The sequence below is a fragment of the Lepidothrix coronata genome, unplaced genomic scaffold (genome assembly GCF_001604755.1).
Source record: "Lepidothrix coronata isolate B3197 unplaced genomic scaffold, Lepidothrix_coronata-1.0 Scaffold167, whole genome shotgun sequence".
NCBI lineage: Eukaryota > Metazoa > Chordata > Aves > Passeriformes > Pipridae > Lepidothrix > Lepidothrix coronata.
In genome coordinates, this window is record NW_016690347.1 from 838,189 (window position 1) to 982,367 (window position 144,179).

At 38.4% G+C, this 144,179-nt stretch overlaps 2 protein-coding genes across 3 annotated transcripts; both read right to left on the bottom strand.

The window, feature by feature from the left end:
* Positions 1-42,292: 42,292 nt before the first annotated feature.
* Positions 42,293-53,482, bottom strand: ALDH8A1 (aldehyde dehydrogenase 8 family member A1). The gene is made up of 7 exons (XM_017829702.1): positions 53,237-53,482; positions 48,530-48,677; positions 47,995-48,150; positions 46,124-46,273; positions 45,196-45,452; positions 44,231-44,392; positions 42,293-43,440 (listed from the first exon to the last, which is right to left on the bottom strand). Exons 1-7 carry the CDS (start codon positions 53,375-53,377, stop codon positions 42,988-42,990), a joined length of 1,467 nt encoding a protein of 488 aa, XP_017685191.1. The 5' UTR covers positions 53,378-53,482; the 3' UTR covers positions 42,293-42,987.
* Positions 53,483-55,819: 2,337 nt separating this feature from the next.
* On the bottom strand, positions 55,820-116,282 carry HBS1L (HBS1 like translational GTPase). Of its 2 annotated transcripts, XM_017829700.1 has the most exons (18): positions 116,123-116,276; positions 113,411-113,476; positions 111,309-111,446; positions 108,976-109,170; positions 81,470-81,578; positions 73,256-73,512; positions 72,625-72,790; positions 70,561-70,678; positions 67,815-67,961; positions 67,102-67,176; positions 66,290-66,407; positions 66,034-66,102; positions 63,062-63,166; positions 60,954-61,044; positions 59,251-59,359; positions 58,566-58,666; positions 57,548-57,692; positions 55,820-56,494 (listed from the first exon to the last, which is right to left on the bottom strand). In XM_017829700.1, exons 1-18 carry the CDS (start codon positions 116,163-116,165, stop codon positions 56,483-56,485), a joined length of 2,064 nt encoding a protein of 687 aa, XP_017685189.1. In that variant the 5' UTR covers positions 116,166-116,276; the 3' UTR covers positions 55,820-56,482. The 2 variants fall into 2 exon arrangements, with proteins under 2 accessions (XP_017685189.1, XP_017685190.1); XM_017829701.1 differs by lacking the exons at positions 55,820-56,494; positions 57,548-57,692; positions 58,566-58,666; ... (9 more) ...; positions 73,256-73,512; positions 81,470-81,578 and adding an exon at positions 105,669-108,320 and having other exon boundaries at positions 116,123-116,282.
* Positions 116,283-144,179: the final 27,897 nt, after the last annotated feature.

A 144,179-nucleotide genomic window follows, 5' to 3' on the forward strand; every position in this document is an offset into this window, starting at 1 on the left:
TGGTGAAAAACAGTGTATCTGACGGGTATTGTCTTCTTGTTACCTTGGGTTCCCTCTTCTGACTATTCTTTCAGCTATTCCAGCTATTTAACACATGCCCAGACTACAGAGCACAGCGTAGCAGTGAATGCCTCCAGCTTTGAACAAGCTTCCCCAGGCAGCGCAAGGAGCGTGCTGTGCTGCACTTCAGGTTCCCACTCTGGAGAGGTCAGGCTCACCAGCAGTGGGTCACAATACCAGCAGCAAGATGGTTGTTCACAGGACTCCCTGACATGACACTGAAGCTGTCGACAGTGATGCTACAAGTCTGGCAGCCCCCAGGACATGGGTCCTGTCCCTACACAAAACTAACAAAGTATATTGTGTTATAGTCCTTTCAAAATTCAAGATCTTTTGAAGAATTAAACAAGACTTATGAGGTGCCTCTTTTCTCACACAGATCCTCTGCTTTAGTGGAGAGAGCAATTTTTCAAGAGGGAATAGTCTCCATTCAATTGGGTCTCTGTGATATAACTAACCATTAACACGACAGGGAGATTAAGCCCCAGAAGATGGTGCAGTCACATACCATTGCTTATTAACTGCCAATAGCAACACAAACCAAAGGCTTACTGGCAGATTTTTTTAATCTGGATAATTTGACATTTAACAGCTAGGAAATGCACCCTCAGAAAAAAGACTGGCAAGTCAGGGTGGTCTCCAGAGAGCAGGATACTAAAAAGAAAAACAAGTCATGATTCATAAACTGCTGTAGTGCCACTGAACGTAGCAAAGCTCTACTTGTCCACATAAACTCAGACTCTGTCTGACAGGGCCAGATCCATCAGGTCGCCACACCTAATAAGTGAGCCTTGCTGCCCACATGCTAATTCCTTGTGTTGTCCCACAGGTTTTCCCAGTCACTCCACCCCTGCACATACCTTTACCAGTGTGATTTTGGAGCACTAACATTCACATGAAATATTGCTCACTACTGATAAAGGACCACACTGCCACTTTTACCCAGAAAAGGTGTCAGGGTACTGCTCAATCTAAGTGGGGAAGTAAGATACACTTCCAGGAAAGAAATCATGGGCAGTAAATTACAGACATTAAGTCTCCTTAAAGAGTCATCTGCGAGCCTTTGCACTTATCTAATGATGACCGCACACTGAAAAGCTCATTTGATTGGGAAAAAAGGCTGGATCTGACAAATCCTTGTGACTAAGAAAAACATGTCCTGAGGAGGCTGTTCCTGCTACAGTACAAGAAAGCACATTGTGAAAGCACCATGGTGTGGGTGGGAGAAGCAAATTCCAGAATTGGGGATGGTATGTGGCAGCATATTGATCACTCCCTGACAGGACTGCCCCAGCTTCACACAGGCAGTTTACTTGAAGGAGGCAGAACACGGAGAAGCAAGTAACTCCTGCAACACAGGAACTATTCTGAACAGTCAGTTCATCGCCTGCATGGAATTGTCCATCACGGCTAAAGTTGTTTAGTTTCTTCAAAATCTCTCCATATTCCTGGGCTTTGGGCTTTGGAAGCAATGAAAAGGACTTTCCAAATCAGCTGTTAAACTGCAATATAATTACTTTAGTTCATTATATAAAACTAAGAGCTCTGTTTTTATAATAATGTAGATTCTCTTGTTTTTCTAAAGCCCTATGCAAACTTTTAGCTATGTAACAATAAACTTTGGAAGGCTTGACCTTGTTCTTCATAACAAAAACATGGGGTAGGGAGCCTTCTCTAAGATGAAAGGTCTGCATTTCCACCCTTGCACCATATTCAGCTGTAAAAACAGTCTTCATGCTCCTCTGGAGAGCTATTGAGCAGGTTTAGCAGTAGAGTGCCTGAAAAGGAATTGTCTTCACAGCCCAGAGTGCCCACAGCTGTGTTTTAGCTTATACTGAGGGAGAAACCTGAAGTGAATGCTGCTGCTAAAAGGCCATCACACATAAGTGGAAATGGGAGCAGATTCAAGTAGAGACATAAACTTTCTGCTTCTCATGACTGAGGAACATGAGGACTTTTTGCCCACATTGCAGGTTTAGTTTGGCTCAAATGTCCCCAAGTCAGGTACTTACCCTTCAAAGCCTGAGTTCAAACACTTCAGAGATGGCAGCATCCCCTACCTCCAAGAAGGCAAATTGCATTTGGAAACGATTCTCATGCCTTCTGGGAGACTTGTGGTGAGTCCTGGACCTGCCTCTGATCCATTAAGACTGCTCAAACAAGCAGACTCAAGTCAGCAACATATCTTCAATATACTTGATGCTCTGGATCTCCAGAGCCCGAGATAGATTTGAAGTTGTACAGAGACAGTGACTGAATCCAGTTCTTGGTCACATATCCATAAGTCAGCATGAACATGTTCTGCTTCTACTGCCATGTCTTATTTGCCTGCTTGGTGGTCTTCAGAGTTCCCTGAAGCAAAATAACATCATTTCCTATCACTCTTCACACAACTGTGCAGACAGTCAGAGTAAAATTTTCTTGCTAATAAGCACTAGAAATAGGCCTTATTGGAGTGAAACGTGCCATGAATATTGACAGGAAACTTCAGGATGAAGGGGCATCCCCAGCTCAACCTCAATATTCTCAATGCAGACCAAAATTCAGGCTCTGGCAACCTTTTCTCCAACCTCTGTGCAAAGCAGGCGGAAATACTACTCTTCTTCTTCTAGCTGGATCAAGCAAACAAAAAAGAGGCAAAGTTTAGTCATTTAATTTTGTAAAAGATAATTTTGCAAAACAACTATTCCACAGCAATAGGGATGATGTTTCATTTCAATATATCAGCTATAATATATAGGTACCTTGACACATTTTTGTAAGGATGAAAAATTGGAACAGCTCAGTGAAGAGCAGAGAGATGAAACACAAATACCAAATGGTAGATCATTTCCACCAATAACAGTTTACAAAAGTAGAAAGTGATGATCATCTGAGCCAGAGGAAAAAATAGAAATACAAGTGTGCTACATTGCTAGAACAGTGGGGAAATAAATGAAGGCAATCAAGAATTATGCCCACTCAAAGTGTAGTCATGGCCAGGCACAAACACACTCATATAGGGCAAGGCACACTTTTGCTACTGCCACAAGTATAGGATCTCTTAAGTATAGGACCTCACAGACAAGTATTAGCCCATATTGAAATAATTTTAAGTACTTCTGATGATGAGTACTAAAAATTTCTATGGTTCAACTTAATTGTTAGGTGCTAGATAATTTATATTTTTTACTCTAAATAAAGAAAAAATCCTCTCCTAATTAATTATAGTGCCCACTAAATTCTTTCAGTACTAATTTAACACATTGCCATCTAGGTTGAGCCATTCAGTATAGCTCAGTGCAATATAAATCATCCTGTGAAACTGCATTGTGTACACTGTTTATTACCTCAAAAGCTTTTCATACAGGCAGTAAAAAACAGTATAGATGGAACAACATATCCCAGGGCCTTATGGGCTCAGAGGGGGTAGAAGACTGCCAGACAGTTGTTTCTTACCCAGCACAGCAGTACTCTGACTTCTCTGGGTAGGAAGTCCTGCTCACAGATCAAAATACACAGAATAGAAAACAGATCTGTGCTGTCAAAGATCTTAGTTATGGCTTTCACAGGAGAGCTGTGAGCTGTAAAATGTGCAGTCTAGCCATTTTCCCTTCATGTGTACTAGACACAAATGCTTTTTGAAGGAATCAATGACTCAGGGAAAGGTCTGTTTGCTTTCCAAGTAATTTGGGAAGGCAAAGAAGAATGCTGTTGGGGAGTTTTTGGCATGAATTTACAGCACAAAGATAACAGCCTGCAATGGAAGTGGGGAAGTATTTAGAAAATTTGAAAACAGATTGTATTATATTCTTCCTGTCTCAAGTGATGTGTGGACGATGTTCACCTCCCTGCGGGAGGGAAGGGGGTGGGTGGCTGAGGAGGGAGGCAGTGGAATTTGCACACTCCAGTCCCACTGGCCTTTGTTTTGGTACAGAGGGAGGATGGAGGGCAAGGAAAGGACACTGCTTGTATGTCTAAAAATAAAGAGATGTTTTAACTATCAGGAATATATTGTCTTGTATTTATAACTTACAGGCAAGAGGTGGAGAGGAGAGGCAAGGTGGAGGCACTTTCTACCCATGGACTAGGCAGCATGGGAAAGTACACATTTAGAGATGGTCAAAAATTTTTACCATATTAAATTCTACAAAAATTTAGCCCATTTTGCAAAACATAAGCTGTGGTTGTTTTGACAGGAAGGAGGGAAGAGGGTGGGGTTGGGAAAAAAAAAGCAAAGAAGAGAGGAAGACAAGGTACATGAGAACAGACACATGTAAGACTTCCCAAAAAGTTAAAAAAAAATATGCATAGACTAAGAAGAGTTATAGTACTTTGGGAAGTTTTGGTTTCGGTTAGGATCACCTGTCAGGTTCAGCCAAAGTAGCTAGTCCACAGTGACCCCTAGTAAATCGCCACACATTATCGCAACATTACAAGAGGCCATTTTCAACATGATTCTTTGCCTTCCAATTACCATCAGTGATGCCTTGGTTATGTAAGTCTACCCTAATTACACCAGGTGTAAAGCAGATCAAGGTCTTAGAAAAAAACAAAGCTCAGTTGGCTCTGTTTCTAAGCAAAAATCTTATATTTTAAGATCCTTGCAGTTCAGCTGTCCAGAACAGCTAAGCTCAGAATGCTGTTGATAGTGGCTGTAGAAAGGAGCCATGTTTTCATATTCCCTGCCTGCCACTGGCTCCAGCAGTCCCAGACACAGCACAGGAGGAGAACTGGAAGTGCCATATGGGGTTACAGAGAAGATTGTCTTTACATGGTTGTTAGCATCACTATGGGCCACTGTTTAAGGGGAAAGACTCCTTGGTAATATCTAGGCATCTAAAATTTAAGTCAAGAGGGAGTCAGATGTGTTCAACTAGCCTTTCAATGCCCTGTGCCATATGACACTACTACATAAACCTTCCTCTCTCCCAGGCTGAGTAGGAGCAGGCAGTTGCCTGCCTAGTGCACGTGCAAGTACCCATCGCACGAGGGGACCAATGCCAGATTTCAGTATTTGCTACTTCCAGCAGCCATTTCAGTCCAGTTATGTGATCTATGGGAATCATTGGGGGAGTGTTTGCACAAGCTAGTCTGAAAAAGGTCAGCCTTATGACCTCATAGCACCAGAACTCGTTTGCTTTCAAAATCAGCTGATGCAAACCAGGTCAGGTGAATAACGTCCAGTTTGGTGCCAGCTTACATCATGGGCAGACTAGAATGGAGAGTCTTGCTAAATGGGATAAATTGCTTTATCATGTCTATTCTGGCATCTAATTTCTATGTTAACTGTTTGCTGAATTCTGTATCCTCTGTCCCTTATCTATTGTAATGACATATTAAATATGAAAAGAGTCAGACTTAACATAGTTAGTGAGACGGGAATATTTCCATGGTACAGTTACCAGTTCCAGGCATCTGTTTACTGCATACTAATTGTGTCACTAATGCACTAACACTCTAAAGTATGTAACATACTGGTCAGTGTTTCAACACATTATAAAGCTACAGTTGCATTAGGTATTGCTGTTCTTATGGCCAGCAAGATCTGTGTGAAAGCTAAGGTGAAAAAACTGAGGATCTTTTAAAAAAGACAAGAGAAATTGTCTTCTGCTACATTCACATATTCTCATGCACTCTTCCCGGAAATATTAAACCACCTATTTAATTAGGTTAAAACATCCGCAGAGATGGACTTTATGCTTACACATGTAAGGATTTTACATTTTTACCTCGTTAAGTAGTCATACCAGCGACCTGGCTGTAATTATACTCGAGTGCAAAGGGACAGTATCTTTCATCCAATTCAAACTTTCATGTCTGTGGTACAGAATTTGCATTTGCATTCTCAGCTCTGAAAACATAGGGTCAATAAAAGTCAGGAACAAGATTGTGAAATAATTTTGATTGATGATGCAAGGTTGTTCACAGTCCATTGCCTAACTGAGCAGTAGGAAATCTTTCTATGGTGATGAATCAGCATCTGTAGCTGGAACTAGATGCCTAACAGCAGGTTAATACAAAATCTAACACAAAGGGATCACCAAGGACTAAAACTCATGCTAGCACTTTCAACAACGAAAAGTGGCCACAGGCAAAGGGCACAAATATCATTAAGAGTGTTCTTGTCACATATGTGACAACAAACATTTCTCCAGACTAGCACTGGATGTACGTGGCTTTCCAAGGAACCTGTTGGCAATCAGGAATCCCAGATGTTTATTTGGGTTTGTGATTACAGGGCTCAGCTCCAGTATTCTGTGATGCAAACAGAAGCACACAGCGAGTGCGAGTCGCCTTGAACTCTTCCTGTGCGAACTGGCACATGGACACTGGTGGTACTCTTTGAGATACATTTGAAAGCAAAAAGTGATGCAAGACTGCATCATAATGAGATATTAGGTGGTTAGAGGTACATCAGGTTCTGTTTCAAGTGGGTTTGTAAACCCTTAAGGAACAAATAGTACATTTATCCTGTACTTCCTGAAAAGATCCCACTTATTGCCTGTGCTCCCTTACAGATTTTGCTTTCTAATGACCCACTTTTTTTGGCACAGTTTTCTTGGCAAAATTCAATGTTTTTAACTACTTAGAACAGATGCATAGTCACAACATTTCCATTATGCTCACATTTGGATACAGATCTCTAATTTTTTCGTAAGAATGGATGGTAGGTGTTATCTTTGTTTATGGTTTAAAATTTTCAAAACAGTCAGGTGCAACATTTGCCTAGAGGGATCTTGCATCTGAATAAATACACAGCTTTGAATGAAGCACTAAGTATTATCACAGGTTTTACTTGTATACGCCTGCTCAGTTCTTCCACTTTTATTATGGAACAGCCATTGTCTCAGTTACCTTCAGCCCAACTTAGCAAATAATTCAGCAGGTAGAAATCTCTATCACTTACAGTGAAGACTGAGCGATCATGTTGATTGGATGACCTCTGGAGTATCTAGCTTGAGAATGTTCTCATCTCTCCAGGTTTTGAGCTGAGATAATCAGTACATATTTTATTAGCTCTACACCAGAGCAGTTCTTCCAGTTGAAATACAATAGTTAGAACACTCATCTGCTGAAAAACGGTCCAAGTGGAATGATGTGTCATCAGTTCTAGTCTGCCAGTACCCACCCATATGAAATGTATGTGTTAACCACCCTCTGGATTTACTGAAAGTGGATTTATCACAGTTGTTTCTAAAGAATCCTCTAAAGCAAAAGCTCATTCATTGAAGTACAGCCTTAATTCATTTCAGGCTCTTTCATGCCCTGTCATGTTACAGATATTCCTATTTCACAATCCAAGCAAGAAAAACAGAACAATTCATCCTTTGGTTCGCCAAAACATTCACTTGAGTTGATGACAAATATGCATCATGGAAGAAATAAGAGCTTTCACATGATGCCTAAAAAAGAAATGTTCAAATGGAGTCATTTTAATAAAAAATTTTAGTTACTTTGGACAAATATTTATGCACTTCAGGAAATAAAACACCCATTTTGTTTTTCATCTACTCACTAGAAACAACAACAACAAAATAACTCATAGGAATTCAAAAACACTGCCAACTCCCTTCTTTCCCCTGATGTTTGTAAATTGTCTGCAGCAAGTGTCCCACATACATTGAGCAAAACTGCTGATTGCTGTCAAAAATGAGACAAATAGCACTACAGAGAAAGACTTAGACTGAAGAGGAGTTGATTGACCCTTCCATCATGCACCATCTGAAAGAGGGCTGTTGCTGATTTCTGAAGCAGCATAACAGTACAAAAGAGCAGCTTTTCCCGATTCTTGGGCCAAAGGGCTTGCAGCACAGTTTGTATCCCTACCTTTCACTCAGAATGAAAGGCCAGAGCATGTTGAGCTTGTCACTCCTAGCTGCTCCTCGAGATGTGCAGCAGATTTACATTTCCCCCAGTTATGTGACTCAAAAATCCAATATATTAGTTACAGAATACTGATAAAAACCGAGGTGGTTTAGAGTATTCCTGTCTCCTCTCTTCATGCATCTTTTTTCCCCTTTCTTAATTTCCAGATTGAATGTTCTCTGGTGCTAAGTGCTTTTAGTCTTGACTTTTTAAACCCTGCACAGGATGTTCTAAGCTTTCCTATCCAAGTGCACTAGATCCCTTAAGGGGTTCAGCCCTGAGGACATCACCTCTCTGTACACAGAAGGGCAATGATCCATCTGTTGAGAGGGAATCTTTGAATTGCAAAACCAAAGACAACAAAACTTTTTGATTTCATATACACTCCACTGCTGAGCTCCCACCATTTTCTTTAAAAATCTTTTTTTCTTTCCTTTAATTTGGCCCACAGTTTGCTCCTTTGCATTCAAAGGTTGTTGGCAGCAAAGGAAGCTGGAAAAGAAGTACAATAAAGAAATACAAGAACAGCAGAAGTGTCTTGGTACATTTTTTGGTCCTTGTCTTTAAGAAGTCTTACGGCATATTTTGAGGTCAGCAGAAGGGTGTTTATTGTTCACACTGGAAAACATTACTTAGGCAAAACAACTAATCTTAAATTCATTTTTACTTTGACTTATACTAATTAATATGTAAACTTTGAAATAGACTCTGCTTGCCTTGACTCACTCTTTAAATTGACTGAAAACTCAGGGCAAGTGCCTACTCCATAACAGAGGAACGCAAAAGACAGATAAGCTGGTCCAAAGGCAACAAAATTACCCCCTATAATTTTTTCCTTAGAGGCCATGCCTGCAACGCTCCCTACCACAATTGTTTCTGCTTGCAGAAGATGATGCAGAGGATGCCTGTCTGACATCCTCTGGCAAACATCTGTCTCACAACATGACACTCTTCACTCACCAATCCATTGAAAGTTATATTATGGGAAAGTGGCCCCACAGTATGTAAAAAGAGACTGTGGCATAAGTGGAAGTGAAAGAGCTGTCTAGCAGGCTCGAGCCCAATAGGAGAGGTGGTCTTGGTTTTTCAGCTTAGCTCACCAGGGTTAAAAAGGGAAATTGTTTCAGCCACTTTTTTTATCAGGATTGCATTAATAACCTCAGGTGGGAAGCATCAGGTCACAGGGAGCCTAAATCAGTTGAGGAATACAGGAAGTGCATATGAGTTACACAGACCGAATAAAGGATTTGAGTTACACAGATGAAATGAAGGACTTATTGCAACAGCATAACTCTTTCTCTCTGAGTTCACCTGCTCTTCCTCCATTCTTCTCATGATTACATCACCTGGAAGTGGAGGCAAATCAAGGGTCACAGTGCTCCAGAAATCTAGAGTGCTGCTGCCAGCAAGGAGGTAAGAAAAAAAATGCAGTTATGTAACTTTATGAACATTTTGGTTACACAGGAAATTTAATCAGCAGAGACATCGTGTACTTTAGGACTTCCTAAGTAGCAGTATTATCTATAAAAGGAATGAATGCTATTACATGAATTCCCCTTCTGAAGGCAGAAGTACATTTCATCCCCTTTGCCTGCTTGGCATGCCTATAAAACCTAAAGTATTTACAGGTAATGAGCTCCAGGGCTACTAGGTAGTGAATATTTGATTTTGGTAGCTCTTCTGAGCACCATATGTTGTGTGATTCAAGAGATGAGTTTTAAAACCTCTAGGTTTTTTCATACTAGTGACTTCCAAGTCACCAGTTGTTCTATAGTTGTGGTAACACAACTCGTCTTGTTATCTGTCTCTCAGTAATTTCACTTGACATCTATAATACCTTAGAATCTCTCCTCTTTCAGAGGCACACAACTTAAAATCACATCACAGATCTGGAATAAGAGAGTCTTGTGCTCTAAACTGGAGCATCCCCGAACATTGCCCAGTCCCAAACTCCATTTAATACAGAGGAAAGAGGAGGCAAAGCCATGGCGATATGCTCCTTGGAGATGTAGTCAGGGTTTAAGTTCATATTTCCTTCTCAATCTCTTATGCACCCAGAGAAGACACCAGGAGGGGGAAAAAAAAGAAAAAAAAAGGTGCAATAAGCAGACTTATCCTGTATTATATTCTTCTCTGAGGTTTTTACACAGCTTGTTTGCTGGAGAGTTCCTCAGGCAGCTCCATGTCTCTGCCATGCAGGAACTAAGAAGCTTCTTAGCATGTCTTACAGGACTCTGCAAGTCCCAGGTCCTTTATTACAAAAATTAAGATATTATGAGAAAGACAGCTTATATCATCTTTCCTTAAACTGACACTTCTTACTTCCTGCCTATCAGGGAAGAAAGAAACTAGAAAGAAATAACCTACATATTAAATCCTTTGAATGTCCCTCTTTTTAACAGTTAGACTCTACTAACAGTACCTGTAATATTTGAACATGAACCTCTTCTAGATGAACATCCCTATTATATATCCCTATTATATACCTTTATATCTAAAGATATCAAAGATTACAGCATCTCAGCTTCTGGAGCATTTTACCATAACTAGCACTAACTCACCCACCAGGTCTCAAGCATTCAGGCTCCTTACCATTAATTTTTTTGATCCTAAGAGAGAGTCTCAAATATCTATTTTCTATCAATTTTTCCTTCTTTGTCCATTTTCCTTGCGTAGTCCTATACAAAGGTGCCGACGCCTAAAAACTTTGTTTGGTTTGCCACACAAAGGTATCCCAGATGATCAGCTCCACTTATTTTACATTACATTTCACTTTTTCAGGTCTGCATTTTAGTTCTAAGAACAACGTACGCTGCTAAAAATAAAAGCGATGCTACAATAAGTATAAAGCAAGGAGCTTTCTACTTGTGAGCAAGTTACCTCCCAAGATATCACAGGACAAAAATTGAGTACACTTCTCATTTTGCCTTACACCAGTGTATTTGTTGCAAATATCTGGGAGACAATTTCTCCTTCTCTAGATGAATATTCAAATGAGACAGGCCAAAATAAAACCACAAAGTCATGTTATGCACTCTTAAGGCAAATGAGCTCTACTTGCTAGGCATGCTGCGGAAAGAACCGGAAGAGAATCAGAAGTGTTTAGAGACATCCCCTTGGGGTTTAAAAGATCAAGTTGAATTGAATTTAACTTGTACCATGAAAAGTACACTACCTAAAGCCCTAGAAGCAGAGAACCAGTAATTGAAAGCCACGCCATGCTTGGGCACCACAGATAAAACAGCGCAAACACAGAGCACACAAATTATGTCCATGTAATTAATCATTGATCTGAAAAGAGAGGAGTAATGTTCATCATTCATCTACTTCAGCATATGACATTAAAATAAATCAACACTTTATGAGCTTGAGAACTTTGAGGAAGAAAACATTGTGTTTTTGAAGAGCAAAGGCCCACAGATTCTAATCCAACCTATGCTAGTGAGTGACAGAGGACAAACACAAGTGTTGAAGGACCTGAGAATAAGAATAAATAGAGGGCACAGTGGGAAAAACAAGGAAGGTTCAGCATTCTTAACAGCTTTTAGATTACACTAGGGAAAAAAAAAAGTTCAAATTTTGTTCTTAAGGAAAAATTGACAAATTTACCCAACTATGTGCTTTGCACTACTATTACCATTATTTTATTATTACTTTAATTCCTGTTCTCAGGTGTTGATATAAAACTGAAAGAGAAGAGCAGGAAATCAAAGTTATCATCCTAGAATCAAAAAAGGATTTTAACTGTTACCACACTTTACTACACATACATGCTATGACACAGAAAAAATCATTTGCTTATTAATAGCACCACTATATAAAGCAAAGTGACTACAAGCCTCTCACTAAATCTTCTGAGGATTTTAGTAGTTCTTCTCACAACAGCTGTTAAGATGGGAAGCTGAAAGACACAAGCCAAAGCTCTTAAGCTGGCTCCTACTAATTTGTCAGGTGGCATCAAATTGAACACTTCAAATGAACTTCTCACATTCCAGATGAATATCAGTGTGGAAAAAACTCCACGTTGGAATTTTTTTTTTTCAAATATGGCCAATTCACACTTCTCTTGGTGTGTGTGTCCCCTCTCCACCCCAAAAACAGGGAAATTAAAGTTTTAAAATTCCAGAATTTGAACATAAGTTTACTATTAAAAAAAATAAAAAAAGCAGTTTCAGCTAGACACAAATGTTTCTTTTCCAAAAATGAAAATTATTTTGACCTTTTCTGTTAGGAAGGGGTGAACAGTCTTTTCAAGACAGCATCAATATTGCAGTTCTTAAACTGGAGGAGACCTTTTGTTGTACTGCTTCCAGTTTATTGATCTTAACTTCTTCTAAAGCTCCCATCACACACCTCTGAGCACCACACAATCTTTTAATCTCTTTATCCTTATGGAACCCCTCAGAGACAGCCAAGCACTGTTATCCCCATCTGTCAGGTGAGCTGATGGAGGTAAACCAGTCCCTTGTGCACTTGCACCAGAGTCCCTGGTACAGGAAACAGGGAAAGGCTGAAGATTGCTGCTCAGCAGCCACCTAACCCTGCATGTGCCCTGGGTGTCACTGTCATTCACTCAAGGTTTCACCAAACCACTGGGGCCATGGGTTTCTGCGGATGCTCCTAAGGTGCAATTCTTGCCCCGGCAGTTCCTGGTGATTATACCAGAGCTAAGCCCTGAGCAGACAAAAATCCTAGAGCAGAGCAATATCCTCCCAGCAAAGGGGCAGGAAATTTTATGTATGGCTGTGATACCTCACAAGATGAGGAAGACCTTGAGTCTTTGCTCCCAATTAAATGAAGAACTGAATTCCTCTCTTGGTCATTTTGGATATTTTCAGTGTAGTCCAGCAGCTATTCATGCATATCATTTGATATCATACCTCTGCATCTGAGCAATGAGCCCGCTTCAAGAAAAAGTGCCGACAGATAAGAATCTTGTAAAGTAACCATCCACCTCTGATGACTCCTGCTAAGCTGGTGCCTCAAACCTTCCTGTGCATTTTGCTCGTGGTTGCCTCTCTGCAGGACGCTGTTTCTCCCTGCACACAGTATAGGAAATGTGCACTTTCAACTCAGTGCTTGGAAGAGCCCTGAAGGAGTTGAGTCTTGCAGTGCTGAGAAAGAAACCTGAGTACAAGCAACTCGGAAGGTCCAAGCCTGAGTTGTCTACCAACAGTAATAGGAAAAAGGTGGTTGAAGATGAAGCAGGCACATAAATTCAGGTGTTCCTGAATTTGTTTGTGAATTCTAGTGTTCCAGCCCTTAGACTATCCTCGCTGCTGGACCATAAAAATTTTTGAAAGGAGATAAGAAGCATTCCTACCCTCACCAGCCAAGACTGTTTTTATCCAAGAATATATAAAAATCTCTTCTCTCAGCCATCTGGCAACAAGATGAGCACCCATTGGGTGGGAATGTTAATGCATTATATTAGCTTCCTTGACCTCCTCCACCTGATATCTCACAGTGTACAGTTATGTGAGTCTGATTTATTCAGAAAGATTAAAATCATTAAGTGTAGTTAACTTGACCAAACAATTTCTAAAATGGAGGTAACTGTAAGCATCAAATAATTTAGAAGACATAAAAATTGAGTAAGAAATTAACTAGTTAGGTTAATCCAAAGGAGTAGAAATTGTTCTGTATGGTGGTGGTTAAGTACTGTCATTTTTTATACTAGACTAATACAAAGATTAAAAATTGAAAAACAGCAAACATTTAATGAGAAAGCAGCAAATTATTCTATCTACCCTACTACACTACTACAGGTTTTCTTTTCCTCTTTATCTACCCTACTACACTACTACAGGTTTTTTTTTCCTCTTCTGCATTCTATTCTCTATTTTCCTGTTTTATTTCACTGAATCACAGGATGGTCGAGGCTGAATAGGAACTCTGAAGGTTATCTTATCCAAACCTCGTGCTCAAACAGGGTCATCTAGAGCCGGTTGCCCAAGTCTAAACCCTGATAGTTTTTGAATAAATACATTTATATTGTCTAAGACATTTAACCAGCAGTAAAGTCTAAAACAAAGTAAATCTAGCATACATTCTAGGAAGTAAACCCGTGATGCTTCTAGGCAGAGCAATCATGTAAGTTACAGATGTCCTTGGAGAGCCCACATACAGCAACTGACTATCCAGATCAAGCAAACTCGGTTGTCATCTAAATTATATTCCTTTATATTTATTCTAGAAAGATACAGCTGATGAAAACAAGAACTGTACCTCTGAAAGTCACTTGAGAGCTTAGGTAATCTTGATGTATTGGACCTGAACCTCTCTGTCCCAAGATGCTACAGAGTAAACAAACAATGTTAATGAACATAAAAAAAGGAAAAACAAAAGCTGGAAGAGATGTCTCTCCTATCTTTCAAGAGAACAATGGCACAGAGAAGAGATGAGCTCCAGAACTATTGGAGCGAGAACAGCCCTGAGAACAGGGTATCTATCCCATATACCCTCTCAGGTATGTTGTCTACTAGCATGATGCTTTTACATTGAGACTGGACTACTGAGAGAGTACTGTGGAGTAGCTTCCAGTTCTATAAACACAGAGCTATCATTTGCAGTAAAAAAAAATAAAAATTAAAAAACACAATAGATGCATACACTAGAAACAATGCCAGGGAACGGTAGTCATCAAAAATTTTTCATTTTTTTTCATTGACCACTACGAGAATTTGATATCACTGAAGAAAAGCTGGCCCCCTGTCCCACAAATGTATTTTGGCCTATTTAAGCAGGCAGCTCTTACCCTTGACTTCAATAGAAATCATTGATTAAACTCATCCATAAGCATCTGCAGGATCAGAAACTGCGTACCCATAGTCAGCTTCTTCCAATACGGTTCACAGCACTGTCAGAGAATCATATTTAAGACTGTATTGTAGTATATCCAAACTTTTTAGCTGGTAAGTTCTGCATCTCAGGATATCTAATTTCCACAAACTATTGTTGAAGATTTGCTTTTCTGATCCCCAGTTGTCCTGATAATCTGCTTTCTTTTTCTGTCAACATGTGATTTACTAAACTGATTTAAATGGACTTTGATTTTATTTATGTTTAAATCAAGCTTGCTTAATTCCATATGTGTATTATTTGTGATATGTGTAACGTTTGGAAACACATGAGCAATACACTCACTAAGCATAGAAATTACCAGCTCCAAAGGCAAGAAAATTATGTTCACTCCATTATCTAGCTTCACCCACAGAAATCTCATTGATGAACTCTATTCTAATACACAGCCAGATAAGCAATCTTCTTACCTCATAATGATTTCTCTTCATCTAAATCTCCATTACTTCTGACATCTCATTTTTATGTAATGTCCTCCTGAAAGATGTTTTTATGTTAAATTTCCTCAAGCAGACAATAAATATTATGTTTTCTTGATATCTATTGCAAAGCCTTTTATGTGGATTGAAAATAACTGTAGAGAAGCTAGAGGAAGGGTTTGTATCCTCATGCACTCCAACTGTACATATTCCACAGTGCAAATTCCTTCTAAATGAAAGCTACACTCTTTCTCCTCAGAAATAATCCTATTTCCAAAAGTAAGGATTAGGAAGCTAAACTTCGGGCTTAAAAAACTTCTAATTTGATATTTTGTTATTGCTGATACTGGGCAAAAAAAAATTCCAGAAAGGCCCTACAGCATAACAGCTGAACCATATTCCACGTATGATGCAACAGTAGCATCCTACAGTTCCTTCCTACTCACCAGTACAGATTTCTTGCTCTAACACACCTACGAACCTCACCACACTTGTCTTATCAAGGTATAGGTCCTGGAATCTGTCTCTTAAAGATGGAGAGGTGAAACCAAATCTGGATGAAACACAACTTGCATTTGGTAAGTACACATTAAACTAGAGTAATCTGATCATTTTTCTCTGAGAACTTGCTAAGACTGCACTTGATCCCCTTGTCCAGATCATCAATAAAGATATTAAACAGGACTGGCCCCAATACTGAGCCTCGGGGAACCCCATTAGTGACTGGCCACCAACTGGATGCAGCACCATTGACCACCACTCTCTGGGCTTGGGCATCCAGCCAGTTTTTAACACAGCAAAGAATGTACCTGTCCAAGCCATGGGCTTCCAGCTTCTCTAGGAGAACACTGTGGGAGACACTACTGAAGTCTGCAGGTAGACTACATCCACAGCCTTTTCCCACTAGGTGGGTCACCTGGTCATAGAAACAGACTAGGTTTATCAGGTAGAACATGCCTTTCCTAAACCTGTGCTGTCTGGGCCTGATCCCCTGGTTGTCCTCTGTGTGCTGCATTATAGCACTCAAGACGATCTGTTCCACAACCTTCCCCAAAACCAAGGTCACACTGACAGGCCTGTAGTTCCCCAGATCCTCCTTCTAGCCTTTCCTGTAGATTGGCACCACATTGGCCAAATTTCAGTCATCTGAGACATCTCCAGTTAGCCGGGACTGATGATAAACGATGGAAAGTAATTTAGCAAATTCTTCCACGAGCTCCCTCAGTACCCTCAGGTGAATCCCATCCAGCCCCATAGACTTTTGAGTGTTTAAGTGACCCAGCAGGTCACCAACTACCTCCAGAATAGACACCTCTAGGTGTCTATTCTGCTCCCGATCCCTGTCTATCCACTCAGAGGGCTGGTTGCCCTCAGGATAACTGGTCTTTCTGTTAAAGACTGATGCAAATAAGGCATTAAGTACTTCTGCATTTTCCTCATCCTTGGTGACAATGTTCCCCGCCTGCATCCAATAAAGGATGGAGATTTTCCTTGGCCCTCCTTTTGTTGTTGTATTTATATGTATTTAAAAAAACACTTTTTGTGGTCTTTCACAGAGTGGCCAGATTGAGTTCTAGCTGAGATTTTGCCTTTCTAATTTTCTCTCTGTGTGACCTAACAACATCCTTGTACACTTCCTAAGTTGCCTGCCCTTTCTTCCAGAGGTCAGAAACTCTCTTTTATCCCCCCTAAGTTCCCATGAAAGCTCCCTGTTCAACCACGCAGATCTTTTCCACTAGCTCTTCTTTCGGCACATAGGGATGGCCTGCTCCTGCACCTTCAAGATTTCCTTCTTAAAGTACGTCTAGCTTTCCTGGAGTCCTTTGTTATTAAAAACTGTTTCCCAAGGAACTCTTTGAACCAGTGTCCTGAACAGGCCAAAGTCCACCCTCCAGAAGTCCAAGGTAGAGGTTTTGTTGACCCCCGTCCTTAGTTCATCAAGAACCAAAAACTTATCACTTTGTGGTCACTCTGCCCCAGATGGGCTCTGACAACCACATCTCCCACCAGCCCTTCCCTTCTTGTAAACAGCAGGTCTAGCAGGGCCCCACCCCTGGTAGCCTTGCTTATCAGCTCTGTCAGGAAGTTGTCTTCCATATGCTCCAGGAACCTCCTACACTGCCTTCTCTCTGTTGTGTTGAGTTTCCAGCAGACATCTGGCAGGTTAAAGTCTCCCACAAGAACAAGAGCTGGCGATCATGAAACATCAGCCAGGCAGTTATAGGATATTCCATCTGCCTCTTCATCCTGATTGGGTGGTCTATAACAGACTCCCATGAGGAAGTCTGCTTTGTTAGCCTTCCTCCTGATTTTTACCCACAGGCACTCAACCTTATTGTCACTGTTCTTGAGCTCTATAGAGTTGAAACACTCCCTAATGTACAGAGCCACCCCACTGCCTCTCCTTCCTCACCTGTCTCTTCTGAAGTGCTTATAACCACCCAGTGCAGCATTCCAGTCATGCAAATCATCCCACCATTTTCCATGATGGTGACTACGTCAGAGCTTTCCTGATGCATGATGGCACCTGGTTCCTCCTGTTCGTTACCCATACTGTGTGCATTGTTGTAGATCCACTTGCTACTGATCCACTCCCCTCCAAAATCAGCTTCCATGTATCTGAAGTTTTCCACCTGAAAGGAACGTAAACATTTGAAATAACGGTCATTAGCTGTCCTTAAATTAATTAATAATTCTAACCACTGCGTGATGCTGAAAAAGAGAGTATGCACGATTCAGACAAGTTCACATATGTGTTTTGAGACTCAAAAGAGAAGGTATTTTGTGTTAACAGGTCAGAAAAACAGTACGAAGAATGTCCTGAGGGCAAATGATCTAACAATTGCATATTTTAGAAAGAAAAAAAGATTAACTGCCATGGTGAGCTAAGTGATCATTTAGACTTTTGCAGGCAAAGGAAGTGCTGCCCTGCTGAGCTTTTAATGACTTGAGAACAAAAGCATCTCCATTTAGACACCAGAAGCATTTAACTCCCACAACCCGCTATTGCTGTGTTCACTAGGTTGTGCCCATACTGCCCTTCTGGTTCAGTGTTGAAGCAAACCCCCAACTGTCCCAATTTACCATCTGTCAGTTGAGTTTTCAGAGTTGTTTTAGCACATTCAGACTAGATTCTCTGAGGAGGAAACACATCCAATAGCTCTTCTCCATCCACTTATGCACCAAACTTACTCCAGTCTGTAGTGGAGAAAATAAGTGGCTAAATCAGTGACTTGTCCTTCAGACAGCCTCAAAATACATGTGAGATGGGGATATCAGGGGACTAGATTAAACTTAGTCCAGAGTAAAATACCCAAATTATTAACAATGTTGCTATGTTAGATGATGATTCACCTGCCCCACTTTACTACCTACTCCTTTTGCACAAAATTACTCGCTTATGTAAATGTGCCTACAGAATTAACATTATTAGACAGACACAAAAACATTATCTCTCCAGGTGAAGGCTGTGTTTTAATAGCTCTATCATGTCTTGTGATTGCCATTGGTTTGGGGTTTTTTTCCCCTAATGGTGAATAAAAACTCACTTGTACCTCAGTGAAGTAATAATCAGGGTCTCTTCAGATCTTCAGATATATATTTGACCAAGATTCAATAATGTGGACTCCTGACTAGACATTAGTTTCCATAGCAGACACCAATACTAACAGAGAGCATAATGATAAGGCTACTTCTTACTGTGACAATTAAAATGCTTGTTCAGAAGAATTTCTTTGCATTTTATGATTCTATCGTGTGGTAAATACTATTCACAAAATATAACACCTCATGTCACAAATCAGCAGAGAAGAAAGATTCCCATTACTGAATGATCAAGGCTGTCGTGAGAATTAAAAAATACTGTAGCAAAACTTGCAGGTACCAGAAATTAGGTTTGAGTTCTCTACACCAGTTTTCACAGGCAGATATTTAGAAATATAAATTGCATTTGGCCTAGGGAATAGCCCTCAGTGTCCCTATTACAAAATTCTAATGCATGTCTCCATTTCATCTGTTTAGCACTACTGTCATTTTATGGCTAAACATGTCTGGATTTTCTCTCTCAACAATCAGTCTAGAATTACCCTCACAATATTGCGAAGTTAGGTTATTTCTGATTCTTGTTTCATCTTGCCCATTTTAGTTGCAGCACTGAATCATGTTAACTTCAGAACATGTAACTGCTTATCCACATCAAAGGTAAGTAGCCTCACAAACCATATAATGTGAGATCCAAACAGGGTTGCCTAATGCCAAGGTAAACTTGCACCAAAGTAGAAAGACACCCCTCCTTGCTGCTAATTCTCTGTGTATCTGTATCTTGAGTGACTTCTCACTGCATCCCAATATGCTGAATATGACTATACTTTGAGCAAAGACTACATTCCTTGTGCCCATAACTCTCCTTCCTCTGTTGCACACGACAGCCTCATCACCATGCTTTCTTTCTCCCAAGTATGTTCCTCAGACTGCCTTAGCCCAGGCTGTCTCAGTTGTGATTCTGAAACACAGCTTGAAACAAGCTCTGGACCTGAATGGAAAAGCACCATAATGTACCTGCAACAACCAGAGAGACATAAGCACAGGTCTCTGCAACACCAGGTGTCCAAGCACATGTTCTCTAGCACAACCCACAGCAGATCCAGGGGATACTCAAGGTTTAGTGACCACTGAAAGAAACCTCTTCCATGATAACCTTGGCTGCAGCCTTAGGAAGTACCATCCTAAGCTTTAGGTGAGGATAACATAGGGCACTGAGAGGGCAGACTACTGCAGATGACTTCCCACAGCTGCCGTGTACCAGGCTGCACCCATGCTTGACCCATTTACAGTTGCCATGGAGAGAATGAAGCATATAGAATTATCACTCCCCCAACTGCACTGAGATCTCACAGAAATAAATATCTACTTCCAAATTTAAAGGGGAAATACAATAAAATAATTATATAAATCTATGTCCAGTGACTGCTAGCAAACATGCATTATTTAACAAAGCTAATCTATAGTTCTTTGTTATCAGCAGGCTGCAGGTCTAGCCTAACCAACCCCCTTAACAAGAAAAGAAATGAAATTGGGCACAGTTGTGGCACCATTCCTTTTAAGACTTTCACATTCAAAACTCAAATACTTTTCATCTTAATGGTCTTGCAACACAAAAATGGATTAAAGCAGCATTAAGCCAAGAATCACATTTTTGTGTGCAGTGCAGTTTCTCGCAAATTCTGTAAATAGGTTGGTCTCCCTCCCAACAATTAGATTTCTTCCCTATAACTGTGTTGCAGCTACAGCAGCTACTAAACAGAACAGCACAGTGAGACTGATTCTCTGAGATTGCAAAGAAGAGCTAAAGCACCCACTCCTTCCATGTGCTACTACTTGGCAAGGTTTCTTAAAGAAAGAAACACTGGTATACTAAGGTTCATAGAGTTGATAGGAAATTACCCAAACCTTTTCATTTAGTTTTCAGTCCAAAGTAAACATTTTATCCATTTTAATGATTTTTTCATCAGTTTATTCCCCTTCTCTTCTAAACTATGAATTTATGAATCCCAACTAGGTATAAAAATGTTAAACTATTGAAATCAACTCTGTAGTCATGTGATAGCCCAATTTTGCAAGCTGAAGATAATTTTGGTCAAGCCTCTGACTGAGGATAATTGCTGCACATAATAGCAATAATTCATTGAAACTACAGCTCAGTGAACAATGCTATCTATGCTTGTGTGGCAGTGGATGGCCCCTGATTAGCCTTTTACATCCATGTAGCTAAGAACATTCGTTCATTTTTATTTTCATTTGTTTAAAGAATTTAGAAACCTAGCAGAGGACCAGCATTCCCAAACATCATCTGCATTTGGGGGAGTTTAGTCTTAAACTAAAGATCTAATCCCACTTTTTTCTGATGAACCTTCTGAGTACTTTACATTGGTGATAGCAGGGAGAGAGAAATAGGCTAAAAGAACAGAGTACAAAAATCAAGCCATATAAAGTCTATTATTCTAACGAGAAGGTCCTACAGGGAAATGATTCAGGCCTAGCAATCCTGAACCTAGAGAAGGGGAAGCTGTGCAAAACCACATTTGATTAACACAGACCCAAGTTGGGTAGTTTCTGTGGGTTTCTGGTTGTTGTGGGGTTTTTGATTTGGGTTTTTGTTTGTTTATTTGTTTGTTCTTCATTTTCTTTCCTGGTAAACATTAAAGTAGCCAGCTGAAAATTGAGAGGTAGGCAATGTCTTTCATCCGTCCTAGAGATGGAGGGAGATGGTTTGTCCCGCGGTGATGCAGTGCCATCTAGTGATTCCTTTCTTCAAGGGAAAAAAAAGAGAGAGTGAAAGGAGAGAAAGAGGAGAGGACAGGACAGGACACCCAGTTTTACGGGTCCCCAGGGGCCGTGTGGCGGTCAGCACAGCCTGGGCAGACGGCGTTGGGGTTCCCTTAGCCAGCATTTGGCTTCCCAGAATGTAATTAGAGGCTGCGGCGCTAAATGACAGCTCCCGAGAGGCAGCGGCACGTCAGCGCCGTTCTGAGGTGGTGCCTAGAGAAAGCTACAGCTCGGTGTCAGGAGCAGCACGGACACCACAAAGCTGTTCAGAGGAGCCTCTACCCTCCCCTCCACCCTCTGCCCCCAGGCTGCCAGTATCCTGATTTTTACTATGAGTTTTGCAACACTGGAGCTTACCCATCTTAACTGTAAGTTAAAAGCAGCTAAATCCAAAATACTTACTTCACAGGTGTGGAAAAATTACAAAAATGGGAAGGAAACTTTTTCTTTTTTTTAAGAAAAGTAAAACCAAAATCTCTCACCACAGAAGACTTCAAGAACACACAGTGATCTCCAGATGCTGGCAGTTACTCAAAAGCTGATTGATCCCTGTCCTGCGAATTGAGGTTCAGGTGTAGGTGTGGGTGCCTTCCAGAAGCCACACGTTCCCATTAGCTAATCGCTGGGCTGCATGCCACGAAATCCCACATATTTTGTTTCTGCTTCCATTTGGCCTGAAGAAACCCATCCCCTTGTACTGCTGTGCAGCTGCCCTTGACCAGGAGACAGCTGCAGGCTGCACATACAGGTGGGGAATGGGGTGAAGTTGCTTGGTCTCAACTTTGGCATGTGACCACTATGTGTGTCCACTGCATTAGCAGCTGCTGATATGGAATTGCTACCTTTCCCTCACCAGCAAATCTATGTTTTACCTTCTTTATTAGTAACTGAGAGGAAAATGAGTGAGAGGAAGATCAACCAACAAGCCTAGGATTTAGAAGTGCCAAATATAGCTCATTGCATGCCGTAGATGTTGAGTACCCTGTGATTCCCTGGGCATGTGAGGCATTAGCAATGCTCACTGGCTCACACATGCAAATGCACTCTCTGGCCATGTCCTATCCTTACTCTGAGGTATGACCCAGAAGTTACATCATTCTCCTTTCATTTCTCCTGCCTATCTTCTTCCCCTGATCCCCATATTCCACAAAGAAAGTACAAGGCACCAAGGAGGGAGCCAACTAGAGGGCCTTTAAGAAGCAGGAAGTTAATAATATTTTCTTCTTCTGTAAATGAGGAAAATAAGGACCAGAATTAAAAGCTAGACACCCAAAGGAATAAAATAAGCAAATAATAAAACAACCTTGAGGTCCTAAGCCATTTCAAAGGCTTGTAGACAGCTGTTCCTTCCATCACAAATGAGTAGTTCCAGTGGCAAATCCAGAGTAGTTACCTGATATGTATTTTACATATATATATAAAACCTGATATATTAGATATATCTTATCTATATATACAAAATAAAAACATGAGGCAAAGTATGTACGTTTAACCAGAGAGTTCTTGCCTACTTAGAATTCAAGAAATAGCAAACCAGAGCTTCCTTATGGGTCCAGTTTATATGGGTCCAGTCTCTAAATAACAGAGAACTGGTTCTGCCAGTCACTGCATCCTATGATAATGATGTGTTCAGCATGCAATCTGCATGTGAAGGGACGTCTGCCATTCCTCACGAATCAGAGGCTGCAACATAGTTGGAGGCAATCAAGATCAGCTCAGGATTGTCTGCTTCATTTTTGCTAAGTTTTGCTCAACACACTGTTCCAAAAAGTACCACCTCTAGCACACTCTGTCTAAGAGCACTAAAAACCAAAAAATGGGTAACGGAAATTTCCTCACAACTGAAGACAAACTGAAAACATGTTTAGAGGAGCATTGTGTCAACAATTTCAAGATTCATACAAATAAAAATATTGATTTTATGTTTGGAGACAAAAAATTAATGGGAGAGCACTAAAATGCTGAACATTGAACAATATATTTGCTTTCAAAACCATTAAGAATATTCAAGAACACAAGTAGTACCATTCAATATGACCTCAATAGTCATATTTCACATTGAAAATCAATAGTACTGAGCTTGAGAATTATTAGAACTTGTTAATACAACACCAGAGTAAAGTAAGGAGGAAAGACTCCTTATAAAGTCAAAGCTGGGATCTGGGGAAAATGTTCCAGCAAGGTTGATGCATTTCTTCTGTCTGCATGAGGACTTCAGAATTAACACAATATTGGGGAAAGAGTTTCCCATGGGATCCTGATTGTCTCTCTCATTACTCTAAAAAGAGTGCTGGTGATAAAGGAATGTGTTTGTGGAAAAACTACCAGTAACTGGTTCTTTTCCATATTCTTTCAGTGAGAAGGAGCAATATACCCCAAAGTCAAATTCCTAATGCAAAACCAAATAGAAACATTTGCACATTTTTGATTGAGCAAGTTTTTATGCTCTCATGCAGCTACATTTTCCTAGCGCTAACATTGTTTTCCTTGTATTTCAACTGGAAATACTTTCCTGAAAACTATAGCTTACATATTGGGCCATAACAACATTCTGGTCATACAGAGCCTGAGAAGGTATATTGAAAACAATGGCGAACAGGTTTCTAGAACAGTAGAGCAGCCAGTCTCGAGGGCTTCAGTAGTTCAAAGCTGATCTTTGTTCGGCACTAACATGTAATTCTTAACTTACACGACATATAGGAAGTAGTTCTTTGCCTTATTCTGTCCTGGCAAGCTTCCGCTCCAATACCACAGCCAGGATTGGGGGTCATCTTCATGACATGTGCAAAGAAATCCAGTGGAAAGCAGTGAACAGTAAGAAATATCCAGAAAGCACAGCATACAAGGAAGACTTGCATGAGGTAATATCATCTAAAAGTATATTAACAGCTACTGAAAAGAGAAGTGATAAGATCTTCCTTTGCATTTAGGAGAATTCAGGTTGGGTGCTAGCAAAAAGTCTTTAGAAGTAGAGGAAGTGATATGGGGGTAGGGTGCCTGAAAAACTGTGGATTCCCTTCTATCAGAGGTCCTTATAGAAAAATTTAATAAACATACAGGTATGATAACTCCAGCCTGAAGCAAATCCTAGACAAGTTCATGAGGTTCTTCAAGTCCTATTGCTCCATGAGTGCCTGATATTAAAATTTTAGCCTAGAAAAAAGTGAGCTTCCTTCCAACTGCCAACACAGAGTCAAAATACAAGTTCAGCCTGATTTGACACATACTAGTGTAAATCAAGAGGTACTAAGCTAAGAGCAGTGGAATTATGCTGCTGTAAAGCCCAAGAAGACACCTTTAAGATCATTAACCTACTGCATTTTAATGTAACGGAAGGTGATTTCAAGACAGTTTTTGAACCCCTACCAGTCTCTTTGTTCTGTTCTATTCTGGGTTTTATAGCACTAACTATATATCATCACTTCATTACTCTGGTACCTAAGGAGTGTAACAGGTGGAAAAAAATATTACCCAGGAGAAAAATTAGTTGATTTGATGCCCCTGCACCATGTTTGAAACCCACTGGTGGAAGGTTTGCAGTTGAGTACATTCTTTATATTAAACTCCACTTAATAAACCAGTTTATCTGCCTTCTGTAACTAGCAGTTTCACACAACTTTCTTTTTTTTTAATTTGCTAATTTTCTACATGGTAAGTATTAATTAAAAATGGAACCAAAGAGCCTAGCTAAATCTTTGATCTTCTCTGTGCCCCAGTTTCCCAGCTGTAACATAGATATTTTATTTTTCTCACCCCAGACATCTGCTGGATAATTCATTTAGATTTGTAGGGTGTTTTGATATTTCCAAGTTATTAAACTAGATCATAGTAGACATTCCTAACACCATATTAGAAATTAATTCTCCTTTACTAGACTTTCGATGGAATTCTGAAAATTACTGAGAGATCTGCATTTTTATTTCAAAGATACACACTGTCAGCCAGAGAGGCTGGCCTTGCTGAGATCATTGATCAAGTTTCCCAGCAGCCTCACTGGGAACAGGATCAGCTCACACTTTCCCACTTTGTCTCCAGGATACCCAACTCCTACTGACACAATAAGCACCTCCCAAGAGGTACCTCTACTTCTGCATTTGAATCCTCTTCTAGAGGAACTCCCTTACTATCACCTCCCACTGCCCTTTTGTACACGGGTAGAGAGCTTTCATTGCATATAGGAGTATTTATATGTCCGTTTTATTTAGCATGAAGGGCAAGGTAGTCAGTACAACACTGGTTTAAGGTAGTTTACTTATTGACAAGGGCCAGTCTAATATCATCTATTGCTGGGTGGAAATAAGTTCTCTTCTAGGTAAAGGGGATGCACAGTCTGCCTGGCTGCACAAATGCCACAGAGCGCCCCATGTAGTTGTGATTATATTTAACTGCCCATGTGTGGACACTCTTATCTTAGGAGTAACAAGAGCATTTTCATGTTTAATTCACTTCTGAAGATAAATGCCGAATGTGAAAAAACTAAGCAGGAAGAAGACTCTCATATGCGTGGAGCTGATAAAGGAAAGTTTATCAGGCTCAGCATGAAGACAAAACAAGACACACCTGAAGTTATGGATATCAAAAGCCCACGTTCAAGGTAGGAAAAAAATCACCTTAAAACATCTAACCACACATGAGTAGCCTGAGTACTAGGAAGCAGGTATCTGGAAGTGTGGGGCGACAGCCACCAACTCACCAAAGGTATCTGGGACAAAGTGTCATCACTTTCAGCTGTTAATGTTTTTGACTCCAGACAGCTTGACTTGTTATAGGTGAAGCTATTCACTTCCCCAGAACTGAGAGGATACCAAGCAAAGACAACTTTCACTGAACACTGCAGCAATGCTCTTGCTTGAGTACTGCAGTAACTTTGCTGTTTCTCACATTATTTGACAATTGTGCCCTAGATATTTTTGCTCTAGCAAAGCTCCTTATTTTCTAAATATAATTCTGAAATAAGCAAGTCTTAAATTTAGGTTATTACCTTTGAGTTCCAGATTATAGTTTCGATTGTTTATTGCCACAACGGACTATTAAAGAGGCACCTCCATGAGAAAAATTCAAGATTTTGTCTTTGAGCATAATAATGTCTCTGAGAGCTGCTCAACTCTAAAAGGATATTTAAACATACACATAAATTTAAGCACGCAAGGTTGTCCTCTGAGGTCAGTCACAATGTTGTTTAAAAATAAATCTGTGGTTAAGTTGCTATTTACAGACTTTTTTTTTCTCAATAAAATATAGCTGCTAGGCAACAATCACTAGCATAGCACTTGTGGCGAAAGGCAGAATGCTTTGATTATTATATAAAGATTCAAACCTTCAGAATTAAATTGTTTTACTAGCAGCTAATGTTCCTCCTGTTGGCTCAACAGACCATAGTGAGTTTTTATTAGCTCTGATAAGCAGCATCAAGACAACGATTATACAGCATGCTCTAAAAGACCACTTTGCATTGCAGAATTAACAAGGCATTGACTTCCTGTACAATACCCCAAAGATGGCACTGTATAACAGATGTTTAATCTACAAAGAAACTGTCTTTCCCTTGGTAAAGAAATCTTTTAATTTACCTCCTCTAAAAATTACACCTAAGAGACTAAATTATGCAAATGCTAATAACGATCAAAGCATAAATATAAGATTTCTGAAACTATTTTCTATGCTGAAAAACCTCAGACCTCCTAAACTGCCTGTTTTTAGATGATGCTCTCACAGCTTGTCCTGAACCACTTTTTGGGAATTTTAGGGGGAAAACTTAGTTCCCCAGCAGTATCCCCATGACTCAGCTGAAGCACAGCTGGGCTTTCACAACTTCCAGCTATCCCCTCTGCCCTTTCCATGACCATGTGTGGTAGAAAAATGTCAGATGTCTTTCCTTGATGTCACATCAGAATAGTCAAGGACCCAATGCCTTCTTATCACCTGCCACAAAGGCATATGGGATTTATATGCAATCTGAATACAAGCTGCTACAAGAAACAACATCCCCAGAAACAATGACGTCTTGGGATTCAGCAGGCTCCGATGCTCTGCTTTAAAAGTAAAGAACAGACAACATCCCTGAAATTCAATGTAAATACATCTCTGATAGCAAGAACCATAAACTGAGACTTTTAGATTATAACTGACAAAAAATAAGGTAGGTACTTTTCATAGCATATTTTTAAGGGAATCTGCACTTATTCTGACAGTTTTCATGTAAAAGAATGGTCACACGTTAATTTAAAAAAAAAGAAAATAAGAAAAAAGAATGAACTCTTAATAAGGGCTACTTCACAGTGGATCCAAAAAGCTACTTTAACTCTGCTTAACTGAGTTGTCTCTGAAATGGGAACACACCAGTGGAAATTTCTTTTGCCTCTGCTACCTATTTTTGCACTTGTCAAAAGCATATCACCTAGATTTTCCAGCTAATAAAACACTTGTTGCTTCTCCCAATGGCCCAATTCATAACATTAGTCAGGTCTTATACAAGTGTAAATATCCTCTACCCTTCTATTTAAAATACACTAGCTAAAGTCTCAGCATAGCCAGTGGAAGCTGATATAAAACTAAACAGAATTATTATCTGCTACTAGAAGTGTCTGGACATTTTGACAGACATAGATTTGCATCAGTTTGAGGCAAATATCCAAAGATTTGATGTTTCAAAGTATATCACATCTGGATCTGGTCTAGCACCAATATGAAAATCTAAGCGCAAGGGTCCCTCACAGGAACAACTTTCCTGCTAGTTTTCAGTGCTTTGTCCTTTTACTGTTTTGTATTTCAAACTTGCAGAGGCAAACATAAAGCAGACAAGAAAAACATCATGGTATAAAGCTGAGAAGGGTTTCTTTTAATAATCAGAATGAAAGTTCACTTCAAGAAGTAGGTGAGCTTCAGTAACTACTTTTAAAAAAAATTCTTACTCATGATTTTTAAAACATTTTTGAAGTCTTTAACTGTCTTTAACACTGCACACTGACAGCAGTGATAGAGATCAGTAGGCTCTGAGATGAAAACCAGTATCTTCTCCCTGTCCAGAGAAATGCCAGAAAACTACTTGCTGGGAAATCATCTTTGACAGGCACATAGGAAAGCCTAGTGAAAATGTTTGACACAAACCCTGGGTCTCCTATTCAAAACTAGGGATGGCCTCCAGCCATGCACCTTCCACAGTTTTAAATGGTTATATGGGACCCAGTATGAGAACTTGATGTTCCTCTTTGTTTTAACATTAATCAGATTTTGCAGAAGCAGCAGAACTGTTTCATCCATTGTCTTTTTAATTTATAGAAACATTAGATTAAATAAATACATTAAAATCATTTTGCACACCTAAAATTTAAATTACTACAAAATTGAAATATAATTTCATACAAGACTGGAAAAAAACTATCAAAGGAGGGAAAAAACTGAAAGTACTTTCCTATCCTAATATACATGATCAGTCAAATAAGTTTTCTATAACTACCAACAAATTTGGTTCACAAAGATTTCATTTGCAGTTCGGCACTACTAAAACACCCCCTAAACTTAGTCCTCCTTGCCATTTATTACCACAGAAGCTTAGAACTGTCAGAATATAGGCTTGCTCTAGCAAAAGTCATGAAAACACACACACCACCACCACTCCCTTCAAATTATTTTTCTGGTAAAATTCTTTGTGGTGCTCAAGATAAGAGGTATAAACCAGTCTTAATTCTGCAGACTGAGTCAAACCATTCCTCAAATAAACAGCAACCGGGCAGAAAGGAAAATTCCTTGCTTGGCTCAGAAGTTTGTGAATGCTGAGAAGGAGAGAAGACCTCTGCATGCAAGGGGAGTTCCTCAGCCTCCTCCCATCCCATCCCAATCAATCAACAGTACAGCTTTACACACCCTTCAGGGCTGGTTTATATTTAGAACTTAATAAAGAATAAAAAATAGTGAATTATACACCCACTCTGCTTTTGGGAAATAAATGTGCTAGTCAACGGAAGATATAAATAATCTCACGATGACACAACGAAACGCCTCATCCGGTGGCTTCAGTGCAAACTGCTGTCCAGAGGCCAGCAGAGCTGCTGGATGTACTTCATTAATCTCTTTTCCCAAGTGATGGATTCCTTTTTTGGGAAATAGCCCAGTTCACTGAGGAGTCATTTTTTCCCCCCATCAGCTGAGATCAGTCACCAGTAACTCATCACTTCTCATCCAGCCCACGCTCTTCACTTGTAACTGAGACCTTCCAGCAACGATACCACAGCTGGCCTGCAGGAAACACTCCTGAACTCACTATTCATAGTCTGGGAAGGGCAGAGGAAGGAGAGAGCAGGCAATCAGATACAGAGCGATAGAAAAAGTGTGACCTTCCTTTCCCTCAATAGTGACACCATTTTCTCCCTCAGCTTTAACCTTTCAAAAACATTCAAGAAGCCACATGAAAACCCACAGCCTCACGCAATTAAGGCATAGTAATTCCACATTTTTAGCTACAAAGCAAAATCCATAGTGCTGGGTGTAAATAGTAGGCCAGAGAAGGTGAATATGACCAACAGCTCCATGGAAGAGCCATTCTGTGCTCCTATTGCACCAAATGCAGGCATTTCTACTAAAAACTGCTTTTATGTTCCATTAGATAAATTAGACAAGCTGTCTAGGAAGCAAGAAAACAAGAGTTCAGTGCATCTAGCTTGCCCACTCTGAAACAACTTACCTTTAGGGAATGTATGAAAAATAACCTTTATCAGGGACTTTCATGCTCCCTCCCTGCCAGCTGCGAGGTTGGCATGAGGCAGAAGTTGTAATGCTTCTAGACACAGCTGCGAGGTTGGCATGAGGCAGAAGTTGTAATGCTTCTAGACACACATGTGAAAGGATCGAGAAACCTGGAATATTTAGATGCTATATGTAGAGAGGATGTCAAGTTTATGTGATGGCTAAGCGAGGGCCTGGGACATTGCAATGTAAGAAACCACTCTATAAATAGCACTCAATCCCTTGCCTTGAGTGAACCTGGCTCTATATGTCTACTCAAATTCACAAGTACTTGCAGACATGTGACTGGAGGTGTACAGAGCAAAAAGTATGATTATTTATAGGGAAGGAACTGGGATGTTTGCTGCTTTCCAGCTGGCTTACAAGAAAGAGTGCTCGTATGGCAAGCTTATGCTCTCAAGAGAGCTCCTCAGTGGGTTGGAAAAAAAATAGGGAGTTTATTTACATGCTCAGTTGCTCTCTCTGAACTCTAATAAGTGCAAGAGTAGAATGAAATGAGGTCCCAGCTACTGTGGAGAATTGCCAGATAATGGCATTTATGGAAGAGTACGCGTTTATATACATCCCTCAGCAGTTAACCACTGTATCAAGCAAAATTTATGCTGTCAGTTCAAGGGTTAAAGCAGATTAATAATCAGAAGGGAGACTACAAAGACTCTGATGCAATCCCACTGTGCAGGACAAGGAGGCGGGTGTGTACACACACCTGCTTTTCCTTATAGCAATAATATTTTTCTTCACTTTCCCAGACCACAGAATCAAAGAATCATAGTGCAGTTTGGGTTGGAAGGGACCTTTAAAGGTCATCTAGTCCAACCCCCCTACCATGAGGAGGGACACCTGCAACTAGATCAGATTGCTTAGAACCCCATCCAACCTGGCCTTGAATATTTCCAGGGACCTTGGAGCAGCTATAAACTGCAGGGCTTCTTTTGTTAGCTGGGTTATCACTGCAGTTCTGAATCAAGTTAGTGCTAAAGCTCAAAAGCTTGTGTTGCCTCTTTGATGAGCAGCACAAAGTGAAGGAGTTTGATCCAACTCTTAGCATTAATATGGCTGTCGGCACCTTTGGTGGCAGTTTCTGGGCACACAGAATTACTTTCTTCTTTCCAGTCCTAGCAGGGCAGAGCTGAGGCACTACTGCAGAAGATATTGCTTGATCTGCCTCTGTTTGGGAAGGAGTGAATGTATGTCTCTTGGGCTGTGAATTCTACCAGCATTTCTTCTTAACTTACCTACGGTTTTCTCAGAATTAGGGGTGGTGGAGGAAACAAGTCTAAATAACCCCAATGTAAACATTTTACAGTGGAAAGAAAGCACCACCCTAAAAATGGCACAGAGCCATCATTTTAAATTACACAGGGCAAGAGCAATGCCCCTTTGGAAAGTGTAATTTCAAGGTAATGAGGGTGTTGAGGAAAGAGTGTGTGACCCTGCTCATATTTCTTCTCCAAATAAGTGGGGATGTGTCACGAACAGCTGTTACCAACCCGAGCCGCTCCTTATTCCTGCATGGCAAGTTCTGCCTTGCCACCAAGAGACAAAGCACAGCCACGGTCACTACAATTGTTCTGTACAAGCGGCTCACAGCCCATTTATCACTGTGAACCTGCAGCGGGGAGTCAGCGGTGCCAAAAGGCAGAAATAGCAGCACTCCTTTTATCACACAGTGTTTCACACTGCACAACGTGGTGCCAAAAGGTCCATGGAAAGGTGGGGAGATTCCCCTCACTTTTTCACAGGGCTCATCACTTAGTGTTGACATTTAAAAGAACTGTAAGAAAAGGTTTCTCATTTCCATGTGTGGCAACGTGACCCTTACCTCTCAGTTCAGGATGTGGTCTTTATTAAGATTAAACTACATGGGACACATCCTGAGGAAAGGGTGCAGTGCCACTCTGCATGACCACTGTCTAAGATCATGAACTGCACTAACCTTCTGGAGGGCTTGTGGAAGGACAGGGGGAAAATGAGACTGCCCCTGATCTGGGATATACGGTCACCTTTAAACAATACTTCAGTCACACAGTCCAATGACTATCTCTTTACCTTTGTCCCATCCCAGTGCAGGGGGGAAATTGCAGCTCTAAGCACAAAGTTAAGAACTGGGGCTGTTCTTGGCCAACCTTCCTATTGCAATGACCTGAAGCAAAGTAACAAGAATGGGCTGAGTCCTCCCAGCTCTGCAGACCTGGTCTGAGCTCACCATCACACTCACCCATCCAGAGCAAAGCTGTCCCTGACAATAAAAAGGCATCCACTGATGTTGGAAGAACAAAGTGCTGCATTCAGCATCTTCCCTAGGACCAGAGAGCTCTTTCCTCATTCACATTTTTCCATTAATAAAGTATTTATCTGTCTTCCCTACAGAGAAATAAGAATTATTACCATTCCTGATGTTTCAGGTACAGGTGTTCTGCATGGAGATCTACAGGCCCAGAAATCATACCTATTCAAAGCATGGCAAATTGTTCAGGGCCATATAGAAAAAGAAAGGAGATTTCACATGAGGTTTGTGAAACCCCAGGCAACTTTCAGTTTAGTTAAGACAACATAACCCTGATTTGGCATGCCTAATGCACCTGCAGCTCTGATCATGCAGGGCTTAATCCACGTATGATCACTACTTCGAGTGTTCACATTTCTTAAATTTAACTCAGAGAATAACTAAGTAGTCACACATGGAAAGAGAAATAGTGCTGTGAATCAATCATAAAAATTACCTGACTTAGCTTCAAGAGCTATCAAAATCTGACAGCATCCCAGTGGCAGCTCAATGAAGTACAACTCCAGTCCTTAATGGCTGTTTCCTAAAACCAAAATAAGTTGAGTTCCTACACTACTTCATGGCAGTGAAATCCAGACAAAAATTTAGTATTGCTCAGAATATTGTGGTAGATTTGTGATTTTCCTGTCCCACGCATAGACGAGTTGTCAGCAGTTGCTTTTTCTCTGTATACGTGACTTGAATGACCTCAAAGGCAAAAGCCAACACCATCAGGAAAACCTATTTCACTTTTTTTCTGACCTTCATCCAAGTCTAGTCCTCACTTATATTCTGTTTCTTTACATCTGCTGTTACTTCTATGATTTAGAGGTATATAAGTGGATTTACAATATTCATCTACAGTGAAATAAGGTCTTACCAGACTTCGTGAATTAAACAGTTTGACATCCCAGTGATGCACACTGAAAGCTTTCATTCTTACTTTTCCTGCCTCAGCTCTGCTCTAACTCATCCCTACCAGATAATCAGCAGCCAAAGTACACACCAGCTGACACATTTTTCCTTGAGTTTCAACAGTTAGAGTTTTCCAGGATGCCTGAAAACAACATAAACCACATTACAACAAAAGAAAGGAAGAAGCAAGAAAATTTCAGCCAGGAACATTCTGCCTCTCCTCTCCAAAGCAACTTTCTTCTCTGGTGAGATTATTCAAACCTTTCAGAACATGACTGCACGAGGTAAAAAACACCTTCAACTCACTTTGAAGAAATATCTCACAGGTATTAGAGTTATAAATTTCCTCAGCAGCAAAATGAAAAATGCTTCACACTTCCAGATGTAAGCTTAATTAGCCAAAGTTCATAAACTGCTTTGAAGATGGAAAGACCTCTGAAGGAAGTGCTAAGAACAGATAACCAGAATCCATCTTTTCTGGTATAAAAAAACCACTTCATAAAAAGCAGATTGATATTGCACAGAAAATGCACAACAGAAAAAGTTTTCAATTGTAGTAGGATTATTCATCAGTGGTTTACTTGGAGCCTCAGGGGTTGCTCAGAAACTGGTATTTCCCAGATGTATCTCAGAGCTGGTATTTCACTACCTATTTTTGACAGGTAACACAAATGGGACATTAGAGTAAATATTGCTGGAACGCTATAACATTTTCTTCAGCATTCAGGGCTCACAGTTTTCACATTTAAAATGCAGGAGATTTCTGACAGCTTCCTCAAAAAGTGATCTTTTTTTTTGTCTGTCCAAGTATATAGCAACCCAGCTAAAAATGCTGTTTCTGCAGCATAGTATGCCCATTAAATAATTCATATCACTGACTAACACTAGTGAGAAAGGGTATGTAGGAGTGAAACAACAACAAGTGAATCTGAGTGCATGAAAGCACATTTCTAATTATTAATTAGAAAGGAAAGAAAAATTGAGCACATTTAAAAATCAAACAGAAATGCACCTCTTACTGTGTTTTGTCCTTGGATGGAACATTATCATCTTAACATCCAAACTTCATAAACTGCAATAACTTCACCAAACCTCAGGAAGAATGACTGGAGAAATGACTTTCCTCCCCCAGTGGTGAACAGCTACATCTCAGACAAAGAAGACACTTTGGTAAACAGTGTTCTAATTCCACTGGGGGAAAGAGGTATTGGTCAGACCCTGGGAAGAAAAGTGAGTCCTAGGCAGGACGACAGCAAAACCAGAAGTGAACCATCAGCTGATGAGCAAAGAAGACATTGATTTGTATCAGCTGAGAAGAATGTGACCTCCCATGAACCCTTGTCCTTAAAATAAGATAGTTTTATTATTTAGAAAAGTGAATGGTGTTAAGCACTACAAATACACAGCAGGCTGTGCTTGCTATAAAGAGCTCAGGAATCTGAAAATCTGTTTTTCTTTTAGGCTGCTCATGGAAAGAAACTGAACAAGAAGGTAAGGTCTCAGACCAGAGTAAGATTTTCTTTGGAAGCACATGGATCAGTAGCTCAGCTTGCCCTTCATACTGGAGCACCACACTATGGAAAGTACATATCTGAATCGTTATGCACATATTTATTTTTTAAACATAAAGCAAAGGTTTCAAAACATATCACCAACAGAGGAAGCAGCCTGAAGCTCCTTGCAGGGGTCAACTGATTAGAAGAATCTCCCAGTGCCGTAACAATAAATTTATCTTCCAATCACCAATGAACACTTGTGCACGTGGCTCTTGCAGGATGCTGGTTTTCACTCTGTCCCATATGACTCAAAGTCACAAAGACCAGATACATATTTTATCATCAAAAAAACCCTCCACACTGTGCATTTGAATAGGTAAAACTGACAGCTCTAAAAAAAAATTATTAAACATAGGAACACAATTATGTACGACAAAAGTATAATTTCCATCCTCAAAAAGCTTAGTGCAGTTCTGGAAGCAAACCAGCACAGGAAGGAGGTAATTTCCTAATCAAACTTCTAAGACTATCTTATCATACCTACTCAATGTCCTCTACTTGGAAAATTGGCTCCAGTGTCTCCTTGGAAAAGGGTGACTGAAATCCAGCCATTCAGCAGGGCTGAAATTACCTATTTTCAGCTAACAGATATTCATATGGAAACATGGATATTTCAGCACAAGAATCCCAAACAGAATCACAGACTAGCATTCTGCTGTTCCCACCAACAAACATTCTGGCTTTCATCCTGAGGACAAAAGCTTGTATTTTCAGCACTTGAACACAGTTAATTCACTGAAGCCAAGTAAGTGTAAACAAATCAATTTTAAAAAATTAAGGCAAGATTAGGAAATGTTTCTCCTTTTTGTTGGTTTGTTTGGTTTTTTAAGTCAACCCTTGAAAATGCCATTCTACAGCTGCAGAAAATGTGACTTTTCCCTGACTTTTTCATTGGGTCAGCCAAACTTGAAGAAAAACAAGAAACCTCTCTGTAACCAAGGATAAACCCTTACTTTAATATGTACTGTTCTCAATGGGGAAGAAAATTCAATTACTAAAATGATAGCATATTTTATTATTATATTATTTCAGGAACTCAGAGTTAATTTGACAAGTTTAGCACCCTGTAAATGAATGTGTGTCCTCACTTCACAATAAATGCTCTATAATTGCTTCTATTTCTTTGAAATCAGGAGATAGCTCTCACTAGCAATACTCTGAGCCTTTTGTGCTTCTGGGTACTTAATACAAACCCCATCTTTATCATATCTGAACACTTTTCAGCAGCTCTCGAACACAGCTAAAAGTTCTTATTTCATCTCGTGTGTAACTGTGCAAAGGCCCCGCATGCCTACGGTGAAGTAGAAGCAGTGCTTATTTCTCAACCTCAACTGCAGCTTAGCATCTGTCAGTCACCTACTCATATCCCAGCAGGCTCCTTGGACCAGGCATTCCTACCTTCACTTGAGCCAACTGCAAGGTCCAGCACATCTTCCCAAAGTGCAGAACAAAGACCGAGTGGTTGTAAGCAGGTGACGAACCTTGGCCCGATCCACCTGACATGTCATGACTTCCCATCTTTCCCATCTTTCCCTTTTCATCTTAAACCACTGCCCTTTCAGGACCCTCCCTTCTATGGGAGCATCTGCATTTTCTTGGAAATTATTAAGGATACTTGATGCCAAAGGAAAACACCACAAGACAGGCTGTGCCACAGTTAATTCATCATCCAGCAGAGAAGACATCTGTCAGGTGTTTACCACCCATCTCACAAAACTTGAGGACACAAAACTTGCTCTTCGACACAGCAGCCCAGTAGTGTGCATCTGCCCCTCTGAACTCCTCACTGACCCCTGTAATTGCTTGCCTGCATATGAACACACACACACATACACACACACCAGCCGTCTCCGTAAAATAAGTGTTTCTGAAGCCAAAAGGTGTTGCAACACATTGTCCAACTCCTGCACTAGAAGAACTTTTTTCAGAATTTGGAATAATTCACCTGCTTCTACATCCTTTAAAAGAGAACAGAAATAGATGCACAACATGACAGTAATATTACATACAAAGGTAAATATCATTTGCAGTTTCAGCACATTCTGCTTATTCTCTCTGGGGTCATGCTGGCTCTCCTGTTAATTAGAATCATAGAATCCACTGGGTTGGAAAAGACCTCTGAGATCATCAAGTCTAACCCTTGATCACACACCGCCATGGTTACTAGACCATGGCACAAAGTGCCACATCCAGTCTCATCTTAAAAACCTCCAGGGATGGTGAATCCACCACCTCCCTGGGTAGCCCATTCCAATGGCTGATTACTCTCTCTGGAAAAAATTTCTTCCTAATATCCAACCTAAACCTACCCTGGCACTGCTTAAGACCATGCCCTCTTGTCCTACTGCTGGTTGCCCGGGAGAAGAGACCAACCCCCACCTGGCTACAACCTCCTTTCAAGTTGTTGTAGAGAGTGATGAGGTCTCCCCTGAGCCTCCTCTTCTCCAGGCTGAACAACCTCAGCTCCCTCAGCCTCTCCTCATAGGACTTGTGCTCGAGTCCCTTCATCAGCCTTGTTGCTCTTCTCTGGACCTGCTCCAGCACCTCAATGTCCTTCCTGAACTGAGGGGCCCAGAACTGGATGCAGTACTCCAAGTGTGGCCTCACCAGTGCTGAGTACAGGGGAAGAATCACTTCCCTGGACCTGCTGGCCACACTGTTCCTGATCCGGGCCAGGATGCCATTGACCTTCTTGGCCACCCGGGCACACTGCTGGCTCATGTTCAGCTTCCTGTCAATCCAAACTCCCAGGTCCCTTTCTGCCTGGTTGCTCTCCAGCCACTCTGTCCCCAGCCTGTAGCACTGCAGGGGGCTGTTGCGGCCAAAGTGCAGGACCCGGCACTTGGCCTTGTTGAACCTCATCCCATTGTTATCAGCCCATCTCTCCAGCTTGTCAAGGTCCCTCTGCAGAGCCCTCCTGCCTTCGAGCACTCCCCCCCCCCCAATTTGGTGTCATCTGCAAATTTGCTAATGGTACACTCAATCCCCTCATCCAGATCATCAGTAAAGATATCTGGGCCCACCACTGATCCCTAGTGGGGGACACCACTAGTGACCAGCTGCCAACTGGATGCAGCACCGTTAACCACCATTCTCCAGGCCCGGTCCTCCAGCCAGTTCCTAACCCAGCAGAGAGTGTCCCTGTCCAACCCATGGGCTGCAGGCTTTTTCAGGAGTATGCTGTGGGAGACAGTGTCAAAGGCTTTGCTAAAGTCCAGATAGACCACATCCACAGCCCTCCCCTCATCCAGGTCACCTGGTCATAAAAGGAGATCAGCTTGGTCAGACAGGATCTGCCCTTCCTAAACCTGTGCTGCCTGCAGTGACGTAGCAGAGCTCATGCTGAGTTCCACACTGTTGGGCTGGTTTGGCTGAACTAGTATTCTCACACTGATTATGCTTTCCCTCATAATCTGCAAATCCTTTTCAACTGCTCTTTTTCAGGAGGCACAACCATACCCATAGTTTCTGGACACATAACTAGCTTTCAGCTGCATTTAAATGCATCCAGGTTACCTGGTTCTAATACTGCAAGACTTTCCTCTATACCCCGCTCTTCACCTAAAGTACAAGTGCTAGCAATAGGGATTCGACATATTGTAGAACAAAGCTCATGCAGTGTCACCCCCTAAGTACAAGCATCACCCTCCAAGTGCAAAAACAAATGCTGGGAAAGTAGAGGAACAGAATTCAATGAAGAAAATGTCCCAGTCACCAGGATTTCCTCTAACTGTTGTGGGTCTCCTTTATTCATTATCTTTCTGCATCATATTTGATTACTAACTAGGGTGGAAAGTGAGACCTGGTCTTACTCTAAGCATAGGAAAATTTCATTCCATATTAATTTTTCACTCTCTCACCACAAAGAAAATCCACAGATTTAATACAAAGCTTGAAGTAAGTACTTGGACACTTCAGACAGCATTCCTTCTACAGCTGAGACAGGTGTTGAGCAAACATGCTTCAAGCCTGATCAAAAACTTATACCTCAGTCCTGAAGACAAGCCTGACAATAAAGTCCTCACAGTTCCCTCAGGATCCCACTGGTCTTTTTACTTTTTTCTTCCTTTTTGTTGTTATTAAAAGGAAAATCTTAGGGAGCTGACTCCACTTGTGAAGCTGAATCTTAAGGTATAGCTTTCTGAAGCTTGGAAATTCAAAGCTAAGGTTTTAAAACTAGCCTAGCTCACATTCTAGTTCTGCACATTGAAGTTAGGCATGAAGCCTTCTTTGACCCAAAAAGTCAGGTCTCTTTTCATCCCTGCTTTGCCTAAGTTACAAACACTGTGGGAACAAGAACGTAGCTTTACTTGAATATAAACATTAGAGCTGTTGTGTCCCCCCCCCAAAGTATGTCCAGAGACTCCCTAATCAAAGAGGCTTTCAAGCCTTATACAATAACTTGATACAGATATAAACAGGCTGAGAAAAGATCTGAAATAGAACAAAAATAACCTTATGCTAATAGAGAGCTGTAAAGTATGGCAAATGTATTAATACTTCCCTATGCAAAGTAATCATCTCACACTTGTGAGATAATCTAGTGTTAAACAGAACTGTACTTGCTCCATCAGTAAGAATTAACAGATGGAGCAACTCTTTGAGCTTTACATAACAGTAATTAAACAAATCCTCACAACAGCCACATGATTTCATGCACAAGCCAGGGCAGTCTACAGAAAAAAGCTTTGCTGTCATGTTGGAAAATTCCAGGATGTGTAGCCCAAAGAGCTCTGCAAGGGCCATCAGCCTGATGACCTGGATCAGCCTGCCTCATTCTCCAGGATATCCTCTTCACTGCGCACTCAGAGTGAGAGAAGAAAACTCAGAAACAAAACAGCTGCAACAGACACCTTCTTCATCTGCAGGAAGAAGTTCTTGGACTGCTTCATCTGTAAGATGAGACAGTTATCCATGTACATTGCTATATTGGAAGTCTGTCTGAATAAAAAACATGGGGAAGTTCATAGCATTCATCATATAGGAAATTCAGTGTCCCCACAGAGAGCCCCTGGTACAAGCAGGTAAACTCTTTCATGTCACCTGTTTCACTACCACAAGCACCAGCAGCTCTCTTGTGCTGGAGCTGAGGCTGGAGGTGGGTGTGGGAAATGCAAAAACTACCCATTACTTCAGGCAGGAAAAGAAATCTCCCCACTAGGTAACACCCACACATCCGAACATATCCATGTTTGAATCTCTGTTCATCTAAAAGGGCAAGAAATAGCAGAATAAGCAAGGCACTTGAACTGCACCTTAACTGGAAAAGGAAGGAGTCCATCCATTACAGATGAAAAACACAGGAAGGGACAATATTTTGTACCTTCACATGGGCTCTCCCTCCTGTCCAAAAGTAAGCAGTATCGTTAGCGCCAGTGGACGTCCCTTACCTCTCTGAGGTGCTGGACATAGGGATGATTGAAAGGGGTACCCCAGGAGTTCACCTCTGAGAAACCCTCAAAGCCATGCTGGACATGGAGTTGCCATGGGGGCACCTGGGGGTCCTACAGAGCTCCATCCCCATCCCACCTACTACTCCACTTCTCCACTACTCCACCTTTGATGTCTTGGGCCAGAAACATACAGATGACACACAGGCCTTTGTCTCCAGTATGTGAAATATACATAGGAGCCTTCCATGGCATCTAATGCAAAGATAAAATCAACACCTGAAAGCAAATTCATCTCAATAAGACTGAACCATAGACCAGATCCAGGTGGTGGAAGGAATCCATCCATATCTACTAATTGTGCAATATGCCATCTGCTGTTGCTGAAAATGTCTGCCCTCCCACCCCCAACTAATGAAGAGTTTCGCAGCTTTTGGGTTCTTCCGCTCTTCCAAACAGGATTTGTAAATAGAAAAAAAAAAAAATAGGCAGAATGAAACATGCACTGATATAGCTGTTCATTCCCCTCTCAGCAAAATGAGCGACTGGGGGGGGTTAAAAACACCAAAGCACATGTTCTGCTGCCACCACCTGGCTATGAATAGACCTAGATAGAGTTTTAAAATAAAATGTGCTTCTTCAGAATGCATCAATTCACTAAGCCTATCATTTTTATATCCTTTTATTTTCCTTTACCTGTCTTCAGCTGGGTGTGCTTGTACCAAATCCATCAGAAGCCCAGAGCCCCAGCTTCCCTGGCAGGTCTGCCCTGCAACCAGGTGGGATTCAGAGATCTTGAAGTTCATCACAGACTTGGGCCTCAGCTCTGTGATAAAAGTTATTTTAGAAAAGTGTTCTGAAAATCACCTTTTCAGCCAATTCAGGACACATGTAGAAAATACTTCTGAAAGGATCCATCCCCTAATCTAAAACTTTTAGAGTACCTGGCACAACTTGTGGAAAGTGAGGATGACATCACAATTACTATAGAGACTTCTCTCAACAAAACTACTTAAAGAGAGAGAAAAGACTGTCTTTATGCAGCTGTCATCTGAAACAGCCTGTAGCCATTTTTTTTTTTTTTTTTTTTGCTGAGAAAAGTGCAAATCCAGCATGAGCTTCACCAAACTCTGGAAAGAAAAAATTAATCCTATCTGGAAAACATACTCTCGAAAAGTAAACCATGCAAAAAACTTACCTTAAATAGAAATATCAAAATAAAGGTATGGATTGGTATTCATATATTGGCCTAGAGACTCCTCTAGATGGTCTGCATCAGTTTTATCAGCCTGGCAAATCATAGCTCCACAACCTTAGAAACTTTATAAACCATAAATATGACATTTTTTATTAACCCCAAATCTTTCTCTGTATTTTCTTTTTGGTGTGCAAAGGAGCAGCAGAGAGCAATTTGCTACTCCATTCTTTCACTTCTCTTTAGTCATAATTTTTCATCTATTTTTTTATTTTTTATATGACCCTTTTCTTTTGCCCCAACACCTCTGAAAAAATATCCCAATTGCTCATTAGCTTGTCTCAGAATACAGGCATTTATGAAACTCTATGCAGCTTTGTTTACTGTGAAATGCAGCTCAAAACTTGAAAAACAAATCATGAAGGGTGGCTTTAAAAATTCAGTAGCAAGCTAACCTTCTCGGGAGGGTAAATGTGTATCCAGTTCTATATCTCTTTTTGTTGAATGCAAGCAATTTTGTGATATACTCAATTAAAAAAAAATCTCTGCAAACAGACGAGGAAAAGTTGAAAGTGGTTTTACGTTTTGCTGACAAACATTTCCAACAGTTAGTTCTCTTAGGAGTCATTTCTAGGTTTTATTAATGAAGAATGACGTTGTCTGGGATGCAGCCACATCTTTGTTAAGGGATGTTAAAAACCACCATCACTGAGGCCTAGAAGTGAAAAAAGGCTTTAATTTCAAAATAGTTAGAGAACAGGCATTAGGATTATTCAGCTGCATACTATAAAGCAGGTTATAACTAAAACATTTATTGTCTCCATGAATATAATGAGAATTTCATGATCCCATGGTTTAAAACCACTTAGTAGATTAAAGGTAGTTCCTCAGGCTTTCAGTGTGGTATAGCATTAGTCCTTATCTGATATCAGTGAAGTGCAATATGGATTGATATGTGGACCATAGAGTGAAACAGACTGATTGCCATTACAATATCAGCCTTACCATGTGCTTGCCACTTTGTCCCTCAAGGTAATTCATCAACCAGAGGTACAGTCATATATCGCTCTTTCTCCAATCTGCCTTAGAGAGACAGATTTTTGAGACCTGAATACTCAAAAAGCTTTAGGATCCATAAAATAGGCAAGTCATCTGGCTTGGAATGGGTTGACTGTGGAGTCCACACTGATCTTCTCATTCAACATGAAAAGCTGCCTTCAACATTAGCATTTGGGATGACTGTTTTCAGATGTCATTGATATTACTTGACCACAGTTCAAGAAAAAGATGGCCACAATAGCAGCCTGTGTTCTAGAGAGTCATTTTTGGTAACTCAAATTACTGTAGTCTATTTCTTGTAACTCAAATTACTGTCATTTATTTTACTCTAAAATACTTCCTTTTACATATGTCAGTGCTTTATTGTGATGGTTTTGACCTCAGTGAAGAACTCGTAGGAATCCTTTGCTCCCTCCCTTCCTATGCCTGAGGCTTTCATCCCACCAAATGGCAAGTTCAGATCTCTCACAAGCCAGCAGTTGGTCCACACCCATCCAGACTGTAGCCTGTGTGCCACCCGGTGAACGCGTCCCACGTTGCTGGACCACACAGTGGCTGCCAAGCCATATTTCACACCATTGGCTCTTTTGATCACTTCTTCTTCTGTATCAAATGCTACCACACATGTCACAGGACCAAAGATCTCTTCTTGCATGCAACAAGATTCATCCTTAACTTCAGCAATAACTGTGGGCAACATGAAATAGCCTTTCTGGTTGCCAGGTGGGAGATCCAAAGCATCCACTCCCTCTCCACAGAGGACTCTGGCTCCTTCAGCCTGGGCTTTCTTCACATAGTTCCTCACCTGGTTAAGCAACAGGAAAACATCACTGCTAAAGGACACCAAATCCTAAGGCTCCACACATTAGCAGGAGCCCCTGAATAACTCCAAATGGAACATACTGCCCCCCTACAACAGAGGGCAGCTTTCCCCAGCTTTTGTTCTTAAGTTTCTTTAAAGGTAAAGCTGTGTATTTCTTGCTGAAAAAACAATTGTTTGCTCTTTCCTAACACTTACTAGCCTAGCAGGCAACACTGCTGGTCCTTCTGGATAAGTTGTCTAAAGGGTAAGGCCCTTGGTGAAAACACAAGTGCTCCCAGAGCCTCCCTCCCTTCTTCTAGGAGCCTGGGCAGTATGCCATATATTCCACACCATGGTTCACTCCATTACTCCAAGGGATCAGTAATATTTTCCTGCCTCACAGGCAGGCTTATTAATTTTTTACATGCCACTAGGATGATGAATGCTACAGAAAATCTCATCAATAAATAATTAAAGATGTTTCCATGGCTGCTGCCACCATATGCTTGCTACCTTGAACACATCAGACATGCTGTTGATCTGCTTCTGCCTTTCTGCAATTGTTGCCTGGTTTCTCTTCTTATAGAAAGCCCAGAGAGACACCACAGGGCTTCCTTTTCTTTTTCTTCTTTTAGGCACCTTGGTAGGTTAAATTTGGAAGTCCTCTTTGGAGCCACAGACAGAGGACCTTGGGAAGTGGGTATTTCTACCGCTCTATTTTCAGAACCTCTGAAATCCCCTTGTGCAGCCCTCTAGAAGATTAGAAGAAATCACAAACTCTATGTAACATCACCTTTTGTAGATGTTCTTTACTTATAAGTGCTCCCACATCGACTGCAGGATCTGAGGGATTGCCGGTCTTCCACTTCTTGGCCTCTGCTACAAACCTCTTCAAAAACTCACTGTATATGCCCCTCTGAACAAAGATCCTGGAGGTGCAGAGACAGATCTCACCCTACCAAAAAGAAAGGAACAAAAAAAGAAATCAACAATGTTGGCTCATATTACACTGTACTATTGATGCATCCTAGGAGTCATATCCCACAATGAGACTTGTGTCTCCACATCCTTAGAAGTGCAAACTACATTAACCAGCACTGCAAAGTGGGATTTTTTTCCAGATAAAAAAGGAAAAGGGAAGGAAAAGACGAAACAACATCAGGATCATGCAGTCACTACCATAAGTAAATTTGATTTTTCATTGATTCCATGTTTTCTCTTTCAACATTTTTCATAGGAAATGTGATTCCAATTCTGAATGATCTCTGTCTTCATTTCCTGATAATCGATTTCTGATACCAAGCTAGTTTTCTGAACATTTGCGCTGATACAGTTTCCTGGCTTTGGTAATCTCTCCTGAGGGTGGTGATGAGGGAAGAACAATGTTGGTAAAATTTGGACAGAAGTCTCCTAATTTAATTCAGCAAATTAGCAAGCTTCCCACTTACTTGAACAGTGGGACTTACAGCAGCTGCTTCCTGGAGAGATAAGCAATGTAACTTTTTTGAGAGGAGTAATGACATCTTGTTACCTTGTGATGGACAGCACAAATAAGAGCTCTTTATTACTTTGTTCCTTGTTTGTGCAATAATGAAACTTTCTTCATATTTTTCTACTTGGGCTTTTCTCACAACACAATTTCGAAACAGACCCTGACAATTTACAGATGCAAAGGTACAGGCATATGCACACGAACTCTTGAACACACGTCCCTCCTTGCTGCAAACAGGGTTTATATGCTATAGATGTGGGAGGAACCTGGTTGGCAAAGCTGGACCTCAGGGTAGTAGGGATGCATTGGCTCAAGTCGGCATCATCGAAGATGATGGCGGGGTTTTTGCCTCCCAGTTCCAGCGAAAGCCGCTTGCAGTATGGAGCACTTTTCTCCGTGATCCGCTGGGCCGTCAGCGTGCTTCCTGTGAAGGAGACCAGAGGCACGTCGGGGTGGCAGACGAGGGCTTCTCCTGCCTTGGCGCCTGTTCCGAACACTATATTCACCACCCCATGAGGAACCCCTGATGGGAAGAAAGGCACACAGTCATTGTTCCCTTCCCATTGCTCAGCAGGTTTCACTTCACTGTGTTTTGTCCCAGAAGCTAGAAAATCACCTGTAACTCTAGAGTGGCAAATACTGACCCTTAACTTAAGTAGAAGCTGAAATGCATGATGTTAAATAGCTCTGGAGATCATGGGTTAAATGATAAAACCAATTCCACTGATCAGTTGATCTCATCTGATACGCATCATCAGAGATCCAGTTCTCAGTCATTCAAAGAAGAAACAATCATCCTCCCAGTTTTAGTTAACAGTGCATCAAATACAACCATGACAGAGATACCAAGAGCTGATTCTCACTCTTGTATGCTCTCATGGCTCCTCAGCTGGCATCACAGATTTAAGGACATCCTTAAGCGGAGTGCAGGAGGGGCAAAGGAGGCCTACAAAAACTTTTCATCAGAAGATAGTGGAAAAAGTGGGCAATAGCTGGGGTTGGAGAGATGGGATAGTATGAGGACTGGGAAAGCTTTTTTTCTCCAGTGCAACATTCAGCTACAGCAAACAGTCTTTCCCAAAGCCTTTGAGCACCTTCTGATTTCTGCAACAACAAAAGAACCCCCAACAAAATGGTGCACAGATAAGCATTTTTCCACCCCATTCCCCCTCCTTAGCATGCCACAGGACTTACCTGCTTTCTCCAAGAGCTTGCACATCATCCAAGCTGTGACAGATGTCATCTCACTTGGCTTGGCAACCACAGTATTTCCACATGCAATGGCAGGAGCTATTTTCCACGTCAACAAATACAGTGGCAAATTCCAAGGACTGATTAAACCAGCTACAAAGCAAATCAAAGACAGAAATTCAATCTGCTGGGATACAAAACTCTGATCTCAAGAAGTTATACACCAATTCAGATTTATGAAGGGAATTTGGCTATGGCTCTTATTTGCAGACAATTGTACAATAAATTTGCAGCATTTCTTGCAGGCAAATAACTTTTAAAAAGAATTGTGCAAATTATTCTAAAGGTGATCAACTGAACTCTCTGAATCAAAGTTTTGCTGCTTCTTCAGGGCAGAATCTGATATTCACAGGAAGTTTTTCAGTGTTTCCTAGGAACATTAATGCAAGGTTAGCCATAACAATCATTTACATCAACTGGTCTGTGGTAATACTTTGTGTTAGCTAACAGCAGATGAAGGTAATTATTGAATGGTTTGTGTTGTGAGGGTCCTTAAAGATCACCTAGTTCAAATTCCCCTGTCATGGGCAGGGACACTTTTCATTTGACCAGGTTGCTCAAAGCCCCATCCAACCTCGCCTTGAACAATTCCAGGGATGGGGCTTTGACCAGTTCTCTGGGAACCTGTTCCACCACCCTCACAGTAAAAAACTTTTTCCTAATATCTAATCTAAACCTACCTTCCTTCAATTTGAAGCCATTACCCCTTGCTCTATCGCTACATGTCCTTGTAAAAAGTCCCTCTTCAGCTCTCTTGTAGGTCTCCCAAGAGCTTTCTCTTCTCTAGGCTGAATGTGTTAGCTCAGATCATTCTTGCTTTCTTTTGCTCTTCAAAGTTTTTCTTGTTTTTCAATTCTAATATTTAAAAAGTATGTATAACATATAGTACACATTTTCCAGATAAATTTTAGTCTAACTCATGAGTGCCAAAATTTGTCACTGTACAAATCTTTTGTTCCCACAAATTGCTCAATTATCAGAATTATTTTCAGTAATTGCCTGTAGGAATATTTTCACTTTACATATTTATAAGAAATTATGAAAAATATCCATGATTGTTAGGTGTGACTCCTCACAAAAGCCACAGGATTTCTTGCTGTTTGATGGAGTAGATACAGTGAGGGACTTTTTCTTATGAGAGTGATTTTACCAGAAGTAGTCTTGTTCTCCACTGCTCAAGAAAACTTTTAAATAGGTCCACTAGGTTAGCCAATTTTATGTTTTAAATAATTCAAGTGTAAATGTGGAACACTCATATATAATTAATGTTATATGTTATTTATACTATATATATCTCTAATATAACCTAATAATAAAATCCATACACCATCATTACTTTGTCAGCTCAGCATAGCCACCTTATTTGTGAAGCAGCAGCATCATCTAGTGGCTGAGTTCAGCAATTCCCCAGCTAGAACTGGTTTATCCACCCATGTGCACTCGGGTCACAGACTCATTGCAAGCAACTACTGCTTTCCTAAAGGTGAGGAGTATCCTGTTCTCCCTGCAGGAGTAGCTGCTCAATGCTCTGCATGCCTCATTGACCCCCAGCTGTAATACTTAACTACAAAACACAAGAGAGATTTTGAGGGTGAGAGGTGGCAGGTTTGGCTTTTTTTTAAGGAGTGCAATAATTTTTTTGCCATGAAGTAGCATAACTGATTTTATGTGAAGTTGCTGATGCTTTAGTGAACAAGCCATGTTTCGCACATGACTCAGAGACAACAAATGCTGTTGAAAAAATCCTTTCTTTTCTGAGCCACATTTGAGGCAGACATTTTGCCAAGCTGTTCAGCATGTCAAGATCATCATACCAACTCCAACAGGTGCCCTCGAGGTGTAATGCACACAGCCCATGGTTGCCATCTCAGTGCACTCTGTGATGTGGTGAAGGATGGAAGAGGCAAAGAATCGGAAGTTGTACACAGCTCGAGGGATGTCCACTGTTCTGGCAAATGTAATAGTTTTTCCTGAAACAAAACCAAGCAAGCACGCTGCTATTACGGACAGAAACAGTGCTTTATACTCTGCTCTGAAAGTTGATTTGCATGTTTTTTGGGAAATGTCTTTTGTCCTGCACCCAAGTAATCCCCAGCACAGGGCAATCCCTAGTCAATGACAACAGCCCCCCTCTAGTGATGCACTCCAAATATCTAACAACTGACGTCAAAGTCAACAATTCTGAAAAGCAAGAATGCCCCAGGAATCCAAAATCCAAAACTTCTTCAAAGTTCATGCACATCAACTTCAGTTTGCTCCAACAGTTTATACCATACTAAAAATTTCATCCAAATCCTTCATTTCAACAATCAGCAAGACACATTTGGGATGAACAGTTCCAATTTTTACCCTGATCCTTTGACTCTGCTTGTGCAAACGCTTCCAGGTCATGTTCAATCAGATCTGCCAATTTGTTCAGGATCTGAGATCTTTCCCACGGACTTTTTGAGGACCAAATTGGGAAGGCATCTTTGGCAGCTTTGACAGCAGCTTCCACCTTAAAAAGTAAAAGAGGGATGGTGAATGTTTATGAAAGGCATAAGAAAATATCAAACTCTCAGCAGATGAATTCAGATTTCAGAGGCTAGTAATCCAGATCACACTGCTGGGAAGATGACATCTCCTTAGAGCTTCTCCATTGTTATCAAGACACTATCCCGTAACTCAAAAAGTGTTATTGAAATAAGAGTATCTAGAAAAAAAAATTCCACAGGAACTCTTGCTTTTCTCCAAATTCCAGCAACTTGTAGGCAACCTCCAGGCCTGGAGGAAATGTTAGACTGGTCAACTGGTACTAGCAAGTGCAACTGACCAAACTGAAGCAGAATCTTGTTGCTCATGGAGAAAATCTCCCCTGGAGCAAATGCAGTTTCAGTCTAAACATCCACAGCCCTTGCAATACAGGACTTCAGCTGTACCAGAAAATGATGAAAGTAAGAGGCTGCAGAAGGAACAGAATGTATGTCCTGCTAGCCCTTGATTTCCTCTCCCCTTTGCACCATTTGGTTCAAGCAAGGACTAAGAATATATTTAAGGAATGGACACTAAGAATATACTTAAGGAATGGACACTCAGAAAAATTTTATCTTACCTGATCACAGCTAGAAATTCATTAATGCCCTCACAGGAAAAAAGTTCCTTTCTAAACTCTTGGAGTTTAGTCAGTTCTCTCATCAGACACCTATTGAAACCTACAGATAAGAAAGATCATTATATGCATTTATGTAAATGCATACCAGTCTTATCAGTATTTTACTTGAGATGTACATGACTGCTGCATGGTCCTTCAGCCTGACCTTTCTTCTGAATAGTGGCAGATTACCAGCACTTTTCTGAAGCAGACTAGGCTTCAAAGGATTAAAATTCATCAGAAAGCTTTCTCTCCCATGAATCATTTCCTCCGGACTCTTACATGGAAGTTACCTGCATCTATTGATTTATAAGCAGTTCCTTCTTGATGTTTACCAGTCTCAGACTAAGTAAAGATGGTCATCAATATCCTTCCATGTTTTAATTAAGTGCCCTATTTCCCAATTTTTCTTCCTATGTATCACTTCTTCATTGTTCTAATCTCTAATCAAGGTGAGTTTTTAGTCAAAGCTGTCTTAGCTGGTTTCCTAAAATTTTTGCACATAAAATTTCTTCAGATTTTGGAAATCTGCCAAAATCAGTAACTAGGAGGATGCTAGTTATGACCTCTCCAAATGCTGGCACGTTGCTGGTTCCTATGCAGTCACTAAAGGCTCCTTTCCACCAATTCTACAAAACTGAGTTCCAAATTTGTTCCTTCTGATGCCTCAGAGCTTTTTTGGATTTTTTTAACTTTTGTAGATTTTAGAAGTAGTTGTGTAGTAAATGTATATTTTTATGTAGCTGTATTATATCCCTTACCCTTTATCAATGCCTCTAAATTGTGTTAGTGTGTTTAGTCTTTTTCCAAGGTAGAACTGTAGAAAAACATCCCTGCTTAAGAACATCTCACTCTAGGTCTGGACCAGGAGATATCACACAGACAAAGCAATCTTCAAGCCCAGAATTTTGAAGGAACTCCAAGGACCGTACATGCTTTGAAGAAGATGAAGATGAGGAATAAGGGCTCCCAAATGCCCCCAGACCCAATTCTCAAAGGGACGCGTCGGGGGGCAGAATGGGGCAGAACTGGGGGTGGACAGATCTGGGATTGGATGGACCTTATTATAAAATCATAGAACCACTATCTGGGTGCGCGCGCGTGGTGTGTATTCCTCTAGGCCTACTGCTCCCTTTATCTTATCTTACACACTAAATTGGCCTGGAGTCTTTTTCTCTGGTCTTTTTAGGCAACACTTCAGATTGTGATGGGTGACATTTCAATTATGTTTTACTAATGAGGGCACAAAATTTTAAGCAGGGGAAAAAAAAAATCTATCTAACCCTTCTTCTTCACCGTCCCATGCACATGAGAATTTATGGTCCCCATAAAAATAAGAGTTTGAGAGCCAGAACAATACCAGTACAGAGGCCAAGGAAGGAAATAAACCAACATGCACAATGTCACATGGATCACTTGCTATGTAGTTCAACAACCTACTGCTTAAGTGCTGATGATAGCAGGCTGTCAGTCACTGAGCAGCCGAAGCAGGACCAAGGCAGGCCTGGGAAAGAGGAACTGCAGTTTCCTGAGCGAGTCCGGTGCAGATGCCATGCTACCCTGAAAAGGTTCACCCTCTGTGAAACCATACCACCTTCACTAATTAACTTGTTCTTCCACCCTCCCATCTTGTGGTGCTGCTGCTCATCTGTCTTCTCCTCTGTGGCCTTTTCCACCGGGTGCTGCCAGGACAGAAGATAACGAAGACCATCTGCATTTTTAACCCTTCAGTGGGTGTAGAAGAAGGACAAAAATATTGCTTTTTCACAGACAGCAGAAGAGAAAACTAGCAAAGGAAGGAATTAAGTGGCAGTAGATTAATCTAAAAAAGGCAAGAGGAAAAAAGAAGAGATTGGTACAGATGTAAGAGAGCATACAAAAGTTAAACAGTTACTTAGTTTGACTAGCAAAAAGCAGCAAAGACAGTCAAGCCACAAAGAAAACACACGTAAGAATTAAACTATGAACTCGTGTGTCTGAAACACTTCCTTCTGCTTTCCTCTTCTGCACAAGACAGACACAGAGAAACAACACACAATCCAGACCCATCATAAAAGGTTGATATCAAAATACCCCAAACTGAACTGCCCTCAGGACATGATTTTGCTTTTGCAGGGGCTGATGGACAGAAGGAAGGTTCTTTAAAGAGAGGTTTTTAGAAAGTAGATATTTGCCAGCACTAATTAGTCCTCACCAGTCTGTCTGAGATACAGGGCACCTGCTCAGCTTGCTGTGGTACTGCTATTTAGAATTTAAGACATCTAGTCTAGGTGAGGGAACAAACTAACCCCTGAAAAAAATACATTCAGTGTTTTTGGCAGAAAGTGGCTGAAATGGCTACTGTAGCTGACCTGGTGTTAAACTCCAGGGTCAGCAACAGATTTGCTGTCTCCCTCCATTTCACCTTCTAATCTTCCACTAAAATTAACCAAGAAAATATCCAACTGGGCATTTTGCTGAAAACTGGCATCCTGAGTTCTTTGTTGAACTCAGGTCTATATGCTTAATTTGGTATCTCTAGATAACCTCAAGTAGTATGTGATTGCATTTTCTTCAGCATATTCCATCAGTCACCAGTGGATGCCAGCTCTGGACTCTGCAGAGCCCAGTCTTCTTGTCAGTAAAGGCAGGACTAAAGCACTTGCCAGATTTACAGGTCTTTAAACTGGGTTCCCATTGCTACACACAACCACTAACTCAGAAACTGAAAGAGAAAAGCCATTGCTCTTGGTATATTTGAACTGTATCTCTAGAGTGGCAAGTAGTCTACTTTGTTAGGCTGTTCTGGTATTCTCGAATCTCTCTTTTAATGATTTTGCAAATGAATGGACAGGAAGATTTGCACCTGCACATTAAAGAGAAGTCTTTTCAGGTATAATTAGGATTGGAATGAACTTATACAGATTTATTCTAACAAACCCAGCCTGTTACTCTTTAACCCTTGGTCATCAGCATCTAACAAATATTTACCCAGTTGAAATTACAGTGCAAAGGTTTCTGCTGAGAGAAGCAAAGAGAAAGATGTCAATAAGGCTGAAATGCAAGCGAAGGAAACAGTTACATACAGCAGTAGTTTGTTTTAAATATAATTTTGAAAATACTGTCCGCTACTCCTTGTCAATATTTTCCAAGTCTTTTGTGCTATCCAAGCTTGTCCAGCAGCTTCTCTCTTCATTAAATCTGAAGCACTATTTTAGACACAGACTTGTAGGTCCCTTATGAAGTAGAATCAATGAAACTGCAGCTCTCCTGCTCAATGTCATTGCCCATCTACACCTGCACATGTACAAGGTAACAGGAAACATTCATCCCATTAGAGAGCATGGGACCAGGAAACTTATTCATGCAGACGACATGTTATAAAGAAACGCATTCATCACAGCTACTCCATCACCTCTACTGAATATCCAACTGCTAAACCAAAACCAAAGAGGTCCAGAAGCTTTTTACCATCTTCAGAGAAGAGACAAGCCAAAAACCCTTTTAAATGAAAACTGCACATCATCAAGAGACTAAGAGAGAACACATTTAGTTACATATGGTGCCTCTAAGTTTATTTACAGAAGAGATCAATAAACACTTTTCTCTCTTACAGATTGTTTATACTTACAGCCAATCTGAGCGTTATTTTAATTTATGCACGACATCTCCCATGTGAGCTGACAGAGCTCCATGGAAGCTACTTGAGTTTTGTTGATTCGTACCAGCTTAGGATCCAGACCGTAACTGTCTAGTAGCAAATGACAGCATTTGCTGCCACAGCAGTGGATTACACAGCACTACAACGTAATCAAAAACTCACTCATTTAAGTGTTGAAGTCTTCCTAATTTTTCTGTTCTCTTACCGTCAGCCTCTCTTACTCAAAAGATTATTGTTATGTGCATTTAACATTTTTCACTTCTTTGTACATCTGGACAGTACTCACCTCTTCTTTGCCACTGTCTGGCACCTTGCAATAGACATCTCCGGTGGACGGATTATAGGAGTCTATGTAAGAGGAACAAGGAATAAATTTGCCACCTATAAAGTTTTCCAGCACTAGGAGAGCCTTCGACTGAGCCATCATTAGCTGCTTGCTTCATCTGTGACTCTTCCTCTACGAGGCATCAATTTAGATTAGTGTATCTGTATGTATTTGCACAGTAAGTCTGAACTCCTCCCCCTCTCTCTCCCTGCACCGCTTGCTTGCTTGCAAGTGGGAACAAACCCGGGTTACAACAGCAGGAAAGGGGGAATGGGGAAAAATTACTATTTCTGTGACACTTGGTTCTTTTCTAGGAGTTGAAGCAAGGAGGCAAAAACAGCATAGTTGCTGGAAAACAGCTCTTCTTTCTCTCTGGGAAATGAAATACCAAAGAAAAAGAGAAAAAGGAAGGTTTGACAGGGAAATGTCTCCCAGTACCAGTTTTTCAAGCTACAGTTTGAAGACAATTTGCAACAACTAAACAAAATAACTCAAACACCTAGCCAGGAACCTGCTCCTTAGTGTCAGCAGACACAAAGACAAGACACCTAGATTAGCACGTCTGCAACTCATGTTCACTGCTTGTCATCATCGATACTTTTCCTTGTACTTTTCCTTGTACTTTTCCTTGCAAAACCAATGCACCTGCCAAAACAAAAGATTTTAAGCATTAAGAAACTCTCTTTTTTTCCACCAATATCCACAAACAACAAACAATACGAACAGCTGAGTGACCCCTCAATTCAAACACTTGAGAAGCACAATCCTACCTGGTACAGTATGTTGTATGTCATCAAAAATTCATCTTTTTAAAAAAAGAAGGAAAAAAAAAAGCAAGACACTGACTTTCACTTTCCCTTCCGTAGATATTCCAGTGGAAGCCACCTTTCTATTACATATTATTAGGTTTTTCATTAACTTCCTAAGAACTCAAACTGCCTGGTAAGAGCTGTGTAAAAGACATTTTTCTCAAAGTGAGAATGCTTAAGATTATCAGATTGCTCTAAGACTGCATGCCACTTCCTTGCACTTCAGAGCTATTCAAAACACTACATCCAGAGAGCAGTATGTTGTCACCAGGAGATTGTGAATGTTTCAATCAGCAGTTTAGAAAGGTTTTGCACCCTAGGCCACTGCCAAGCCATCAAATTTCTTGTGGATCAACATGCAAGCATATTTTGATTGAATAAAGGTGATATGTTTCTGTTGCACAATAACAGATCATTTAGGTTTCAACCAATTGGCACCTCCGGGCAGAGTTCAAATCTGTGCTGAATGATAGTGCAGTCACATTGAAACTAGATTAGGTAATACCTCTGCTTCTCCCAAGATACAAACTGGGAAAGCATGCAGTAGCTTTTCTGCCATCACAGAATAGTGAGCCTCAAAATTTATTGCAATCATGTGTGAGAATAATTATCAGAGGTTCACCCCATATCACACTTCCTTGTCCACAAACAGTAAGGAATTTATGCAAGTTTAAACACTGAAGACACAGTCTTGTGCCTGTAACTGCTCATTGCCTTAAAAGCAACCTAAACATTTTCAAGTTCTGAAGGCAAGTTCAAGTAGGACAGGTTCAAATGCAGGAGCTAGGCAGTATGAATCTCTGGAATCCAGAAGGGCACCAAAACATTCACAGCTGGCATGGTAAAACTGGTAAGAATTTAAGTGCAATTTCTGGACTATAAAAAGACATAACAAACAGTGATAATTCATAAGATTCAGTTTTGGCAATAACAGTTTTCAGGTAATTCAGATTTATAAGATTTTACATGCACATAAAGCATTGCTGATACTTCTAAAAACGCTTGTGCAGTCAAGAATACAATTTATCTATGTGGTCAACTGCTGAACTGGAGCTAAAGCAGGTAAGTGCAAAAAAGTTACCTACCAAAAAAAGTACATGGAAAGTGTAGGTACAGACCATACATGACTTTGAACTAAGTAACAATCACGGGCTTTTTGCGTTCTTCACTCCCTGGACACGGCTTTACTTCAATTAACCCCAGTGACTGATGCTGTGGAGAAAGTACTAATTCCTACCCCCCACTACTAACTATGGGCAAAATTGCATTGTCTCCACTCTGACTCATGTACAGGTCCTGAAATACCTGAGGTATTTTCACACATCCTATTGAAAAAAAAAGACAAGTTGTAGTCAAGTGTGTCTGTCCTGAGCTTACACTGGAGGTGGTAGAAGGACCCTCTTTTTAGTTGGGAGGTTTCATCTGCCCCACTACTGAAAAGTGGGAAGGAGTTATAGGCATAAGTAAGCACAATAACTGGATTTAGCAGACATCACAAGATTAAACTGTCAGCCTTTGCTGAAAAGAGTTTTTTGGATGAAAGATGTGTATCCGCAGTAGCTGCACTGACTAACACAAGGAAAACTGCAATTATTTCTTCAGAAGGACAAGTTGGATGCCAGTTTTACATTTTAACTTGCAAATTTACTCTGAAACTTCTCAGTTATAGAAAGTAAAGAATGGTTTAACACAATTTAGAACTGTTTAAATAGTAAAAGATGAAGGAGACAAAAGTGCTCAGACAAATTTATTTTATTATTCTTACTCTTAAGAATATTCCTATTCTTAAAAAATAAAATTAGCCAAAGTTGGCACAGCTTCCACTACACAGCAAAAGAAATTTTTTTAAATAAATTTTGGAGCAGGGAAAATAACCCCAGGATACTACTACATGTCATTCTCTTAAAAACAAAGTAAATAGTTCTTTTTTCCCTGAATATGAATTGAACTCAAACCTAAAAATATATTAGACCAATAAAGTTACTTTACTGAATTAATGTGCAGCAAAAAAGCAATCAAAGAAAATATGTAAACAATTTATGTCTGTGAGTAAGGAGCTTTTTTCATGATAATTCATCATCTTTTTTTCTCCAATTCAACTTTCTAATATTTTTCCATCAACTTCTCTAAGGCCTAAATTCCACATGGAGAAACACATGAGAGTCTTGAGATCAAGAAGTGCAACACTTGCAGTTCCTTGTCAGTTGGCATCTTGTTCTGCAGCAGGAGAAACTGATGAAGGGATCCCCAGATGTATCACACGATTTAGCTTTTGCCATCGTCATCTTCTCCCCAATTAATTGCACTTGTTCCTTCAACTGAAATAATTGCATTCTTAGACAGAAGTTTGGATATCTGATTGTGTTTTGGTTGGACGGTGGAAATTCTGTCACCATGGTCATTCTTTAATCTAAAAATATAAGCAAATGGAAAAAACCCTATGGTGAAAAATGAAGTACTGAATGTAAAACAATTACAGCATTTTTCAACATGATGCAGTAGCTGTGGAAAAAAATAATTCCTTTTGTTCTGAAGTTCTCTGGAACAAGATCACAGGTACTAAAACAGCAATTCCCAAATAACAATCAGAGAGGTTATTTAGTCCCAATTCTACAAACATTGGTCATCACACATCCAAACAGAACCCCACTCACTTCAAATTAAATTTATGAAAAATGGGTGCAAAGACCTAATTCTGGATCCTATTTAAGACCAGAGAGATTGGTAAGAGCCCTAAAGCTCCAAAAGGCCCAGAGCCTCTAACAGACCTAGCACATCATTCCTACACAAACATGGAGAAACCAAAAATTTTCATGCTCAAATTCCATGTTTTGACATTAAATGACTCAGCTTTAAGTCTCAGCACCAGAACTAGGTTAATGTGACTAAATTGCACTCCTTCAGGCCTAAAATTAGAACTCAAATTCTAATCCAAAAATAACAGCAATATTTTTTTAAAGGGACAGATAGAGGGACATTCATAGTTTTGGCTTCTAGCAGAAGGCAAAATATTTATGTTTAGCCCCACAATTTTTGATTCCTCTAACAAAGAATCAGAAAATATTTATAGGCATCAGTGAGAATGAAATGTACAGTTTTCTTTAATGTTAACAGAAAAAAATCTGGGACCCTAACTAGACACAGCAAAAAAGGGCCAATACTTTTTATTTGCAGGCTATTTCCAGTGTATTTATACAGGCAGATTTCAAAAAGACTGATGTGTGTTAAAATAGTGAAGGGTTATTTTTTAACTCAAGAGAGGTGGGAAAAAAATTCTAAATAGAGTAATTTTTACTCCTAATAAACTGAACAGGACCATGGCAAGTTTTCCTCACATCTTACTGAAGCACTGCCTCTTTTTTAGAGGAAAAAATTCACTTTTCAGACTAGAGAGTGTGAAACAGATCTTAACCATAATATTGTTCCTTTGCAGTATAGAAAGTCTCTTAGAAAAACACCAAACCTCTGTAACAACTCCTGCAGCAATAGTGGAACCACTGTAGCGTAACATAAACCTCCCCAGCTCTTTGAAATCTTTGTACAACTCTAGAGCAACAGGTCTTTGAGTCTGTAGTTCTATTTGAGCATTCTGTCCTTTAGTCAAGAACCTGCAGGTAAATAAGCAGAAAATTCTATTAGTAATATATATACACAAATAAATGAAGAAAAGAACACTAAATGGGAAAAAATCAAGTTAAAAGGCCAAAAGTGTAAGTATCAAGCTTGATTTCAAGTATAATCCAAGCCATGAGACTGAACACTCATTTGCCTGAAGTGTATATATAAGGCATCTGAGTTTTCTTCAAAAACTTCTAGAGAAGGGCACTCACCACAACATTTAGCAAATTGTTTTGAAGCTAACTATCTCATTAACACCTGTTTTTTTCATGCCAAGTAGAAATCAAGTCTTGTTTCAAACGCCACAACTAAAGAGCCAATTCATTGCTCTGTAGAAGTCTGCAACAGTTTCAGACATGCAATTTCTGGAAAAGGATTATTTTGATAACATTGTAGTATCAAATAGCATTTCTAGCCAAATACAGCTTTAAATAACTAGAGGGATGTTACTGTAGTTGTATGGGAAGACTCTAAATTTTTTTTATGTTCACCCACTGCCTAGTCAAGTGTATTTTAGAACAGTAAACCAGCTCCATGAGATCCCATGCTCTAACAGGAAAAGAAGAAATACTATAACCAAAAAAAAGGAAAAAAATCCTTTAATTGCAGGGTTGTTGATCTAGGATTCACTCCCAATTCTGCAATTGACCTTAAGCAAGTCATTTGACTTCTCAGGTGCTCTGCATTTATCAAGTGGGCAGGAGGTTTTTTACTTTGTAAAACACACTGAAATCCAAACATGAAACCAACTAAAACAACAAAAGAATATTCTTATAAACATATTATCGATTCATGGTAGAAACTGCTTGATATTAAAAGTCAACCCATTTCTTGAGTAATCATTAACTGTTCAAACCACTTACTTAGGTTTTTTCTTTGTCACTTCACCAGTGCTTTTGTGCAGGACACTCAAGAGTCTTGTAATAGTAGCAGGTTCGCTTACTGTTTGATAGTGTAAAAGCACCTAGAAATATTTTTTTCAGTTATTAAACGTTCTACAATAATTAGCAATCCTAGGTGTTAATACTTGAAAACACCAGCTTGTTTTAAGACTTTTTTTTTTTTAAATGCTTATAAAACTTCTCTTGCAGGAGTGTCTGCCTCACATTCAGTTAACTGTTTCTAGTTCCGAAACTTTGTGATCTCTACAGATATGACATAAAGGCCATGTTTTATGTCATCATAAATACATTTTTCATTCTTAAGTGTTTTGCTTTTGCCACCTCAATGCAGCATGAACCGATATTTAATTTACTGTAAAAGGGATCTTACAACTAAGTGCATCATTATACTTCTGCAGGGTGGGAGCCTCTAAAGGACAGCCTAGCTGTGGCAAAACTCACATTCTCTGAAATGGCCAGTAACAATATGCATAAGCAGACACAGTAGCCCCTTACATTTGCTTCCAATTACAGAAGAATCTGTTTCCTCTAGAGAGACAGAACCACTTCTGGATTTTAAATGTATCTTGTATTCAGGGGATCAAACATGGAGAGGAAAAGCCCCGAGCAACCTGTAATGAACACAGGAGCTTTCACAGAGACTTACAGGAAATCCTTTAGTGATTGGAATCTCAATATTGAAGATGAGAACCCGAGCTCTGAATCGAGTGCAAACTTTAATGGGTTCCTTGGGATCACAAAATACACAGCCCACACTACAAGAGAGAAAAAAAAAACATACATATGTCTTGACATACAAATGTTAATCACTGCACTGGAAAAAGATAATTATTTAAAACAAGCAAAGGAAAGACACGACTTTAATATACTCAGGGCAGTGGGGGGGGGGGTTGCATGGATATATCCAGGAACACTGTATTAAAGCCTGTAACAAAATTAATTCCTAGAGAATGTCTACCTTATTTTGTGTGTATGCATGAAGAGGTCTGTCTAGTTCAGTGAACAATTACATCCATTTCTAATCAGTTTCTAAAAATGTCACTGTTTCCTGTGCGTAGGTACTTTTAAGAATCAGACTTTCATTCAGAGATTCAGTGTTTCAGATCAATAGCACAAAATAGTGTAGGGTGCCCAAAATTTCAGTGCTGCTGCTTGTAACTCAAATGTTTTCTGGATAAAGTAACATTGTGACCAGGACTCAAAACTTGAGCTTTCAGCAGCATTCATTTCCAAAAAATTCTGCAGAGTCACAAGAAAGCTGCTGCTCACTGTAAGTTGACAAGTAGACTAGACACAGCTTTTTCAGAGGGGCTAGCTTTAGCCATCTAAAATGAAAATAAAATTAATCCCACACAGGAAAACATGACTGAAGAGAACAAACATCATGACTGAACATAGATGTCATCAAATTTTATCAATATCAAGAAGACTTAAAAATTCATAACTTTTCTTGACAAATCTAACATATCTCCAAAAGATGAATGACATCAAGGTAGCAAATTGACTCAAGCCTTCATTCAACAAGTAGAGCAAGACTTCTTCCCCTCCCATTTACCACAAAAAATCACACTCCATTCGGAAATGGCAATACAGAAAAACCTGTACTTCTCCCTTAAAAGCAGAACATAAATTTGAAAAACTATCAATGCAAGGAAGTTTTCAAAGATTAGCTTGAAAGTTTGCTGTCTGAAGTCCAACTGGAATGTAAAAAAGCTGAAGAAATTACGGGTCTGATTTTCTGGACCAAACAACAACTGACACTTACCTAAAAGCTTGAGGCTAATGCTTAACATGAGACCTATGGACTGGAATAGACACAAAGAGATTTGTTGTGTCTTACTATCAGACCACCCTCTCCAAAAGTAGGGTCAGCAAAACACTTAGGGAAACAAATCTTACAAGCAGCTAACTGTGTTGAATAAAGAGTTTCCATCAATTCCATTTGTCCAGATTTACATATTGGTACAAAATGGGAGTTGTTTGGATGTGTTTTGTTAGAAAGATTTATTATTTGTTAAGTTCTTCAAAAATCTTTTGTTCTATTTAGCAACAAGGGTTTACTTAATTTAGCAATTAAAATGTCCAAGGACTAGTCTAAAGGAGGGTTCTCAGTGTCAGCACTAGGCAAAGTATGAAAACTAACAGTATTCTTCTGAGGTTGCCGTTGCACATGCAGCAGATGTTTCCAACGTTTGTGCATGCAAGCCAGGTGATATGCATCATTTTGGTTTTAAATATCCTGGTAGCCACATCATTCTTCAAGTAAACCGCCAATAGTCAAGTGTAATAGTTATATAGCTTTTCATTAAAAACAAACCGTTACTTAGACTGAAACCCAGTTCTGCTCACTTGATTTTGATGATATCCATGCCGGTCAAAGTGAGACTAACGTGATCTCCTGCTGCAGCCCAATCAACTGGTTCATCATGCAGTGTGATTCCTGGAAATGAGTAAGAACAGAACCTCAAAGTGAAGTACCTAGGTTCTGACCTACAAACAAACAGCTCTGTTTGGGCCCTTTGTGCTTCATCAACCATTACTCATCAGTTTTCAGTATGAATGGGTTGAGAGTAAAAGCTTTTTAACTGAGAAGACTGAGGAAGCTTTTTCCCCCCCCCTCGGTGAGGATTCACTATTCTCTCTCACCCCACCCTGCACCATAACATGGCCTTATTTAAGCCAGAGGAGAGGATCTGGCACTTGTTATCAGCACAGATGACGCAATCCTGAAAATGCCGTAGTACTAATATCTCCATATCTGCCCCACCTATCCTTTGAGGCACATGCACACCCTAGACCGCATCTTTCGTATACTTTAATGGTACTATGTCAACTTTCATTTACCTTACGTGGGTTTGCTGACTCTTTCATAAAAAAGCATAACTGAAGCCTTTCATTCACAACACCATGTCTATTAGAAAGCATCTTTAAAAGTAATTTTTATTCTGATTTTGGTGTATTTTAATTTCTTTAAAAGACAATCTGGCTGGTAGATGAGACTAATTCGCTCTGATTTAACATTCTGAGGTTTCTCGTAGACACCAAGAGAGAAAGGAAAAAACTGTTTTTTAGAAATACTGCATATATTTATAGGATCTAGTTCTATTTTGCTACAGATTGTATCTATTGATTTGCAAATCTGTTCCCAAAAACACTTGCCAAAAATATGCCAGAAAGCATCATTCAACTATAAGCATGTTAAGTACCACTTTTTAGGCACTGTTGATAATTATTTCACATATATGTCATTCTCACAGAATAAGTGAAATTCAGCCTCTTGAAATTAAAAACTTGATTCCTAATGTGCACACTACCTGTTTACATTTTACTAATGCAAACACTGTGTGATAAATTATTTCTTCTTTACATTAAAGGTAAATAATACGTGCTTAATGAACTAATATCCCCAATCTTCACTTGCATTTCAGTGATATGAGAGGCAGTACAAAAAAAACCCCATAATTGTACCACTAGTGATAGTCAGACAAAATATACCTTTTTCCATGCTACTTCCTCCACTCACAAAACAGAGGAGTGACTACAGTGGTGTGATACCCATATTCACCCGTATTATTGTAACATTCCTGTGCATGTGAACAATATGCATAGAACAGTATAAGTTGGCACACTGAAAAGCTTCTCAAACTAGCATTGAACAAGGTGGTTTAGGAAGAGAATGGGACAGTCAAACCAGCACATTGCTGAATTCAGGCTAAATACTTAGATACAGAAACCTTTTCATTTAGATTGAGGACTCAATCTTTTATTCATTGGTTAATGTAGGAAAATCATAATTTTATCTTTCTGTTTGCATATGAAACAAACAACTCTGCAGAACAAAGACAGCAAGCTTCATCAGGAAATAGATAAGCATTTAATGCCTAGCTACTCCTCTTTTCAGAAATTAAATGCATTGAAATTTAAATCCAATTTTCTTCTCTTTTCTAGTTGCTCAGGGCAATTATATCCTGAAAGTTTGATATTATGAAAGGATCAGTGACAAATCCTAGGAACACCAAACAGGAGAGACTACTTAATTCTCCAGCTTTTTCATATCCACTTCATAAGATTAATTTCTAAAGGTTGTTTAACATCTTCACACTTCCTAACAGCAGTAACACTTCACAGTAAAGCTGAATACTAATGATTCCTGTACTGCATATTTTTATAGACATTGCTGGAACTCAGATATTTTTACAGAGTCTTCATAAAGCAATGTCAAAAGTTACAAGGTTATTGCATTTGGATTATCTGGTATGGTAAAAAAAAGCATGCAAGATTTCACATACTCTTCATAGACATATTTATACAGACACAGTCACATCTAAAGAAATCCGTTTTATGCTTTCACAATTTATGTTTGACAGTTAGTATCAGTTTGACAGTCTGTTACCATTTCAGTAACTGCTTCTAGCCCAGCATTGACCTGAAAGTAAACATGCTTCTGAAGACTGTACCTTTTGCAGTGCAAGTTTCATTGGGAGGCATTGCCAGAAGTCGTTCTCCAACTTGAATATAGCCTGCTTCTATTTTACCAGTCACACAAAATCCTGACCCTTGGTCTGTAATAAGCACAGCAACAATTTCAAAAAACTTCATAATTTGGTCAATTTCCCACCACAAGTTAGTCTTTCAGCAGTGCAATGAAGATTTTTTTCCCCTCCCAGTAGTGTGTTCAGTACTTGCAAGTCAGCCAGCTGAGCATCATGATGAAAATTAAACATTAAATTCAAAACCTCTAGATCTTATATTTTTCAGAACTAAGGAAGAAATATCCTTCTTTAAACAAATGTAGGTACATGAAGAAATACTTTTTAGCTCTTTTCAGTATTAGATTAAGCCCTTTAATTTCTAGCAATATTATTTAATTCAGCACTTTCTCACTATAATTAGATAAAAAGCATACAACAGACCTCTCATAATTCTCATGCCCACGAGTGCAAATTCCTATGCCATTTACTTTTTAATTGAGTCAGAATCCTACATGCTCTGTCTGCATATTACTTTTACTCCTGGAAAAGTCAAAGATTGATCCAGTCCTATTTAATATGAGAAACTATTATTACTGGGGATGAGTTAAGTACTTCTGAATAAAAGATCTGCAAAGTTTTTCTTCTTGAATGTCCTAACACTGTTCATCATTTGAATGATATGTCAATTATTTTCCACAGATATCCTACGCATGCACATTTATGCACATATACCTTAAGAAATGCCACATCTTAGCATGTGTTTGCAGGTGTGTTTAAAAAGGAATCCTCTCAACTGATTCTACAATGACATTTTCAGTATCCATACAAACATCAAATACATCTTTTGCTGAACATCACAATTCAGTGATAAGCATGCATCTTAGTATTTTGTGTCTCACAAAGCTGGATTTAAAGTTGAATTCAAAGAGCAAGTTGACCTCAAATATTGAGGTCACTTATTACCAACTTGCTCTTTTGTGTTCATCACCAATATTGATGAATGCTTCCATCTACCTAACTAGAAAAATGTTACCAGTATGCCTGCATGCTAATTTTACTCTATTTGTTCCAGCAAATGAGATGAACACAGTCAATTAACAGATGACATCAGATTCCAAGCAAACAGAAAACTGGAGAAGCAGATACTTGCTAGAAAAGGAATACCCAAGTCACGGTACAAATACCACCTCAATATGGTACACAAAAGAACCTGAAGCTGCTTTTGCAAGCACTTGCAGGCAACGAGAAATATGAACCGGTTCCAGGCTCTCAACCACTCCCAAGCACAATCAAGAATGATTTATCTTTTGTTCACATCATCACCAGCTCTGGCATAGCAAAGCAATGCAGTCTTTGAAGCTTCACCCCCTCCCATGCTGATTGCTTCCTGCAAAGTATCAAGTTCCTTCAGATCCCCATGAAATATAAAGAGAGGGGTTTTCCAAACTACCTAAGAGTACACTCAGCACTCGCACTTTTTACACACTTCTGTGGACAGCTCCTCCTGAGCATGCACAGGTACTGGAATAAAGTTGAGAACAACTATTGCTTCATGTACTTGTATCTGCAGCTACTTCCTCTGGTGCCATCCAAGTTAGTTAAGTTTTGAGATCATAAGGTAAGAAAAAATAGCCTTAAAACCACCTAAAATGCTGCATTTAGTAATAAACCTCATATACGTAAATTTAGTCCCTTTCAAAGCCATTATTTTTTTGCATACTTAAGCAAGGCAGATCTAGTCAATATAGCCCATTTTGTGAAACTTACGCTCAATACAAAAACTATTATTGCAACAGAAAAGCTATGATAATAATTTGAAAGATCTCAGTCAATAATCCTAACACGCTTTCCCATAAGTCACAAAATTAAAAAAGAAAAAATACAGTGATGACACAGATGACAAAAACTAGTGGTAACACACTAGGGTAAATTCCCATGCAAGTTTTCAATATTTAACATTATGGCTTCAGTACCTTCAATCGGCTAACCAAGGGTATGTATAATACCCAGTGTTTTCGCAAAGGTACACATGAAAATTGCACAAATCTAGTATTTCCAATTACAATCAGAATTTTCATCTGATTTTTTTGTACTTCCCCAATAAACACCCTATATATAAACCAAAATTTCTTAATATATGAACTTCAGTAATGATATTTGATTACAAATATTTACAACATTTCAAATCATGCTGTCATTTAGTTTGCAACATTCCTCAAGGGACCTACAGAATGTTTTATATGGGATGTGTCTACAAATCTTACTTCTTGTAAATTACCTTTAAATGTAAATGACTAAATGAAAAAAAAAAAAAATCAAATTTATCATGAAAACCTTATGGGCTCAAGGCAGTCTGTTTTTTACAGAATATCAAAATAAGTACTGATGATAGTTACTTGCTGTCCCTGTCTCTATTAATGCTAGGGAACAGGTAACTGCCTTTCATTAAACCTTGGCTGCTTATAACAATCTCACCACTACTGCCATTTTCTTCTACCTCACCTACCCCAATTTTTATACCAGAATTAAGGAATGTACCATTGTTCGCAGCTATGACAATGAAAATAAAAGGTACAAGACAAACTTGTTTAAAATCTAGGACTGGAAGGTAAAAGAGCCCAAAGCCACACTCATAAAAAGTTTGAGAACACTGATTTAGGTCAGCAGAATCAATTTGGGAAAAAGAAGGTCCCACATTCCGTCACGCAGAACCATAAACTCATTGTTATACAGACAATTAACTGGTCATGCAGATTATCTTCTTCAATTTCTTTTACAGTGTTTCACCTTTGGCAGTGCCATTTAAAATTTGATAAGGAATAGAAAGCTTACTATTCAGGTCCAATACTACTGACACACATAAAGTTCCTAGTTTAAGCCTTATTTTGAGAGCATTTTGCAACACTTGTGTTAAACATTGGTGAAATTATTGTGAAAATATTATAGAAACAACCAACCTTTAAAAACATCAGCAACACATAACCTAAATGGTTTATCCACTGATCTCTGTGGTGGCTTGAAAGAATCTGCAAATAAATTGATAAGATTTTTAGAATTTCTGTATTCAACAACTATCTCAACAACTTTTCAGTTAGAGATAAATCAACTATGGTGCATTCCAATGGCTTTGTCCCACATTTTCCCCAAAATAAAAGCTTTGACATACACAGAACTAAGATATTTTAGTTTTTAAATGAGGAAAATTGCACTCACCAATTTGCTCTAACAAACACTTTCCTTTATACCACCGTGTGAGGTCACTTGACTGACCCCTCGTGACTAGATTTTCACCACCAAGGCCACTTGTTGGGATATAAGCCACATCTGATTCCTAATCAAGAAAACAAACCGATGTTAAGCATACATTAATAACAGGATCTTGTAGGAGAAGCAAGAGGTGCATTTTTTCAATATTACACATCTAAACTTTAAAAGAACAGTTGCCACATCCATATTTCCCCTGGGGAAGGCAGGTTGCTCAGTGGATTTCATTTCTGTTTCCCTCATGCCTGATCACAATGCTCCGAAGAGTTGGAGATATTTAAACATAATGATAGCAACACTAACAACTAGAAACTGAGTTCAGGTAACAAACTCCAATTTCCTATCTGACAGGCAAAACTTGGGTTTAAATTGCTGCATTCTCCATAGGTATTGCAGGAAGGCCACAATCCACACTGACAATCGCTCTGTTATAAAACTCTCTACTGTCATTCATATAATCCTGAACGTTAACACAGACAATTCTTGCTCTCTTCTGCTTCGTAGACAACAATCCCAAGAAAATACAAATGAGGTGAGTGCCCAAAAGATTCAACAAACAAAGATGATGACACAGAGTATTAAATAACTGACTAACCTTAACCAGGGCTCAATGTATGCTCTATCAGCAAGAAAAGGAATCTGCTATACTATGTGCAGACAGTAATAGCAGGTAAGTGACACAAAATAACCTGACTGAAGGAAAAACTCATCTCACCCAAATGCTTGAACAAAGCAATAAAGGCCTCACAAATTTACATTACCTTAAAGCCAGCTTGCTTAAGAAATTGGCCGAGCTTACTCGTAATCTCCTGAAATCTTTCCTGTTGCCAATTGACCTAAAATAAAGAACAGATTATGATACAATAATAAAATAGATTTTTAACCATGACTTGAACATACAGGTGCATGTCATCAATTCTGTAGTAGAAACAGGTGTGCATTTATAAATATGAGATTTCCAGGTGCATTCATACTTGAATATATAAGAGCATACACATTAACAATTACTGATAGCAAACAACGCATCACCTTAACTTTAGTTTGAACAGCAACCTTTTTTTTTAAAGTTTACACAAAATTCAGATTCAGCAAGATATATTCAACACAGTAGTAACCTAAAATATAAATAGTAGTATTTAACACACCTTACAGGTTTAAGTAAAACTATTGGGGTCTTGACTTGAATAACCACCAAGATGCTGTTGCAGATACCACTGGGTTAATTGCTTACTTGAGATTTCCACAAGTGCAAAAGGACCCCTGCTCATTTTAGCACCAAAACTATCATTCTGTGTATTTTGAAAATACACCCATAAATAAAAAGAATAGTACTGTGAGGTCTAAACACAAGAGACACAGCTGGAAAGCAAAGAAACAATACTTTAGTATTAGTTTCACAATATTGATCCTTAAACTTAGTATCCACAAATCTAGACAGAAGGCCTTCACTTAGATGAGGAAATTAAGCATGTACCTGGTCCATTTTATTGACTGCAACAGCTAGCTGTGTCACTCCAAGAGAGCGCACTAATAATCCATGTTCTCGAGTTTGTCCACCTGTCTCAAACCCTGCTTCAAACTCTCCTCTGCTAGCATCCACAACCAAAATTGCCACATCAGCCTAGATTAAAAGGAAAAAAACCAAAAACCAATCAAAAGTGGTTAAGAGCTGGAAATAATCTGGGTGAATACATATAGCAGCAACATTTCAGACAAAATATATTTTACAGAGGAGGAATCCTGACATGCTCCAAATGTAATTGAAACTACTCAGTTCTATTTGTATCACGTCCACTTTGATGAGATACTATGGCATTATGTCATCTCATATCATAAACCAGCACCTCCTGGTTAAACACAAGCCAACTCTTGGTTTTGGGAACCTGTCCCTTTCAATCCACCTACCACGGATGTGCTGCACAGATCTCAACTAAACAAAAGTAGCCTATGCTCAGAAGCTTTAGCAAGGGTATAAGCACAATACTCAGTTCGCCCTGCCTCAGTCTGGACACCTTTATAGTGAGAAGTTGCAAAAATTACAGATAAATCACCTCACTATGTAACTGGGACAACCAGTCATATAGTTATAGACTGTATGCTGGATGTGAATGCTTCACAGTACACTCAACACACTGGAGCATGCCAAAAACACAAGGTGGAAAAGACAAAGTAGTCTATCTTATCACCTAGACAAACTCTCTGCCACAGCATTAAAAGCAAATAGTCTGTAGCACTGCACAAAAGTCAGCATGTAAACTCTGGGAAAAAAACACAGATCTTGCTGTTAGCCTTAAATGCTGTTAATATTTCTTCTACTTTTCCTGCTTTGGTAATAACTGTCTGTTAGACCATCATCATGTACCAAATGATGGCAACAAACACGAATAATAAAGGTACTGCTGTCAAGAGGCAGGTATAAAACAATTCCACAGGACTGAAGAGATGGACATAATGGAAAGAGAGAAGAAAAAGTGGTACTTTCTCCCTTTCCTTACATGTTTATGCTTCAGGATGCCAGGAAAAGGAACAGAGCCGTGACTCCGAACTCCCCTCGCCTTGTCCTAGGCATGTAATCCCACAGTTCGTTCAGAGACCGCACAAGTATGAGAATGGGAAAAGGATGACTGATGAATTTCCCTACAGCTTTCAGCCTCAGAAGTGCATTGTAGTGAACTTCACCCTCAAAAAAAAAGACATCCTGCATTTTCTAAATTATAAATAATAAAATGGTACCTCAGGATTTACATAAATGTGTATCAAAGGCCAGATCCTGGCCCTGATAAGGCTGATTTGAATTCTGCATAACAGCAGCTGGGGATTCACCTTCTAACAGCATTCTCCACAATAAAAAGGCATTAAAGCCATTTCCAGCCATTGCTTCAGCACTGAGCCTACTCTAACAGGCAACGGAAAGTTGCAAAGTTTCAGTAATTCCTTAATAGGTTTCAGAATAGACCAGCCCCTCCCCATCCTGATAGCTGAGGGAACAGAGAGATAGAAGCTTTATTTGGTCAGATCCATCTTCTGCTGAACTGATACAACTGCTGGTAGATCTGCAAGTCTTCTCTTAATACTTCTGCCTGTATTACTTTTACCCCAAAAGACAAACCAGTTTAAATTACAATTGTAAAGAAATTAGCATGTCTCAGTTGACATTTTCCACTGCTCTGAAACTAAAGATCCACTTCTAATTTTAAAACTCATAAAATTGCTACAACATACAGATGACTGTATAACAACTACACCATAATTTGCAAACTTCTGACTATTCTGCAGCCTAACCACTGGGTCATAAGGTATGAATTCTTACCCAGGTTCTGCTTAAAGCAGAACTTGGGGCACACCAGGCTCCCTACATTGTAGTTCTTTATCTGTAAAATCATACTAACAGTACTCATCCAAGTATTCAAACAAGATCTTATGATAAAACTCATATTTCAGACTGTTATGACACATGCAGAGCAAAAATCTATACACAGTAGCTTAGTTTTGGAAAAAAAAGAATATTTTATTAAGGCTCTACTTTGGAGAACCAATTTTACTATTTAAAAAGGGTGCCTTTAAGTGGAAAAAAGTCTCACACATTTTATGTCACGTAACCATGTTATTTTTCCCCCACCTCTGATTTATTATTTCCACAAATTAAATAACTAACCTATATGAGAAGGGTAAGTGCCATATCAAATGCAATGGGTAGTGGCCAATACTTTTGACTTCACCTACTGTTCCTAAAGCAAGTGGCATGTAGTCTCTGCAAATGTCCTCCTGACAAGACAGACACATCCTGTATAAACTTGTTTTCTCATCCCATGTAGAACACGCTATTAAAAAGAAGAATGTGTTCTGTTTGGTCTCCCCAAATCTTTTTTCTTTAAGCTCAAAATTACTTGAAATCTTTACCTACAAGACCCCTTTCACAGAACTTCGTTGAGTAGACATATAACACATGTAAATAGCTTTCAAAGCTCAACTGTGATTTTATCAAACTGCAACTTAGTATTCAAATTACTCCCAAATGTTAACATACAAAAAAAAGGAACTACCTTTAGTGTTTAAAAAACACATTCTTTTTTAAGTTTAGAAAACTCATTAAAACCTCAAAGATATGTTAGCATCATCAATTATTCTATTTCATCTTAGATTTTAAAAGAAGAAAACCAATTTAAGAAAAAGTCACAAAAAATACTGATATTGGAAAAAGGATTTTAGACCATTTCTACCTGCGCAGCTCCTGTGATCATATTTGGAATGAAGTCTTTGTGGCCTGGAGCATCCATCAGTGTAATTACTTTAGTCTTTGTCTCGAATTTGGTCATACCCACATCCATTGTAACTCCCCTTAAACAAAGCATACATGCAACGCACCATTAAAACTGCTTTGAAAGCTTCACAGAGATATAAACCAAGCTATTAAAACACATGAAATTATACACTTTCATAGCTTTCATGGATTTAGCCTGCACGCAAAAACCTGCTTCTTGGAAGAGCAGACTTCTAGATCTGCCTTTCAGTAACTCCAGTCATGAGGAAAAGCATCCAGAATTCACAGTACTAACCCCATGCGCCCATAGACTGTGTACCAACAAGCACAGCAAGAACATGAAAATTGTACTGCATATTTAAATCATTACTAACTCTACCTTTAAAACTTGGCTCTTCAGAAAAAGGTATCAGAGTAAGAGAAATACAGCCAAGTTTTAAAAAAAATAGGTGATATGGAACTATAGGAATAGAGTTATTCGTTTGCAGAGATCCACATGCAGAACTACTAATTACCGAGAAGGGATCCCAACACACTTTGACTCAGCTCCACATCTCACTAACCACGATATGTTCTGCGTGGCACATAGGACAGGATTCATCTGATCAAATGCAACCACCTATCATACACATCTGTATCTGGGTTAGTCACCTGCATCTCCCTTTAAAGATGATCAAGACAGATAGGCACTTTCAAGGGACAAAAATTCTTACAATAGCAGACACTTTTAGTATGCTACTTCAAATGACCAAAACACTCCAACAACAAAATAAGCCCTCCAAAACCCCAACATTTACACATGACTCCAGAAAGCTTCTCTTTAAAAATACAAAACTTCAAGCAGAGAAAACAGAATCAATCAAAAATACCAATTCAGAAAACTTTTCCCTTAATAACTACAATTTTTCTTCTGAAGAGAAATCTGGTACCTAAATGCACAACTGTTAAGATACTAAATAAAAAAATCACAGACCAAGAGATACCACTTCTGAGGCTCATGACAATTATTCTCCCAACTTTACTTTTTATTAACGTTTTACTCTTTGCAGGCAAAAAACACTTGCCTCTATTTCTGGTTTCTCATATTAATTACATCCTATCAAAGGTAGCTTGTATTAATAAAATAACAGACTTAATATAGTGTTTAATTATTCCATTAGAGTTCTGTGAAAGGAATTGATCTTCAAAGTTTGTTTGGTTTACACCCACATACATCTACAGGGATTAAGAAGACTTTTCCCCTATTAGCTTTTCCTCTATTACAACTTCAGACTTTAATGTCATGACAACACTACCACTATAATATCATCAGGCTTTACTGACAGAAAACCACTTCTAAAATTTGTGTTTGGTCACTCTGGGATTGCCCCCTCTCCCTCATATCTGCACCCGCACCAACACGCACACACACCCCCCTCAGGTTTGTATGTGTGCTTTGCAAGTGAAAGAAAGGACTCTCATAGGCAAGTTTAACTGTATAAAGGGACACTGCAAAAGTGTATATGCCTTTGAAAACAACAGCTACACACTTGACAGGGACTGCCTTATTCCATGTTCTCCAGCATCAGTTTACATTGTGAAGATTATCTTTCCAATCAGAAGAGCTTATATGCTATTAAACCATGGGTGACAAGTGATTGCGAAAACATAAACACATATGAAAATGCCTTTTTTTATTACTTTGTGAATGCAGAATATCATATCTAGCTTGCCATATAGTGTCCTTAAAAGAACTTACACATAGATTTTTTTTTTAAAATTGCTTCACTGCTTCCCCATTACACACTTCTTCGATATGAAAAAATGTAATCTAAAATTTCTCATTTCAGATTAATAAAGGCAGTTTATAAAGAATGTAAATAAAATTGTTAATTTGTAGATTTTATTTTCAAGGTAATGTTAGTCACATGTCATGAACTGACATTTCAATGCTCAGTTTATTAGATTAATATTTTCTAACAAATGGTGTTCTTTCAGGGAAAAAAGGGTTTATATTTTAATTTCCATTAAAATATATTTCTACCTTTCTCTCTCTTCACCCGTTTCATCCAAGACCCACGCATAGGCAAACGAAGCTTTACCAGCCTTCTTAGATTCCTGTTCGTATTTGTGCATAGTTCTTTTGTTCACATTTCCCAAAAGGTAGAGCAAATGACCCATTAAAGTACTTTTACCTGCATCAACATGTCCTATGGAGGGAAATAAATATTATATCAATTTTATTTATTTATGCAATTTAGGTATAGCACAAGAAGAAATATACGAACAACACGTGCACTAATAATGCTTGTGCAACCCACAGAACTTTATAATTCTGTAAGACAGAGACACAGAGAGACAGTTTATTACAAGTCAGCTAGCATGGCAGCCATAGAGTATCTCCAAATTCCTACTAAAAGGAACATGATGCAACAATGAAATCAAACCAAATCACGTTCTGTATGGTCAAAAGGAACCTAAGTCAACCTCACTGACCTAGTCAAAGACATCTGAATGTACTCCCTCCAAAGAATAACCACCAAGATGTAACTGAAAACAGCATGAGATTTCCCTTCCCTAGAGAGAGAAGAGTTTTGCTTCTGTATCACATCCAGATTCAACCAACACATTTTTTAAACTTTATGTCTGCCAAAAATATAATTTAACAGATTTACCTATTACCACCAAATTAAGCAGTTGCTTTCCTCCTTGTCTTTTCTCCAACTCTGCCTTCACATCTATTTGTGGTTTTGCCTTGCTTGACTTTTTTGCTGGAGTAGGCACCGTATTCTGCTCTTCTGAAACCTGCACTACTTGGGATGAAAGAGTAGATTTTGAGACAGCCTCAAGTACCCCAGAAGCTACATTGGCATCTTCAGGTAACAGTCCTTTCTGAGGTGTGTTAGTATGGCCGTTTTCTTCAGCAATCGCACTAGGGAAAAAAAGAAAACACAAAGAACACAAATGATAAAGAAGACATAGAAATATAGGAGATAAATTGAGTTTTCTCTTCACTATCATGTAAACCCCAGACAAAGAGTATATGATAAGCCCATTAAAGTGGAAGTGATAAGCAGCTGGATACAAACTGCACAGATACCAGCTCTGAACATCTTGTCTGAAAAGCACTGCTTACAAAAGCAAGATAAGAAGTAATCTTGACATGAAACAGATAAACAAAAGCTTCCCATAGCCTCTTCCTTTAACAGGAAGGGAAAAGACAATTGTGTAGAAGAGAGAGCTGGTTGTCTCTGATCTAAGAGTCCAAGTCAAGTTTGAAGCACAGATACTAAAACAGCTTCCACGTACACTACAATTACTGCAGCTGAACATAGTGATGTTCTACTGTAAGAACAGCAATATAGCATAAAGAATTGATATTAAGCATATGTGAGCTGAAATTTAAGATGCAGTGATTATACAGAACCATAACAGGCAAGTTAAGACTTATCAATACTGAGAAAAATTGTTTTATGCATAAAGCATAAAAGAGATCTAGGACTAAGATTTGGATTTTCCAACTCCCTTTTTCTAACACCCTGTTCTCCCACAGATCCCCATACTAATCTTAACAGCAAATAATCCTAAATATATTATTTTCTTACACTCTTTTTCTCTCTGTTTTGTAAATTAGCATATTTTCCTAATTTACATAAGATTTCTGAGAATATACAGTATTATTCTTCACCTGTTGTGGCAAAGATGACCACTAAAAACAAACACTAAGAAACATCTTCCAGAGAGTAAAAGCTTTCTGCCTGACAGCTCCAGGATGAGGCATTATTGTAAGCAATATGACAGGAACAGAAGCAGTTATTACAGGTGTGCCAACATTATATCACAGCAAACTCTATTATACAAACCATTGATTATTAAAGTATAATGAAAATCCCTATAAAATACTGTTTTTAAAACTTTACCCAAGGGGAAAAGGCTTCTTCCCCTGGAAAACTGGAAATCCCTTCCAGTTCAGTACCATCAAGCTGCAGGCTGCTTTCTCCAAACGGGTTCATGTTCAGACTCAAGTATTTCCACATCCACAGCGAAATTTTCGCTCTCTGCTTTCTGTTTACACACCACAATTAACTTCCCAGTTTTAATCTTTTCAACCTCTGTAAGCCAAATTTTGTTTGGTACTTTAGAATTCCACATTGTGACATCTCTGCTTTTATTTGACATTGCTTCTCAGTTTCTGCCTGTGTAGGAGTATTTGCATTGTATTTGTCCCTTTCCATTACATTTATGTCATGGAACAATACAATCTAAGCATGTTAGTCTACTGAACAAAGCTGTTCCAGAGTTTGATCTAAAAATCTAAACATTGTTAATGTTCAGATCGAATGCAAACTTGGCTTCTCACTATAGCACTAAGTAACATGGGACATTTTATGGGTCTTCCTTTTTCCCCCAGTTTCAGAACCCACCTATGTTATCAGTACTACAGCAGACTGATTGATTTTGATACCTTTTTCATTTTTTTGGCTATAGTTCCAAAACCCAAGGTCAGGGTCTTGTCTCAAGGCTGGATACAGAGGCATGCTTCTCAAATTAGCTAAGCAAACAGACTGGTTTGCACCAGCCATGCTGGTTGCAGAGGTACTGATGGTACCTGTGCTTCTGCATAATGGATAGACAATTCATAAGGTTTATTCAAAAGAACTTACCCTATCAAAATATTCTAAACTACTTAGAGGAGAAGGACAAGTTTATATCAAACTACTGCCTTAGGTCATACAAGCATGACATTCTAGAATTTGCACTACAAAGCTGATTGTTCTGTATCACCAAGTATAGCTCCAGTTGGTAACACTGCATCTTGGCAAGCTGAATAACCTTCATAAAAGGTTATTCTTGATTCTCTAAACCAAAAAACTAGTTGGTCACCATTGCTTTAGATGTGGCTATGAAGAAAGCTAATTATACAGGAATTATTCCACAGAAAAAAAACTCACTACAATTATTTATGCTTTCTTTTACTGGAAAATTTAAGTGCATTTCTATAAGGCTGAACAGAAGGCTCTATTTTTTAAAGAGTCCTTATATAGTAGATTAAGTTCTAGCTGAAAATCTACTTTGGAATGGTAAAACAATTATTTTCTCCAATGACTCTTCATGGAAATTTTACTTTATAAAAATTGACTGAAACTAATCAAGTTGATAGAGGGTAATTGTGCAGAGAATTGTGGTAACAAAGTTTTCTATATACTTTAAGAAGGTATTTAAAATCATCTGAGTGATGTAAAGTACACCAAATCATTTTTGTTTGAATCATTTAAGAGAGCCTCATATATTTACAATTCATTTGCATTAGATGACTTTCATCAAGGTTAAGACTCTCTTCCATCTTCTTCCCTTTTTTCAGGCAAACTTCAGTTCAGTCTCAGCATAACATCTAGCATGTTCACACTGAAGTACTAGGACTAGTGCCAATATGCAAAGGTCACAGTGTAATGCAAATACAGTATTTTACATTGCTATCAAGTTTTCTTCCTTGAAAGTCCAATATTTGAAGTTCTGGAGAAAAGTATTTGCATAAGAAATCACATCAAAGCAGCCTTCACAGTTGGCCATAATTTTCCCTCCTTTTCAATGTCTGCATTTCTTCCCAAACCAAATTTTCGAAAGTGAAAAAAATTTAAAAGGCAGTTACTTAGATGCAGCTGTAAGTAATGTGACCCCAAAACATATCTCTCATATTTTTCTATAGCTTTCCAAAATATATTCAAAGATTGTCACATCAGCCTATTAAAAGACAAGAATGCATTTTCAGACACAGGTTATTTGTAAGATTCTAAATTTTATTTTGTTAAGCTAGGTAATGACTCTGTCTAATCCCACATGCTAAGATCTTCTTGCAGGATAAAGTCTATGTCACTAAGCATTCCCAAAAAGAGGATGAGTAGAATTGAGTGGTAGAATTCAAACTAATTACAGCACCTGAAAAAATCATCATTATTGCCAGATACAGACAGTACTCTCTCACTTCTAAGTAGCTTTTATTGCAACTACCACTGCTTAAGGCTGCCAAATAGCTTTTATTTTGGGTGGTGCAAAGAAAAAGTGCTAGATACAAACAAAATAATGAGCGCAACGTGACTCCAGCCATCATTAGGCCCTAGCATTTTTTCAAGGGTGCAGTATTTGAAGTCAGTATACTGCTCCATTTAGTTTTACAGATTTCAGATATTACCATGTTTTGGAAACCTGCAAACAACCTGTGCCATGATAAACCAAGACTTGCCATTTCAGAGAGTAAACATCAGAATGGACAGATACTTACAGAGCCCCTCTAACAAGATAATTCAGCTTTTTGATGACTGGTGTCAGGGAAAGGGAGAGTAAGTTTATTGCTAGGTAGCTAAATAGGCAGGTGGGCAGATGAAATGTACAATTCCAGTCTCATGGAAGTACATGAAGAGAAATGCAACAGTGGGACCCTGACAGTTAGTTATGCCTCATGGCAACCAGATGAGCAGTTTACTGAAAACTTGATAACAGCTCAGAAAAATGCTAAGGAGCATTACTCTGACAGTAAGTGGGAAAAAAATGAATTACACTGAAAATGCTTTTCAGCAAACCTTTTCCCCTGAGTTTTTTCAAAATTATTGAATTGAAAATTTTTGTCAGAAGACAGAACCTAGTGTGTCACTAGTACAGGCAGCTAAAGGTTAAAAACAAGTTGATTGCACTGGAAGGTTCCAACTTGGTCTGAGACATAATGAACTACCATATCAAGAAAAATTTATACTGGAGGAAGACCACTTCCTAACCAATTGCTTGCATCTTTGTTTGAGAACTTGATCGAAGTATCAAAAGCAGTCCCAGTTTGCCAACATCTGTTCCTGTCTGCCACACCACTGCTAGCTGATAACGTGGAGCCACTGATTATGCAACTCAACTTCTTTGAAAGGACAGATTATGAACCTTGTATGTGCACTAAGGTCATGTACTCAAGAAAGCTTGACCACCAGCAATTCAGGCATAAATGTCAAAAGAGATTACCACACCTCTTTTGGAAATCAGCAGACATACAAAAGCCTGGCAAAGACCAACTTTTCATCAAAATTAAAACCACCAGGCCAGAAGCTTCCTATGCTGTTTTGCCAACAGGACCATAGGAGTAAACTGAGTACAATGTTATGAGTACATCACTGTTGTCTGAGGAAAATTAAATAATACAATCTATGGTATTATAAGACATGCTAGAAGACATTCACACAAATGAGAGATTCTTCAAAGAAGAACCTGAAAGTTTATTTGCTGAAGATTAACTCTTCAGAATTTTGCTTTTAAACATTATTTTCAATCTTTTAGTCTGGATGCTTGGTGATTTATTTTTACACAACCGACTCTTTCGGAGTACTTACAGTCATTACAGAAATCTCTATATTTATTTCCCCTTTCAAAATTATTAATTACAAAATATTGGTCAGGTTAGTTAAAACAGTCACCCTTTTTTGGTCACGACTTTTCCTGGCTTCCTTCATAACTTAACAGGAAGAAAAAGCCCAGTAAATAGTTTTGCTAGAGCATCAGTTTGTCAGCTAACTCCATTTTTTGTAGACGTCCTCACTAAGAATACCAAGCAACAAAGGCAATCAATGCTCAAAGCAATTCATGACTTCTAATAATCCATCCATTTAAAGTAAGATTCATTTATTATTGTAAGGTCACATATTTCATAACAAGACTGAATCATAAAGACTGAATAGATAAATAATGGTTACTCCCTCTAATCCAAGGTCATTGGTTTTAAAAGCATGGTCCATAAAATACCTTTAAGATTCCATAGAAGGTGACAAAAAAACCCTAGTTTATACATACTATACAATCACCTTCTAATGGTGTCTGCACCAGCACCATAAAAATATCTGAGATGAAAGTAGGGGGCACAGTGAGAGATGTTTTAGAATCCAGACTGCTATGAGTAATTTATACCTGTGCTTTTGGTCAGTGATATAAACCGTGTACTTAAAAATCTGCATTATTTTAAACACTCTGCAGTAAATTTATCAATGAAACAGTAACATAAAAAAGACGTGAGAGGAGTCAAAACGTTCTTAGGTGTTAATAAGCAGAGATTCATTCTGTTCCCTGACAGGCTGTCCTTATGCTGCCAATAATCCAGAAGATAACTGCAGAAGAAAAAATCCAACTCTGAAACTCATTGAATTGAGGTGGGGGTTCACGTTTTGCTTTGTTTTTCAAGTTTAAAAACAGATGCATGCAACGTCAAGGTTCTAGTGCCTTGGCAGAGCCTCCACAGTGGCCTGTAGGACAAAGAAAAAAGGAGGCCATCACAGGCTCCTGAAGAAGGGGTCTTTAGACATGCAGGTAACTTTACTATTTAAAATGTGCCTTCTTCCACATTCGTTTATTGGCCATGCTCCAAATCTCATGCTCTTTTACAAATCATTTCACTTCTTACCTATTCCTCCCACTTAAGGCTAAATGGCTAATGTATATCCCGTTCCTACAGCAAAAAGGTTTGGGTTTGATTAGTATTTCAGCAGTACCACTGAATAAGTGAGGTGAATTAAAAAATATCTTCACAATCATAGAATGACAAAATAGTTTGGTTTGGAAGGGGCCTTTAAAGGTCATCTAGTCCAAGCCCCCTGCAATGAACAGAGACATTTTCAACTAGATCAAGTTGCTCAGAGCCTGGTCCAGTCTGACTTTGAATGTTTCCAGGGTGAGATATCCACCACCTCTTTGGGCAACCTGTTCCAGCACTTTAACACCTTCATTGTAAAAAACTTCCTTATATCTAATCTAAACCGATCCTCCTTTAGTTTAAAAACATTCCCCCTTGTCCTATCACAACAGGCCCTCCTGAAGTCTGTCCCCATCTTTTAGACCCCCTGGAAGGCTGCAGCGTCACCCCAAAACCTTCTCTTCTACAGGCTGAACAAACCCATCTCTCTCAGCCTGTCTTGATAGGAGAGGTGCTCCATCCCTCTAATCATCTTGGTGGCCCTCTTTTGGGCCCACTCCAACAGCTCCATGTCTTTCCTGTGCTGAAAACCCCAGAGCTGGATGCGGTACTCCAGGTGGGGGCCTCACAACAGCAATATTAAGGATTTATCTAAAGGATTTACCCACAGGTCCTGAAGGCTTAATTCTTCTCTGTCACAAAAATAGTATGCTACTAAACTGGAAGCAATTATGATACAAACTACTTTAGGGTCCCTGAAGAGAAGCAGAATGGCTGAGAACCATGTTGGAGCCAACCAACCTTCCTCAGAGATCAAGTCATCACTAGCCATCCATGAATTACTTGAGTCTACAGATTAGGAAGCATTCTTCTTACCTCCCCTTTCCCTGTAGAGGATGCACAGGTGCATGCTCTGATACTTAATAAGTATCAGAGATACAAAAGTCTATATTTGTTCTATTTTATAAATGAACATTTTAAATAGTCATTATTATAGCCAAAAAAAAATAATCAATCACTACTACTTAACACTTATTGGAAGATCTTTTTCATTCACTTAATATTCCTTTCTTTTTATAAACTTCTATCCAAATTAATTTACTAAAGTCCCCATGAAAAACTCCAACTTCTAAGAAGTTCAGTAGGAACACAAGAGATGAAGGTGTCATGACATTAATAGGAATCTCATTATCAAGCCCAGTAGTCAAACCCAGAGCACTGATTAGTAGACAGCAAAGGGAAAAAAATATGCTCTCTTTAATATACTGCAAATCTCAAACAGTATTGAAAGATTTTGAAAGTCTCAGAAATTTTTCATTTGGAGCTTATTCCTTCTAAGGAGCTGAATGAAAGTGATGTCTTTTACCAATGACATTTAGCAGCATAAAGGGAATAATGACATCATTTTCACACCTGACATTAAATGTGTTTAAGTAGATGAAACTGCTTGCTTTCCACTCAGTTATCAAACATGCACAAGATACTGCAAAATAAAGACCACACTGCCCTCTTACTCTCAAAAATGCTTTCCAGATCAGAAATACAAACCCTGTGGGATGAGGTTGGGATGTTGACACAGTTGAGAATTTTTTGACCCCAGGAGGAACTACGGAATTTCTTGCCAGAAATTAGGTGGCTATTGTAAGACTGGGTTCAAAAGCAGAATAATGACACCAAAGTAAGAAAAATACACTAACCATTCTTACAAGAAACAGACTAAAACAAAAAATAAATAAAAATTGTGGGGAGCCACAGAATGCTCCACGTGATGATATTTCATGAACTGTATTCCCAACAAACATGCCATGTCCTTATATATTTCTTTAACTGTTCACTGCTGGCTACTGTTGTAGATCCAGATGTCTGTTTTCATGCTCTCATGAGACATCCTCCCCAACAGTTCCAACTCAGGACAAAATTAGAACTACTGTTCAACTACTCTAATTTAGCTATAGCATAAGTAGGACTGATCGCCACAACAGTTGTACCCTGGACACCTGTTAAAGTTAATAAAAGCTGCAGAGGAAGGCAAAGTTTAGCCAAAAGTGATTGTTTTCCCCATTAACTATTCTTAAATGTACTACTTCCTTTGAAGAACAAGCAATTACAGTTAAGATTTATTGATTTCATAATTCCACTTAGAGAACTAAATTTAAAATAAACGAACCCCAAGAAAGTTCAGTATTCTATGAAGCGGATGTTTAAATAATCTGACTACCTGATATCTCTATGCACTATTCATAGTGAAAGGATTTGTTAAACTCAAAACGTGAGGTACCATCTTCTGAAAGTAATTCTGAGTCAAACAAGAAGCTGAGATGGTTAGTTCTGGAGAGTGACACTAAAACTGCTGTGAAAAATAGAAAAAAAAGAAAGAAGAAAACTTGCTACAGGTGCATCAGTCTGAAAGAAGAGCTACTGATGTACCTTGATGTATGAGGGCTTGGCTTACCATGGAACTTCAAATCCCATAGACTGTTTCTTTCCAGATACTGTCATTTTGGTAATTTTTGGCACAATTTCAGATTCCATTCTGGCTGATTCGGAATCCTTCGTTTTCCCTAGTAACAGACAAAAAGTATGTTTGAACTTAAGGTTGCGACTAACAGGTGTTTATAAAGTTTAACAAGTCACATTACTTCTCTCCAAACCAAAGATAGTAGTCTTTTATGATCAACTCTCACATTTCAGTGTCTTACTTACATATATTAAATAATTATTCAAAATTATCTACAGTTATATCCATTGTGAAAATCTCATCTCCATCTCCAACCATTCACATGACACACCATTCAAGAGCTTTACTCACAGCAGTTCTGCAGGGTGCCAGAAGCATTTCATGCAATATGAGGATGAAAAAATACTTTGCAGCTGCTCACTAGATGATTAGGTTAATTCTTATTTATAGTTCTTCTTTTGCCTTAACATTGTTAAGCCTCAAGGCTATTGTAAAACAGAAAATATGTCTATCTCAGCTATGTGTGGGCTACAAGGCCTTCCCTGAAACCTAGAAACTGACTTGTCTTGTACTGAATTACACTGAAGAAAAGAAGCAATACTCCAAAGCTAGCTAATTTAAAAGTTATTTAGAAATAATTACAAGATTTGCGTAACTTAATTACTTTAAAGGTATTAACTTTTACCATAACGTAAATGAAAACACAATTACAGTAAGGTTCATTCTTAATTTTGTGAAACTACAGTTTCACAACTAATAGCACTACAGTGCTATTAGTTTCTTATCAAGCTGTAAAAAAAAAAATATTTACTCTGCAGAGGAGTTGTTTATGTAAAAAAAGTAAACTAGGTCCTTTCTTTCCACAATTCCCTCTTTAATGTTTAGGATCCCTTCTTCCTTCAAGAAAAAGACTTTCAGCTTTACAGTGTGAGTGACAGCAGCTGCACCTTGTCTGAAGAATGTTACATACATGAGAAAGCAAAACAATAACCTGAATTCAGAAGCACATTTTAAACAAGCTTCAACTACAGATGTATCTGAAAACTAGAAAAATGACACTACTCTTCCAGTAGTAGACCAGTTCAGATACTCAAGAGCCAAGTGAATATCAAGTTACTCTTGATACTATATTTTAGATATACTATGTTAGGATGAACTGTTTAGAGTCATTTGGTTCTACTCATTTAGGTTAACTCTTTACTGCATTCTTATGTATGACAGCTACACCTTTAAACCACAAAATCATACAAGTTTGCAGGTTACATAAAAAGTTGCAGTCAAAGCTGCTGAAGAATCCCACAGGATTCTGTAAGGAAACAGAATCCCACAGACATCTACAACAGCAAACAAAAAAAGATCTTGTGCGACTTTTTCAAAACAATCACACTACAGATGGAGGAGACATTTTTATTTATCTGATGACTTGGTCTTCATCTCCCTCATTTCTCTTATCTGCTGATATTTATATGCCACCTGCAGATCTCTGAAAGAAGTAATCTATGCGTTTTATTAACAGGTCCATACAAATTACACCGTAAATAAGGAACAAAAGTAAGAGAAATAAAGGCAACAGCACAAAGCATGACTTATAAGAATCACAAATTATGTAACTGACAAACATATATTAATATTCAGAATATCAAATTTTCACTGGACAGGGACTACTAGTTAAATAAGCACAAAGATTTTGTTTCATCTTCAAGCTGCTAAATAGATTTTTTTAATAAGTAGTTAAACACTTCAATCACAGTAAAAATTACATTACTCTTGTTGCCAACTTGGTATGGTTTTTTCCTCTTCAATTCTAACAATTTTCAAGCAAATCACTTTAAGCTAACAGGTAAACATGAAAGCTTTACTTCTCATTTGAAAGCTGAATTACAGTTATTTCTCAAAAAATACCATCTTTGAGATCTGGCTGCAAGGAACTAATAATTACAAAAAACACAACTAAATTGAAATGAGATCAGTTGAAAGAAACCAAAATAACAATTCATATTATATTATGTCAAAATAACCTGTAATCTGTTGACCCAAAAATCAAAAGTTTTACAAAATACATCTTCTCTAATCAATTTCAAAATTAGGCTTCACTCTGTACAATTAATGTTGGACTGTTTATTACTGACCCAAAGTTAAACTGTACACGGAGACAAAATACATTCCACTAATGGAGTATTTGACACAGAAAATAAACTTAAAACTAGAATTTAGTTGAAAGAAGATACAAAACTAAAGTTACAAAGAGTAAGACAAAGTAAAATAGTTGTCCATTGACACTGACAGTATGGGTGGGTGTTTTATTCAGTTTTATAAGTAACGATAACAATGATAATTAATCAATTAATTAAATACTAAAGCACAGGTGGAATGAGGAAGCAGACTGGGATCATATAAAGATAAACCAAACCATAATAAGATAATCCTATAATGGACATTCAAACAGATGCAAAGACAAGGCAAGAATTATTAGCAACACTACTGATAGGAGCGTCAAATACAATTTTCTGATTTCAATGTTTTTATAACCAAGTACAGAAAAATCAAGCTGCACATTTGAGATAAAGACCAAGTCTGTATTTTATGCACTACAGGCGCCATTAAAGATTAATAATTATGGGCTTCATTACAAAGGACAGGAGGTTGAGAAAGGAATATACTTTACTATCTAATCTATAGGGAACCGGAGAAAACTGTATGATAAATTCTTATCTGCTTTAGCAGGCAAAGCAAAAGCTATTTGGCATTTAAAAAATTGCATGCAAATCCTTAAGTTGCACCTTGGAACTAAAAGGAAGTCAATGCACAAAGCTGATATAATTCTTAAAACACTTCTTAATCAACAAGCAGGGTATCCTATGGCAAGTGAAGTGCACTACAAGCCCAGAAAAAGTGTAGAAGCAGTAATCCCAATCTGATTAGGACAAAAGCAACTCTGAGGAAAATTAACCTTTGAAGGGAAAGGAAAACATGGGTTAAATTTTTGCCAAGAAGGGCTTCATAAAGTTCTTCATGCCTACTGCCATTTGGACATTCTCAAACACATACCTAAGTAATTCAATGGCAATATATTACCTAAATCAAGAGTACACATAAAATTAAAACGAAGACAGATACATCTTTGTAAACTCCAAAAGAAGTCCCAGTGCCTCCTTGGTACATTTCACTACTCTAGTATTGCAAAAAGTAAATATATGTGTGGACCCTACAAGTAAATGCATGGTGTCAAATTGCAGAGCAAGAGATTTAACTGAAGAGGATATGTCATAAAAATCCTGGCAATTCACTAACTTAACATTATGAAAATTTTAAAAGTTTCCTTCCATGAAAACACATAGGATATATTTATAAATTATAGAAATGTAAAAACTTAAAGGCTTGTCAGCATGATAGTTCTCACAATCCAGAATGTTTAAAACCCCAAACTTCTAGTCTATTTTAAGCAAAGCAGCTTTCAGACAGACAGACTGCACTGACATCAGAGTACCTAGACTAAATCGTACTGCAGCCACAAGTCAAACACTATTACAAAACAAAATATGCACTGATGAACCTTGTTGCAGTGTTAAATTAGGATAAGCCTAACATCAAATAGAACAGACAGACCTGCAGTGCCATTACTCCAAAACAACTGGAGTGCAGCACCCTGACAAAGCTCTCTTCTATTATTCTTTGTTTTTACCTCTCCTATGACTGCCAGTTGGTCTTCTGACTTAACAGCCTTTTGACTTAGTCAAAAAGTATTACTAATGACACTTGCTGTAACTTCAAAATTATTAAAAGTACAACCTCAAAATCTGATGGCACAATAAAGTATCTGCAGGCTGATAAAAGGATACAGATACACAGATATGGAGGAAGGAAGTAAAACATAGGGACAGTCTTTAAAAATTAAGAGTCTCCCTGGATGTTCAAGCTAGAAGAGAAAAGTATCTAGATACACTCAGCCACCTTCCTTTACTGTAAGCAACTCCCTTTGGATTTCTTTGGTAAAGTCAGTTGTAAGGAGTACCTGTAAAAGATCTATACAAACAAATCAAAAGATTGCTATGGCTACTTTATCAAATATAACTGGCTTGATACATTCTTTTTTCAGTTTTTTTCATATATATACTTAACATTGGAAGTAATCTGAAGATAAAAACTGATCTTTTCTCTAATTCTGTTGGAGGTATGGAAGGTTTCAGTAAATGAAAGTGTTGACTGATGGTCTAGTCTGTTCCCAGGTAGTTTAAAGATGAATAAAAACAGAAGTCTGTTAAACAGCCACTATCTCAAGAAAGACATGTTGATACCAGATGAAACAGGGATATTAGCATACTTGGAGAAATGCATGCAAACACTGGGTATTTAAATCCACACTAGCTTTGTTCAGATGACCATACCTTTCCACAACAGAACGAAAATGCCATAGTTTTCAATTCCCATACACAGAGGCTTCTGCTCCCAACTTGTCTTCCCCTCATCGAACTGTAAATTGGCACTGAAACTTGAAATTCAACTACACCACTGCACAGAGAAGCCTGTTTCTGCTAAGATGAACCAGAATTTTTCATGTGCCTGAATTGAGCTTGAAAAGCAAGGACAAATGTCAACAAGTCAGGCATGTCTCCAGTCCATGCTTTTTCAGATGGCAATCCCATTTAAATAAATTCATGCCTACTCATAAAACAACTACTAGGGGTGTATCAGCAGTGGCAAAGGATCAAACCTTCAAGGGAATTATGTTCGTATTAGCTGTGACCAGATGTCAGTTAGTTTCTCTTTAAAGCTTTAAGTAATTTATCAGCTTTTGACATTTTTACTTGATTTATATTGTTCTTCTGTTTTCAAAAGTGGCATGCACACCTAAAGCCATATTTTGAATGGGGCTGAGGATCCTAGATTCTATTGACTCTTAATAAACAGAATTACACTTACTTAAGCAGATTTTCCTAATGCTGCCTAAACCAGCACTGCCATGAAAAAAAATATACATATAATACCATGCTTTCTAATCTAGAAGATATGGTTTGCATCCCTTCCTCTGCTACAGACTTTCTATATAACCACAAGCAAGCCACTTAACACCTCTGTCTACTGATTATACAGGAACAGCCACCAACTGTATAAAAGAAAACAGACAGTGCACTTGTTTTGTACTGGTTTTGTGCACCATGTCATGAGCTTGTTCCAAGTATGTTTAATGACTCACTGTTTAAAAAAAAAATATTTTTTGCATGCAGTACTGGCAGTCCAACTATTGACTGGAACAACAGAAGACATAGTTTCTGTCTGAAAAGCAGAGTTAATAGCTGAGGCTCCTCTCAAGATCATACTCCCCTTCCTATATGCTGCACTATTATTTTAAACTAATTTTAAGGCCCTACAATTGTGAAAATATTTCAAATATGGACTCACATGAGTGAGTCAACCAGATGTAGGTGCCTGCCTGACAACACAAAATTTCACACTCAGAAGTAGGTATCACCTGTTTGCCCACATACATCTGGGTTTATATTAACATCTAACACATCCATCATGTAACAAGCCACCTGAAAAATTTCAAATTGTTTACATTCTTCTATTTAGGTCATAAAATTCATCAGTTTCTAGCCTTTCATTAAAACTTTTAATTTGCCTTAAAAACAGTAAAATTTATTTTTTTCTCTTTAAATTACACAGCACACTGGAAAAAATAACATGAGAAAATATTGAAATTTGTCCCATTAGAGAGATACACTACTGAAAAGAATATATTTTGGTTTTATAATTCAACTAAATTTTTTGACACTCCTGAATTCCACAAAATATACAAAATATAGTGGCAACTTGCAGTTTAGTTAAGTTTGCACTGGGATGCAGCACACTGGATCATCAGTGGCAGTGGTACTGGGTATTAGTATTATCATCACATCACAGTGCCAAGAATATTAGAAGTCCAGCTTCTCAACTACGCACTACCAGTACATAAGAGACTAGGGAACTTAGAACATCCCAGATTTCCTAAGTTTACAGTTTGCTAACCTTTAAAACATTCTGCTTGCACATAACTTGCCATGCATCATCCCTGTAGCCCATCAATTAACTTTCTTTGGATGTAACAGCAGAGACAAAGCCTGCTGCATGTGTTAGAACTTCAACACAGAATTCCTTCCATATGCAAACTTCAGTATTTAAAGTATACTGGTTCAAAATATCCATTTTTAGGAAAATGTATGACATTATACTACTACGAACCATGATATACAAATGGATGCTACTGAATATCCACAGCACTTATGAAAATAATGCAACAGTCCAAAATAACAGAAAAGGCAACTTGTTAAGTCACCCCTTAGTGATGAGCCACGGCCATTATAAAGATACTACTGAAAACAATTCTCCAAACAAGAACACTGAACTTTTTCTTTTTAAAAGAAAGGTTATTTCCTAATAGAAACCACAGTCAGGGGCTTTCCAGGTAACTTTGTCTTGTTGTTATAACTATTACCTTCTCTGCAAAGTTTCAGATGGTGAATATGACTTTTTTTTTTCCCATGAAATTGGGAGTAGGCATTTGCACTGAAAAATGCTGAAAATAAAAATGTCTACTTGCACCTAACTAAAAGAATTTTTTGTTTTGTTCCTAAGGTTTGATACAGCAGGAGGGAAGAAGGACAAAACAGGATCTTGAGTGGTGATATTCCTGAGTATCTCCATCATGGGCCACTTTCCTGTGACCCACAAAACACCAACAGCACAACTTGCTCCCCCAAGACTGAAGTTCCAGAAACAGTTTGCTTCACTACATGCAGCTGCAACAACTGGATGTGCAGCAGGCACAGTCAGAAGGGTCTGGCAGCCTCGCCTGTTAGACCCAGCTGGCACTTCTCACTTCTCTGGCTTTACTTTCAATGCTTGCAACTTTCAGCAAGTTGAAATCTCTAGTCCAAAAAATAATTTGTTCAAGTGAGGTTCCTGCCTGGGGCCTTATTTTCCTGCCAGACAGGGGGAACAGGGAAATTGGAAGATAAAAGATAGCAAATTTTCAAAAATGCCATCTAAAGAAAGTTATTTGCATAAATGAAATCCTTCAAGTGATCTTTTCACATTCTGAAAACCCACTCAATTTGGCCTTAAAAAAGTTTGCACACACTCTTACAGCTGAAGTTTTAAAATCTAAATCCCAGAAATACTTCATCAACCTTCAATATGTAGCTACTGTGACTAATTTTGTCCAGGCTGGACACAATTGCATCACCTGAGTGAAAATTCTGCCACTCCTGTCGTCTCCATAGTTTCCTTCCACATAAACAAACTGGCATAAATTTGCCTTGGATAAATCACAAAAATAAACAAAACTGGGGGGCAAGAGAAGAAAAACAACCATATGGTGAGCATTTGCAATCAGCAAGACATGCAGACTATCAAGGACACACAAGGATTTCAAGAATGAAAATCAATAAAGCAGAGAAGTTGCAATGAGATCTACAATGACAATAAAAAAAAAAAAAGACAATATTAGCGAACAACCTAACGTGGGAAAAAACCGCATGTAAAGACAGGGAGAAAGTAAGAGGCCACATACTCAGTGAAAAGTTACATGCAGAGCTAAACATGAACAAAGGAAACAAAAGAAGATCAGAACTGAAAGCGAATGCAAATTACGACTGGAAAAGAGCAAACATGGAAAATAATAATGGCTAATGATTGGAAAACAGGTAGGAAACTGGGAATGGCTGGATAAGGAGTTTAAAATTACAAACTAGAGAAAATGGAACTGCAATAAATTTGGAATGACATGGTGAAATATTGTGTTTAAGACAAACAGGAATTCAATAAAAAAAAACTTGAACATGACTTAATAAGTTAGAGGGTAAGAAGGACACATATACTGACATTAGATCAGGCTGAAGTGGATGGGGTGGAATGTGTTATAACAAGGCAACACATTTTCTTCCTGCCTGAAACATTTCTGGAGCCTCACCATGTCTTTTGCCATCAATACTTTGTCCCCACCTGAAGACGAATGATACAGAATACAGCACTCAGTTACTGTTGTGTGCTTTTGGTCTTCTTACCTGAAACAAACACCTTCCTATGGACATTTTCTGGCCATCAGGACTTATTCAAATTATGCACAGTCAAACCTGCAAGTAGCACAAAATTAATTTCACCTGTCAAAAGCTACTTTTTCTCTGTGACTCCTTACTGCAATCATTCTACTGAATGGTGTGCCTTTAATTTAGAATATCTAGTGCTGCCACAGAAACCCAGTGTTTCATAGAACGGTGTATATATACATATAATATAAATTTTTATATAAAAAGATTTTGCTGATCTCTATTGCAACTGTGAGCCTTCAGTGTTTTCACAACTTAAACTCGCATCTCTCAATATCTGGATGCTTAATAGGGCATGTATGTTTTTATGAAATTATGTTTAAGCAACACACGACAACAAAGGGATGCATAGACCAGTTCTGTATGCAGACCATTGGTAGGGTCTTTCCAGAAACATAGATAATTGGTCTGGTTTACATTCACAGTTAATCTACTAGAGGAAAAAAAGGCACTGTCACTATAGTAAAACTCTCAAGATTTCCAGTTTCACTAAACCACCACCTCCCCATGTAAAAGATCGGAGACCTGCTGTACAGAAAGACAGACTGGAGGGGTGGTGACTGTTTTCTTCTAGAGATTACCCAAACATCAGCTGTCTCCTTTCGATGTTTCTAATACGTAAATGCTTAAAGGCCCAATAGGAATTCACAACAATCAAAACAGTGACTTTCTCATCCATCAAGTTTTTCAAAACAATGTCCCTGTGGTATTTCTCACGCTACTGTTCATAGTTAAATGGACTAAAATCCAGTCCTTCACACAATTTTAAGTCAGCACAACTCATCCTGTAACTACTGAAACCCTATTGTGGGAGGTGTATTGCTTCGCACTCTAGCAATGCCAACAATACCCCTTCTAAATCCATAACTGAAGGTAAAACCTCCTGTAAAATTTTATTACACTTTTGCAGTTGTTCTGTTACAGCACCTTTACTCTCCCTCACATACACAACCATAAGTCGTTGGTTGTGTTTCCTAACTCAACGATTTTTTCTTAAATGACTGTGAATTTTCTTTCACTGAGATTTAGAAAAAGCTCGGTCTGATATTTCTGAAGTGCAACTTCCTACCATAAATGGTCACATAAAAAGCAGAGTCAGCACAATGGAGAAGATAACCCTAAAAAGATATCCCCTTTACCCAGTCATTTAATTGACCAGAATACAGAGTCCATGCAAATTACCAGAATTTCTGTTAAAAACTTGGCCCAAAATGAGTATGTAAAACTGAAAGTACAATATGTACATTCTATTACAATTATATCGAATTTCCAAAAATAACAGACAGCAATTTCAGGTCGAATTCTTAACTAAAGCTCTAATGCCAGAGGATGGTGCTATTTGCCTGCACATCATCCAAGCAATTCAGAAACAACATCATGCCTTTTACACGTTGTTGCAATTACATTCCCATTGACTGTATTGAGGAGCGCAAGGCATTTTACAAAAGAAAGCTTTCCTGATCTACGACTTCTATTTATGCACCAAAATCACTTCAGTATGAAACAGAAGTTTAAATATAAGAACTGTGAATATGAAAAACATATCAAACTGACAGTATTTAAATAGTAAAATCATCTTGCATTTGTTCAGCTTTTCCATAACCATTCTGCAAATTTTCTCCAGAAACTTAACAAGGTGGCCGTTTAAAGGTGCAGAAGAAAAAAATGTATTTATTAATCACATATGATTAAGAATGTTGAAGCCACAAATATTTTTAGCACTTTTAAGTCCCAGAAAAGTGTATTTTACAAAATTTTAGTGTAGTGAGAACTTCTAGGTAAGACTAGCTAAAACTTTATTTAATTCAAATTTAGGTTCTCTGAAATCTCAACTCTCCCACTCTGCTGGTGACATTACAATCATACTAGTTTCTGATTAGGCCAGAGAGCTGACATATCTGTGGGAGAATTAATCAATTTTTGTCTTAAAATTCAGTCAAATTTGAAAGTCTTCACTTGTCCATGCATCCACTTTTTTTGGTTCTCTCCAAAGCTAGCCCTGTATAAGAAAAATAGATCCACTCAATGCCCTTCCATGGTTTCAGGGGCATTTCAGTGAAAATTGCAATGTCACAGCATAAGCCACATTTCAGAGTGGAAGATTTGTGGCTTCAGAGCACCAAAAACCTAATCATATATCAGCTGTTGAAAAAAGCAGCTCAGGGGCTTATGTAAGATGTGATTTTAAAGAATCAAATGTGTTCATCAGATTGAGTATGGTTTAAAAGAAAGAAAGAAAAAAAAAGAAGGTCCAGCAGTACAGCAATTACTGATAATACTAGATATACACAAACACCCCTCACTTACTGTAAATTGAATTCATGAGTACAAGTACTCACTAACTGAATTGACTTTTGCATTTCTGCTTGCAAGGATATGGTAATTAAATAGCAAATCCTTGGAAATGTCCCCTTTTATTTTGTGGGGGTTTTCCCTTAAGAAGACAAAAAAATAGACATACTCTACCTACATATTTTTACAAAAAGTCATCCAAATATTCCCATTTTGAAACCTTTACCTATAATGAAAATGAAAGGAAATTACAGTATTTATTATAATTTCATTAAAGGTAAAGACAGAAGGAATGGTGGTATGGGACTGCCAACAGAAATGGAACCAGAAAAATGGAAACACATGATGTGGAACAGTTCAAGGGGTTTTACTTTGGTTGCTATAAAACTGACTTCTTGATCATCCTTGCCATGCTCACCATCTCCTACTCAACAGAGATGGAGACATCTTACCAAGTTAGGGCACTTCTCTGGGATCTAGTAAAACTAAGTACTAAAACAAAATCCTCACTATAACTGACAGAAACTGGATGATATGTATATGATTCACACCACAGTAAATGTTCAGACTTTTGACATTTTTTGAGAGCTTTTTTTTTCTTTGCACTTAGACAAGCCACAACCTTCCAATTAAAAAGCACTTCACTATAGACTACTAATCAGCTTTAGGTGTGAGCCTCAGCTCAAAACCAACCATCTTTGTGTTCACTATTTGCTTATATAGAGAACTCAAAGATCTAGCTTGCATTTGTGCTAGAAACACTTCAATGCCAGTTAAATTCTACAGTCCATAGCCATAGCAGAGATTGGAACTCAAAAAGCATCATTTCAGGACACTGCACTGCTTTCATTAAGGCAGAAAACGGCTACTGAAGAAAAAGATACTAAGGTACAAAGATGAATAAAGTTATAGAACTTTTTCTTCTGAAACATAAATAAGACTCTAAATATTCATAGTATAAAAGCAACATACCAAAGAGTATTACAACTCTCCATACTGAAAACTACAATTACATAAAAGAACACAAACAAAAAAACCCACTGCTGACAAAAAACCACTCTAATACAGTGGAAACAAGCGGGCAATTTCAAATCTCAAAATAAAAATCATTAAAAGATATTATTATTTTGACCAAATAAATTAGACACAGTCATTTCCCAAACCGTCACAGAACAATGTTTAGTGTTTGTGTTTCTTGATCTTGAGCAATTTTAATAAACTGAGGAAACTGACAAGGAAAAAGATCATTACCCAGAATGGAAATGATGCTGGAAGGCAGGCTCCAATGAGAATGAAACCAGGAAGACACAAGACTAACATTCTAACAAGCTTGCCTGCTCTGCAGAAAAAATTGTGTTTTATGCAAGCCAGCGCAACACCTTTTACTCTGGAAGGAAAAAAAAAAAAAACAACAAAAAAAACCAACTTCAAAAGGAACAAGAATAAGAAGTGAAACAGGAATTACCACGTTACATTTAATAGATGTTCTCACTTTTTAAGGCAATCAATCAGAACGGGGTCTGCCCATGTGCCCCCAAGACAACGGGAATTTTCTTCAGAGCAAGTATTTGTAGCTGTGCCCATAAAGACGTTATGTAAGATAAGCAGATAACTACTGTAAATAAAATTTGTAAAGAAAACAGCTCACATGAACTAATAATACAGCTGAATGATGGAAAAAGTACCTCTGACAAGTGACGAGTCCCAGTACAGAAGAACTCCCAGACCTAGGAGATGATAAGCCCCTAATAACCAGAGCTGTAATCAAAGATGGAGGATAGAGTAGGAGAGATGGTATTTACAGTTTTACAACACAGAATAGCTCAAAGGTACTGTTAATTTGAAAATCCTACCTCTTTTGGTATTCCAACTAGACTCTTAATAACCAAAACTTAAGCAGATACTGAAAATGTATAACCTTGTAAAAAGTTAAATGATACATAACTGAGTTTATTTTAAAAAAACTGTGAACCTTTAACAGTTAAATACATGCATTTAAGAGCCACCTGAACAATTACTCTGAAGAGAAAAATGATAAAGGTTTGGATTCTTACCAATCAGAAAGAATAAATGCTAAAAGGACAAACTGGAAACAAAAGGCATTAAAAATACATTGTTCTTTGTACATGTAAATTAAGTTGAGTTAAACATTTCACACAATCTGTTCAAAGGAAATATGCTGAGTGAACATACACCTTTTATAGTACTTGTTCTACTAGGACTGAATGTAAAATAATGAAGCAAAACATAGACAATTAACAAAACCAAGCAAAATAATTAACAAGGTGCTGTTTTTCCTTCGTGTTTTTTCCTCCAAATTTGAGACTAATACTGATAAACCCGCTCTTCCCCTCCTTAACTGTTCCAAGATTTCAGATTAAGGGGTGATGTTTTACGCTATTAGTTCAATTTTGCGTTATTTCTCAACAACAAAATATGAAGTTGGTATAAAAAAAATAAGTAACTGCAGGATCACAGTTCTCCAATAGAAATTTCAGAAATGCTAATTAAAGTTTTAATACTTTTTCTTATATCAGTCTAAGATAGTTTTAAAAAAATTAGATTCATAAATTATTTCTATGTAGATGGGACAGTTAAAGTACTCTGGAGGCATTCAATTTTAAAAATATAACACCAGGAGAAAACACTTAAGATTTCCTCCTTTTAGCTGAATTTTGTTTTCAGTGTTCTTACAGCATGAAACCAAAGGTTGTAGGTGCACCATCAAGTGTTTCTACAATACGCTCAAAACCTATAATTCAATACTAAAAATTACACTTTACAATGTCCTATTATTTAGCAAGGTGCTCTCCCTATTTTTTATAATAGATACCACTTAAAATCAGAACATATTCCCATCATCATCCAGTCTTCCTCCCCTTCTTAATGCTATTTTCCACTCATGGGAGAACATTAGAAGAGAAACAAAGGGAAATGAGGCTTCAAGTTCAGTCACGTTCTTATCTACTAGTTTTTGGTACTATGTCCTTAACAACGGGGTACATGAAGATGTGTTATCCACATGCGACTGCTCTCTGTGGGAAGAGAACTTGACTGGTCATAATTATTCTAGTGAACCAGCATTTTATTCTACCTTACTACTGGCATTTGAAGCTCAGTTTTTCTGATATAATTAGCTACATCACCACTATCAGCTCTTGCTGGCAGACTTTCCAGATATTCCTGTGCTGTAAAGGGTCTTTTTCTGCATGCACCTCCCAAACTCGAGCAACTCCTGCCATTTGGAAAGAAAGACTGCAACCTCAGTTTTGTTCTCAGTGCTACACAGATGAAAGTTCAATAAATCACACACAAACCTACTCAAAAGCAGCTATCTTTAGCAAAAGACAAGCAATAACTAAATACATCTATAGGAGAGGATGACCATATTCTCAAAGCACAGATTGAGACAGAAACTGGTAGATCGAGCCATTTGAAACTACTAAGGCATACTTTACTGTCACATAATTTTATTCTAGTTCATTCCTGTGAAATTTTCTGGTTTTCTTCACTGTAATAGCAACAGGTTTCCTTCAACATCTACTTTTAGTGCTTCCTTTAATTCTAATGGAAGGCCCATTTCCTAAATAAACAGAATTAGTTTGCAACTCTGTCATCTTGTCCTGTTCACAAACACAGTACATTTGAGGAAAGGCAAAAATTAAGAGGAAGTAACAGGTAGTAAAAACGCAAAGATATAGAAAAGCTTTAGCATTCTTTCTTATTTAAATACCCTAGTGGCAATACATTTAGAGACAAAGAATATTTGAACATTAGGTGAGAAACTGCTAAAGATCTCTGAATCTAACTTGCAAAACAAACTCCAGCTGCATCAATGCAATACGCTGATCAAACCTACTTTAGGTTATCTGCAGTCCAGAACTGCCACAGTATTAAAAACAAAGTACTAGCAGGAAAAAAAAAAAAAAAACACCAAAAAAACCCACCTGAAAACAAGTTCACGCAACTATTACTACAATTTTAGAGACAAATTTTAAGCTCCCTGAAAAGCCACAAAGACAGTTTTCCAGGACCACCACTGTGCATCACACCTTTTGTGTGAACACTTAGTTACAATAGATTATATACCAGAAAGACATAATTCCCTAAGGAACACATTATGGATGCTACCACCAACAATGGATATTACCAGGGATTTAGTGAATCTACCACTAATTTGATGATTAAGCTGACAGTAGGGCTTTCCGTAGCTAATTGATACAAAATCCTAGAATTAAGCTCTAACTGTATTTACCAGGGAAAAGTGCAAGGAAAAGTGCAGACACTGGCCAAGCTGAAGTAAGCAAGGTATAAGTAAGCCACTTGACATACACAGCAGCACACATTTGAGAAGCACAAAATACATTTTAAAAAATTATTTGTTCTGCACTAAAAAATCAGGAAAAGTTTATAAAAATGGCACCATCCTTCAGCACAAGAAATGTATTCACATAAATAGTTCAGTTTTCCCTTTTGAATTGCAGCATGTTTTACAATATCTGCATTATTTATCTACACTTGAAATATTTATATATATTATCATTCTGAAAACTTATTTATTCCACATTTTCCTATTAATTCATCTGGCGACAGCCAAATTTATCTAATTCAAGTGTTATCAAAGATGAACTTGTTTAATTAAGTCTAGAAAAAATGGAGACCGAACATTACCATAATCTGAATAAAGGAGACCTCTATTTTGGAAAATAACAACCTATATATAGATGTGATGTGAAACATAAGACTGGAGGCTCTATTCTTCATTGCCAAAATAATTCAAAGACACAAACTGATTTATAAGAAGCTGCACATCTGAGTTTAGAAACAAAACTGAATACGATAAAATATAACCTATAGTTTTAAATAAGCTTTGCACAATTTATCAGATGCAGAATGCCAGACCAATTTCATTTGCCAGTCTGAAGCAGTGCATTTCACCCTGTCATGACTTCAGAAGGGAACTTGCATGGACTCGAGTTCATTGCTTAATGTTTTTCTCTACACTTCACATTTACAGTAACGCCCTTCGGCACACAGATTGCATCCACAACCCTGTAACAGTTTGTTTCCATACGTTATCAGAAAAATAGCTTTGAGTAGCACTTTACCTCCTTTTTCAACTTAAGCATAGCACTTGGTGTATACACAGTTACACCATCTTGCCTAGTGGACAAGCAAAGTTAGTCATTTTCCTGTTTATGTGGGTCAGCGATGGGAAGAGGAAAACATGAAAAATAGGAAAATGTGATTCTAAAACCACAAAAAGTGCTAACAAGGGCTTGAACAAGGAGTAACCAAAATAACATCAACTCATATTTTGGAATTAATTAGATATAAAATTTCCACTTAGGGTAAGCTTTTATATGCAGTAAAAATATGGAAAAAGAACTGAAGCAACAACCAGCCAAAGCTCTTCCATGTCTCTGCCAATAGGGCATTACAACTTCTGCAGACACAGGTATTTCCCATAACTACGTTACCTAGTTTTCCAAGCTTCTGGCATTTTAAGCATGAATTTCTACTTTCTTATAGAGATTCTGACAGTAGGCTCATGAGTTTTAATTTTAATGGCCATTTCAATCACAAGTATAACAGAAGGGAGAAGCCTGGTACTTCATGCATTTGTAACTGTCCACTCTGAAGACCAAAATGCTAGCTTTATGAACAAACACAGAAGCTGAGATGATGAAAAATGGGGAATGTTTTGTCACCCAAGAACAAAACAGTTCAGTTGTAACTAGAGTCACACAAGCATTAGGTGGGTGGCATTTCTGTTGATATTTATGTGCCATAATACACTACACTATGCAACTAATATGCTTTATAACAATACTGAATCATACAGAAAATTGCAGAAACACATCCAGAAGACAGTACAAAGTATCTATTGATAACACCAATTTTCTAGGGAAGGAAGTATTTGTAGTGAAAGACACCTAGCATAAGCAGACATTGTGAAGTAATTTTGTATTTTAAGCTTGAATTTTTACACCTTCCTGGCTTTTACTTTTTAATTTAATTTCTGAATTTTCACACATTTCCTGTTAACATTCAAACTCCTTTTCATCAGTAAGTAATGTATTTTAAACTGTTCCTTTTGCTCCCGCTATTTTGGATTTGATATGCCTACGCTTCCAACATTTAGGTGTCTTACCAGTTTCTAGAGCTGAAATGCATTACTTTTCAACTGCAAAATACTCGTGTGTCAGCCTTGTCAACAGCCCTGCTTTGAGTACTCAAGTGCAAACTTCAGGTGGGACTCACAATGTTTTAATTGATATACAATAGTACTACAGCACAAATGACTCATTCATCCTTAAGACTTAACAGGATTTTTAAAAAATGTGACTCCAACCTTCCTGATACTCCAGTAATCCCATCTGAGAACTTAGTAAATTCTTCACTTTACCTTCTAGAGACACTGAGAAAACCAACTGGTAGTTGATTTTAACCATGACCTAAAGGGACTGACATAGAAGGCCACTGTAGGAACTAGCAGAGCTACAGTTTCCCCAGGATCTCTGATTCTTCTGGAATGCCAAAGCTCTAAAAAGGACACAATCATTTTTAGTTTTATCCAAGCTCTCTTAGTTTCCAAGCAAAACACCTGATTTTCATACAGGATACAGTCAACTACAAAAAATGATTGACTTTGTATTGGTTTACACTTCATCCTAACAAAAGTAAACCAAACTAGTGTTAGGAACATAAAGGATAACGCAGAAAAAGCCTGGAGTGTCACTTTTTCCAGTGTAGGTGTATAGTATGTATGAGGAGAATCTCAAAAAGATATCTCAAAGGATTTTGAAAAGCTTTTCATTGCTGGTGACACATTTTTCCCTGAAATAAGCCACTTCCTGTCTAAAACCCACACCGTACCTCAGTGTCAAGATTCAGTAACTTCTCAAAGCCTGTGTATATATTTTTCTTACCCAAAACACGGAAGTCTTACATTCTCATTTACTTTCCATGATTTAAGATATATCATGTCAGATTCAAACATTTCCATTGAGAAAAGAACATATCTTCTTTATCACAGACTGAATGTATGCCATATCTGAGTACAATTAAGTACAATGGGTCCTCATCACTGTGGCAGGCATCTGAGAACTGTCAAGTTACAGGAAAGTTAGCACAGCTAAGTGAAGTTGGGTACAAAAATTTCCTTTTGAGCTACCTGTTTATAAATAATGTATTTTCAAATGAGCAAAAATCAAAGCATCAGAGCCTAGTATGATAATTGGAAGTAAAACCTGAGGGACTCTAAAGCTAATGAAAATATATTGTATGTTGCCATTAAACTTCAGAATGTTTGCTCCTCCAGGATTTCTTTGGAATCCTACAAATAAAACCCATAAGTATCAGTTTGTTTGGTTTTGTTTTTTCATTTAAGACTCCCAACTTCACTTGTCCATAAACTGTAAAGCTGAAGTGATAGAAGTTATCTGTTAAAGTACAATAATCTGCATTCTGACACTTTGCACTAGGAAGCAACCACTATCAGTGTCCATCTGCAGCATAAATAGACAGAAGACAAATAAGTATTTCTCCATGGAAAGAGAAACACCCGCCATTCTGAAGCAAAACCTAACCCTGCTGCATTCAACTGAGTTAAAAGTAAAAGCTAATTCCATCGCCACATTGTGGTGATGTTTGCATGATTTTTTCTTTTTTATTTGCTACTGGTGTAAAACAAAAATGAAAGAAGATACTTGTACAAGAGAAGCAAGAAAAAGAATTTCACAAAATGAAAAGAAATATTAACAAAATGCAAGCTAAGCACCTCTCAATTTTATTTGTGCCTTTTCTTCTAGAAACTGCCCACACTGTATTAATAGTTACATCAAAAACCTGAATACATGCAGTATTAATAAAAATATAAATCAAAAATACATGCTGGTGAAAAAATACCTGCTTCTCTATTAACATCTATTAACTGCTTCTCTATTAACAAAGTAGTAAAGCCCAATATTTAGAAAACTAGACTCAGGTGTGAGACTTGTGCTCTATTCCTAGATTATCTGGCATATCATGAGTAAGGCTTTTCAGCTTCCTGTGCCTTACTTTCAATTCTGACTCTTTAGTATGAAGTTTGTTTCTTATTAAATATTTATAAAAACAGCCTTCTAAAAGCCGTTTGCAGTGCTATTCCTGAGAAATTACCATAAAAAAAAATAGCCAGTGCCACCACAAAGACAGCTCAACTCTAGATTCCTTGCTACCCCAACAACAATAAAACTAAACATGCTCAGTTCACAGTAGTTTTTATTTCCTGCAAGAACTGCACATTTACAGACATCTGACCTCCTTCTTGCTCAAGCATCACTAAAATCAAAAATCTTAGTGTCATAAAGTGGTTAACAATTCCGTTAATGGTGCCTGAAATGGAATAGAACCTTGCTCAGTCACCAGTATCTGTTTGTTCTGCAACACTAACACAGGCAAAAAGAAATTAAATTGTAGTTTAGCCAGAAAAAAAACAAGCAGAAATGAAACGAAAATGCAGAGAATGCAGATCTTTTTGACTAAGAGGGTACCATTTTTACATAAATATTTTTTAGAAATGTGAATTTTAAGAAAGGTTTTTCAGAGAACCCATAAATATCAGCTACATATCATGAAACAAAAATCTTTGCTTATCTTGACCATAGTGAGAGCAAACTTACTACAACCGTGTGTTTCAAATTACAATCTCTGAATATCACTAATCATACCAAAGTAAAGGACAGTTGAGAAATGCTACATATGTCAAGAACATATGCCACCAGATAAATAAGAGAAGTCTATATTAAGACTTCATTCTTTCATGTTATGGACAAAAATATTCAAAATAGCCAATCAAAATATTAAAATAATGTCCATCTTCATCTAGCTATTGCCTCCAAACATTGACAAGATCACAGAATCACAGAATATGCTGAGTTGGAAGGAAGCCACAAGGTTCATCAAGTCCAACCCTTCGCCCCGAACAGGACCATCTCCAAGAGTCACATCACGCACCCAAAAGCATTGTCCAAATGCTTCTTGAACTCTGTCAGGCTTGGAGCTGTGACCACTTCCCTGGGGAGACTGTTCCAGTACCCAACCACCCTCTGGGTGAAGAACATTTTTCTAGCATCCAACCTAAACCTCCCCTGACATAACTTCAGGCCATTCCCTCGGCTCACCACAGAGAAGAGATCAGCACCTGCCCCTCCTCTTCCCCTCACAAGGAAGTTGTAGACTGCAATGAGGTCCCCCCTCAGTCTCCTCCAGGCTGAACAGACCAAGTGACCTCAGTCACTCCTCACATGGCTTCCCCTCAAGGCCCTTCACCATCTTCGTTGCCCTCCTTTGGATGCTCTCTAAGAGCTGAATATCTTTCTTATATTGTGGTGCCCAAAACTGCACACAATATTCAAGGTGAGGCCGCACCAGTGCAGAGCAGAGCGGGACAATCCCCTCCCTCGACTGCTTGGTGATGCTTTGCCTGATGCCCCCCAGGACATGGTTGGCCCTCCTGGCTGCCAGGGCACTGCTGACTCATATTCAACCTGACACAGACCAGGACCCCCAGGTCTCTTTTTGTGGCACTGCTTTCCAGCATCTCATTCCACAGTCTGTACGTACACCCAGGGTTACCCCATCCCAGGGACAGAATATGTCACTTCCCCTTCCTGAACTTCATATGGTTGGTGATTGTCCAGTCTTCTAATTTGTCGAGGTCTCTGCAAAGCCTCCCTGCCTTCCAGGGAGTCAACAGCTCCTCCCAGTTTTGCATCATCTTCAAATTTGCTTAGTATTCCTTTCAGTCCTGTGTCCAATTCATTTATGAAGATATCAAAGAGCACAGGATCCAAGATGGAACCCCACTAGTGACAGGTTGCCAGTCTGATGTCACCTCATTCTCTATTACCTTCTGTGCTCGACCTACAAGCCAATTGCTCACCCACCACACGATGTGTTTATCCAGCCATGTGCTGGACATTTTGTCCAGAGGGATCCTGTGAGAGACAGTTTCAAAAGCTTTACTGACTGCCTTGTCTTTCAGGTATTTATCAATACCTCTGAAAGTAACCTTCTCCATAATTTTACCAGGCACTGAAGTGAGACTGACAGGCCTGTAGTTCCCAGCACTTCTTGAAAATCCAGACAAACTGATGATGAGTAAATACTTCACAAGCAACTCTTCTCTAAAATCTCCATATTCTCATTATAAAAAGAGTAAAATAATTTTCACTACATTTTCACAAGTCTAATTCTTAAGAGATTGTTCAAGGATTCTCTTATCTCTGCAGACTACAACCATTTTACAGGTTCTAGTCATCTTCTGGTCATATTATTACCAGAAACTTGTAGGGCAATGGGTTATTTTCTAAAGGAATCCTACCAACAATAAGCATCCAAATCAATTATTTGACCAACAAACTACTGACACACCTCAGAAGTCACTGACAATTGTTTCTAATGGACCATTTTTAAGCATGCAACATAACGAATCCACAAACCAGATAAAGAACCCTTCCATGATGACACTGACACTAGAAACCCATGAACCATTTCATACAGATTGTTCATCTCAACTATCACCTAAAATCACAAAGAGCAATTAGCTTTTACTTTTTGGTAAAATTATGTACTTTAACAATCTACATAAAGGAGCAACTGGCTGTATAATACAGCAATAATAGAACAGACCCATTCCCAATGAACTGCATTGAGATACCAATTTGAGAAGAAAAGAGACTGCCTCAATAAATAAATAAATAAAACACCATTGGCTTTGATTTCTGTTTCACCACATTGTTTTCTAGTACAAAATAAACATACCAGTTTCACAAAAAAAAAAAGCTTCTCTTACTTCATCAGAGAAAATCCACAGTCAAAATGGATTAAAACCACACACAGAAGTATAGATAATGACATTTCCTTATCATCTAATTAGTAGTCTGGACACAGTGAATTGAACATCAAATCTACTTAAGAGTTTATCAGCTGTCTACACTTCACAGAAACAAAAAAACACATGTAAGTTATCCATAAAAATTCAACTCAATTTCCAAAACCCCTTCCCCCTCCAAAAAACAGAGAAGCATCCCCTGTCAGCACTTTAGGAAGTTTGCTTTTACTGCATGAATTACAATGTGATGAAATGTTTGCTTGAAATATTGATTCATAATCAATATTTGATACAAAAACATTTTAAACATTAGAGAAGTTGAGTACTTTAGATTTGAAAAAGACGTAAATAATTATGCATATAACCCTAAACTACTAGTACTACTACTTGTATAATGGAATTGTATAAATTATATACCCTTCACAACGACAATCTGTATCTTCATACAAATCTTTTGTACAGCTATTCATTCTTGCAGTAGTAGTAGTTGCTGTTTAACTTTTTGCATAAGTGCAGATCTTCAGAAATTGCTGACTACTGAAAAATGTTATTTGAATGACATGACAAGATGAAATAGGGCAAAACACAAGACTGCAAAGACTACCTCACTGCACCAACTAGTCTCTAAGAAATAAGATTTTGAAATATAATTGTGCAATAGTTCCAGAAGCTTAAGGAGCTTGCTGCATCTGAAACTTAAGATCTTGAAAACTGACCAAACAGATTTTGCCTTACTTTCCCCACAGGAATCTTCCATGCATCTTCCATGCCCATTCAGTCACAACTCTATTTCTATCAGGTAAGTTAATAAGAAATTGTAATTAAATCAGTGCTTTAGGAATATGCATTTTATTTACATACATAAAGCTACATCAGTTTTGTATTAAAAATATTTAGCAACCACTCAAAAATTATGCACAAAATAAATTTAATGTACAAAACGCCTTAGGAGTATTCAGTTTGAATACCAGAAGTAGTATGTCTATGTAGTTTAGTATTGTCTTTTTCTCTTCATGTGCAAACACAGACAGGTATCTTGCAATGTTAATATGTGAATTCCAAAACAATTAACACAATCAACTCATATTAAGCAAAGATACACAGTAGCTACAAAACAAGGAGGGAAAAATTATATATATATATATATATATCAAGAAAATAAGCTCACTGTGTCAGGCATTAAACAGGCAGATTTAGTTAACAAGAATTCTAATATTCATCAGGCACAAATCCTTCAGTGCAAAGGCCAAACACAGCCTTGTTATACAAAATGCCACATACTATAATATCATGCAGTATTCTAAGAAAATTAAACCTGTCCTTGATAGCATAAACGTGGTTCTCAGTAAAGAAATTAAGGAATAATTAGAGAAATTAATAAAATACCGGTTTCATTTAAAAAGCAAATACAGTGACATAATACCTTTTGTTTAGAAAAACAAAACGATAAAACTGTCCAAGAATGAAAATAAATAATTTCTGCTACAAATTATTTGGAATTCAGGTTTATCCACCACTTAGGCACCTTCTGCAGTGTTCAGCCTGTAAGTTTGTACTAATTCAAGGCTCACTTCGGGATTCAGGATTCCAAACTAAAGAAAAATCCCTTCCCTACTGCTTATACACTGAACAGCACGTATGGCTCTTTCATGACCACTAACACTACAGTCAAATGCAAATGAAAAAGTAATTATATATGAAAATCTAGGTACCTAACAAGATCCAAAGTTGTTTACTAAGGTAGCAAACCCACAGTAAGATCTGTGATAAACATATAATGTTTTAGCCACCTGTTGAAACTTTAATCTGCATGAAAACTATGGCAAAACCGAGCTCCAAGTACTACACGCTGCCCCCGCTACTTGTACATACTTTCCAATGGGACCCATACAACATACATTTAGTTGTTCAGATCAGGCTACAAAATTACTAAAATGCTAAGAAGTTTTATGCAAATAAGGGCAGCCAGAGGAATGAGAGAACAGATCAAAACCAAAGAGAAGCTAGACAAGAATAAGAAAACGTTTAGATGGAAAAGTGAAGCAATGAAAATTGAAAAAACCCACATGTACTAGAAATCTCTACCAACATTAATTAGTGCCTCAAGAATACTTGGAACACAAGAAAGCAAAACCACCTAAAAACATACCAGGCATGAGAATGCCAAACTTTGCACTAATGTTCTATGTTTAAAAATCAGAATTTCTATTCTAGAAAACACACAATCTTGGAAAGCTGAACTTTATAAATTCTCCAGATAGGACCTTTTGCCTCAGTAGGAGTAAGAGACTTGGATTTTTAAGCAGGGGAAAGTTAACCTTTGGAATAACTACAGAGAAATAGACCACTGAAAAGCATTTCATATTCTTCATACAGAAGTATTTGCTATTATGACTAATTAATAAAACTTCCAGTATTACTATCAACCAGGTTTCTATAGAAAGTCTTCAGAGGAAATCAATTATGCTCCTCCTAATGAATTTATCACTGTACAATGGATTGTATTTTTTAATCCTCTAAGGCACTCAAAATAGGTTAGGATACAGACGGCTAGATTAACACGTCAACTGGAACATAAACACTACAGCACTGTCATTATATAAAACTTTTATTAATAAGGGTAAGAAACATTCATTTCATTCATGAGGTCAAAGGTCACACTGCTCCTAAATGACAATTTCATCAACTAAACAAACAAGCAAAATATACAGATCATTAAATTTGTACCTGAGAGAACTGGAACATGTTTTATTTTTATTTAGAAACAGAACTGTAGTGCAACCTGAAGTCAAGAATAAACCTAAAGTTTTTGTCTTCTTTTTGATGTAATATGATTAACAAAAATTAGATTAAAACTAGATGAAAGTTCTATCTACTGTTTCATACTAGCTGCCAAGTTTAGCATGAATATGTGTATGGCAGTACATGAACAAACATATTTTTGTAGTTGCAGCAGTATCTTTATTGAACTTATTGCTGTTCAGAATTTAAAATAGTGACAATGACATGGGAAATATATTAGAAGTCATAATGTGTACTAAGAAGAAAGTTAAAACATATATACAGTTGCTAATTTGACCAACAGGGCACCAGAAAACGTCCAGAATGTTCTGATTTGGATCTTTCACCTGAAGATTCAAAGCAACAGTAATGGGTGCAAACAGTAGAAGAGAATGTATTTCCATTTCTAAAAGAAGTTTTCTTCAAAACAGACAAGAGGCAGACACAAATAGCACTTATGCTTTGCCTGATTTTTTTTTCCATTGAGCAAAGACTCTCATGCTACAGCTGAAAGAACTGTTACTCCAATACTCCTCTGAAAGACTTGAGAATAAACCATAGAATCCTAGGGAAACTTCTCATGAAATAAATGCAGCATGTATTTATATACCTATAAAATTGCTGTTTTAACATTCTGAATATCATATTTTGACAGCTGATTGGAGGAGGAGCACAACAATTTTCACTGCTTGCTCCCCTACAAATTTGGTCCTATCAAAAACTATACATGTCCTACCACAACCAGAACTGTCAAAACCTGAGGTCATTGAGGCTTTTAAAAACTAAAGGTATTTCTGTTGTAATAGTGTCATCAGTATAAATATAGAAAGAGAATAATGACAGTGACTGGAAACATCAATTACAAGACTGACAGTTTAATAACATACCTTTATCAGAAAATCTAACCTTAAGAACATTTAATAAAACACTTGTAATATAAACTGAGGTTCCTGCTCCCCAAACTATACACCATATAGCAAAAGTAAATTACTTTACAAAATAATAATTCAGTGTTCTTCCCAATGAACTGTATCTTCAACACCTAGAGATATTTCAAGAAGTCTAATGGTGTTCACAGAATTTTGTACATGCAATATCTATATACTAAAGTTCAAGGCTTTGCGAAAGTTAAAAATGTTAAAACTGTCAGTGAAAATTACGCAAAAATTAAGACATTCAGTGCAACAGTTTAAAAGTTCACATACAAATTTGCTACCAATCAGTAAGAACTGTAATATGTCAATTTAAAAAATAAAAAAAAATCAATTCTGCATTATAAATACGTCCTATATGATTTTTTTTTTTAATATAACGCGATATAAACAGTGAGACTTGGGTTTTCCTTATTACTGTCTTGCAAAAGCTTTTTTTTGGTTAGCTTTTACAATATCATCAGGAGATGCTGATTTGAAATCAAATGGTGTTATGGCTACTATGGGACCAGTTTCCTTGGGTTTTACATCTTGTACCTGTCTACTGTATAGGAAAGTTTTATGTACACCAACTGTGTGACGCTTATATCCTTTGGGAGGATAACGGAGGCACAAGGTTAAAGCAAAAGCTGAAGGTCTTGCACACAGCGCCTTCATCCACGAAAGGGACAAATCCTGCCTCTTAAGACCATGCCCTTTTTTGGTTTTTCTGTTTATTTTGGCAAAACCAGAACATCTTCCTTGTTTTTCTTTTACAAGTTTAGTTTCAGGGCTTAAGATACTTGACTGTCCTACCACATTTTGCTCTGTAGATACATCTTCACTTTTTACAAGGACACTCAAATCAATGCTGGTTCCTTGGGAAGGCCTGAATTCCATTACACTGTGCACGGGCAAGTCCATCCTTTGCTGAGTTTTATCTATTTCAATAGTCTCTGCTATTAAATCCGAGAGTGATAAATTCTCAACCTCCTTTTCTGGAGAAACTTTAGAGAGGGCTAGAGAAGACAAAGATCCTGTCAGCTCTGGCATCCCAACTGAAATTTGGGGTTGACTTACTAGTTGTAATAATGATGAGGTTCCCAATTTCCTATCAGTGAGGCTTGCTGTTGACTGGGTGTACAGATCAGCCAAAGAGTAACTGTGGCTAGCACTGCTTTCCTGGTGCTCCTGAAGTAAGTCAGCCAATGAAGTACTTCCAGGTCTTAACACTGGCAAAGCAGCCAGGTCTGAAGAGGGACTTTCTTGTTTTCTACTTTGCACAAGCGAAGAAAAATTTTCAAGAAGTTCATTCTTTTTATTTACAGTATGACTGACTTCATTATCAAGGGCCAATTTTCCTAAAGCACTTGTTAAACATGGAGGACTGTAAAAATTTGCACTACTACTACAATCAGAAGTATTTGGGGAAATGAGAGGAATGTTGTCTTCAGGACTCAGAGAATCACAAACCACATTCTCCATCAGCAAGGATTTCAAGTCCTGTGTTTCCTTGCATTTCGAGGGGTTACTTCCTATGCTAAAGTAAACACTGTCAGGAACCAAACTTACTGCATTAGCACTTTCTGGTAGCTGCTTCTCTGCCTGTTTATTCACAAGTTCACAAAGTGATCCTTTACACAAATCATCACTGAATGAAGATGACTGAACAAGTGAAGAGGATTTCAATCCTTTCCTTTCACATGAAGGTATATCGGATTTTTCAGCGTTAAGGAATACTTTGTCATTTGTAATATTCTTTAAAGAATAAAGAGCTGAGCCACTTTTGGCTGTCAAGTTTCCAAACTCAGGTTTGTTGGTGTTGTCAGCAAAATTTTCTACTGCACAAGAGACACTGTCTGTATCAACACACATTTCTGGACAACAATGTAAGTCTCCTTACCTTACGATAGCCAATAATTTTCAGATGGAAGTGCAATCACAACGAAATATCCAATTTTTTTAAAGTTGACAGCAGCAACAAAAAAAAAAATCAAGAAACATGAAAAGGCATTTAATTACTAAGTGTTATCCAAAAGTAAGGAATGCTCTACAATTAAATTACATGTATCTACTGAAATATCTAAGAAACTTTAAGCAAAGAATGCCAGTAAAGATTGCAAAGATTTAAGCACAAATCAAAATAAGAAAAGTTACTGTATAGACACTACCAAAACAGGGAGGTATTGGGGATGGGAGATGTCAGTTCACCTAACAAATAATGGAAGCACATAAAATTTAAAGATGCTGTCCATCTTAAAGGGATACGCATTAATTCAGTCATCATATATTATAAATCAGAAGTCTATCATGAACTGCAGCTGTTTGCAGTTTGCATTTAAACTGACACTAAGGTGTTATTTTGACTTCCAGCTCAAGAAAAGCTACTGTTTCCTTTCAATGTTTGAGAATGCAGATACAGTAAGTTGATATTCTTTAATTCTCTAAGAAATTAATATTGCAATAATAAGCATCTTCAGTTTGTAAAGCCAAAATTAAACTGTAGATAGAAATTAAATCACCTTGAAGGTAAACAATTAAATATAAATATACCTTTTGTATTCTTTGCTAAATTCACAGCATCCTTATTCTTGGTCTTCACATTTTGCTTACTGCCTTGTGAAAGCACAAGATCCAAAGCCTTCTGTACATCAAATTTACTATCCAGTAGTGCTTGCACCATTGCTTGTTCTGGTATGGACTCTGCCAAAATTTCTCTCATTTGATCAAGGCATGAATTAAGACGGGCTGAAAGAAACATAATACTGTTATAAGCTGCACAAAAATGTGTCTTAGATGGCCTAACCACTAGCACCACACTTCTAATAAGAAAACAGAAGAGAAAAATATTACAATAAGTTAAAACCTTTAGAAATTAATTTCAATCTCACTTACTGCCCTGATAAACTTTGTTTCCACACCCTGCAGAATATTTGACCTATTTCAGACATTGCTATAAGGAACATATCACTGACTACTACTTAATAATTTAGAAAGTCTCAATATTGAAATATTTTGATGTTGTAAAATAACTACCTTAACTGCAGAGAAGAAATACAAATAATCACCTTAAAATTATCCAAATTAATTTAGTAAGTCAACGTGGAACCCCACTGAACAGTGTATTTTAAGCATTTACAGATGCTACAATTAACACCTGAAGTAAAACAGCATTTTTGAGGTCCTCAGGCCTTAACAACTGAAAACTCTGGATCAACATGCCAGGTTTCAAACTACCTGCAATCTTTGCTTTTTCTAAAAGGCAAAGTAATATATTTTTTGGCTGATAAAAATCAATTTCCTTTGGAGCGTATTTTTGCAACTAGCCTTGACTAAGATACTTGCTGCACAACAAAAGACTGAAAATTCACCAGTCTGCCATTCACTGGAAGTAGGGTGCTGATCAGCCACACAAACATAAAAGAAGACAATCTTCCTGAATATCCCAGTTTCTGCCAGTTCAGGTTTTAGAAAACAGAAACTGAAGAACAGGAAGACAACTACATATTTTTTATTTCAACACCTCCTGAAAGATTTTTAAAAAACTGCTACAGGAATTCAACACCACAGAATTCCTGTGGTGTGGTTACTTAAATTAGCACCTTCTACCTGTAATTCAAATAGCAAGTCAATGTTGCCCACACATTTGCCATGCCAAACAAGTATGGGCAGAGCCCTACACAATGGCTGGTTGCCATTTTACTATCTAACATTCAACAAGGACAATCTTTGCAGCCACATTGACTGCATCAATAACTTTGTATTAATGGCCAGCACTGCACATTGTCTCAAACATAACAAGTCTTCTGAAACCGCTGCTGTTTTCACAGTAGAAATGGTTATTTTGAGGTTTCTTTTCCTCCTTTTTTTAGTCTGGAATGTTAGTTTCCTTCTTGTTCCAGTACCAGTTCTTGACCGATTAAGTCTGTCAAAAGCATCATGAAAAGCTAGAGGACCATATGGTCTAGATCACCTGTACCATTGCACTGGCTCGTTCTTTCAAATTGCCCTCTACAGCATTATTTCCTGCTATAAAAACAGGATAGTCCCTAATGTACCATATTTAACCATATCCAAGCATTAGCATAACTTCTACCAGTGTAACTGACATGGAATCAAAACTGTTTCTGTTCTATCTATTGCTCTGAATTTTCTGCAACTTCTTTTAAGTACCAAATTTCAACGCACTTTACCTGAGCTTATCAACATTTTAAAAATAACCCTGATTATTTCAAAAACATTAAAAACTATATTATCTATTAATACTTACAAAGAGACTTGTCAATCTTTTTCACAAAGCAAGTAATTAAGCAATCAGGCAGCAAGTTTAAAAAACGAAAGCAAGTATTTTTTCCCTCACCACTTAGCTCAGAAGTTAGCTTGTAATGTGGAATTCATGGCTGCAAGACTGAATGGAAACAAAAGTCTTATGAATTCAAAACAAAGTAAAAAAGATTGTAGAGAATATTGGCTACTGTTTCAAGGAAATGAGATACTTTGAAAACCCCTCTAATGCTGCTAATTGCTATACTTCAGAATGCAAAACAAGCAAAAAATCATGCTACAAATACTCAGTATTCAAGAGTCAAGACTTGAGCAATCAGTACAGCTGTTCTTATGTCTGAATTTCACATGAAATCTCATTATTTCTAGTAAAAAAGTAGGAACGCGTTTCAGTGTATGAAACCAAGTTACAAGTAATTCACAAAAGGTAGTTAAAAATTTGAAGTCACCACTGAGGCTACGTTCATGGAAGGTCTTGTTCTACCACAAGGTTACAAAACTGTGAGCAGTGTTGATCAAGAAACATTAATTTAAGACTATACTAGTAAATCCTTAATTAATATATGAGATTATTCTGATAGTTATTTATTTTCTATAATTACCTCTATCAACTTCAGTCAACTGATGACCGGATGTAAAATAATCAGCAGTATCATCGGTACCTTCATAGCCATATTCTTCTTCTAAAGGCTCAGCAAATGTGGCTGGTTTGTCTCGTCTGGAGTAGATAAATTGAGCTGCTGCATTAGATAAAAAATGAAGTATGTAAAAAAAAAAGTCAAATTTTTTTTCCTTTAAAAACAAAACATATGTAAACGGAAAATAAGTTAGGAGACTGAATTGTTGCAGTGGTTTCAAGGGGGTGGGGGGACACTGCTGTATAATCACTACTACCTGAGAACTACACGGAGCATACAACAGCTCATACTAGAATATAAATAAGTCATCATCACAGTGAAACTACAAACTGGCCAATATCCTTGTATCCATGTAATCCAACAATTCTGCAAAGTTCAGTATTGGAACAAAAGAATATACTAATGGTTTGAAAAACAGTATTTTTTTATACAAATTACCATCTGTGGCCTAATGTCTTCAGAGCCTTACTCCAGATTTTTTTTTACTTTAGTTTCAAGTAAAAAAAAAGGCATCATGAAATTCACGTTGCTTTTACAGTATGTCACTGTCAAACTACTAAGAGGACTTTCATAGAGTTGAACATATTCTTCCCTTCTTGGAATTTCATTGGAAACACAGCCCATGAGTTAAAATGTATAATCACACAAAACTTTAAACAAGTGTACAGTTTCACTCTGATTTAGCAACACATTAAGGCATATATAGATAAAACTACTTGCTGAATAAGAGCCCCAGTCATTATACACTCTCAGAAATGTGCAAGGTATAATGTAAACAAATTGCCCTATGTTACGTAATATGCCCCCCAGCTCTGACATACATACTGAAAGCATACATATATCCTGAAGTGAAGTAGTATAGCCTTAGAAACTGTTTCCCAAATGCACACATACTGTTTCATATTCAGTCACCAAAACTGAAGCAACTATTAAAAGATCATTAGACGATCTAGATCAGATTATTTTATAAATGAAGCTTACACACAAAGAGTTCTTAGGAAAATTACTGTGCACAGGCAGGAATTATTTTTGCAATTTATCAGTCTATACTTGAGCAAAAAGTATAAGTTACACATTTTCACCACAAAATAAACAAGGCTATTACTAATTCTTAGAGAATGACTGAAAAAATCTAGCAATTAAACTCAGAAATTGAATGCAAGACAATCTGTTGGGGAATGTGACTACAAATACAAAAATTACACACCTAGATTCCCACACACCTAGATTCCCTCATCTAAAATCCACAGCATGAAAGAGGAACAGACTTTTAAAGACTTAATTATTTCAAGTTCCTGTGACCAGAGGTCACACACTACATCACAGTCACAGTGGATTTAGATCCAGACCAGTTACCAGCAGTAGCACAGCTTCATATCAACACTAGCTGTACTATTTCCAGGGCCTACTCAGCACTAGAAACACTGCCACCCAATCTGGGGAAACCCTGAACTGATAACTTGCCAGAGACTTGACTGGAGAACACAACCTAATGGTTCTACAGTGGGGTTAAATTCCTCTTGGCTGAGCTGCTTCAATTACATCTTACCTGAGCACACAGCATCACTATTTTTAAACCTACTTTGCAACATTACAAATACTGGGAGGCTGGTTACCTCCACGTGACCTTGCATGAGAGGAGAAGCCACTGAGGATCAGCATTACATCCCACAATAAGACTCCTTGCCCCACATTTGCTTAAAGTTGTGTAAAAGACATCAACTACCAGGTGCAGAATCACAACTGTTAAGCCCACATAGATTGTACTAACAATTTGAACAGATAGTACATGTTTCATGATTATCAACACATTCCCACAGACCAGATTTCTCCATTACCAGGTATATTCTGACCATCTAAGATAATATAATATGCTTGTAAGAGTCAAGATGTAGCCAGTTGTCTAATGTGACTTCCAAAAATACAATACTAACATTACATAACTGACTTTAACAGGATTGTGGCTATTACGCACTTTTCAAAAGCATCACTAGCTTTTAAATATTGTTTTAATTTATTGAGCAGGGATCAATGGACAATACTTAAATGTAATTATATGAACTAACCTGTTGAAGGAGAAATGCAATAATCATCTTCTACAGATTGGCCATACACATCATCATCTTCAAAATCTATAAGGCAAAACCAGCAAGATTCATGTGCACAACTTCTAAATAATATTACAACTCAAAGTGTAGCTTTTGCACAAGGTTTTATGAAATTATGCATCTCCAGTATTTCAGAAGCGCAGTTAAGTTCTTCTTATTCTCCTAGGTAAGAATTTCTAAGTTACAGTAATAGAATTTTGTTAGAATAATAGAATTTAACATTTAATACTCTATTCATTAGAAAAGCTGAAAATTTTCAAGAGCTAGAATGCTTCACACCTCCTCCTTCAGCATCCCCTTTGGAAGGCTGCCCTCTCAGACCAAATCCAACTTTCTACAGCTACACAAATCTTTACCCACAGCACTTCTCTTGATAATTCTGCTTCACCTCTCAGTCTGAACCACAGACAGTTCAATTACAATCTCTACTCCAAAAACTCAGGATCAGCATTTCTACTCACTTCCTATGTATTTCTCACCTTTCTTCTCATTTTATCCTCATGCCCATCCACCTTTCAAATGAGGTTCAGCAAGGGAAAAAACCCAATTCACAATTCCCTTTGAATATGCAAAATTTTTTCAAGCAAAAAGTAAGAATCTTACAGTTACTTAAACATAACCATATACTTTCCTCATTAAAAAAAGGCATCAAGAAGCACAAAGAAAAAGTAAGTTATGCCCTGTACCCCCAAAAAGTAATCCTAGTATTATGTAAATCTTGAAAATAAATTTGTAATTTTCTCCAAGTAATAATGAAATACACAAAAAAAGTAATAAACTATTGTTAAAGATCCTATTGCACACATTTGGCAGTTTCACAAGTAATACATATTGTTTATTGTTTTAAAAGACTTACAGACCACAGCATGCACTGACCATAAAAATAATTATTTAAAAATGACAGAAATTAGAAAGAACAGAGTAGAAGCCACTCAAGCATTCCAGCTGTATCACCAACATACTCACAGATATCACATTCAGTTATGATCACAATAACTCAAAAACGAGGAAAAAAATGGAACATGGTCATATAAAGGCCACAAAATCTAAGGCCTCAGAAGTCTTCCTATGAAAGGAAACCAAAAAATACTGTAAATATTTACTTTAGAAATGAGATACTTAATTGGGCCAGATAAAGCATTACAGAATCATAAGTGGCACAAAAAGAACATATGGCATTAAATAAAGCAACAAAGAAGATACGAAATCTACTTCATTCAGGCCTTAAATGATTGTATGTGACTATAGAAGCAGTACATTGTGCAAGAATAAGACCGGACACGTAACCCAACAGTAATGTTTCCAACAGCAGTTGCAACTTAATGGCTACAGCAAATTACTGTCCATCTCAACAACCTCATTAAAAGATTCTAATAAGTGCGTGAACAATGAAATGAATTCTATGAATTGGGCACTCAACTTCACAGATGCCACAGTCTGAGCTGAAATCAACATTTCAACCAATCTGTGTTGAAAAAAAAACTCTAAAGGATGAAAAATCAAGCAGTAAAATTCCCAATGCAGCCCAAGAGTTTCCCTATATTAGCTAAATTTACATATACAAAACCTGCAAGGTGGGACATACAGATGCCACAGCTCATATGAATTTACATGACTTGCACAAATATTCCAAGATCACAGTGCAAAACAGAATTTGTGCACCTCTAATACATACACAGTGTGTCTGTTCACTCAACAGCAAGACTAGGAGCAGGCAAAAGCATTTCTAGTAATTTTTAAATAATCTGACAAAGTGAGGCAACAAAATTGCTGCTCTCTTAACTAAGGATTCTGTAAAATACCAGTATCAACTGGAAACGTGTCCATTTTTCCACAGCCCAAGTCAACAGCAAAAAAAACTTTGAGAAAAAAAGAAGCGTGACTAACAGTTTGCCTAAGTTAATGGGCAAGGGCACAAAGAAAGCTACAGTAGTGCAAGTAAGAGCCCAGTTCTTACAGAACTCGTTCATTCCATGCAAGCTTAAGTATAGCAGGACAGGTGTCTGAAAAAGAAGTCGATCCCTAAATGCGCAATTTCATCTTTAAGAATTATATTTCTTCCGCAGGTAACAGCTGTTGCCTCTTATTTCTTGTTATGGCTGAACATCAGCAACAATTTGCTTGCATTAGGCCGTGAACACAACTTTTAAGTTTTACAAGACTAAAGGTGGGTGGGTTAAAATTGTATTGAGGCTTATTTTCAAGTCACTGCCGCTCCTGAAAAACAGAGTCAACTTGGGCATCTCAAGGCAGCGCAGGGGGGACCCAGCTGTGGCTTGGCCGCGCTTTGCCCGTTTGGAAGCTCCCGGCAGGCCCGGGCACCGGGAGGAGGTCCTGAATGCCAGTGGCAGCGCGGCCACGTGTGCCCGACCCTCCGCTCAGGCGGGAAGCGGGCCGGGAACGGGGCGGAGAGACGCCTCGCACGGAGCCCCGTCCAACCCCCGCCGAGGGGAGGTGAGGGGGCGGCTTTTCCCCTCCCACCGCCCCTGACAGCCCCCCGGGCCCTCCCCTACCCCCGTGCCGGCCCTGCCACACCCTCCTGCCCGCGGCCACCGGGACGGGCGGCCTGGCCGGGAGTAGGGGCTTGGGCCGGGGGAAGGGAGCAAGGACGGACCGGCAGCTGGGGCGGCCCCGCAGCTCTGCCGCCAGCCTGCTCGCTATAACCGCTACCTTCGTCGTAGTTGTAGCCGCGGACGTTCCTGTGCCGCGACATAATGGTGGCAGCAGCGGCCTCGCTGTCCCGCCCGCGGTGGCGCTGGTGCTGCGGGCCTACGGCGCCATGTTGGTGTCCTGCGAGGCCCGGCGGAATCCCCCCTGCGCAGGCGCGCCGTGCACCTTTCCGCCAGCGTTCGCCACCGCGCATGCGTCGCTCGCGTGGTTCGGGACCTTCCTCGGGCCGGCGGGGCGGGAGTGGGGAGCGGCTCGCGCTCCGCCCTCGCGCCGGGCGGGTGCGCGCGGGTGGTGTGAGGTAGGGACAGCCCGCTCCCTGGCAAGGGGTGGATTATTGTTCCTGGAGGAGTTCAAGTCACGGCTGGATGTGGCATTTAGTGCTGTGGTCTACTTTTCAAGGTGGAGAGCAGACAAAGTTTGGGCTCGATGAGCTCGGAGATCTTTTCCAACCTAAATGATGCAGTGATTCTGCTAGAGTGTTTCCTAAGGCTGCGTCGGGATACACGTTAGGTTTATGGGCTAAAGACAAATGCTCTCTAATGGCAAAGCACAGTGGAATAGAAAGACACTAGCCCTGAGCTCAGTAAGAGATTGCCAAGCTAGTCTGTCATTCTGCTTGTGTTACTTTCCCTCTGACTGGTATAGCTCCGCAAAGCTAGCCAGGATGTTTGGCTTCGGAAAGATGTGTTGTACACAAAAACCCACTTGTTGGTCAGCACTGTGCTAAATTCTTTATCTCATCTGCACTTTCTGAAAGCTTGTCTTGAGTACTTCACTGTGACCTTTCTCTAGCGAGTCCCCTTATTCCCATCTCTCTTCAGCCATGTTTTTCCCCAGACTGTTCTGCTTTCCAGTGCATGCTTCCAGTCACCATCGTCTCAGATTTACCAGCCCTGATCTCTGCTCATAGCCAGCCCACCCACTTACACATGAAGCTGCCTTGCCAAAGGTCTCTGCAGCAGCCTCTGGCACTGCTGTGCTCAGCCCATCGCAGGGCAGGCTCAGCCTGGGGTAGCCACCAGCGCTCCTCACCTGCCCGCAGCAGGGAAGCACCCTGGCCCTCACGGTGCCGCAGCCGACATGGAATGCTGGCATCCAACCTCCCACCCACTACCAGCAGCATGAGGCTGCCTGCAGTTGGGTGCACCTCACCCCCACATTGTTGTTCACACCTCTAACTCAAGATAAATGGCCTTGCCAAAACTGATCTCTTTCTGACAAGCATAGAATCATCAGGGCTGGAAGGGACCTTCAAAATCATCCAGTCCAACTGTCAGCCCAGCACTACACTGTAACCACTAAACCATATCACCCAAATGCAGATGCCTCTTAAACACCTCCAGGGATGGTGACTCCACCACCTCCCTGGGCAACCTATTCCAATGCCTGACCACCCTAACTGTGAAAAAGTTTTTTCTAGTATCTAATCTGAATCTCCCATGTCTCAGCTTAAGGCCATTTCCTCTTGTTCGCTCACTGCAGGCACAGTAGAAGAGACCAGCCCTTAGATCACTACAAGCTCCTTTCAGGTAGTTGTGGAGAGTGATGAGGTCCCCCCTGAACCTTCACTTCTTGAGAGTAAACAAACTCAGCTCCTTCAGCCATTCCTCATGAAATATGTTCTCTAGTCCTTTCCTGAGCCTTCTTGCCCTTTGCTAGACACACTCCAACACCTGGATAACTACACCAAGAACTGATGATCAAGAACCGAAAATAAACTAATATACAATAGCAAGCAGCATGGCAAGATGTGCCAAGCAATATGCTAAAAGCAAGAGGTTGAAAATTCATCCCTAATAAGAAGGATGATTTCAAGTTTACTCAGCAGTCTCTGGCCTCTCCAAACAAACTAGTAACATAGAGTCTATCTGTGTTAGATGTCTGTGTGGTGACTTAAGTGAATTACAGGGGAAAACTAGACATAAGATGCCCATTTTCTATCAATGAGAGGTTTGATTCAAGCCAGAAATGGGAAGTGTGCATGTGCACACATGTAAGGAAGTGTTTTTAAGCTTATTCAAAACAGTTACATCATTGAAATCACGGGAGCATTCTGGATTGGCCTACATTCACTAACGGTATGCTCATTTAAATACACTCAAAATAATGTGTCTGTATTTGTGCACCACCATGGGAGCAAAGTTTGAAAGTCTTTGAAATTAACTACAAGGTTTTTTCAATTCTGGAACTGAATCATCTCAAATTGATCTGGCTTGTTGATGACAAATAGCTATTACAATCCAGTGACTGACTAGTGGCCCGGATTAAATAAACGGCTGTAGGTAAATGCAAGCTGTAGTAATTAGCATTACCTTTGGTAGTGTTAAGCAGCAAAATGTCAAAACATTAGGTCTCATGGAGGCCTTGATCTGACTTCATTGGCATATTACTGTGGCACCATCTAATGCCAAGTTTCATCCTCCGAGTTCAGTTGCAGTGCCAAGGGATTAGATAATCAAGGAATGTCCCTGCAGCTACTCCTCTTGTTGGGTTAGAGAGAGAAGAGCAAGCAGACAAGACTTTAAGCCTTGGCCGAAGAGGGAGTTGGGAGAGAGAGAGATCCCAGTTCACATAACCTCCAGCTCTGTAAGAATCTGCTTCTATATCTGCCAGCCTCTGGTGGTCTAGTGGTTAGGGTGCAGGACTCTCACCGCTGCGACCCGGGTTCGATTCCCGGCCCCCCGGGCAGATGGAGCGACCCGGGTTCGATTCCCGGCCCCCTGGGCAGATGGAGCTCGTTAGCCCTGTGAGGCAATCCATCTAAGAGAAGGTCACTCTAAACAAACCTACGTTCTGAGAGACTGGCCATTATCTGCCAGCCAAGACTGGCCATTATCTGCCAGCCAAGTTGTTCCCCAGGTACCTGCATTCGTCTACATGCTCAGGAGCTGTTATGCAGACAATCCCATTAATGTTTCTCAAGTCACATGTCTTCATCTTTGAGACCTTTAATAATTTATTTACCATCGTTTTATCTGGTCTTGACAATACCAAAAATCCAGCCTCCTCCAGCCACCTGCATGCCCCAGGTGTCCTCGGATACCCCACCACACAGCCACACATCCCTACAAACACACATACCATGGTTTTGTAACTGCCACCTAACTATTGTCTCGTCCTGGCCCACATGCCAAAACTGTCACTATCTACGACTCCACATCCTTCCTGGTCACCGCTAGAGGCAGGGTGTGTTAACCATAAGCCAAAGTTTGTGTTCATATACAAATTGTATGTAAAGCTGCAGATCGTTTCCCTATGTTATTTGCATATTTCTAACTAATTTGTACAGAGCAGCACATGCAGCTGCACAGGCTTAGGTTCTATATAATATCTTTCATATGGTGCTAAGATTAAAACAGAACCAGAAACAAAGATTTCTATTTAATACCGGTGTCCTGTTGACCTTTAGTGACCCAAATATTCTCTACAGCAGAGGTTTGATAGTGCTGATCCTTATCAGTCCCAATCTGTTGATATGAGTCAAAGGTACAAAAGTGAGGAATTGCTATCATACATTATGATTTAATATTACACAGCCAGGGTAGCACAATTCTAAATTAAAAACCTGAGTCCGGAATGTATTCAAAACTGGAAAATAAATAATAGTTGTAAAAATATAAAGATCATCACTATGTAGTCTTTCCATGGCATTAACAGTGAACTTGAAAGGTTGCTATTTTTCTTCATTTCAAGTGTAGTAGGTTATAACATATGAGACCTAAAGAAAGAAACTCCAAGGACAACAATTTCATACAGAAGCACAATTATTTCATATTACAGTACTATCTTCAAAGAGTCATAAATACACCGTGATCATTCCTTACCTTTCCTTAATTATGAGACCTATGTTAATGTTTTATGGAAGGTGTTCAAGCAATAATGAGCTTTAGTCCTCAAGCCCTAGATATATCTCAGTTAGTGCTACTTGTATGTGAATACAAGGTTCATGAAAGGTATTCATCTGATAGCAAAGCAATCTATAACTAAATATTATTACTTCAGCAGCAATTAAAGCACCATCAGAGAACCTGCTCCATCAGCTCTGACTGAGGAATGACTAGGTCATTTCTAGTAATAGAAGTCATTCTAGTCAGTTCTAGTAAACATTTTGGGCATTCATTTCCTTCCTGCCCACTGAGATTATATGTTACTTTAAGGTGTGTGCATTAAGAAGTCAACTAAGATCACCAGTCTCAATCCAGATGGTCATCCTCTTTTATTCAGCAGTCTCCTGGACATTCCCAACCCCAGCACCACTTTTTTTTTTTTCCCTTAACAGTAAGAATCAATTAATAAAATATTTAATAATGTCTTTTTAGCTAAATAGAAAGTCTTTCAAATGATGTTATTTCTTCTTAAAGTGAAATTACCAAGATTTTTAGTAGTTTTCTTAGTTACAATATATTCAGTCTATTTCAATATTTTGTCCATTTAAACCAAAGTCAAGTAAGGCCTCGTCTGGGAAAAAACCAGCGTAATTCCAGATGTTTTACCACACTACCAGGTGTGGGTGTTAAGTTCTAAAATATAGATATTGTCAATGTCACTAAACACTTTTCCAGCTGATAAATGACCTGACTAGCTCAAAAGAACTGCAGTCAATAAATACGTGTCTGATTTTGTCTAAAATGATGCCACATAGTCAGAAGCTGATTTAGAAGTCAGAAAACAAAGAGTATTAATAAATGATCATTATGTACATATGGTAAACAGCAAGTGTCTCCAATTTTCCACAGTATGAATGAGCTTGTTAAATATATTTATTATTTATTTGATAATGCATCAGTGCACAATGACAAGTTTCACATGTGAGTTAGTGATTTATGTTAAGTCAAGACCTTACACAATTTCAACAGAATCTAGCTAAGTCAGATGGCAACTGATGGCAAATGGTAATGTAATGACAATTCGATCTGGAAAAGTGGCCTGTTTGGGTAGTTTAATATAGAATCAGAGACTTATTTAGATTGGAAAAGACCTTTAAGATTATCAAGTCTAACCATAAACCTAACACTGCCAAGTCCACCACATTTGTGTTCCTCATAAGTATGTAAACTTTCTGTTACAATAAGGAATAAAATATTTTGCTGACTTTATCTATGTCTACACTTCCTGAAACACTTTGGTATATACTTAGAAATAACCTTTAGGTTTTTTTCTCATAGTAAAAGCATTTCTCAATTTCCTTGAGACTGAAAGAAGATGAATTTTAACCTGGTAAAAGTAATCAATTTTCATTCAGCATTGAACTAGATCTCTCTCCCAAGTCCCTCTTTATCTCTAAACCAATTCTGATGTACTGCAGACTTGAGAATCCCATAGTAGGTATTGCAATCACAGAATATAATGCACTTCAAATACTCTAATTTTGCTTTTCTTTCTTTGTCATCTGGTTATATTTTATGTATCCTAGAGTCAAATGTAGTTCTGCAGCATAAAACAGTGACGCTATCAGGGAATGGAAACTTGGCCCAATCTTGAACAATAATATCCTTTTAGTTTGTTTTTTTCTCTTTATCTGATAACCAGAAACTACTTAACAAGACACTCATTTACTATCTAGTTTGCCTCACATGTTTAAAGTATAAAATTCTATCACTTGCTATTAGAACAAATGTCCTATCTTCCATGAGCTAATCTTGTATGGCATATGCACTGTCTTACATGTATAAATCTATGAGAAAACCAATCTGATAAAATTTTATGCCTGCAAAATGATGATTCACTTATATCAATGTACTTGTCACTCAGACCTTTAAAAAATATATATAATACCACAGAGTTGGGTGGGTGCTGAAAATATGCAAGACCTCGATAATAGGAAAACATTACCCACAAAGTGTAAAGGAGAAACACCAATTAAAAAAAAGTACCAGTCCAAATTCCCAAGTTTGTACACCACATATTATGAAAAGGAACATGTAAGCTTTTGGTCTTAGGGTGCTGCAGCAGCTACCTCGTTGGTGATGGCATCATTTCAGTTTAACTGGAGATATCTTACTCATCTCCCCAATTTTCATATCTACACTTTTTATAAAAACAAACATGGCTTAGGCCTTATGAATCCATATTTTAATACTGGTGTCCAAAGCTGAACAGATGTGGCTGTTCTATTTAAACATCATGCTACCTCCAAAATATCCACTTCTGAAAAGATTATTTTCTCACTTTCTAAGCTACCTCTGAGGAGAGGTTAACTACATAAAATTTTTCTTCACGTGTTTAAAATCATAATTGTTTTATGTGATTTTCAATGTTGCTGATTGCAAGTGTAGTGAGGTTTAATCTTTGTCTTGAAGTCCACATGTGTTTTATGTTTGTATCCATGTAATGAATTGCCTGAAGGACACAAAAGCTTTGCAGTGTAAGCCAAATACAGTTAACATAAAAGTAGTTTTTTTCCCCCCAAATCATGCATAGACACAATGGTAAGAAATGGTCCTTTCTGTCCCTCTGCTATGGATAAAATAATTTCCCACAATACTTCATACTGAATCAGGTGCACCTTGCCCCAAGGATTCCTGCAGACAACTTCTTTAGAGGCTAACACATCTGACCTAAAATAACACCTACACCATCTCTGAATGGAGTGGATTTCTGCAGCAACAAAATCTCTCTTTGCTCTGCACTCATGAGAATCAAGAATTAACATCATTTTCCTTCTACATTAGTAATCTGTGTGGGAGGTTTTTTGCAAACTTTTATAGAAGCAAAGTTTATGAAAAAGGAGTTTTCATAAATTTAATCTTCATAAAATTCAGTAGCAAGATTCAAGAGAGGCACTCAAATTAGTGCTCCCTCAGATGGAAAAACAGGTAAAAGCGAACTGTTACAGGCTCTGTAACTATAGTTTCACATTAGTCATAGTATGGGCCCAATGATGGTGTCATAGAGATATAGAGACAGCTCTGGTTACTGCTGTGAAGGGTAGCTGGGGGACAACAGTGCAGTGCAGATACAGTGCAGATACAGTGCAGATAAGAGTGCAGAAGAATCCGTGTTTCATCCCTTCACTGCACTGAGAATAGCTTGTTTTATTAGACATAAACTATTACTGGAGTCTGAAGTATTTAATAGAATTTCTCACAATCTATCCACATTATTTCGGTCGATGGTAGGATATTCAGGATTTAATGAAATTATTTCTATTCAGTATTTAATAATTGACACTGCAAGATTTAGAGTGGGTGAATTAAGTCAGAATAATCTATTTGGCAAGGCACATAAAAGTGTGTTCAGTGAAATTTAATCAGAAATTAATTTAACTCCATAGCATTTAATAATAAAATTTAATAATAAAACATCTAGTTGCTATTCACAAACCTTATTCTGGCAAAGCATTAGCTAGGTGCATAAGTAGCTTGCTGGATTTCATCAATTTGAGGTCATAATTTGCAACTATGATGCAATACCAGCACTCCATATTGGTCACTTAACTCTGTTAAAGGAAAGTTTAGAATGATTGGAAATGTTACAAGCAGGATGAGTAAGGGCATTATTTGCAATAGAAACAAAAAATATTCCTACTTCATTTAATTCCACTGTGCTCATAAGAAAATCCGCATTTCATTCCCAATAAAAGCTATAGCAGAATTCTAGTAGTACTGACCAACTAAAAGCTTCTGGTCATCTTTTTATAGGAACTCATTTGGGACCTACTCCAAACCTTGTGAAAGTCAATATGCAAATAGCATTTGCTTTCATTAATCAATTTGACACTAACCAGACCAATAAAATATATAAAGGAGAGGATTTGGGTAGAACAAAACTACAAAACTGTACATTGGATTCCAGTGGAGTAAATTGTTTTAAAGAGACACCCTATTACTGCTAGAGGAACCATGAGCTGAGCAACAAAAGATAATTATAGGTATAGCAAATTTCTTATCTGTGTTCTCAGGCAGTGAGAAAATGTCAATGGATGTTATCTGTGGAAACACAAAATCAAGTGGAAAAAAAAGTGAAATATAGTGAAGAGAAGGCAAATAACCAAAAGCCCCTTTCAGCTTGAGGAGGTGGGAGAGAAGCACTGGAAGGAGCCAGTCCTGAGCCATTATTTGACCAAAAGGGAATGCATCAAATGAGTCCTGCTAAGGACCAAGAAATCCAGCTGGATCCATTGTCTCCTGATTGTAGGGGCCTTTGGGGGGAGCCTTAGTTGGGGAAATAACTTTGTGTTTTGCTGCTTGGTAAAGTTTGCATTTCAGGTAATGAGCTGTGCTTGAGGGCAGGGCAATAAAGAGCTTGGGTGCGGTACCAATTTTTTTTTTCCAGGCTAGTGAGGGAGCCTTCCAGTTTACAAAATATGGGGCCTTAGCAAGGACTGTATGCTTGTACGAGACTTCCTTCACCTTACAATAAAGACATGATGCTTTCCAGTATTTTAAAGTAGACGACACATTATCTTTGAGTGTGTATCAAGAAAAATTATCACCTCTCAAAAAGAAGAGGAAAAAGAGATATTTTGTGATCCATTCATTTGAAATTTTTAAGAAAACTTCTTGTATGTTGAAAAGTAAATATTTTTCAACCAGAAAAAAAAAAAAAGCTTGTCTCAAGTTGTCAGCTCTTTGGAAAAGGGCTCATATGTATTTTTTTCTGTATTTTTGCCCAACTGAGTACAGCACAATTCTTCTCCAGGACTGGCACACCAGAGTAACAGCTGTAAAACATTGGTGTCTCACAGATGGATGTAAACCCACATGTATTTATGACTAGTCAAAAGACCGTCAATGTATTTGAAGTCCGCTCGTAAGCCTTACAACAGAGTTGCATTTGTACAAGTTACATGACTTGTGTAGGCTTCTGAAATAAATTGCTGTTGTTCAAATGAGCACCATTTCTTGAATCTGCAGACACCTTTAATGTCACTGCACATTGATTTTGCAGGATTTAAAACTTTCACTTCATAACTTGAATGCAACAACCATATCTTTTTAAAGAAAATTCTGTTCAGGTATAGAGCTAGAGGAGCTGATTTTCCTGTCTTTTACATCATGCACTCATTCTGAAAAAGATCCTAAGCTATGTGTGAAATTGTAGAAAACTCTATTACTTAACCAATATAAGTTAAAGAATCTGTAATTAGTCACGCTGGTTCTGAGCTTCCAAAGCACGAAATGAGCTGCTGATATCTTGTTGGCATGTTTTTCTATTGTAAATAACAGGGAGAAATCAATCAATTGAAAATGGAAGGCAAAAATATAACCATAAGAAATATGTATACAAGGAAAATAATAGTTGAGGGAAGTTTCATCCATGAAGTTTCATCCATGAAGTTTCATTCATTCATCCATGGTTGCATATATTTCCTTCAGTAAAGGTAAAATCTGTAAAACTGGGTCTACATTCAGGTTTACCCAGATTGCTAGTCTCTGTGCTGTCTCTCTGACTGGGAAGCCAAATTTGTCTCTTACGGTGCTTTATATCAGTAGCTAAAAGCAAAACACAGACAGACTTTCAATAGAGTTTAAACGTGATCTCTGCATCAGCAATGTTGAGGAGAAAGTTTTACTGGTGAATGAGTGAACATGTTGCTTTGATGTAACTAGTTTTATTTCATAAGAATGCTCAAATACACAATCTGTTCAAGTTATAAGCAATGTGACTATTTATAGTCTGAGTATAATACAGACATAATACACTTAACTGAGTGAATAATAAATATTTCGTGAGGGCTAAAAAGTGAAAAAAGCTGTTGTAGGCACTGCCACATGGTATACAGCTTTTGCTGAAAATGACAATGCAACATCTCCTCCAGGATCCCACAGGATGTGTAATTATGTTATTTCAGGGTCTCATCCAATTTATTTGACATTATTGTAAGATTCACATAAAATTGAATTGATTTTGGTCCTTATCTTGTCATGTAAAATATTGGCTAAAAACAGAGTTTATATTTGGCGAAGTGAAATAAAACCTTCCTATTCCCATACCCTGAATAAGCACTTTCACTTTGTTTAAGACCATTCCAAAAATAACAGGAAGCAGGCAGGTAATAGGTACTATCTGGCCTAACATAATTGCAGCCCCAGGCAAGAAAGGAATAATGGATTATTCTATACCCATTTTCCCCATGACCAAATCTTCAAGGAAAAGGGACAATTGTAATAATAAAGATTCCAAATCTCTAAGAACCTTTTAAAAGCCAACTTATTAATTCATTACTTTAAAAAAATCAATCATTTTTACCAGTTCTATGCAGTACACACATAGTTGTTTACTATTTACTCTGTTTCCCTTCTTTAGTTGAGGGATAAATGTCTAATAAAAACAAAGTCTGGAGAGACCTGTGTGACCACAGCTCAGCAGATCAGTGAAGAAAAGTAAGCTTGTACTTAAAAAAGTAGATCTCAGTTGTCAGTGTGCAAATACTAGGTTATAACTACTCTTTATTAGGTTTCCTGATGGTAGGAACTAGGGAAGGCATGGGAGCTGGGAAGTCATGAGTGGCAAGGAAAGCCAGAGTGCCATACTCATTCTGGGGGATTGTGCTATACATTCATCCATCCCTCTGTCCATCCATCCATCCATCTTCTGTGAGTATAACCAGCTATAGGTATATTCCCGTACGTTGCGAAGCTCTTGTATTAATGGTGTTTGTACCTTCAGCTGTCAATTTGCTGCTGTTTGTCAGTGACCTTAGCTTCACCCTTAACAAAAGCAGTGAGCTCCAGCTCTGTGTTACCTGTTTGTAGTTCAGCACCCTCTCATGAACTAAACTTAGCCCAGAAAAGCAAGAAGTGAAGCCAGCACCCAGCCTTTCAAGTGGCAAAATGGTTGGAGGTAGAACAACAATATTGCCATGACTCCATGACGGGAGAGTCAGACAGGATTGTGGGAAGAAGCAAATGTGTCCTTCAGGTATCTGTCTGGGACGCACACACCCACACAGATGTGGATGACCTGCAGGCAGATGTGTTAGGACCATCATCTTAGTGGTGCAATCATGACTTCTGATAAAGGATTTTAGCTAACCCACCATCAATAAATAAAATTTTAAAAGCACTATATGCAATAAACTTTTTTTTCATTGTTTGATTCATGGACATGAGAATTCACATAACAATATTTCTCAAAGAGTGTCCCCATTCATAAGTGTAAATTTGTTCTACTGAACACTGAATTGTTGGTTAGGCAATTTTAGTGTGACAATTCCTGGGGGATTTGTACATCATCAACAATAAGGGCTCTGTGCTCATCACATACGTGGCCTACAGATGATCAGAGACTATGTTTCAGCTCTCAGTTCACACTGTCTTGCTAAACTTGTCTGGGCTGAGGAAACTTGTTTTTGCTCCTTCCTGTGGGCCTCCCACTAAGAAACAAAGGTGAATTGATTTCAGTATTTCCATCTCTGCTCTCAAAACCAACCCGATCCTGAAAAATCAAAATGCCTCCACTCAAAAAAAAATCACAAAATGAAACACTGATCTCCACAAAAGCAAGAAAACATTTACAAAAAGGTGAATGAAACCTCTGGTCTGTGTGCAAAAGACAATGAGTAATTTATGAAGAGTAATATGTGTGATTTGTTTAACTAGAAATACTGCAGTGAAGACAGTAAGACTTTTCCTGCTATCAGCAGTGAGAGCTGGAAGACAATGTTCACTTATAACCCACACACAGGTTCCTGCTGATTTGCTACTTAGCTCCCACATCCAGTAATAGTGGAACTGCCTTTATCCTTGAGACAGCTATGATCTTCACACCTATTAATTACCTGTTTTCTGTGCGAGCTTATTAATCTTTTCTGGTAAACATTCTTTTCTGTCTTGTCCGGGAATACTGATCATTTTACAGATTATACATCAAGAAGGTGTCTAATGTTATCCCATAATCTGGCCTCCTACATAAACTATTTGAAGCAGTTAGTTCTTATTTGAATTGATGCATGGCTTTTAGATGATTGGGTTTTTGTACCCTTATCTCTTGAGTAAATGCTTCAAAGACAGAAAAAAAAAAAGTTGAGGCCTGCATCCAACAACCCATGACCACTCTGTTCTGCCTCCCTGTCTACAATAGGCCTTTTGGGCTACATTTATACTTCTAAGTAAACCAGATTGGAGACTGCATCGACCCAGAAACCATGTGACATGGCTTGAATCCAGATCTGAAAATCCCCACCATCCCATCCCAACCTGATTCACTTTATCCAGACCTCCTAATGGGAAGGGTTAATGTAACATGCTGTCCACTTAGCGAAACCTACACGTTTTCAAGGACAGTGGTGCTAGTTGTTGAGGGCCAAAACTTATGCTTGGAAGTGTGCTAAAACTGTAGAGTATCAGAAACTGCAGAAGGGTACACGCGTATGAGCTCTGACCCTGTTTTACTTGCACATATAAGAAAAACTCAGTGACCTTTATCTAAGCTTGCAGCCATTCTCTTAGGTTTCTCCAGCTACTTCTCTGTCATTTATGCAGCACTCCCTCTTTACATACTCCACTCCTCCCATCTACTTGACTACTGTGTATCTAATAAACTTGTGTAGTACACTTTACTACAATCTGGGGGCCTCAGGATCTCCAAGCTGTGTGCTCATACAGTTTCAACCTGCATCCCAGTTCTTATATATTTTGTTTCCTGTTTATTCTCCCAAGTAAATATGTGATGTGGTAGCTATCCTTGAAAGCAGACTAACAGCTAGGTGGGCTGACTGTGCGTGCTGAGGAAATGGGCAGATGTTGTCCATTGCAATGAAAGTAACGTGAGGAAGCAGTTGCAATTGGTGCAATTCCTTGCGAGATCATGGTAAATGTCATGATGTGACAAAGCAGCATTTTCAGAATTGAAAATCCTGAATATTTACAGGAAGATTAATTATTCTGAAAGAGACACACTGGTCACAATTCTATACAGTTGTCTTCTGAAGCTGTCTTAAAATCAGCCTTATTTCTGGACTGTGAGGGCTGGGGTGACATCAAGAAAAGAGGGAGTTTTTGACTGTTGCTGCCCAATCATAATTCTGTCATGATGGTGGTGAGTTTTCTTCTCTGATAGGCAGGAGGTGTCACTTCTTTATTCACTCAATGTCTGTAGGCAGGTAATGAGGTCTTAGGAAAGAAGATGTTCACAGTTCTTGAATAAGGGGAAGCTCCAAGCAAAAATACCTTCTGTGCACACAGCTGCTACTGGGATCATAAGGTAGGATGGGAATGTGGTACACAGTCCATGACTGTAGTATTTGGGAAAGAACTAAGGAGTAGGGGTCATGGCATGTGTTGATATGGCTAGGGCCTTAAATTACCCTAATGGAGATAATTGACTTCAGTGCTTAGAACGTGTTCCTTTTTGCTAGCTAGTATCTAACTTCTTTATGAATACAGCTAATTTTCTTTTCAAGGTTCTACACTGGACCTCTGACACTTATACAAAGTCAGACATGATTCATATTACTTTTGAGACTACTTCAAATACAGATGCAGGTGGCATCATGGTAGTGTTGGATGTCACCCTCTGCAAGATGTGCCTTTCTCAAAACCACAGTCTGCCTTTGTGGTTGTTGTTTTAGAAGCAGCCCTTCAGCTGGTGTTATCACATGATGATACAAAGTGTGGGAAATGAGACAGTCAACAGGTGCTAACAGACCTTGAATACTAGAAGCAAGAAAAAAAATGAAAAAAAAAAGACTAAAGTTAGGCCAAGGAGATAAAAAAGCACCAAAAATGCTGAAATTTTTTTTTCAAGGTAAAAATAAGCCAAGTCAAGAGAATTATAGGTCATTCTGGCTAGATCAGAGGAAACACTGTGTGAGAACAATGTATTTATAGCCCATATTGTCATGTGATTGTAGGATTTCCATGCTCTATTACATCAGTTTTTCTCTAGGACTAAGTAGAAAAACATTTTGATTTACTGTTGCAAAGTTTTGCTGGCAATGGTAAAGCCATACCACACTGTCTGTTGTTTTAGTTGTTGCTTTTTCAATGAACTTAGTTTCAGGACACGGATTCCAGGGCAACCATAGGATCTGGGGCAAACTCAGTCCTAGAGCTGTTGAAAAGTTACAGGAGATACTGTAACATCATAACTTTACCTCTTCTTTTTAAAATTTTAATTTCTAAGGGAACGAGTATTTGGTTGTGCTGTATGTCCAGAGGTCTATCTCATTTGTATGTCTCCTGCTCCACACCTTCTGATCTCACTGGCCAGTTTCTAGAAATTTCAAAATGTGGCAAGTATCTCAAAGATAATTATGATCCTAAGTGTTTCTTGGAATTCCATTTGTTCAACCATCCTACATTAATACTGCAGTAGAGAAAAAGGAAGAATTCAGCAGTTAAAAAAATATTTGCCTTCTTGGCCGGTGAAGGTCCACATAGTAGCTGGCCACAAAGCACATCAATCTCTCCAGGTCAGCCATGATATCGACATCTCCTTCACGCTGGAGGTGTTGAAGGAATTATTTTTGAAAGGTGCTATCGTGGTCGAAATGGTTAAGGGACAAAGGATTCAAGTCTGTAGGAAGCCATCAATTCCTTTGCTTATAGAACCACCTATTAATTACACATGCAAAACCTACCTGCAATCAGAAATATTAAGAATGCACTAGGCTATTCAATAAATATATGCATGAAGAAGTGCCCCAAATGCATCTTTAAATGCTATTAAATATGTGTACAAAATAGCTAAGGAATATGTTGATATGTTTATGCATCAGTTCTAAACATTGAAGTGTTTACTTGCATAAACAAATACAATTACGATACACTACAAATACAAATACAATTACAGCAGTTGCAATATAGGCACACAGAAAATTTGATTATCATTTCAGTTGAATTAGCATTATCTATTTTCTCCAGACTCCTGACAAAATCTCAAGTCCAATTAAAAATAATAACTATCCCAGAAGTATTTTAATATACTGTGTATTTATATATGTACCAAAGACTTTTCAAAATTAATACCAGACCAAAATTGAGCATAATTAATTGTTAGAATATGTTTCAAAGCAAAGGCTGATAACAAAAGGTATCTTCTGAAACAAAGGCTGAGACAAGCTTTTAGTTCAAGACATTGTTTTTTCATTGCTATCACCAGTGGGGCACATGGTCCATCGTGGCTTCTCTGCCAACTCTTCTTTTTTATGAGTCATCACAGGATCAAAAGTCTGTCAAACAACAGAACAGAGATAACATATCCATAGACCACACTGTTTCATACATGTTTCCCCAGTTTTATTCTAATATGCCAGAAGAGGAGACTCAAAATGACTTCTTCCTCAAGTCCAGACACTTCAAGTGTTACTCTTTGCAAGCTTTGGTGAGTTGAACAAAGGACAAAACTGTCTGTAAACGACATTGGCATTACCAAGGGCTGTGGGTACTTGGTCACTGCTGTAGATTAGCCTGTGCTCCTGACCCCTCTGCCCAGCAGAAACACTGGGGTGTCTCAGTAGCTGTTCCAAAGATATGCTTATTTCAACTACAGAAAACCCTTGATTTCACACCAAAAATACCAGGAGAGAGAAGTGTAGGGGCAACTACTGGCAAAACTGCATTACAACTTTTATTTTATTTATTTTAAGTTGAACCTGTATAAAGGATCAGGCTATCTATGTAAAAGACTCTATTGTACTGGTGAAGAATATTCCTCCCTAGATCAAGAAACCAGCAATTAATTACTCCAAAATGAAGTCATTAGCTTAAAATAAACCAGTAATGAATTTCTTTGAAAATATCTACAGCAACTTTTAAAAATGCTTTTTAAAAATATTTTCATTTCTAAGGAAATATTCAGAGAAACTCTCTGGCCCTTTTATTGTATATGTTCAAATTTTCCAAATGTGACTGCAGGTATAAGGAATAACATTGATAGATCACATTTATTAGGTGCAATCCTTCACTAATTGTAAAAATAATGAAAAATTCCAAAGATAGCCATGTCATGTACAATACAGAAAAGAATACTAAAAAACAAGCCAATTGGAAAGTCATCTTTTAAATCAGCAGCAAGACCCTTCCCCAGAGACTGAGTACAGTCAAAAAATTCTACTGAATAATTAACAGGTGTTATTGAATGTGGGGTGAAGTGGTTTTAGGCGTATATCCTCAAGGAAGTAGCATAAGCAGGGTACCATACTAAATAGTGCATTATGTGAAGATGAAATTCTACCCACCTAGCTGCTGTTGAACCTCTAAGAACTGCCATTGCACAGGTGGTTAGTAAGGCAGGAGCTAAGAAGGAAGCCTGGAGCACAACTACATCCTACTTCTTAAAAGTCTTTTAGTATTGCTTCAGCAGACAACTAAAATCATCCTGGCAATGTTATAGAGGGCAATGTCAATTAACAATATGCCTGCTGCACTCTACATGAGTATCCAGGTCCAAAGCTCAGTGAACTCAAATGTGAGAGGGCTTCAGTGGGCCCTGGAATACGGCCAGATTGCATGAGGCAGAAAATATGCTCTCAGTGCCTGGGAAGGGAGGAAGCCCACGCCTCCCATCCTATAGCACCCAGCAAGTGAGTTCTTCTTGGTTACCTATACATAGATTTCTGACTCAAAACACTATGATCCAAAGGTAAGTTGATGTCTTTGACTATTCAAAGCTTGCAATGGCTGAACCAAAAGAGGTACAGAACATAATGTTGCACAGTTAGCTAGTCTGACAGACTGAAGTGTTTATGTTCATAGTATGGACTCATGTAGAAGACTCAGTGCGAAGGAATATCCTGAATAACTGAAAATAAAGAAACGTCAGAAGGTATTCTTTGAAAAAAATACCTGTTTGACATATGAAAACTCTGACCAAAGCATGAGTCACTGCAGGTGACTTCTGATGATTCACTACCATTTTTTAAAACCCTGACAACAATCTCTAGTTGTTTCAAAACTTTTTTTTTTTTTTAATAAATGGGTTTGGGCAGTTTTCATATAAAAAGACTGTGATTTAGTTTTCTTCTTTTTAGCCTCTAAACAGCCATACTAGTGGGCTGTAGTAGGTAAATTTGCTTACATTTCTTGCTCCTTGTATCTTGAAAGGCCATTTCTAGTACAGAGAATCAAGATCTTGACTACTCTATCTCAGACTGGAAATTGCTTGTAATTCTCGTGGTGATGGACCCAGGACCAAGGGAACAGATCTCATGATAGCAAACCATTGGAATACCACCAGATTATGTCTTTTGGCTACTAACATGGCCTTTGAGTAGTGACTTCTACCTTACTTGGGCAGGAAAGTTTAGTCGCTTTCTTACACCAGTATCATTGCTCAGATAAAAATAGCTTGAACTTTCTGTCAGGTATGAGAAGGTTCCTCCCAGTCAAGCATGAATCCCTTTCCTCATGACGTAATATAAACTGGAAAAAAAAAAAAAGGTTTTCTGTATCAGAAAGAGACAGTTATGTGTTGTTTGTGTTCAGCTAAATCAAAGTAACTTGACACATTCAGCAGTGTCCATGTGGAAAGAGTTTAGTAGTGAAAGACTCTGGTCTATAATTACTAATCCTCTTGACCATTCCCACAGTCTTCTGTCCTAAAGGCTTCATCTCCAGCTGATCTAAATTTAGGCAAGGTAAAAATGTATCAAGGTATTCAGACAAATTTTGCAGGAAAACAGTTTTGGAAATTGTCACAATACAGTTTTGGAATAGCTTTGAATAGTTTTGGAAATTCATTTAAGTTTAAACTGTTTTGCAGATAAATTATTTGAATAAAATAAATTATACCCTTCCTAGTTTAGACCACAGAAAGAATTTCTTTAGTCTGTTCATTCTGTATCTTATTACGTAGAGGTAATATGAAAATTTCGGATGGGAATCACTGATAGTCAAGTAATTCTTCTGATAATTCTGCTCCAAGGCATACATCAATGATTTCAACCACATGAAAAAAAAACAATTAGCTTGGGGCTATTTGTTGCTCATATCATTGCTGACCCTGTGAACACTCGTAGTCCATTTCAGTGCAATACTGAAGAGGTTAGCTACTAACTAAACCCATCTGAACATGACTTGAGCTAATCTATATCACTTTGTAAAAGAATGCTTAATATTTAGTTACCAACCTCACTGAGAATAGTAGCTAAGAGTAAATTTTTCTTAAGTTCTTTGTTAGAAAAATATGGCAGAAATAAAATCAGGCCTTAGGAGTGCAGGAGTAGACTGTAAAAATATTCATTCTGGGTGAGACCTAAGACTGATCAATTTGAGTCAGTATTCAGTATTCAATATCTGCACTGACCACTAGCAAAACTGCTAAGGGGAACATATAAGGAAAAAGGCCAAGTACTAAGTGATGCTGATATGCATCAACAGTCAATAATCAGAAGTTTAGGGGTCTCTCAGTTTGGATCCATCCTGTGCTGATTTGACTGATCTCTTTTAATTAATCTATATTTTTGCTTTCTTGCTATCCTATGGCACTGGTTTTGCCACAATGCGCGTGAACATCACGTGGAAAAAATATTCTTATTTTCTTAAGCTTACTATCTGATCATTTTATGAAGTGACTCAAGTCCTTATGTAGCAAGAAATAGAAGTAAAAGACAAGAAAGCTTTTACTAAATGTGAAATCAGTTTGTTGTGTTATATTTAACATATTAGTTAACTTATTGTTTAGTTATGGATCAATATAAATTTGCAATTACTGAATTTTCCATTTGTTTTTAATGCATGTAGACCTGGCAGTTTATGCCATTTCAGTTACAGTACGGAGTTCAACGCTTTTCTGATTCCTATAGGGACATCTGTTCATTAGCACGCAGGGTGGCCAATATCGCTTTAGGTAAAGATCAGCTAGTTCCTCTGTTCTACACACTTCGGAAGAATAGCTTTGCTTATAAAATGTAACAAATGTTTCCTGGACTCTAGCCAATATATTTTTGATCCTTTCTTGATCTTCATTTTCACTAATCCTTTGCTTTTTGTATTCTTGCCTTTTGTTGACATGCCAAAACTCTGTCAGTCTTGTTTCCTCTTTCAAAAAACGTATTTTTGTTAAATTGAATTAAGCATTCTACTCTGTTGCCAAGAGCAAATTAAGTTCCCCCACACTGAAATCAAATTTCGTAAAGTGTCCGGGCAATTAGCTCTAATAAGTGGTTGCTGTAACTCTTAATTTTCCCCTTTTAAGGGTTTTCTTTTTTCTCTGTCTTTGTTTCTGAACAAATTCCGAATTGTGAGATTCATTCTCTTCCCTCTGGTTGTCACCTTTTTGTTCCCCAGCATTCAGCAACCATCCACTGATACTTAAAAGTGAGGTAAACCTCACTTTTAATCTATAACCCAAAGGCATTTATTAACAAATTGTTCATTCTTCAACCAGAAACCTAAGCTGGTGGACCAGTCTGCTGGAACTGGAACAAAACTTAAAGAACAGACATCTGAAGAGCTCTCCCATGCACCACATTTAAGCATATCATATGCACACTGAGAGATTTCCCATGACAATTGAAAACTGGCACAGCTCACCCACATAACAACAGAAGTGTTTTACATCAGAACTTATCTTCTGTGCATTTGTTGTCAGGGGTTTGATTCCAAGAGGTTCAAGGAGGACAAAGTTTGAGCACATAATTATTCCAAGTAGATGAGAAAGACCCAATTTTAGAAGGATAATGAGAAAATTGTGCCTGTTGTGTGATGGAACGGCCTAGATCTAGCCTAACCTTCTTGCAAAGCTGTAGCATTCTCATGTCTGCAGCAGCCTGCCGTAGGCTTTCCTCTCAAGGCTGCCTTCAGCAAAGAGGTTTTTCTTATCCTGCTCCCCAAACCTTTTGTCTTGATGCACAGGCAGAATGCACAAGACAAGGAATAAGGCTTCTCTCTGATTGCCATACCAAGCATTCTGTGATGAGGAAGGATGTAATCAGAGCCAAGGAAGCAGTTGTTTCAGTTCCAATAAAAAGTCATCTTTTACCATCAAAAAAAAAGTCTCCTGGATGGTTTCCCGATGTCAACTAGATTAGAATCAGCTAATTTGTTCATGAGAAATTTGACAGTTTGAACATTACTCAGTCAGTCGCCGTCCCTCTCTTTCCTTTACATCCCCATTTATTTTGGCAGACTTGAATAGTGCACATGATAAAGCTGTGTTATAGTGACAGTCATCGTACTATTTTAAACATAACATTAGAAGTCAGAGAAAACCTGCTTGAACTCCAAAGGACATCTCTCAGTCTCTCTCTCTATAAATATATATATGTGTGCAAATTGACCAGCCACACTGCAAACATTCTAATGAAGCAACAACTGATTTCAACATGCGAAACCTGCAATTTCATAAAATATTCTTTTGTTTAATAAAAATTGCTTCTTTCCATAGGTGCATACAGAAGTGTTTTCCTGCCTCCCATACTTCCCATTGCTGATTGCCAATTCCTGTCAATGTTATTAATCCTTTAAGTCAAAGACAGGGATATGTTCTGCTGTTCCTGTTCTCCCCTTCTTATTCCTACTCCCCCGGCAACACTCCTTAGTCTACTTCTTCCCTAATGTAATGTTCTATCAGGCCTGTAAGTGATATAGAAGGGAGGTGCAGCTGAAAGTCGAGTGTCTAGTCCTCGTTGAATTCCCTGGGGACTAGACATTAACTACCCTTCAGTGTTTTGAAAATTCCTTTATGAATAGTAACACGTTAATAACTCAGTCTCTATTTCCAGTTATTGCCACCAGAACACCATCCAGAAATTCAGAGCTAATCTTTGCCCTTGGTGGTATGATACCCATCTACTGCAGCCAACTCTTCTGCTTCTTCAGGCCACTTAAAATAATCTTCCTGTGGCCAAGGGCAAGAAGCTCAGCATGTATCTACAGAGAACAGGCAGAGGAATCCTGGGGGAGGATGTGGTGACAGATGGGAGGTAAATCCTTTTTTCCCTCAGGTGTCGCACCACTGGAATGGGTGGGAAAGGGTGTGGAGCTAGGTCATGAGGCAGCCTACATCTGAACCTCCTCTCCTTTTATTCTAGTTGTCCTGGAACACTTTGCCATTCAAACCCCAGCACAGACTGATATCACATGATCTCACCACAGCAGCCACATGTGACCTGCTCCCAATATCATGTAGTACAGGAACAACAGTAGCCACCTTTATGTAACCATTACCAGAACTGCAGTGCCTATACTCACAGTGCCTCTAAGAAAAGGCCGGGATGTCTGAAGGCAAGTCTGATAGCATGTGAATTCCCACAAAGCCTGAAGCTCCAAAGTAACTCCCCAGTTTCATCCTTCTCCTCTATTTCATGAGTTGTCCCCTTCTATTCTCTCTTCACCTTTTAGTTTTCCATCTGGCAGACCTGATTCATGCTCTATTCTATCCCATCTCACATGCATCAGCTTCTTAATCCTTCTTGATTCTTACCTCTGATAAGACTGACTTCTTCATTATTAATGTTATCAAAAGGATGAATTAAAATTAATGCAAGACTTGTAATTCAGCTGCATTGTTGAAGTGAGAAGTCAAGCCAGTCAAAACAGTAAATGAAACATGCTCAAAGGCATATCACAGCAGCTTTTAAAAGAAAACACAGACTATTTAGAAAAGCCTAGGCTTCAAAACAGAAAAGAGAAAGGTGCATGATCATACAAGGGACAATAAGTCTTGACAGAAGCTATTTGTGAAGCACATATGATATTTTTAAACATTTTAGGCCAGTCACATGATAAGCACAAGCCTTCTCATGATACAGCTACAGCATCCCTATGTCAAACCTATGTTAAATATAATCTTCCATAGGAAAAAAATAATGGTTTTTTGTATTATAATCTTGACACTGTTCTCCTAATAACATCAGACACTATTTTTTCTATATTTTTCTTATATTACAAGTATTTTATCCAATATATTTGAGTTAGTTCATAATGCCTTATAATATATAGCTATTGGTTTTCAGCTTTGAGTGAAAGGAAGAAATCACTTTCTTTTTCAACAATTCAGTCTGTTTCCCAGTCACTTAAATTCTCATTCTTTTCGAACTTTATTTTGCAAGCTAAGTAGTACTTAAACTTGTATTTCCTGGCCTTTAAGTTAGCATTTCCACTGCTACAGCGAGCACTCTTGAAAGGCATATTACTTTATAAGCATTATTTCCAAGCACAATCAAGTGGGGAAAAATCATAAAACCTCAGATGGAAAACAGATTTAAATTATCACAAAGCATAAAAGGAAAGAAAAAAATGAATGTGTTAGAAATAGGAGGAAAGCAATGTATAGATCCATTACATAATGTAGGAAGAAAGCAAGCATGGTTTCACACACACGAAAACATGAAAGGTAAATTGCAATCAGCCACTTGGAAGAAAATATATTTTAACAAGGAGAGAAGAGTACCAGACAGAAGAAGCAGGTTAAAGAACTTATTTAGACAAGTAAGTTATGTTCTAGCCAGCACAGATAGATGGAAGTTACTCTAGACAAAACTAGCAAAACTTGAGAGTAGACTAGCTGATTTTGGAACTAACCAAGACACTTTCCCAAATATTAGTGATTGCATGTGGGAACGTGTGGAGGACAAAAAAGCTCAGGAAACTGAGAAAAGTCAGAAGCCTTTTACAGAGGGAGGAAGGAAGATGTGAAGATGCTGAGCATCATAAACTAATCAATCTAAAAAAATCATGGAATGAATTACTCAACAATACATGTCAAGTGACTTAAAAATGATAAAGTGATAAAAGCCAGAACAAGGGTGTGTCGAGAACAGCTCACTTTACACCAAACTAATTTACTACTTTGACGGGAAATAGATGTAGCACAGAAGGAAGAAACAGATGAAGGCTATATTTCAATCACAGTAAAGCTTTGCCATTGTCCACATGGAGTTCTCAAAAGGAAGCAGAATCTTGATATAGTCATTATCAGGCAGATAGGGTTGGCTGAATTGGTTTCAAATCTGCTTATTGGGGGTTCGTCACCAAACAAAGTATCTCAAGTGGATGCAATTTTTCCTTGAGTCTTCTGATTCCAATTATATTTATTATTTCTGCAATGACTTGCACTGTACAGTAGAAATTGCCCAGTACAATAGAGACTGAACATATCATGTGGCTGGGAAGAAAAAGGAAATACTGATTTATTCTGTGCTGGGGAAATTTCTGATGGTGCTCTCCCTACCTGTGCTGATACTGTGGGCCTCCAAAAGTATTCTAGTCACATCTTTATTGCATACCAGATGTATTCTGCTTCTCAAACCTCTTGTCAACCCTGTGATTCATCCTAGTTCTGTTAAATGAGAGGTTGATGTATATTGCTTGTGCTGGGGGGTTTTGAAGAGTATTGTATTGTGAACTTAATGAATGGATCTAGGGATCTCACTCAAAGACCACTTTAGTTAATACAAGTGATAATAGTATGCAGATGGATGATAAAGACATTTGGAAAGACTTTACTCACTTCCCTAGCCAGAGTGACTGAAGTATTTAAATAACTTGAACAATAATCTGACAACTTCATTTGTTTTTACTTTAGTGGCAGTAGTCTTTTGGAAGTAGCTCCACACTCCCATCACTAATTTACACTCAGGTAATTGAAAAACAGTAGTCCAGATGCTCAGTGAGGGAAAACTGGCTGCAGCACCACTTAGAAAAAGTAGGTTTGCCTAATTTATGAGAGGTCATTGATCTGGCCCCTGTTCCAATGTTAATATGTCTGTCTGTCTTATGTTAATGAGTTGGTGCTATTTTATTTTGTAGTATTTTTGAGGTTTATAGCAGTTTCCAAAAAAAAAAAAAAAAGAAAAATATATATACATTTCTAGTTTATATGGCATCTTTTACTGAAAAAAATCAATTATTTGATAGAGTTGGGTTTACTTTTGGTTTTTACTGAACATTGGTACGTATAACATACTTAGGATTTTATATCAAAGGCCAAAAACCACTGAAGTCAAGCTTAGGGGCAGGATTTCCTTTAGTTAATGAATCATACCTATACTTTTTGTTAACTTCAGAGTCAAATCACCTTTACTTCTCCTTCTCTTTATTTTTTCATCACAAATTTCACAGAGAAAAGGCTAGACTTATTCACAGGCACCAAGGCACAAGAAGGTTTGATCAAACAGCAGACTAAAATATCAAGCACAAAGTTTCTGAATCAAAAGTCTGAATTCAAGTTTCTGAATTCAAAAGTCTGCTCAGGCAAAACATCACCTCTCCATCTTAGCTGAGTACAAGAGTTTCCCAAACAGCAAAGTACTAGTTTTAAGTACAAGGTCAGATTAGCTGAACCTTAAAAAGTAATCTCATTCTATTTGGCCAAAAGCCTGGACAACTGAACAAAGTGAACCTAGATTAACTTCCAGGTTAGCTGGCTGAGTGTTGTCGGGACTCTGCTCCTGTGGATACTGCTCCAGAAAAATGTAATTTCTTTGTTATAGCAACCATGGCCTACAGTGCAAGAACAGGATAAAAGGGAGGAAAAAGAAAGCAGTATTTACAGTTGATTTTTGTTTTACTTAACTCACACACAGTAGTGATTAATTTTTACCATTAGGGAGAGTAAGGGCATACCTTTCATGAGTCATAGTTTCTTGTGGATTTCTCAGTTTTTAATGTTTTGTTTCTTGATTTTCTTTGTAACTCCTTGTCACAGAGGTAAGATTAGCAGTAAAAGGGTGACCACCAGATGTGCTTTCTCCTGATCCTTAGTATTTTTGAACTAAGTTGCAATTCGGGTCTTCTTGTTACTAAGAATTGTCTGAAGTGAGCAGTTCAGGTCAATCTTAAGCGCCTAAAGTAAAGGAATCTAACAAATATGCATCTTTTTCATCTTTGGTCAAGGGATACAAAACCTCATCAAGCAAGCCACGTTGCATTGACAGACATAAAAGGAGACAGGGAACTTACCTTTAGTCTTTGCAGTTTGAAGATCTTGATCAGCTTTTCTGAAAAAAAAAAACAAACCAAAAAACTAAAAAACAACAACCAAAAAAACACACAAAACAACAAACAAACAAAAAAACACAAACAAACCCCCAAACAAAAAAAAACCAAACCAAAACCAAAAGAACCCTCAAACAAACAAAAAACCACCACCACCCCAAAAAAACTCCAACAAACAAACTCAAAAAATTTTATACATACAAACATAAAGTTCACAATTTAGCCCCTGATGTAACTCACCTGGGCCTCCCAAATCATACCAGAAGTTAATCAGCCATACAGAGGCAAGGCTGAAAGGGCTCAAAAGTATTCATTGACTTTGCATGCCTCTGTTTATGGTTGTCTGGCTTTAAAGACTTACCAGCAGGTGTCTAATTTAGGCTATCTAAAAAAAGAAGAACCCAAAATGTGGGGGACTTTCAGAAAAGATTTCCCCAAGTGACTTGTACAAGGATTTTGAGAGCGCCCATGCCCAATTCAGAAAAGGCACCTGAGGACCCGATCCAAAATTGAGTGAAGGACATAGTCAGCTTGAATGACACTCATGCTTCTGGAAGTGGCAATCACAATATAAGCTGGACTGTGTAATATAATGCATTTGTAACAGGATTCTGAGACAGAGGGGATAGTTTTCATAATGAAATTATATATTACTTTTGTATGCACTTGGTATGTATTCAGTATACAGACCTTGTCTTCTCTAAAACGAAAAAGGGAAAAAAAGTGAGGGTTGGTTTTGATCCAGTTCATTCATGATCTATGCTATAGTCCTGAAACCAAGGGAAAAAAACAATCTTAATCTTTCTTGGCCAGTCAAGGAATGCCTGAGGAACCTACTGCAGTTCTTTTGACTGGTATTTAGAAAGTGTACTTAACTTTTTCTTGAACTTTCTGGAAAATCAATGTCACTTGGGTATCAGCCATTAAAGTATTCTGATGCCAGATTTCTACTTCAGTTTTCATATCCCTCAAACACTGACTTCATAAGATTTAAAAACTCAAAATATCTTAACTTCTTTTTTTGTTTGTGTGTTTGTTTTCTGGTTCTGTTTTTTGTTGTTTTGTTGGTTTTTTTTTATTTACTGCTCTGTTAAAATCCTTAGCCCCTCCTCACTGGCTAACAGGGCTTAAAAACTCCAGTTGTCTTATCTTCCTCAAGATTTTGTCAAAGATTAATTAACATGGCTTGCAATGCATCCCTTTTTAATAAAAGAAAGGCTGTATTTTTATTTTTTTTTAAAGTTACCACTAGGACAGTCAGGATATGAAAATGAAAGATTTTAGCAATATAGACAGAAAGACAGATTTGGAGAAGTTAGACTAACCACCTGACAGCGTCAGAGTGCAAACAGAGGTGAGAAAGGAGGTCAAATGTACGTCAGTTTCTCACACCTGTGAGAAAGTAGGTGTGGAGAGTTCACTTAAGAAAGAACAGGGAAATAGAAAAGTCTATGAGATACTGAAAACAGTGTTGAACTCCCACCCTTCTCCAGCCATTTTGTTGGAAAAAAAGAGGACAGTATTTGCCTGCCTTTTAGTAAAAGAAAACCATGGCAAATTAACAGATTCTCTCACTATTTACAAAAGCAGAAGAAAATCCCAGGATCTTGGGAATTATATATATTTAATTAATAACAGTAGTTGGCCTAATATTTTTCTTTCTAAGAGAGAATTTATTTGGTTTTTTTTAAATTAAATCTTTACTCAAGCAAGATAATACCTGCCTCAAAACCAGAGTGTGAAATCTTCCCTCCTGGGTGAGGACCTGAGCTGCAGAGCCATGGAAGGTTAGGTACAAAAGGGATGCCATTGAACATCTCTGCACTTAATTTCCTCTCTGTCTGTGTGACCAAGTAGAGCAGCCCAGCAGCCATGCATGGCATGGTTGATGTTGAGGACCCCATGTCCACCCACTGAATGTTTCATGAGGTTTTAGTTGCAAGAAGCTGGAGCCTGGCACCAGGTGCTGAAAGCTGATGGGAACAGGAGTGCACAAGGTGTGCTCCTGCCAGGCAATCCCATTTTACTTCCACCCAAGAGAACATCCAGCCTTTGCACTCCCCAGCCACTCCACAACAGACTGGAGTGGGGCAAGTGGGGCAGGATGAGCAGGGGACTTACTTCAAAGGTGTGACCATGATCTGCAGTGAACCCTGACTGTGCCTTCACCTGGGGCCCAGCCAGATGGGCTGGTAGAGGGGATATCTGCCAGCCAGGCCCTATCCCAGTGGGAGGAAGCAGGTGGAAAAGCCAAGGCTTTTTGGTCAGACAAGCTCAGGCATGAACCAGGCCCGGAGCTGTTCAGTCATGTCCTCAGTGAAGCATTTCATACACAGGCAGAGAGAAGCAAAAGCTTCAGGGGCTGGTGGATTTCAGGCCACGACCAATAGTGGTTTCAGGACTGTGTCTTTTAAAGCATTATTCTGCTCCCTAAGCAACATCTTAGGCACCTGTATAGTACTTCAAATCATTTGCCTGAAGCCACCACAGCCATTTGTGGCAGAACAGGAAAATACACCTTCATCCCCAGAGGCTCTGGCTAACACCATAACCGCACCTACGTCCTTCCTCTTTTCTCCTTCCTCCTGGCTGGTCAGAATCAGCTTAATTTCACATAAGAGGAACACGTTTTGATCACAGAGAGATAGGGCCATGAGATAGTTCTTCCTGAAAAGGAGACACTTCATCACAAAAAGTCTGTGTAGCACATAAACAGCTGCACCAAGCCCACAGTGGTCCATTTGAGATGAAATGGCTGCAGCCATATGAAATGAGAGATAGTTGTGGGGATGCACAAGGAAAGGAGATTGTGAGGTAAAGAGAAATGCTGGGAAAGATTCAAAGGGAAATAAAATTCTTAGCTGTCATCCTATTTCACTCAATGGCGAAATTTTCACCGACTTCAAGACAACTGGCCACAAGTGTTCAACTCAGCTGTCACCCCTCTGTGAGGCTGTGAGATACCAGCATTTTGTTTCATCACAAATTAGCAGCAAAAATTTAAATATTTGATTTTTTTCCAAACTGAAATATTTTGTATCTGTTTTCAATATGTGACAACATTTATTTTAGGGCTTGAGTTTTTGGCCAATGCTATGATAGAAGAAGTTACAATAGTATGTATGGAATGCCCTGCCTATTTACATAATCACAGAATACACAGAATAATCAAGGTTGGAAGAGACCTACAGGATCATCTAGTCCAACAATCAACCCATCACCAACATAATGAC

Excerpts from the sequence above, each read along its gene's own strand:
- HBS1L (XM_017829700.1), bottom strand. The coding sequence starts at position 116,165 with ATGTCGCGGCACAGGAACGTCCGCGGCTACAACTACGACGAAG. Across the intron at positions 109,171-111,308 it reads GTTGACTGAAGTTGATAGAG|CCCGTCTTAATTCATGCCTT; the intron begins GTAATTATAGAA and ends TGTTTCTTTCAG. Across the intron at positions 70,679-72,624 it reads ACGGGTGAAGAGAGAGAAAG|GGGAGTTACAATGGATGTGG; the intron begins GTAGAAATATAT and ends GCTTTGTTTAAG.
- ALDH8A1 (XM_017829702.1), bottom strand. The coding sequence starts at position 53,377 with ATGATGGCTCAGTCGAAGGCTCTCCTAGTGCTGGAAAACTTTATAGGT. Across the intron at positions 44,393-45,195 it reads GGTCCAGCTTTGCCAACCAG|GGTGAGATCTGTCTCTGCAC; the intron begins GTTCCTCCCACA and ends TCTTTTTGGTAG. Across the intron at positions 43,441-44,230 it reads GTAAAGAACATCTACAAAAG|GTGAGGAACTATGTGAAGAA; the intron begins GTGATGTTACAT and ends TTGCTTAACCAG.